At 44.6% G+C, this 144179-nt stretch overlaps 1 protein-coding gene across 1 annotated transcript; it reads left to right on the forward strand.

Moving 5' to 3' along the window:
• Window positions 1-59347: 59347 nt before the first annotated feature.
• Window positions 59348-121122, forward strand: IL2RG (interleukin 2 receptor subunit gamma). Its single transcript, XM_073556156.1, has 8 exons — window positions 59348-59643; window positions 89092-89182; window positions 98094-98269; window positions 98369-98517; window positions 100303-100465; window positions 108189-108282; window positions 109006-109090; window positions 120332-121122. The coding sequence occupies exons 1-8, from the start codon at window positions 59505-59507 to the stop codon at window positions 120467-120469; spliced, it is 1035 nt and encodes a 344-aa protein (XP_073412257.1). The 5' UTR covers window positions 59348-59504; the 3' UTR covers window positions 120470-121122.
• The last annotated feature ends 23057 nt before the right edge of the window (window positions 121123-144179 follow it).

A 144179-nucleotide genomic window follows, 5' to 3' on the forward strand; every position in this document is an offset into this window, starting at 1 on the left:
CTTCCCCAGGCTGTGGAGAGCCCGGTGACTGCTTCCCCCAGAGCTGCTCACAGGCGCTGCGGCTGTGGTAATGCACCGGCTGCTCCTGCGGTCACGGAAGCTTTGTGTGCGCTCACAGTCAGCAGGCTGCCCGGCGTATCCCACACAGCGTGAGTGGGCCCCCCTGTCTCGCCAGGGCCCCAGCATTTGCCCAGGTGCTGATGCCAGTCCTGCACAGTGTCCCCCACGAGATGACTCCAACTTTGACCGTCTGTTCAAAGTTCGGCCAGTCATCGAACACTTTAACAAAAAGTTTGCTTACGTATATGTGCCCCAAAGAGACATCTGCATGGATGAGTCCTTAGTTCATATTAAGGGAAAGCTCGGATTCCATCAGTACCTGCCCAGCAAGAAGGCCAGGTACAGAATTAAACTCTACAAACTGTGTGAGAGTACCTCAGGGTACACCCACAGGTTTAGAGTTTATGAAGTAAAGGACACCAGGATTGAACCCCCTAAATGTCCTCCTGTCCTGGGAGTGAGTGGGAAAATTGTGTGGGATTTGGTGCACCCACTGCTGGATAAATGTTATAATTTCTACACCGATAACTTTTATACCAGCATCCCACTCTTCAAATCCCTCTCTGCGCGAGGTACCACAGCCTGCGGTACTGTCCACAAAAATCAGAGAGGCCTCCTGAAACCGCTACTGGGGCAGATGCTCAAGAAGGGGTGACAGCAGAGCCCAATGTAGCCACCACCTGCTGGTGGTCAAGTACAAGAACAAGAGGGATATCCTTCTCTTGACCACCATACACGGTGATGGCAGCATCCACAGCACTGTGCGAGGTACCTCTACACAGGTCTGCAAACCAGACTGTGTACTGGGGTATAACAAAATCATGGGGGAGGGGCGTCGATCTCTCCAATGAACTCCAACCATACAGTGCTTTGAGAAAGGCCAGGGTGTGGTACAAAAAGCTGGCCGTGCATTTCGTACAAATGGCAATGCTCAACGCTTTCCTGCTGTCACGATGTGCACTCCACAAGGATACGTTGTATCTTCAGTTCCAGGAGGTAGTGGTTAAGGTCCTGATATTTGGCACTCAGGAAGGAGCGGTTCCCAGTACTTCCGGAACTGAAGGTGCTTGTATAGTACCAGGTCAGCAATTCCCGGTGGTGGTCCCGCAAACTGGAAAAAAAGGTAAGGTGCAAAAAAGTGCCAAGTGTGTTACAAAAGGAGAACACGCAAGGACACCATTCATCAATGCGAAAAACCTGGCCTGTGTATGAAAGATTGCTTCCAAGTGTACCACACCTCCATGCACTACTAATTTACTTAGATTTACAGGAAACAGTAGATTAGTTCCAAAAAGGGGCACATCTAGATAAGTTCCTTAGGGTGTCTAGTTTCCAAAATTGGGTCACTTTTGGGGGATTTCCACTGTTTAGGTACATCAGGGGCTCTCCAAACATGACATGGCGTCCAATCTCAATTCCAGCCAATTTTAGTTTGAAAAAGTCAAACGGCGCTCGTTCCCTTCAGAGCCCTGCCGTGTGCCCAAACAGTGGTTTACCCCACATATGGGGTTTCAGCGTACTCAGGACAAATTGGACAACACTTTTGGGGTCCAATTTCTCCTGTTACCCTTGGGAAAATAAAAAATTGGGGACTAATCATGTTTGTGGAAAAAATTTGATTTTTTATTTTCACGCCCGGGCATTACAAACTTTAGTGAAACACTTGGGGGTTCAAAGTTCTCACCACACATCTAGATAATTTCACTGTTTAGGTACTTCAGGGGCTTTCCAAGTGCGACATGGCGTCCGATCTCAATTCCAGCCAATTTTGGTTTGAAAAAGTCAAACGGCGCTCCTTCCCTTCCGAGCCCTGCTGTGCACCCAAACAGTGGTTTTCCCCCACATATGGGGTATCGGTGTACTCAGAAGAAATTGCACAACAACTTTATCAGTCCATTTTCTCCTTTTACCCTTGTGAAAAAAAATTGTTGCTAAAAGATCATTTTTGTGACTAAAAAGTTAAATGTTCATTTTTTCCTTCCACGTTGTTTCTGCGAAACACCTGAAGGGTTAATAAACTTCTTGAATGTGGTTTTGATCAGCTTGAGGGGTGCAGTTTTTAGAATGGTGTCACTTTTGGGTATTTTCTGCCATATAGACCCCTCAAAGTGACTTCAAATGTGAGGTGGTCCCTAAAAAAACGGTTTTGAAAATTTTGTTGTAAAAATGAGAAATCTCTGGTCAACTTTTAACCCTTATAACTTCCTAACAAAAAAATTTTGTTTCCAAAATTGTGCTGATGTAAAGTAGACATGTGGTGAATGTTATTTATTAACTATTTTGTGTGACATATTTCTCTGTTTTAAGGGCATAAAAATTGAAAAGTTAGAAAATTGCAAAATTTTCTCCATATTTCCATTTTTTCCTAAATAAATGGAAGTCATATCGAAGAAACTTTACCACTAATATGAAATGCAATATGCCATGAAAAAACATTCTCAGAATCGCCAAGATCCGTTGAAGCGTTCCAGAGTTATTACCTCATAAAGGGACAATGGTCAGAATTGTAAAAATTGGCCCGGTCATTAATATGCAAACCAACCTCAGGGGTAAAGGGGTTAAATTCATCTGTATCTTTGTCTTTAGAACACAGACACAACTGAACTCGGGTCATTCCCAAGTCCTCCCAAGACAATTGGACAAATCCCAAAATTCAGGATGTTTTGGAGGTATTCAAAAATTAGATAAATTGTTTATACCCGAAAAGATGGAATAGGGAGTATATTATCATAGTGACTGTAGTGTCACTAGTGACAGTTTTATAGATAGGGTTGGACCGGATGCACTTATGATGCAGGGGTATCAATGGCGTAATAAAGAGAGCTTCCTCCCTCCCACAGCTTTCTAACTGCAGCTATTGATCACTGTATTTAGAGGCTTAAACAGCCAAAGATGGTGCTGGCACCGGCCCTGTCTGTTACTGCAAAAGCTTGGCTGTCAATTAAGCTGAGCTCCCGGTGGCGATTCTGCGGGCACAGCTTTTGCACCCAAAGAAACATCATGATGTAAATGAAAGTAAATTTGCAGGAATAGCTTTCTGATCATGATGTACATATACATCAAGTGTCAAGAAGGGGTTATTCCTGACCAAATACATTTGCTGAAATTCAGATCCAAACTTGCAATGAACCTCCAATGAATGTCTGCTTCACTGTTACCTGCAGACATTCTTTTCTGTGCCACTCTCCAACCTTTCGGCTAATAAACAGCTTTCTGTTAAAGCAAATATTTCAAATTTTGACTCATCAGAGCAGGTCACCTACTCCTATTTTTCTGCCCTCTAGTCCCTATGTTATTGTTAAAAATTGAGATACTTAGCCATGTTTGCATGTATAAGGGATGGCTTTTGGATGCAATTCCTCAATGAAGACCATTACTGTACAGAATACTTCAAACATTAAATGCATGTAGCTTGGTCACACTGGACACTGCTATTTCTCAGCTGATGGCACTGCTGGACATCTAATTCAAAAGAAGCATGATGTGTCTTTCATCTGCTGCACTGTTTCCTTGACTGAGCACTGTGTCTATGGTCCTTAACGTTGCTCATTTCTTAGTGTTTCTTCAAAGAGCTTGACCCTCACATTTTGAAGCCCCTGTCTGTTGTTTCAATCTTTGCCTGGAAGAGACCGGGCTGATGCAGTATAATTACCTTGTCACTTGTTTCTACACTCATTCTTGCCACTGTGTATCAATCAAAGTGCCATTCGTCACTCGTAGCCAGAAGACAATGTGTAGTAGGGACTTCCTTCCAAACAATGGTTTAAAATATCATGACACTCACTTAAATGAAAAAGCATATGTTCACGCGAAACGGCTTAGGCCTTAAGTAGTGCATCTATATGGAGATGTCTGCATTCTACTTGGAATAAAAGTGCAATCAAATGGACACATACCGAAAGTTTATTTTTTATACAATAGATTTCTACTGAATCCATGTTCAGGAAATACTGATGCCATAACAGGTTGTTCACCACAACAGTAATATACTGTAACTTCTCCATTTCTATGCCATTCATTTTTGACCACTTAACAATATATCATGCTTGGTGGTCTTGAATTTTTTTCTCTAGGCATGCTGTATTTACCATTCAGTTATTGGTTACAGCTGTATTGATGTTATCGATCAGTAAGTGCATGGTAAATACTGCACCAGTGCTGTTTTGGCAAGGCCACACCCTCTTGTCCTGCTTTCGCCCCCTACATTCGACTGAAACTGCAATCATCAAAGTGACCAATGACCTTCTGACAGCAAAACGTAATGGTGACCCCTCTCTGTTCATTCTTCTTCACCTATCTGCAGCTTTCGACACTGTTGACAACCATCTCCTACTCTTTAGGCTCCATTTACTAGGCATTAAGGACACTGCTCTCTCCTGGTTCTCTTCCTATGTTTCTGACTGCTCCTTCAGTGTTTTGTTCTCTGGCTCCACGTCATCTCCTCTTCCTCTCGCTGTCGGGGTACCTCAGGGCTCAGTCCTTGGCCCCCTCCTCTTCTCTCTCTACACGGACCCAATTGGACAGACCTTCAGCAGATTTGGCTTTCAGTACCATCTTTATGCTGATGACACTGTAAGCAAGGCGCTAGGCAAGGCGGGATTCCCGGAGTGGACCCTCTGGACCGTGGCACCGAGGGGCCCTGGACAAGCAACCACGTGGACCCGACCCCTATACAGGGACCGTTAGGAGCAGGTCCAGGGGTTCGAATGCCACGGCAGCCGGAACCAAGAGGGGCGGCTCGGAATGGAGTACAGCGACGAACACAGGAAAGCAGGTCTGAAGTAGGACTGCCGGAGCAGACACGGGTAAGCAGGACTGGAGTCAGATAGCAGGTGTGGACACAGGAAGACAAGACTGGAGTCAGACAGCTGGTCTACAAGGAAACACAAAGCAATAAGTGGAAGGCAGCCTAATGGAAGGCAAGACCGCACAACCTAGAATGCTGTTAATACAACAACGATCAGGTGCCTCCATTATGGGAGGGTGGACTGATATACCCGTAGCTGTGCCCCTATTGGTCCGGCGGTGCTACCGAGTCAGGGCACCGCCGGAGATGATATCAGAGACGGAGAGCCGGGCGCGGTCTACTGCGCTTGCGCAGGGCCTATAATGACGTCACCGGCCACGGGCCGGTCAGATGAGGACGCCGACGCCAGGTTGTGAGCACGCGCGACGGGAGGCCTGGGGAGGTGCGCGTCTAGAGGCACGGGAACCATGACAGTACCCTCCCCCTTAAGCCATGCCCTGCTGCGATTGGCAAAAAATCTGAAAATGTGAGGAGCGTTGATGTTCTCCCGAGGTTCCCAGGACCTCTCCTCAGGACCAAAACCTTTCCAGTCAATAAGGAAAAAGGTCCTCCCTCTAACTCTCCTCATGGCGAGAATATCTCTTACTTCGAAGGTGTTGTCAGAGCCCACCGGCCGAGGAGCAGAACAAGGTGAGGGATGGAACTGATTTAGTACCACGGGTTTCAGGAGAGAGACGTGGAAGGTGTTCGGGATGCGGAGCGAAGCAGGCAACCTCAACTTGTAGGCGACTTCATTGATACGTTCCAGGATCTCAAAAGGGCTAATGTACCGGGGACCCAGCTTGCAGGAGGGCAATTTTAGTCAGATGTACTTGGACGAGAGCCAGACCTTATCCCCGATGTGAAACGGTGTAGGATCTAACCTCCTCTTTTCTGCGTGATTCTTCATCCGCTCGCTGGCCCTCTTGAGTGCCTTGTTGGTCTCGGACCAGATTTCAGAGAATTCTTGGGACAAGGAGTTGGCTGCCGGTACCTCGGAGGTCGGGGCTTCGGGAAGAGGTATATTAGGATGTTTGCCGAACACCACGAAAAAAGGCGACTTGGTTGAGGATTCGCCGGCATGATTGTTATAGGCGAACTCCGCCCAAGGAAGCAGATCCACCCAGTCATTCTGATGAGCGTTGGAGAAATGCCGAAGGTATGCCTTCAACGTCTGGTTAGTTCGCTCTACTTGCCCATTGGTCTGCGGATGATAGGCAGATGAAAAATCCAGGGATATATCCAGAAGTTTGCAAAGCGCTCTCCAAAACTTTGAAGTGAACTGGACTCCACGATTGGATACAATCCGTCGAGGTAGGCCGAGGAGCCTGAAAATCTAATGGATGAAAATCTTGGCTAATCCGGGTGCAGAAGGAAGGCCGCTCAAAGGAATGAAATGTGCCATTTTGGAAAAGCGGTCCACAACCACTAGAATCACCGTACAGCCAGAAGAGCGGGGCAGATCAGTGATAAAGTCCATGGCAATATTCTGCCAAGGTGACGTAGGCGCCGGCAAAGGAAGCAGCAGACCAGACGGGGGCCGACGTGGTGTCTTATTCCTAGCACAGGAGGAACAGGAGGCAACGAAATTGGCCACATCTTGGCGGAGAGTGGGCCACCAATAATACTGAGAAATGAGAGCAAGGGTCTTCCTAATTCCGGCATGACCAGCCAATTTGGAGGAATGCCCCCATAGCAGAACTCTCCTCTTGGCATTCTCCGTCACGAGTGTCTTGCCTGGAGGTGGAGAAAGCAGAGTCAATGGTGCCAGTGATTATCCTCGTGGGTTCGATGATGTGGGAAGGTTCCTCCCCAACCTCAGTCGGTTGAAAGACTCTGGATAGAGCGTCAGCTTTGGTTTTTCTGTCCCCTGGGCGAAAGTGAAGCTCAAAATCAAAGCGAGCAAAAAATAAGGACCATCTGGCCTGTCGAGGATTAAGTCTCTGGGCGGACTGGAGGTAGGCTAGATTCTTGTGGTCCGAGTAAATAACAAATGGATGGACAGCTCCCTCCAGAAGATGACGTCACTCCTCCAATGCCAATTTCATGGCCAAAAGCTCGCGGTTGCCAATTGAGTAATTGCACTCGGAAGAGAAGGCTTTGGAGAAGAATCCACAGGGGCATAGGCGACCCGAAGAGGTCTTCTGGGATAAGACAGCCCCAGCACCTGTTGAGGAAGTGTCCACCTCCAGTACAAAAGGTTTGCTGCTCTCAGGACGGGACAACACAGGAGCCGTGGAAAAAGCCAGTTTTAGTGACAGGAAGGCCTCGGCCTCTGGCGTCCAGGAATTTGAAGAAATCCCCTTACGGGTAAGGACGGAGATTGGCTTGGAGAGTGAGGTAAAGTGCGGAATAAACTGCCTGTAGTAGTTAGCGAATCCAAGAAAACGCTGGATGGCTTTTAGGCCGACGGGACGGGGCCATTTGAGAATAGCGGACAGTTTCTCAGGATCCATCTGCAGTCCGGTGTCAGAGACGATGTAGCCCAAAAATGGTAGTGAGGTTTGCTCAAACAGGCATTTCTCCATCTTGGCATACAAACGATTCTCCCGAAGACGCTGAAGAACCAGGCGAACAGTTCTCCTATGGGATGGGAGATCTGAGGAGAAGACAAGGATGTCATCCAAGTACACTACCAAACAGGAGTACAGGAGATCCCGGAAGATCTCATTGACGAACTCCTGAAACACAGCCGGAGCGTTGCACAGGCCGAATGGCATCACCAGGTACTCATAGTGACCGTCACGGGTGTTAAAGGCGGTCTTCCATTCATCGCCGGCACGGATGCGGATGAGATTGTACGCCCTTCTGAGGTCCAATTTGGAGAAGATCCGTGCCCCTCTGAGATGGTCAAACAACTCTGGAATGAGTGGGAGTGGGTACCGGTTCTTGATGGTGATGTTGTTTAAACCTCTATAGTCGATGCATGGGTGCAGCGAACCGTCCTTTTTAACGAAGAAAAAACCGGCTCCTGCGGGGGAGGAAGACTTCCGAATAAATCCCTTGGCGAGGTTCTCCTTGACATACTCAGACATGGCTGTGATTTCTGCGGAAGACAGAGGATAGATCCTACCCCTAGGAGGAATGGAACCAGGGATTAACTCGATTGGACAATCGAAGGACCGGTGTGGTGGAAGGACCTCCGCTTCCTTCTTATCAAAGACGTCTGCATAGGACCAATAGGCTGAAGGAAGCCCCGAGAGTTCCCGAGGTGGGCGTGCGGGAACAGCCGGACGGATAGGATTCAGACACTGAACTTGACATGGGTCTCCCCAGCGCAAAACCTCCCCAGATGACCAGTTGAGTCCTGACTGATGGGTCCGAAGCCACGGAAGACCAAGTAGAATGGCGTGAGACAGATCGGGCAGCACATAGAAGGCCACTTTCTCTCAATGGAGAGCACCGACTTGCAAAACAACCTCCTCCGTGACCGTGGTGATGGGTTCCTGTAGTGGTCTGCCGTCAACGGAAGCAATCACACAAGGATTCTTCAGAGTAACCACTTGAATCCGATACTTTTCCACCGCTTCACGCCGGATGAAGTTACCTGCTGAGCCCGAATCCACGTAGGCCACCTCGGACCCACGTCTCTCCCCTGAAAGTAAAAGAACAGATAACGTGAGAGCTTGAGAGGAGTCATTATCACCTAGGGAGGCCTCTCTTACCTGACCTAGGTGGAAGAGTTTCCCAGTCTCTCAGGACAAGAGTGGATGAAGTGAGATGCTCCTACACAATAAAGACAGAGACCCTGCTACAGTCTTTCTCTCTGACGTCTCTCTGCCATCCAGACCCGGTCTATCTGCATGGGCTTGGGAGGCGGAGTGTGAACAGAACCAGCTGGTCGCAGACTAAAGGACCGATTAACGGTCGGGATTGGCCTGATGGGTCTCCTGTCTCTAGCTGACTCCGGGGCGCGTTCCTGGAACCGAAGGTCTATTCGAGTGGCCAGGGAGATGAGGTCCTCGAGAGTGGTGGGAGTATCCTGACCCGCCAATTCATCCTTTATCCTGCCCGACAACCCACGCCAAAAGGCTCCGACCAATGCCGCATTATTCCAACCCAATTCGGAAGACATGGTGCGGAACCGGATGGCATATTGACCAACTGTCAGGGTGCCCTGGAGAAGGTTGAAAAGTGACTCAGTCAGAGAGGCTACCCGTCCTGGCTCATCAAACACCTTACGAAAGGTGACCAAGAAAACCAGAATGTTAGAGACCATGGGATCATCCCTCTCCCAGAGAGGATTTAGCCAGGATAAGGCCACCCCCTCCAGGTGGGACATGATAAAGGCTACCTTTGCCCTATCGGAGGGATACTGGTGAGGCTGAAGCTCAAAATGCAGGCTACACTGGTTTAAGAACCCTCTACACTGTTTAGGGTCACCACTGTACTGGGGTGGTTTGGCAAGGCGAGGAGAGGGAAATGAAGCGGGACCGAGGATGGCGGCCGAGGCTGCCGCGGCGGACTGGAGGTCCCCCAAACGGTTGTCTACCAAGGCCATATATGACAGCATATGGGACTGGGCATCACGCTGGTGGCCCAGTTCTTGCTGGAGGCTGGCCAGCTGGGCAGCATTCCCGGGGTCGGCAGCCTGAAGAGCAGACAGACGTCACGTGACTCCATGGACTTCATTACTGACATGATGCTCCCCTGGTTCTCCCGCAAAAAGAGCAACTCTTTTTGACCGGGAGCGGAAATACCGGCGGGATCCATGGCCTGATCGTACTGTAAGCAAGGCGCTAGGCAAGGCGGGATTCCCGGAGTGGACCCTCTGGACCGTGGCACCGAGGGGCCCTGGACGAGCAACCAGGTGGACCCGACCCCTATACAGGGACCGTTAGGAGCAGGTCCAGGGGTTCGAATGCCACGGCAGCCGGAACCAAGAGGGGCGGCTCGGAATGGAGTACAGCGACGAACACAGGAAAGCAGGACTGAAGTAGGACTGCCGGAGTAGACACGGGTAAGCAGGACTGGAGTCAGATAGCAGGTGCGGACACAGGAGAGCAGGACTGGAGTCAGACAGCAGGTACGGACACGGGTAGGCTGGACTGGAGTCAGATAGCAGGTGCGGACACAGGAAGGCAGGACTGGAGTCAGACAGCAGGTACATACACGGGTAGGCAGGGCTGGAGTCAGCAGGTGAGGACACAGGAAGGCAGGACTGGAGTCAGACAGCTGGTACGGACATGGGTAGGCAGGACTGGAGTCAGACAGCAGGTCTACAAGGAAACACAAAGCAATAAGTGGAAGGCAGCCTAATGCAAGGCAAGACCACAGGACCTAGAATGCTGTTACTACAACGATCAGGCGCCTCCATTATGGGAGGGCGGCCTGATATACCAGTAGCTGTGCCCCTATTGGTCCGGCGGTGCTACCAAGTCAGGGCACCGCCGGAGAGGATATCAGAGACGGAGAGCAGGGTGCGGCCTACTGCGCCTGCGCAGGGCCTGTAATGACGTCACCGGCCACGGGCCGGTCAGAGGAGGACGCCGACGCCGGGGCTGGAGGGAGTGAGGCTGCGGCGTGAGGTAAGTGTGAGCGCGCGCAATGAGAGGCCTGGGGAGGTGTGTGTCTGGAGGCACGGGAACCGTGACAGACACACAACTATACAGGTCATTCCCCGACCTTACCCCCGCTGTACTACAGAACGCCAGTGACTGTCCGCAGTCTCCAACATCACGTCCACTCTCTATCTGAAACTCAACCTCTCCAAAACTGAACTTCTTCTGCTCCCGCCGCCTACTAACCTCCCTAAATCTGACATTTCCCTCTCCGTGGGTGGCACTTTAATAACACCCCAGAAGCAGGCACGCTATCTGGGTGTTATATTTGACACCAATCTCTCCTTCACATCCCATATACAATCTCTTGCCCGCGCTTGCCGCTTACACCTAAAGAACATCTCTAAAATCTGCCCTTTTCTCACCATAGAAGCAACAAAAACCCTCACTGTAGCATTGATCCACTCCCGCCTGGATTACTGCAATGCTCTATTAATTGGCCTCCCCGTTACTCGACTATCCCCTCTCCAGTCCATACTTAGTGCAGCAGCCAGGGTCACCTATCTGGCTAATCGGTACTCGGACGCATCCGCTTTTCGCCAGTCCTTACACTGGCTGCCCATTCATTATAGGATCCAATTCAAAGTACTTGTTCTCACCCACAAAGCTCTCCACAGTGCAGCATCCCCGTACATCTCCTCCCTCATTTCTGTCTATCGGCCTAACCGACCACTGCGCTCTGCAAACGACTTTCGACTAACCTCTGCACTAATCCGTACCTCCCACTCCCGACTCCAAGACTTCTCCCGCGCTGCGCCAATCCTTTGGAATGCTCTGCCCCAAGAAATTAGGACTATCCACAATTTGCATAGTTTTAGGCGTTCCCTCAAAACACATTTGTTTAGAGCGGCCTATCATGTTCACTAATCAAAATCATTCTATGTGTAAGTGTGCATGAGTAGCCCATTCACTATCTCCATCCATCCCTCACTCCCTCAAGATGGCTGGACCATTATTGTAAATACACCATTGTAAATACACACCTGTACTTTGTATATTCCCCACCTCATTGTAGATTGTAAGCTCTTATGAGCAGGGTCGTCTTATTTTGCTTTAATTATTGTATTGTTAAAGTTGTTACTTATGACTTGTGTTTTGAAACTGTTAAACTGTAAAGCGCTGCGGAATATGTTGGCGCTATATAAAGATTATTATTATTATTGTCAAGCAAGAGACACAAAGTGTGCGAAGCCTATTAGCCTATAAACCTAAAATTGATATGTCCTCCGAGTGGCAGTTATATACAAAAAAAAAATGACAAATGTCCCATAGAATGAAAACAGGATGTGCACATATTCTGTATAGTTGCAGGGTGGGCCGTCACAATAATTACTTTGTCTAGTGGAATTATTTCCAGCGTGACACTGCCTGAAATGGCAGAAATGTTGTATGCTTGGTGTATAAAACAGCCTTTCATTGATTGGCAAGTTGTGCAACAATTCTTCTTTTTCTTTTTAAAACATCTTGAACGGGGAAATATACGGTACTTTGTAAATGCCCATCCACAAGGATAATGTGCTTACAGAAAACATTTTCAATGTAGTTCTCTTTTATTCCTATTCTTATAAATCACTGCACTGTCAGTAATTTGATATAAAAGAGGAAGGGATCGTTAGCAAATAGTGATTTTTGTAGTGAGGCAGAGCAGATACATAATATAGCAAGACTTCATTCAATTAGGGAGTGGATTGCCCGTAATGAAACTAAACTGATGATGTGATGGTGATGATGGTATGCGTGGGAATCCAATTCCATGTATCCTTTATATGCAAGTTTGTCTCTTCTAATAACCTCTCTTCTTTTTCTGTCAAATGTTTGTATTCACATATTTAAAGTTACAAACATTTTAAATAAAAGACACATTTACAAAATCAGCTGAAAGCGCTATCAGAGCATCATTCGAGGGGACACAGCTGACTTCCATATAACATAGTTTCATCAAAGCATTTAATAATGTAGTATAAATCAGAAATATTTGAATGGCATTGCAAATGTCATATAAAGAAAAGAAAGTAAAGTAAAGAAAAGAGCAGCCTCTAATGGTATCCATCTCTGTTTGCTGTCTGTCATCTGCCACTTTACCATCAAGCAACATATCTTAATGTGCTTGCTAAATCATTGGTATAATTCATTTGTTGCATTGTACTTAATACTCACTGTTGTATATCCATGACTGGGGCCACTCTAGATGTTATCTGGTGGAAGGTGCTATAGCATATAGATGTAGCCAGGCCCAATGTCTTTGATGATCTAACCACCCCCTGGTGTGCTGGCCCAGCTTCCAAATTATCCCAAACCAGCTCCCAAAATCCATCTCTCCTGACCCTGTAGTGTGGGCTATATATTTAGAAACATTCCAAAGGGTGCACGCATGTGTGGGGTTGCACACATCCCATAAGCAAAGCATCACAGAAGCTAAGCATCAAGAAAAAGCACTTATTCCATGGCAGTTAGTCAGGGCAGGAGTCAGGTAACCCACACTTTGCTCTCCCTTTTATCCATCTACTTTATTTCTATCCTCCTGTGTTCCCTTGCTATCCACATTCACTGCCTCATCCCCCTCCATCACGACTCATACACATCAGTCCCTCTATACTTCCCTCTCTTATGTACAGTTCCCATGCACTTCTCACCTTCTTGAAAAACCTCAGCCCATCTTGCCCAAACAAATTGCACAAAAAAACTTACATTTCAAAGAACTACTTGCTCTTTATGTTCCTACTCCTACTGATCTCAGGGGACATCTCCCCAACCCTGGTCCACCATCCCCCAACCTCAACCCCTACTCCACCTCACATCCAAACCTTACTAACCTTATTAATATTAGTAGAAAGAGGAGAACAAAGGAGTATAATGATATAAAAAATATTATATTTATTTCAATAACATCACATTAAAATATTATGCACATAAGTAGACACGTATTATATAAAAGATGCACAAAGATGGAAATGAGGAAGAAAAACACCCATGTAATTTGCCTGCTGTGTCAGTAATATAAAGGCAGAGAGCTGCTCCACATGTTACCAGGGTATATGCATAAATAAGACTGTCATTTAACAAAATATAATATGAACCGAGGAGCAGTGCTTACCGATATGTACAGCGGGCAAAAAACACCAGGTGAGGATCCAGGATACCCCCGACACACGTTTTGCTTCTTTGTGAGTTAGCTTTCTCAAGGGGAGGTGATGTGCAGGAAGTCATAAAGACCTTAAAGTATCATTGGAGGGCGGTCACGTGACCCAGTCACATGCTGCATATCAACCAACAGACAGGCTCATATGGCACATGCGCGTGACAGCCGCCAGGTCCTGAGTCAGAAGTCAGCGTCAAACCCACTAGACACGTGCGGGGGCGGAACTAACTTCACTATGCCCCAACCGTGTGTAGGAGGTGTTTGTTAGATGCCGCATCGGCTCAGGAGCGAGGGAGATATACACACCGCATGCGCACCACCGGGGTGATAGATGACAAACATCACATATAATATAATGTATTAATGACATACCAATGAGACAAAACCGCAATACATCCAATTACCCCGATCAAAATTATGCCACAAAACTAATACATATGACTAAATATAAATACATATCGGATAAATAGAGAATCACATACAGTATTTATAATGGCATAAAATCACGGATTTAGGTAAGTATCCCAATACAATGAATTAATTGGTTCAGATTCCAGAAGACATTGGTCAGAGATCCAATTGCAGGGACTATGGTGTGGGAAAGGTCAATACTGACTTCAAGATGAAGAATAAAACTAGAAAAATAACAAACATTTAAGAAACATTAAAATACATAAAACAAAATATAGGATCCAAAAACCTGTCCACAATGAAGGGACAGGACGGATTGGTTGGATCATACCCAAGAGAGCCTTAATAAATGTTTCCCAAGAGTACCTTTGAGTAACGAGGAAAAACTAAGAGATTCATTAAGGCCTCTAGGGGACATGGTATTGAGGCGCACAATCCAGCTGGCCTCGCGTTGTGCGAGGATTTTTTTTGTAATTTTCTCCTCTCACACGAAGGTGGATACTTTCAATCCCCCACAGCCCTTGCTGCGCGTATATCCCTCACGTGCTCCTGTACACGAACACGGAGCTCTCAAGAAGTCAATCCGATGTAAATCAGTGAGCATCCACATGTGGCGTAGTATACCACATTTGTGGTGCCACACGTGATATGTTGTCAAATATAATACTGTTTGATCAGGGCTGTTGAGGAGGGCACAATCAATAAAAGGGTGTCAGAGGGATTGACAGTCAGGTCCCCTAAGATTCCTACCTTTTATCTCCTATCAAAGGTAGGTTCATTGTCTGCAAGACTCAATAGTATGCTGGATATAGAAGACAGAAAAGAGATTTGAGTTAGTGTGTGAATCTGCAAAAAGGACCTCAAAATAGACTGAAGCTATAGCGGAGCCAGCCAAGACATGGATCCACCTGGGCAGCGGGAGCAGTCTAGTTCAACAAAAGGAGACAAAACATCTGGTGCCAAATATCTGTGTCAAGCGAGGATGGGAAGATTTTTCCCAGGCAAAAAAAGTCTCCATCCTGACTACTGGTGGTAATTCTGGATTGTCAAATAATGGAGTCATGGGAGGATGTTAGAGAGCAGCAGCTGTCAGTATCATCCAAAGGAAGTGAGAAAAAAGTAACCACAGATTGGCTGCAGGAATCGCTTAACATAATGTCACGCAAACCTTGGGAGAGTCAGTACTGACACCACTGAAATGGCACTGGAATCGGAGGTGAATATAGGTGCTATTATTTTACAAGGGGCAAACATGGCTATTGAGAAGGGGTTTTCTGACTAGTGGATAACTTTAAATCTTATCCCAGGAATAGTCGCCCACCAGACAAATTTGCTAATAGCTTTAGTGATGTTATGGGAACTATTTGGAAGAAATCTACAAATCTAGGCAAAACTTCCATTTTGATTGTATCAATGTGGTCAAACCACGACAAGTATCTCATATTGTACTCAGTCATGTCTTGGAGCACAAGTGCGTAATTATCTGAAACAATTCATCGTAAGTAGAAGTTTACCTAAGTATGTGAAGGATGATGGTTGCCATGTAAATAGAAAGCTAGAGTACCAATTCTGTGTTATATGAAATGTTGAGAGATTCAGTTTTAGTATGATTGACGTTAAAATTACTAACCTTCCAGAATTGCTCAAACTTCTTTATTATGAAAGCAATAGAGATAAGTGGATTGGTAAGGACAGTATATTAACAAGTCACCCGCATATACTGCAACTTTATAATGGTAATGCCCTAATTATATGTCCCAGATATCTGGTGCGTTCCTCAGTGCAAGGCATTCCATTACCAATGTGTAAAGCAAAATTAGTAGTGTACAGTCATGGCCAAAAGTATTGACACCCCTGCAATTCTGTCAGATAATACTCAGTTTCTTCCTGAAAATGATAGCAAACACAAATTCTTTGGTATTATTATCTTCAATTAATTTGTCTTAAATGAAAAAACACAAAAAGAATTGTCCTAAAGCCAAATTGGATATAATTCCACACCAAACATAACAAAGAGGGTGGACAAAAGTATTGGCACTGTTCGAAAAATCTTGTGATGCTTCTCTAATTTGTGTAATTAACAGCACCTATAACTTACCTGTGGCACCTAACAGGTGTTGGCAATAACTAAATCACACTTGCAGCCAGTTGACATGGATTAAAGTTGACTCAACCTCTGTCCTGTGTCCTTGTGTGTACCACATTGAGCATGGAGAAAAGAAAAAAGACCAAAGAACTGTCTGAGGACTTGAGAAACCAAATTGTGAGGAAGCATGAGCAATCTCAAGGCTACAAGTCCATCTCCAAAGACCTGAATGTTCCTGTGTCTACCGTGTGCAATGTCATCAAGAAGTTTAAAGCCCATGGCACTGTGGCTAACCTCCCTAGATGTGTCCGGAAAAGAAAAATTGACAAGAGATTTCAACGCAAGATTGTGCGGATGTTGGATAAAGAACCTCCACTAACATCCAAACAAGTTCAAGCTGCCCTGCAGTCCAAGGGTACAACGGTGTCAACCCGTACTATCCGTCGGCATCTGAATGAAAAGGGACTGTATGGTAGGGGACCCAGGAAGACTCCACTTCTTACCCCGAGACATAAAAAAGCCAGGCTGGAGTTTGCCAAAACTTACCTGAAAAAGCCTAAAACATTTTGGAAGAATGTTCTCTGGTCAGATGAGACAAAAGTAGAGCTTTTAGGACAAAAGCATCAACATAGAGTTTACAGGAGAAAAAAGAGGCATTCAAAGAAAAGTACACGGTCCCTACAGTCAAACATGGCGGAGGTTCCCTGATGTTTTGGGGTTGCTTTGCTGCCTCTGGCACTGGACTGCTTGACCGTGTGCATGGCATTATGAAGTCAGAAGACTATCAACAAATTTTGCAGCATAATTTAGGGCCCAGTGTGAGAAAGCTGGGTCTCCCTCAGAGGTCATGGGTCTTCCAGCAGGACAATAACCCAAAACACACTTCAAAAAGCACTAGAAAATGGTTTGAGAGAAAGCACTGGAGACTTCTAAGGTGGCCAGCAATGAGTCCAGACCTGAATCCCATAGAACACCTGTGGAGAAATCTAAAAATGGCAGTTTGGAGAAGGCACCCTTCAAATATCAGGGACCTGGAGTAGTTTGCCAAAGAAGAATGGTCTAAAATTCCAGCAGAGCATTGTAAGAAACTCATTGATGGTTACCGGAAGCGGTTGGTCACAGTTATTTTGGCTAAAGGTTGTCCAACCAAGTATTAGGCTGAGGGTGCCAATACTTTTGTCCGGCCCATTTTTGGAGTTTTGTGTAAAATGATCAATGTTTTGCTTTTTGCTTCATTCTCTTTTGTGTTTTTTCATTTAAGACAAATTAAATGAAGATAATAATACCAAAGAATTTGTGTTTGCAATCATTTTCAGGAAGAAACTGAATATTATCTGACAGAATTGCAGGGGTGTCAATACTTTTGGCCATGACTGTATGCTGTTATTAATACTAAAGGGATCGGAGAGAAGGCAGTTGAATTTTATCCTGGAATTTGGTCCATTATGTGAAGACATAATCTTATTTAATGTTGTATATTTAAAGGGAACCTGTCACCCCCCAGGGCGTTTTTAAGTAAAAGACTCACCTTCAGCAGCACTAAGGCTGCATTCTGTGAAGGTGGCTATTCTGTTTCTGACCCATAGTTACGCAGAAATATTGACTTTTATAAATAGGTACTCATACCTGTAATGCGTCCCATAGGTATGGTGTGTCCCCCTAAATCAGCCGTCTGCCAGCCGTCCATCATGCCCCTGTTGTGTCTCGGCGCCGCCTCCTCCTGTGTAGTATGCCTGTGCTGTGACAACTCTAGCTGCAGCTTCCCCAATCCCACTCCTCCTCTTTCTTTTTCCTCTCTCGGCACACAAGCAGGTCACTGGCAGGTCAGCTCATCAGACGCTGCGTGCTGAGGGAGGAAAAATATACAGGTGTGAGAACCTATTTGTAAAAGTCAATATTTCTGCGTTACTAGGGGTCAGAAACAGAAGAGCCACCTTCACAGAATGCAGCCTTAGTGCTGCTGAAGGTGGCTCTTTTACCTAAAAACGCCCTGGGGGGGTGACAGGTTCCCTTTAAGCACAAATCTATCTGTTCTTAAGTGCTATTAATGGAAAATACAATAAACCCTATCAATTGCATTTGTGGCATCTATTGAACTCAAGCAACCAGGACATCAGCAACAAAGTCATACTGGTATTGTCACGCTCCTCTTTCCCACTGGGAACACCTTCATTTGGTCATTATTATTGATTTATGGTAAGAGAAGAGAGAGGCGGGGGCGATAATTTTAAAGAACATATTTACATTTGTTACATAGTTGTTCGGCGCCATAAAGGGCCTTACAATTGTAATATGTAGGTGCTGAGATGCAGTAACACAAATTCTGCAGATCAGAGATTAACTATATTTAATTGTTCAACAGCAATGAACTCCTCTAAGGGAGACAACAGGGAAAAGGGATGCAGAAAATAAACTGAATAACAGCTGTTTAACAGATTCACTTATCGTGGCTGTCCAGCCCGTCACACTCTGAAGTTCCAGTGGGTAGTAGAATGTCGGCAGAGGTCGGTGTAGCATCTTCAGGCGTCCTCGCCCAAGACATGATCCAGCTTCTGGCGGCAGTGGGCGGTCTCCGGTTTTGCCCGATGAGCTCCTAGTCCAGAAAAACTTTCATGGTGCTAGCGGGGATGTTACCGAGATCATCGCAGTTCAGCCTGCCTAGGAACGGAGCCTCAGTGACCAGATGTAACCTCAATGACGTCACCACGGGTCTCTGAGGCTGCGCTTGCAGCAGTTCAGTCACCAGTGGTTTTTAGCCTGTATGGACGCATCTTGGCACAGTCCAGGTGTAAAACTGTTATGAATGAGTCACCGGAGGAGGAAAAAACAAAAATGCAAGCTAAGTCCAGAAAACCGGAGAGGTTGGTAGCTAGCGGATTGCAGACCCCTGATCCTATTCACAACAACTAACAGTAGCCGTGGAGTGTGCCTACGGTGGTCATAGACGCGTCATCACAGCCGGAGAGCTAAATAAGCCTAAAGAAAGAAAGGGGAAATCTAAACTGCCCCAGAGCAGACCCCAAAGCAATAGACAGCCCCCAACAAGTATTGTCGGTGAAAAAAGATGAAAACACAAACACAGACAGAAAGATAGGCAGAGCAAATGATGGGGCACAACTAACTAGATAGGACAGGACAGAAAAGATGCTGGCTGCAATCCGCAAAAACCCTACCAAAAATGTCCCAACACGTCTGATAGGAAAAACGGCCCTGAAGTCACTAGACTTCAAAATCCCTATATCAGCACTCCGATATATTCTGAGGACAGAGCAAAAGAGATTAAACCGATCAGGGACAAAATGGAAATTCAGCACAGCCCCGGCCGGGGTTGGCTGAACACAAAACTAAGTAAATCAGACAAAATCTCATGGAACAATAGCAGAGCAAAACTTAGCTTTAGAAGACTGGAACTGAACTGGAGGCTAGACCTCAGAGCAGGAGAAATCACCAGCAACCCTACAGGGCGTCGGCTGCCTTATATCCACTCAGAGATTCCTGATGTCCAATCGCAATCAACCTGTTCAGATGACAGGTCTCTCCCATCCAAATCAGTTTCACCACCTCCTTTCACCAGCAGAGGGAGTTCATCAGACACCAAAGGAGAACGAGAAAATGAGCTCACAACAGTACCTCCCCCTTGAGGAGGGGTCACCAAACCCTCATCCATGCCACCAGGCCGATCAGGATGGGCCCGATGAAACGCACGAACCAATCTTTCGGCATGAATATCAGATGCAGAGACCCAAGAATTATCTTCCTGGCCATAACCCTTCCACTTAACCAAATACTTTAGATTCTCCGTCTAGCCAGACGAGAATCCAGTATCTTCTCAACCTCATATTCCACATTACCTTCAGCCAATACAGGGTCAGGAGGTGCCACCACAGGAACTACTGGCTCAACATGCCTCTTCAACAGAGACTTATGAAACACGTTATGGATCTTAAATGTAACAGGAAGAGCCAATCGAAAAGAAACCGGATTAAGAATCTCCAAAATCTTGTAAGGTCCAATAAATCTAGGTTTAAACTTTGGAGAAGCCACCTTCATAGAGATATTCTTTGATGACAACCAAACCATATCACCCACCTTAAACCGAGGACCAATGGTCCTATGCCGGTTGGAAAACCATTGGGCCTTTTCCTGGGAGAGAGACAACTTATCCACCATTTGGTCCCAAATCTGGTGCATTCTCTCCACCACAGTGTCAACACCTGGGCAGGCAGAAGACTCCACCTGTCCTGAAGAGAATCGAGGATGAAACCCAAAGTTACAGAAAAAGGGTGACATCAAAGTGGCAGAACTAGCTCTATTATTTAAAGCAAATTCAAGACCCAATCATCCTGATCAGCAGAGATAAAGCATCTCAAATAAGACTCCAAAGTCTGGTTTGTTCTCTCCGTCTGCCCATTGGTCTGAGGGTGAAACGCAGAAGAGAAGGACAACTGAATTCCCAGCTTGGAACAAAAAGTCCTCCAGAATCTAGAGACAAACTGAACTCCTCTGTCCGATACAATGTTCTCAGGAATCCCATGCAAGCGAACCACCTGTTGCAAAAACAAGGGCACCAACTCTGAGGAAGATGGCAACTTTGGGAGTGGTACAAGATGGACCATCTTAGAGAATCTATCACAAATCACCCAGATAACAGTCATTCTCTGAGAGACAGGTAGATCAGAAATAAAATCTATTGAAATATGGGTCCATGGCCTCCTGGGCACCGGCAAAGGCATCAACAACCCACTAGAGCGAGAACAAGGTTTAGACCGGGAGCAAGTCCCACAGGACTGCACAAAATTCCTGACATCACGAGATAAGGCGGGCCACCAAAAAGACCGACTCACCAAATCTCTAGTACCAAAAATACCTGGATGACCAGCCAATGCGGAGCATTGAACTTCAGACATCACTCTCTTCCTCCACTGGTCAGGAACATACAATTTTCCAATGGGACAACGCTCAGGTTTGTCCTCCTGAAACTCTTCCAGAGCACATCTCAAATCGGGCGAGATGGCAGAAAGAACTACCCCCTCACATAAGATGGTAGCAGGCTTGGTCACAATAGGAGAATCAGCAAAGAAACTCCTAGAGAGGGCGTCTGCCTTAACATTCTTAGTGCCCGGAAGAAAAGAGACCACAAAATCAAAATGTGTGAAAAACAAGGCCCACCTAGCCTGTCTAGGATTCAAGCGCTTGGCCGACTCAATGTAAATCAAATTCTTGTGGTCAGTGAGGACCACGACTTGATGTCTAGCTCCCTCCAACCAATGTCTCCACTCCTCAAATGCCCATTTCATGGTTAACAGTTCCCGATTCCCCACATCATAGTTGCGTTCAGATGGGGAGAACTTTTGGGAAAAGAGGGCACAGGGATTCATTTTAGATGTTACCGGATCTTTTTGGGACAAAACAGCTCCTGCACCAATCTCTGAAGCGTCCACCTCTACCTGAAACGGAAGTGAGACATCAGGTTGCCGCAAAACGGGAGCAGAAGTGAACCTCCGCTTCAGCTCCTGAAAAGAAGAAACAGCCTCTGGAGACCAATACAGCACATCAGCACCCTTCTTAGTCAAATCAGTCAATGGTTTGGCAATACCAGAAAAATTAGCTATAAATTTACGATAAAAATTAGCAAAACCCAAAAAACTTCTGGAGGGCCTTCAAAGAAGTGGGCTGAACCCAATCATAAATGGCCTGTACCTTGGCCGGGTCCATTTCAATAGTTGACAGAGACAAAATAAATCCCAAAAATGAAATCCTCTGTACACCAAAAAGGCATTTTGATCCCTTAACATACAGGGAATTCTCCCTCAAAATCCGGAACACAGTCAGAACATGTTCCACATGAGAGTCCCAATCCCTGGAAAAGATCAAAATATCATCCAGATAGATGATCAAAAATTTATCCACAAAGTCCCGGAAAATATCATTCATGAAGCACTGGAAGACAGAAGGGGCATTAGTGAGCCCAAAAGGCATCACCAGGTACGCAAAATGTCCCTCCGGAGTATTAAACGCCGTCTTCCATTCGTCCCCATGCTTAATGCGAATAAGATTATACGCCCCCCTGAGGTCAAGCTTGGTAAACCAGCAAGCACCTTTAACTCTGGAGAATAGATTAGAAATCAGGGGTAACGGATACTGATATTTAACAGTAATTTTGTTGAGGGAACGATAGTCAATACAAGGCCTTAATGAACCATCTTTCTTGGCCACGAAAAAAAACCCAGCACCCAAGGGTGAAGAGGATGGTCTAATATGACCCTTCTCTATCGACTCCTTAATTTAAGATCGCATAGCCTCGTGCTCGGGTACAGATAAATTGAAAAGTCGACCCTTGGGAAATTTACACCCAGGGCTCAGCTCAATTGCACAGTCATAACTCCTATGAGGAGGCAAAGACGCAGACTTATTCTCACTAAATACATCATAAAAATCAGCCAAATAGTCAGGAACATGATGCGACTGGGGAGAGGTGGAGAAAACCGGAGCATCACTAAGAGCACACCGACAACCCCAACTCACCACAGACACAGATTTCCAATCCAAAACTGGATTATGGATTTGCAACCAGGGAAACCCCAGAACAATGGTATCATGCAAATTATGCAACACCAAAAATCTGCAATTTTCTTGAGGGTCTGGGGCGACCCGCATTACCACCTGGGTCCAAAACCGAGGTTTTTTCTTCGCCAAAGGAGTAGCATCAATACCCCTCAAAGGGATAGGCGTCCGCAGAGGTGTCATAGGAAACCCACAACGTTTAGCAAAATCCAAGTCCATCAGGTTCAGAGCCGCTCCTGAATCCACAAAAGCCTTAACGGAAAATGTGGACAGGGAGCAGATCGGAGTAATTGCCAGAAGAAACTTAGGTTGTACACCACCTACAGCAAATGTGTGTGCAAAACATTTCTCTTGTTTAGGGCAGACCGAAATAATATGAGAGGCATCTCCACAGAAAAAACACAGCTTATTACGCCTTCTGAACTCCTGACGTTGCACCCTAGACAAAACTCAATCACATTGCATAGGTTCAGACATTTGTTCAACAGGTGGCAACATTTCTCGTGTAATTTTATGTTCACGTAAACACCGATCAACCTGAATGGCTAATGACATAGAATCGCCAAGACCAGAGGGAACAGGAAATCCCACCATAGTATCTTTTACGGTTTCTGACAAATCCTTCCGAAAGAGAGCTTCCAAGGCACCATCATTCCAGGTAGTAAGGACCGCCCACTTTTGGAATTTTTGACAGTACAACTCTGCAGAATCCCAACCCTGGCTCAATGCCAACAGGGCTTTTTCAGCTTGATCAATAGCATTAGGTTCATCATACACCCCAAGGCTTGAAGAAATGCATCCACATTAGTTAGAATAGGATCATCAGGTGTCAAAGAAAATGCCCAATCCTGGGGATCGCCGCACAGCAAAGAGATGACAATTTTAACCTGCTGCGCAGAGCTCCCCGATGAGTTAGGCTTCAAGGCAAGAAATAATTTACAATTATTCTTAAAATTCAAAAATTTAGACCGATCCCCAAAAAACACATCAGGAGTAGGGATCTTTGGTTCAGCAGCATGTGAATGAGCAAGATAGGCGGAAATTCCCCGCACTTCAGCAGTGAGCTGCTCCACACGATCAGACAATTGCTTAATCTCCATTAAGAAAAAATTCCTCCTACGACCCCAGAGAGAAAGAGGAAAAAATATACATACAAAAAAAAAAATTCTGACACTTTTTTTTTTTTTTTACAATTCTTTCCTGCTATTGAGTACCCTAGAATCTGCGGTATGGCTGTTGATTCTGTTATGAATGAGTCACCAGAGGAGGAAAAAACAAAAATGCAAGCTAAGTCCAGAAAACCGGGGAGGTTGGTAGCTAGCAGATTGCAGAACCCTGATCCTATTCACAACAACTAACAGTAGCCGTGGAGCGTGCCTACGGTGGTCCTAGACACCTCGTCACAGCCGGAGAGCTAAATAAGCCTAAAGAAAGAAAGGGAAATCTAAACTGCCCCAGAGCAGACCGCAAAGCAATAGACAGCCCCCAACAAGTATTGTCGGTGAATAAAGATGAAAACACAAACACAGACAGAAAGATAGGCAGAGCAAACGATGGGGCCCAACTAACTAGGTAGGACAGGACAGAAAAGATGCTGGCTGCAATCCGCAAAAACCCTACCAAAAATGTCCCAACACGTCTGATAGGAAAAACGGCCCTGAAGTCACTAGACTTCAAAATCCCTATATCAGCACTCCGATATATTCTGAGGACAGAGCAAAAGAGATTAAACCGATCAGGGACAAAATGGAAATTCAGCACAGCCCCAGCTGGGGCTGGCTGAACACAAAACTAAGTAAATCAGACGAAATCTCATGTAACAATAGCAGAGCAAAACTTAGCTTTAGAACACAGGAACTGAACTGGAGGCCAGACCTCAGAGCAGGAGAAATCACCAGCAACCCTACAGGGCGTCGGCTGCCTTATATCCACTCAGAGATTCCTGATGTCCAATCGCAATCAACCTGTTCAGGTGACAGGTCTCTCCCATCCAAATCAGTTTCTCCACCTCCTTTTACCAGCAGAGGGAGTTCATCAGACACCAAACGTGAACAAGAAAATGAGCTCACAACAGAAAACTGTTTATCCCCCAGATATGGATTAGAGCATGGGACAGAATTACGGACAGGTATGGTATATTGTTTTTTATTTTACTTTTATTGCAGGAGATCGAGGGCTTCACTGGGATTAGGCATTTAAATAAAAATGGAAAACTGTGTTTAGTCTTATTTGAAATCAAGGACTTTATTCTGACTGTATCTTTATTTACAAACAATACAACTATAGGATTAGTAATGGATAAAGGTTCTTTAAATTTTATGTTATTAATTAATGAATCCTGTTTTCTGTCCAATGAGTTATTAAATGCCCTTTTTATAAACTCATTTGGATATTTTTGATTTAAAAACCTGTCCTTCAAGATATTCGCTTGGACAACATCTACCCAGGAATACGGGTATAACATTCCGGAGAGCCCCTACGGTGAAAAATATTCTAGCCCCTAGTCGTTTAAAATCCTCTGATAAAGCAATCGATAGGAATACTAGCATTAATGGTGTTTTCAAATGCGGCGCCAAGAATTGTCTATGCTGTCATGCAATCAAACATCGTGCAGTTAATTTTATCTCTTCTAAAACAAATGAAATCTTCCCTATTAAACAATATATGAACTGCATGACAGATTTTGTTATTTATCTAATAACGTGTAAATGTGAGAAACAGTACATGAATAAAGACCACTGTATTAATAATCCGCGTTTTTAGTGATTCGCAGCGCGGATTGTCTGACCACATTTTTCCTATCCTGAATCTTCTATGTTGGTCCCTCATGGATCTGTGGTTCTGCAGCAGCGAATCCTCCATTGTCTGTTACAAAACTCCATATGGTGAGTGTATTACTTGCAATTGTTATCTGCACACTGGATAATGCACTATTGCGCTATTTCTCTTTTACAGCAATTCAAATTTTGTTTGTGATTTATTCATTCTGATAATTTTAAAAATACCAATAAAATATTGTAATATTTTTTAACCAACATATCTTTGTGAGTGGTTATCTTTGTATACTCTGGGCAGTGACTTGTTCTCAGATCATACTTTTGATTTCCTACTCTATGTTCTTTGATACCACTATACTTTTTTGTGATAATCTCCTGTTTGTGATTCATAGAATCATAGAATCATAGAATCATAGAATCGTAGAGTTGGAAGGGACCTCCTGGGCCATCTGGTCCAACCCCCTGCTCAAAGCAGGATTCGCTAAATCATCCCAGTCAGATGTCTGTCCAGCCTCTGTTTGAAGACTTCCATTGAAGGAGAACTCACCACTTCTCGTGGCAGCCTGTTCCACTCATTGATCACTCTAACTGTCAAAAAGTTTTTTCTAATATCTAATCTGTGTCTCTTCCCATTCAGTTTCATCCCATTGCTTCTAGTCTTTCCTTGTGCAAATGAGAATAAAGTTGATCCTTCTACAATGTGACATCCCTTTAGATATTTGTAGACAGCTATTAAGTCTCCTCTCAGTCTTCTCTTTTGCAAACTAAACATTCCCAAATCCTGCAACCTTTCCTCATAAGACAGGGTTTGCAGACCGGTCACCATTCTGGTCGCTCTTTTCTGAACTTGCTCCAGTTTGTTGATGTCTTTTTTAAAATGTGGTGCCCAAAACTGGACACAATTTTCCAGATGAGGTCTGACCAAAGAGGAGTAGAGGGAAATAATGACTTCACGTGATCTAGACTGTATGCTTCTGTTAATACATCCTAGAATTGCATTTGCCTTTTTTGCTGCTGCATCACACTGTTGACTCATATTCAGTCTGTGATCTATTAGTATACCCAAGTCTTTTTCACATGTGCTGTCACTTAGCCCTATTCCTCCCATTCTATATATGCTTTTTTCATTTTTATTGCCCAGATGTAGTACTTTGCATTTCTCCCTGTTAAAAACCATTCTGTTAGTTGCTGCCCACTTCTCCAGTTTATTTAAATCTTTTTGAATCCTCTCTCTCTCTTCTCTAGTATTAGCTATCCCTCCTAGCTTTGTGTCATCAGCAAATTTAATCAGTTTACCCTCAATTCCTTCATCTAAATCGTTGATAAAGATGTTGAACAATACAGGGCCCAGGACAGAGCCCTGTGGTACCCCACTTGAGACATTCTTCCAACTGGATGTGCAGCCATTTACGACCACTCTTTGGGTCCGATCACTAAGCCAGTTATGAATCCACCTAACAGTTGCCTTGTCCATTCCATACTTAGTCATTTTTTCAATAAGGATTGTATGAGAGACTTTGTCAAATGCTTTGCTGAAGTCAAGATATACTATATCTACAGCATTTCCTTGATCCACCCAATCAGTGATACCGTCATAGAAGGAAATTAAGTTAGTCTGACATGACTTATTAGTTACAAACCCATGCTGACTCTGTTTAATCACTTCATTCTTATCCAGGTATTGACATACATGTTGTTTAATAATTTGTTCAAAGATCTTTCCTGGTATAGAAGTCAGACTCACCGGCCTATAGTTGCCTGGGTCCACCTTCTTCCCCTTTTTGAAGATAGGAACAACATTTGCTCTTCTCCAGTCTTCTGGCACTTCTCCTGTTCTCCAAGAATTTTCAAAGATTATGGAGAGGGGTTCAAAAATTTCTTCTGCTATCTCCTTCAGTACTCTGGGGTGTAATTCATCTGGACCTGGAGACTTGAATTCATTTAGGTTAGCTAAGTGTTTCCTCACTATCTTTCTGTTTATAGATATCCTGGATTCTTCTATTCCCTTAATAGGACAGTGAATAACAGTTGATGTTGCATTTCCTTTCTGAGAGAAAACAGATGCAAAATAGGAATTTAAAAGTTCAGCCTTCTCAACATCCTGTCTTACCATTTCATCATTTTCATCCTGTAAAAATCCTATAGCATCTTTGACTTTTCTTTTACTTTTGACATATCCCCAAAATCCTTTATTATTGCTTTTGACATCTCTTGCAAGCCTCAGTTCATTTTCAGCTTTAGCTAATCTGATTTGTGCCCTGCAGGTTCTGCAGACAGCATTATATTCTTCTTTAGATATGCCTCCCTCTTTCCATTTTATAAACATTTTTTTCTTCCTTTTTAGCATGTGCTTAAGTTCTGTGTTCATCCATCCTGGTTTCCTTAAATGCTTCCTATTCTTCCCTCTTTTCGGAATTGTTAACAACTGTGCTTTGAGAATTTCATTTTTCAAGATTTCCCATCCTTCCTGGACATTTTTGTCTTTAAGGATATCCAGCCATTGGATCCCTCCAATTCTCTTTCTGAATCCCTTAAAATCTGCCTTTCTGAAATCTAACCTTGACGTCTGAGTCTTCACAGGTCTTCCGCCTCTAGTAATCCAAAATTCTAAAATAGCATGGTCGCTACCTCCTAGGGTCCCAGCCACTTTTACCTCCTCAACCATTTCCTCCCTGTTTATAAGGATTAGATCCAAGGTAGCAGTTCCCCTTGTTTTCTCCCTTACCTTTTGGAAGATAAAGTTGTCAACAAGAGAGGATAAGAATTTCCTTGACCTGTTAGTTTTGCCTGAGAGAGATTCCCAACAAATGTCTGGATAGTTGAAATCTCCCATGACAACTATGTCATATTTTTTGGAGAACTTGGCCATCTGATGCATAAAGAGTTCATCTATATCTTCGGCTTGCACAGGCGGCCTGTAGTAAATGCCTACAATGGTGTCCTTTCCATTGTTCTGTCCTTGTATTCTTACCCAAACAGTTTCCACAGAACTCCCAGTCTCTGAAGCTTCAATCTCTGTGCAGATATACGCGTTTCGAACATACAATGCGACACCCCCTCCTCGTTTATCAAGTCTATTTCTTGCAAATAAGTTGTATCCTTCTAGTCTTGTATTCCAATCATGTGTATTGTCCCACCAAGTTTCAGTGATTCCAATTACATCATATTTCTGTTCCTGTGTTAGTAGTTCCAATTCTCCTTGTTTGTTGCCCATGCTTTGTGCATTAGTATAGAAACATTTTAGTTTGTGATTGGTTTCTCTTTCTCCATTATTTTTATTAATTAGATTCTTTTGTCTTTGTTCTTCCTTTCCACTTCTAATAGCAGAGTTCTCAATAGCATTTGTCAGGTGTATGGCTTTTTCTGGTCTTTTGCTTCCCTTCCCATGTTGTTCTAGTTTAAAGCTCTCCTTACAAGTGTAGCAAGGCGACTTCCAAATACATGCTTTCCAGTCTTCGTAAGGTGCACCCCATCTCTAGCAAGTAGTCCATCGTATAAGTAGTTCACTCCGTGATCCAGAAATCCAAATCGTTGCTGACGGCACCATCGACGTAGCCAGTTGTTCACCTGCAGAATCTTATTCCACCTCCTTGTTCCATGGCCATCCACTGGGAGGATGGAAGAGAAGACCACCTGCGCTCCCAGTTCTTTCACTTTCTTGCCTAAGTCTTCAAAGTCTCTGCAGATGATTTCCAGGTCGTTTCTTGCGGTGCATTTGTCCCCACATGTAGTAGCAGGAATGGGTAGTCATCTGTAGGTCTGAAGAGTCTTGATATCCTGTCAGACACATCTTTAATTTTTGCACCTGGAAGACAGCACATTTCTCTTGTAGTTATATCCGGTCTGCAGATAGCGGCCTCTGTTCCTCTCAGCAGGAAATCCCCCATGACCACCACTCTCCGTTTCTTCTTCACAACATTTTTCTTTCTCCATCCAGGAGGACTCTGAAGGCGTACAAGGTTGCTGTTTGTTGGCAAAGTCTTATCCTGATGTATTTCTTCATCGTTTTCCTGCGTGAGAGCCTGGTACTGGTTCCTGAGCAGTATGGGTGCTGACTGCCTCCTGATCCTCCTGCTTCTCTGGGTCACATGTCTCCATTCCTCTGTTTCTTCAGGTGCACTTCGAATTTCTTCTCTTTCTGTAACATGAAGAGATAATTCTGCTCTGTCCAAGAACTCTTCACCTTCCTTAATGATCTTCAACGTAGCTAACCTCTCTTCGAGATTTTGCAACTTTTCCTCCAACAGGGACACAAGCTTGCATTTGTGGCATGTGAAGTTTGGCTTTTCCACTGGTAAATCTGTGAACATGTAGCAAGAAATGCAGCTCACCAAATGGCTCCTGGCCTCTTCCATCTTGAGATTTCTTAAAAAGATGAAAGATGAGCCAAATCGGCGCCCGGTTTTCCAATTTCCTCTTTTCAGCTGCAACGGCCAAAACCCAGTGATCGTTGAGCTCGCAGAGACTCTTCACTTATCCCAGAAGGCACTGGGAATATGCAAATGATCTCCTCAAGACTCTTCCCCTGGTTTTCCGATTTCCTCTTTTCAGCTGCAACGGCCAAAACCCAGTGATCGTTGAGCTCGCGGAGACTCTTCACTTATCCCAGAAGGCACTGGGAATATGCAAATGATCTCCTCAAGACTCTTCCCCTGGTTTTCCGATTTCCTCTTTTCAGCTGCAACGGCCAAAACCCAGTGATCGTTGAGCTCACGGAGACTCTTCACTTATCCCAGAAGGCACTGGGAATATGCAAATGATCTCCTCAAGACTCTTCCCCTGGTTTTCCGATTTCCTCTTTTCAGCTGCAACGGCCAAAACCCAGTGATCGTTGAGCTCGCGGAGACTCTTCACTTATCCCAGAAGGCACTGGGAATATGCAAATGATCTCCTCAAGACTCTTCCCCTGATTATACCTGATACATCTGCAGGTTCCTCTTAGCTTCCAGCTCACAGGCAGACAGCGCTGCAATATTGTTATAATGCAGCAGACCTCAGAGAGAAGCAAAAATGTGTTTGCAAGAAGACAAAGTTCATTTCTCTTGTTCTGTGTTGGTTCCTTGTCTCACACTGGTAACTCCCTCATATTTAAAACAAGCTCTGGAGGCAGAGTTTTCTTCCAGGCCCCATCATCCCCAGAGCCTGGAAGATGTCATTTATATAAAGTGATAAAAGATGGTTTCTCAACAACAAAGCATCTGATATACACTATAATCAACAGTTTATAGTCTGTATGCCCATATTAATAGTTTAGATACCTCAAATGTGGTGACAGATTCCCTTTAAAAAACGTAGCATGAAAAGCCCACCGTATTTACACCAACACAGGTCAGAATACTAATGCATTTACAGGATGCAGCAGCATCCCTTGATAAAGATTGAAGCAACACAGTTGCAAAATACTGATGACCCAACCACTCACCCACCTACCGGTTCATGTAGGGGGTGGTCACTAGAGTTGAGCGAATTTGCTCGGGTCCCCGCTTATTCAGCAAGTTGTAGCTCTTACCGAATAAGCTACAGCGGGAACCCGCATACATGGAGCACACCAGCTGATCAGCTGTTCGGCGCCACAGCTGCATGTGTAAGGCGGCCAGGGTGGTAGACATGACAACTAGCTTTACTGTTCCCACACCCTGACCGCCTCAAAGAGAAAGCAACAATTCCTTTCTGCTGTGTGTGTGATGTGTGCAGCAAAGTTCTTAATTCAGTTGCTGGAGTCCCCTCGGTCTCTGTCATTCCAGCTTTAAGTTTACAGGTTCCATTAAACACTGCAAAGTCACAGTCCTTTTCTATCAGTTCAACTTTACTAATAACATGAGCACACATCACTTTAGCAGCACAATTCATACAAAGCCGAATATCCTGAACTTTCCCTGCCTTCCGGGCAGACTTCATCCTCACTGTAATCGTTCTCTTTTTTCTCCCGGCAATCCCTGCTGTCTCCTTGGCCAATCCGTGTCCCGTCCATGCCTTCCTTTTACCTGCCATCCAGGCAGCCTCTTTGGACAATCCGTGTCCCATCTGTACTCTCCATGTCACCAGCTCCCTGTCAGCCCCTCGTCCAGTTCCATTAGGGAAAGGTGCTTGGAACGCCATCTCAGCTGGTCCTGCCCCAGTCTTAGACCCCAAATTCTTCCTGGAGATGACTCCGTTGAGCTGGTGCCCGTTTACACTATTCTCCAGCCTGGGGCCCCTTACTGCCATCCGCAGACTTATCTCCACAGATTTCTTGCAACTGTCTAGTACATGCATCCTGCCCTGTGCTGCTCTGCTCTGTGTCCCTCCCATGTACTTAACTCCTATGCTGCCTATACCTTACTAAGGCCAGGTTCACATAGCGTTAACACAGCCCATTCAACGCATAGCGCTGACGGGCTGCGTTAACGCTATAGCATAACGCGATATGCGTTATGCTATACTGCTAGGGCTGATGATTCATCACCGCTAGCGGTGACAGAGCCTCAGACGCTGCAGCCCACGTTGGAGGCTCCGTCAGTGTTTGACAGCACATCGCTAACGCGTACTGCTTTACGGCACGCGTCGCTATGCGCCACATAATGGGGCTGAATGGCAGCATTAATGGACTGCGTTACACAGCGTTATACCGCGGTGTAACGCAGTCCGTTAAACGGACTGCCTAACGCAGTGTGACCCCAGCCTAACTCTTACATCTATTCTATACTACACTATCTCTATGATTCCCCCTTATACTCTAATCCCCTATCGTCCTATACTATGTCATAATCTATACCTAATCTAAAAACACAATACATCACATTACAGTACATGACAATAACATTAAGAAACCACACGAGGGTCCCCACCACCTCCTTACTCATGTGTGGAAGCTGTGTCACAGTCACAGTACATGCATGGAGTGCCTGTGTGTTGGGCTCTCCATGCATGCATTGTGACTGTGTGAAGGAGGGCCAGGGCTGTAGTCATGACTGCTCACTCATTCATCTCTGTGCCCTGACCTCCACTTATATGAAAATAATGTCTATAATCAGCATACCTGTGTCTCCAGGTCCAGCTCCTTCAGGATCTTCCCTTTGCTGCAGAAGACCCTCTCCAGGCAGATTTGTAAGAATTGAGACACAGTCCATGTCATCTTTCAACTGAACAACTTTACTGATGTTAAGACACAGCACATACAGTTCTGTTACAGCATTAACATCACGTTTCAAGCAGTACATATCTTCCACTTTCCCTGTACTTCTCTCACTGTCGCACAGCACGTACCCAGGTCGGACCGTGACACACAGCCCCTGAGCGTCTGCCCCGTCCAGACTCACTTTCACTGGTGGTTCCCTTAGGCGTCTCGCCCCAGCTGTGAGAGAATGCGCCCAGTTGAGTTCTGCCACATGGTGAGTGACCTGCCCGTCCTTTCAGCTGTGTCCACAATTAGAGCGCCAGCCTCTCCTTGCACTGACACTGCTCTCACTGCTGTGACTGCTGCAGTGTTCTTCCCACTGGCCCTGGATGGCTGGGCTTAAGCTTCAAACATTACCGGGCCACTGCATTGTCCCCAGGGTCTTAGCCCCATGGACAGTGAGGGGCTCTCTGGCCCCAACTGAGCTACTCCAGCTCCCTAGCCTGACTGACTCAATACAGGAAATCCTGCAGCTTAACTTACAGCCAGCCCCTCCTAAGCTAAACTGTCCTGACTTGCCTATTAATCTGAGAACTGCGTGTACTGAAATGCCCCCCATCTTGTGGCCAAATGAAGGCACTACGCTCTCCCTATAAACCACAGTGCACAACTTATGTACATAGAATCAATGAGATATAAGACAGTATACATAAAGGATACAGCAAAACATATATACACATTATAGATTTAACTTCTAAGGTAATACACCAGTAGGTGTAGCAATACCCTTCCATAAGAGTGGTACTGTAATATACTATAAGTGTAGCAGTATCATAACAATAATATTAACTATACATTACATTACTGCAAACAATATCTTAACCTGTTAAGAGAGAGGAACAACGGGAAGCACATTCCTTCATCCCCTTACAACTGTCACATAGCCGTGACACATGCATCTGCGGAGCCGAACAGCTGATCAGCCGAGCGCTCCATGTATCTGGGTTCCATCTGCAGCTTATTCGGTAAGCGCTATAGCTTGCCGAATAAGCAGGGACCTGAACAAATCTGCTCATCTCTAGTGTTCACCCTGTATTAGAATTGCACACGGTTGTATAGAGCGCAAGTTACACAGATGTAGTGCACAGTGTCTGGCTCACAGTCTATTAATGATGCCACGCTATTAGAACATTCAATCTGCCCAGCACTATACAAGTGCACCCCACAGGGACAGGCACTCTAGTTTACAAGGCCAATATTTGCACATTTTTTCACTTTTATTCAGGTTGCTGCCAAGCCCATCCAAAACACCTGCTGCCATTTTACTTTACCCCAGTGCCTCACTTTATATACATAAGTCGAGTCACTTGTCCTTGTTTCCATGTCAAAGGCATAGTTTTTTTGGCCACAATTCTTGCTTGATGACCACTTCCGCCAAACTTCTCTGAACAGCAGATGGGTCTATCCCCTTTAAACCCCCTTTAAACATGGACGGTATGTATAGACAGATTAGTGTACTGAAAAACTTGATGTTTAGCATAAATTATGCTTATGAAGCAGAAGTAACACCGTTTCCGACCATCTGTAAGGGTGAAGCTTCCGAATTGCTCCCTGGGATTCAATTTTCTAATCTGATATTGTTTAAATCTATATTTAAGAAATTAGTAAATTAATAATAAGGCCTTAATATTATAATTTACCAAGCTAAGTCTACTGTAGTCTAATATAGAGAGGTATTAGCTGGATGGAAGTGCACAAAGAACCCAGAGCCCACGTACATACTTTCTATTAACATATCATGCGCTGACTTAAGATAACCATACGTTTAGGTTTTAGCTTCTCACGGTCTTATTAATTCTCTTGTTTAGTATGCCTTCATGTTTGTTCTAAGGCATGTTCCCCATTTTAGTTGAAAGGTCCCCTTGTGCTATTTTCTCCCTGGCATCCTCTGTACCCAGCTGGGCAGGAAGCTGAGACGCTTATCTTTGTATCTGTCTGTTTTTAAATGGCTAACACTTGGGTTACAGGCACAACATGTACTTCAAAGGCAGGATAATGATGTACTACTAATTTTATTATCTAGTATTGAAAGGCAATCTATTGTTTTTCATTTTATACAACATATGCCATGTAGTTTGAAAATAAAAAAACGTAATGTTAGTATATTAAGTTTATTAGGTTTTTTATTAATATTTGTGTCCAGCTGGAGGGACGTTATTTAAAAATACATAAAACGCTATAGATCTATGAAGAGGTTTCTTCACTGTCATAGTATTCCACCAAGGGAAACTTCTGCAAGAAGTTCGTATATAGTCACTGTGTTTGTGTGTGTTTCCTTTAAGCTCTCAGATTTACTCCCAGTCTCCCACGCCAAAGACTGATGGAAAATTTAGATTGTGAGCCCAAATGGGGACAGCGCTGATAATGTCTGTACAGTGCTATGGTGTGAGTAAAATAAATACAAAAAATATTTGTCTCATTTTTAAAGGGGTTGCACCACAATAAAATAGTATTTTCTATCTACAGGATACCCTTCTGGAATAATCATTTACTCAGGATAAACTAAGTACCGTATTTTTCGCTTTATAAGACGCTCCGGATTATAAGACGCACCCCAAATTTTGAGGAGAAAAATAGGAAAAAAACTTTATTTTTAATAAAATGGTGGTGCATCTTATAATCCATGCTTCTTATTGCTTTCCAGGGGTGGTGATGGAGGAGGCCGGAGTGGAACATTGCTGCTGGGATGAGGGGGTGTTTTGATGTGCAGCGTGCCGCTGCCGGTGTCTGTTACTGCCGCCGCCCTCTGTCCCCTGATGCTTGCCACCACCGCCACGCTCTGTCCCCCGGTGCCTGCTTGCCACCACCGCCGCACTCTGTCCCCCAGTGCTTGCCACCACCGCCACGCTGTCCCCCGGTGCCTGCTTGCCACCACCGCCGCGCTCTCCCCCGGTTCTTACCGCCACCACCGCGCTCTGTCCCCCCGGTGTTTGCCGCCATCGCCGCGCTCTGTCCCGTTCTGAGGGTACTTGCCGCGGCACTCTGTGCCCTGATGCTGCCGCTGCGCTGTCCGCCACCGCCGCGCTCCTGTCCCCCGGTGGTTTCTTCCGCCCCACCGCCACCGCCGCGCTCTGTCCCGTTCAGCGTGGGGGGGTCTCTGTCGCTCCATGCCTGCTTTCTTCCTGGAAAATGGCCGCCGCGCATGCGCAGACGGACATCTCGGCACTGAAATCTCGGGAGATGAGATTTCAGCCTCATCTCCCGAGATTTCAGTGCCGAGATGTCCGTCTGCGCATGTGCGGCGGCCATTTTCCAGGAAGAAAGCAGGCATGGAGCGACAGAGACCCCCCCACGCTGAACGGGACAGAGCGCGGCGGCGGCGGTGGGGCGGAAGAAACCACCGGGGGACAGGAGCGCGGCGGTGGCGGACAGCGCAGCGGCAGCATCAGGGCACAGAGTGCCGCGGCAAGTACCCTCAGTGGCAGCGCAAATGTATATCCTCTTTGTAAGACGCACCCCCTTTTTCCCCTCAATTTTGGGGGAAAAAAAGTGCGTCTTACAAAGCGGAAAATACGGTAAGTCTGTCTTACATGAAGATGACTTATTAAATCACTGAGGGATCAGATTACAATTGTTGCCTAAATAAGTCTATGAAGAGGGAAGGGAGAGGAAGAGGCAGTCAGAATTACCTATCTATCTATCTATCTATCTCATATATATCTATCTCTTATCTATCTCATATATATCTATCTGTTAGCTATCTATCTCTCTATCTGTTATCTATCTATCTGTATATATATTTATCTAGAATCAAAAAAAGATGAAACAGCACTCCTTGTAGCAATTATAAGGCGCTCCTTATAGGCCCATGTTGCGATGTTTCGGTCATGGATGCATACCTTTTGCAGACCAAAACGACGCCACATGGGCCAATAAGGAGCACCTTATAATTGCTACAAGGAGTGCTGTTTCATCTTTTTTTGATTCTATGTATAAGGTTTGGTACATGCCTGTGCAACTCTGCACCCTGTTTTTTTGTGCTGTGCATGATTTTTTTTTATCTATCTATCTATCTATCTATCTATCTATCTATCTATCTATCTATCTATCTATCTATCTATGTGTCTGTTATTTATCTCATATCTATCTATCTATCTATCTATCTATCTATCTCATATCTATCAATTATCTACAGTGGGAAAAAAGTATTTAGTCAGCCACCAATTGTGCAAATTTTCCCACTTAAAAAGATGAGAGAGGCCTGTAATTGACAAGAGTCAAAATGTGAAAACAAAACCAGAAAAATCACCTTGTCTGATTTGTCAAGATTTATTTTGCAAATTATGATGGAAAATAAATATTTTGTCACCTAAAAACATGCAAGATTTCTGGCTCTCACAGACCTGTAACTTCTTCTTTAAGAGGCTCCTCTGTCCTCCACTCATTACCTGCAGTAATGGCACTTGTTTGAACTTGTTATTTGTATAAAAGACACCTATCCACAACCTCAAACAGTTACACTCCAAACTCAACTAAGGTAAAGGCAAAAGAGCTGTTGAGGAACACTGGAAACAAAATTGTAGCCCTGCACCAGGCTGAGAAGACTGAATCTGCAATAGGCAAGCAGCTTGGTGTGATGAAATCAACTGTGGGAGCAATAATAAGAAAATGAAAGACATACAAGACCACTGATAATCTCCCTCGATCTGGGGCTCCATGTAAGATCTCACCCCGTGGGGTCAAAATGATCACAAGAACGTTGAGCAAAATTCCCAGAACCACACGGGGGGACCTAGTGAATGGCATGCATAGAGCTGGGACCACCGTAACAAAGGCTACCATCAATAGCACTACGACGCCAGGGACTCAGATCCTGCAGTGCCAGACGTGTCCCCCTGCTTAAGCCAGTACATGTCCGGGTCCATCTGAAGTTTGCTTGAGAGCATTTGGATTATCCAGAAGAGTATTGGGAGAATGTCATATGGTCTGATGAAAGTAGAACTGTTTGGTAGAAACAAAACTTATCGTGTTTGGAGGAGACAGAATGCTGACTTGTATCCAAAGAAAACCATACCTACTGCGAAGCATGGGGGTGGCAACATCATGCTTTGGGGCTGTTTCTCTGCAAAGGGACCAGGACAAATGATCCGAGTACATGAAAGAATGGGGCCATGTATCGTGAGATTTTGAGTGCAAACCTCCTTCCATCAGCAAGGGCACTGAAGATGAAACGTGGATGGGTCTTTCAGCATGATAATGATCCCAAGCTCACCGCAAGGGCAATGAAGGAATGGCTTCATAAGAAGCATATGAAGGTCCTGGAGTGGCCTAGCCAGTCTCCAGATCGCAACCCCATAGAAAAACTTTGGAGGGATTTGAAAGTCCGTGTTGCCCAGAACAGGCCCAAAACATCACTGCTCTAGAGAAGATCTGCATGGAGGAATGGGCCAACATACCACCAACAGTGTGTGCCAACCTTCTGAAGAATTACAGAAAACGTTTGTCCTCTGTCATTGCCAACAAAGGATATATAACAAAATATTGAGATGAACTTTTGTTAATGACCAAATACTTATTTTCCACCATCATTTGCTAAATAGATCTTGCCAAATCAGACAAGGTGATTTTCTGGATTTGTTTTCACATTTTGACTCTCATAGTTGTGGTCTACCTATGATGTCAATTACAGGTCTCTCTCATCTTTTTAAGTGGGAGAACTTGCACAATTGGTGGCTGACTAAATACTTTTTTTACCCACTATCTATCTATCTATCTATCTATCACCTATCTATCTAGAGGGGAGTTTTCTGGCACCTGAGGCAAGAATTCAATTTGGCGTCCCCTTCAGTACACAGCTTAAGCAATTTGAGTAGTCATTATGTGATTTGTGTACTTATAGTCTTGTGACGACGAGATGCTCTTCATAATTCTCAAAATTTTCTGTGAAATATGACAGCAGGAAGAAAAGTTAGTTGTCCTGTGACCGTAAGTAAGAAAATCAAATATGAGTGGTAATTTTATGAGCACTGGAGCTGTCAAGCACAGCCAAATCCTGACTAATTATATTACATGGTATTAGGATTGTGTATGCTACAGTGCTTAATGTTATAATTAAAGTGCTTTTCCAGGTTTGTGACAAATCTCTGTAGTTGTTCTATGTGACTGCAGACTTTTGAATCCACATAGCGCACACACTGCACACTGAAAGGATTTTTTTGCCGGCGTCAAGAGCATTTGGTCATGTGACCAAAAATATGCGATTTGTATACTTCCGGCCACATTCCAACTAGATGCGCTGAACTTCGCTCAGTACAATTGAACTGAATGAAGCAGCACACATCTAGTTGGCATGTGACTGCATGTAAGCAAATCACATACTTGTGTTTACATGACCTCCTGCTCTTACCACCAACACCAGAATATCCTGCCAGTGTGCTGTAAGGACTCAGAAGTCTGTGGTCACATAGAGTGATACAGGTGTAAGGAGGTCCAGGACCGTAGTCATGGCCGAGCATTCTTGCACATCTGTGCCCTGGCCTCCTCTTATATAAAAACAGCATTTTCTCACCAGCATACCTGTGTCTTCTCTCACTGTGCCATCAGGGATACCACTGTGGTGCAGAAGCCTTTCTGCAATTGGTTTCGTAACGATTGAGACACAGTCTGGTTCAAAAGCAACAAGTGAAACTTTACTTGAACAACTTGGCAGCACATTCTTGTCAACAGCAAGTTCCATGCAGTTCTCATCCAGTTCCACGTGCTTCAGTACATTAAGGAAAATAGCGCCTTAGGCGGTACCGCAGCATTCTCCCTGTTCAGACTTCCTGTGCATGGGGATTCTCTGGCAGTCCTGAGAGCATCGGCCCATACAACTATATGTCACATGTCGAACAATCTGCGCCCTGTACTTTCCCGGACCGCTTCCTTTCTCCAGCTATGAATTGCTGCAATCCTGCTGCTTGACACCATACTTCTGTCTTATAGACTCCGAATGGCTAAGCTTCTCTTCTTCTAACGTTACATGACTGCTATGGTGTCCTGGGCCTAGAGCCCATGTGGACTGTTCTGGCGCCCTCGCCCTTCTGACTAACTAAAGGAACATTCCTAGCTTACCACATAGCAGCCCCTCCTACAGTTAACTGTTTCCTATTCTAAATCCTACTAAAAGCTCTATACACTAGGATGCCCCCAGCTAGTGGCCAATCATGAGCACTACACTTTCCCTATCAAGTATGAATACAATATGCAGTATTTAAGTGCTAAATATACATTACTGCACTATGGAGCATATTACAATATGTACATTTTTACAGGAAATGGTAATACACGTATTACTGTAGCAGTACCATTATTCATAAACGGTAATACATATAATCATGTAGCAGTACCACAATGTAGCAGCAAATACACTCTAACTTATATTACACTAAAACATATGGTACCGAGACCTATTAAGGAATAAAACTAAAACAGTAATATTATTTTATCCCCTTACACGGTCACTATCACAAATAAACAATTACATCTAGGAACCTTTTAAGTGACATCTTATCTAATTGGGGTGGGGTTTTTTTCTTCTCCATCTTGTACAGGCACCATGATGACTTTTCACATCCACAGCTTGTCTCTGCAGACTTCTATGGCTTTCTACAGCACATCTTGACACAATGCACTTAAAAACAGCTGTGAGATTATAATGCTCCTGAATAAAAATATCCTCCCTACCAAAAGCCCCTAAATAAATAATTGCCCTTACTGTGATCCGTGCACAAATATGACACCCACACTCTCCCTCTTATGATACATGCCCTCCACACTGCCCTCTCCTATCCAATCTGGGCCCCTTCCTGACACTTTCCTCCCATACTGTGTCTGCCCCACAATTATCCAGACCTCCACACACTCCTCTTCCTTGGCATACTGTCCTCTCCTTGCTGAGTCCTCCCATTCTCCATCCCAGGCTGCCGCCACTTAATAGTGCCCCACCCAACCCTATCAAGTCTCTATACTGTGCCCCCAGTTTCCTCCCCCTTATTGTCTTGTTACACTATGTCAATCAATACTGTCTCCTCACACATCTTCCCTCCCCATACTGTCTCATCACACATTTTCTCCCTCTCTCCCCATACTGGCTCCTTATCTGTTCCCCACCCCCAGAGCTCATACTGTTTCCTCAAACTTCTCTTCCTCCTCTTATACTGTCCCCTCACAAAATTCTCCATTACAGTAAATCTTCAGTTTCTTCAGCTTCATTACAATGCTTACTGTACAGAGAGTGATGTTAGCAGTGTGATTAGATTACATGACCATGCTGCTGATTTTTTTCCTGACCTGGAAGTGGTGGCAGTCATGGATTCAATTGTACTCTTGCCTGAAAGAAGTGAGTACAATTGAATCCTGGAAGCAGGTGTGTTACACTTAGGGCCCCGTTACACACAACGATATTGTGAACGATATCGTTGCAACGTCACCAGTTTGGTGACACCTTAGACCACTATATCAAGCTGCCCAACAGTGACCCCCTGCTAGCGGCACCCACTGCAAATGCCTTCCCCCAGATAAGCCCCTGCTGTCTATAAAGAAAAACAAAAGATGAGGCAGTACAAGCAAAAACAAATTGCAATTGGTAGGGTTAGGGTTTTTTTTTTAGAATTTTTTTACAAATATTAGAAATGTATTCTTGTAAATTTTGAGTTATTTGGTTAATATTGGGGACTGGAATGGAGCTGAGACAAATTTTGTGAATTTATAAAAAGTTGCAATTCTTGAATCAGACAAAACCATCTTGAATCACTAGTTCATGCCCAGAAAGTGGAAAAAGAAAAAAACAGCTGAGCACATACTGTATGTATACGTATATATATTTGTATATGTATTTATCCAAAAAGGTACAAATATAATAACTGAGAGCAAGTAAAAATTAAAAAAAGGCGCAAAACACATTGTACAGACAAAATTGGCTTTCTTCTATGAAATTAATTCCACAGCGCTTTATAGACGTTATCGGCACTGTCCTCATTGGGGCTCACAATATAATTTCCCTATCCATATGTCTTTGGAGTTTGGGAGGAAACCGGAGAACACACAGGCAAACACTTGGAGAACATGAAGACTGGCATGTGGCATGTGGCATGTGGAAAAGCCAAACTTCACATGCCACAAATGCAAGCTTGTGTCCCTGTTGGAGGAAAAGTTGCAAAATCTCGAAGAGAGGTTAGCTACGTTGAAGAGCATTAAGGAAGGTGAAGAGTTCTTGGACAGAGCAGAATTATCTCTTCATGTTACAGAAAGAGAAGAAATTCCAAGTGCACCTGAAGAAACAGAGGAATGGAGACATGTGACCCAGAGAAGCAGGAGGATCAGGAGGCAGTCAGCACCCATACTGCTCAGAAACCAGTACCAGGCTCTCACGCAGGAAAACGATGAAGAAATACATCAGGATAAGACTTTGCCAACAAACAGCAACCTTGTACGCCTTCAGAGTCCTCCTGGATGGAGAAAGAAAAATGTTGTGAAGAAGAAACGGAGAGTGGTGGTCATGGGGGATTCCCTGTTGAGAGGAACAGGGGCCGCTATCTGCAGACCGGATATAACTTCAAGAGAAATGTGCTGTCTTCCAGGTGCAAAAATTAAAGATGTGTCTGACAGGATATCAGGACTCTTCAGACCTACAGATGACTACCCACTCCTGCTACTACATGTGGGGACAAATGACACCGCAAGAAATGACCTGGAAACTGATAGGAACTGAAGGAGTTAAATTGAGTTCTGTCTATGTTGCATTTTCTTGTTTAAAATTTATCTTTTCTTCGAGGAGATGTCTCAGACATCTCCCTTGTGAACCAAGGTCAAATACTCCTGCTTTTTAGCCTACATAACTTTCTTTGTAGAAAACAAGTTGTGAAATCATTTTTTATACTGCGCATGTCTGTAAATGTTTAAATTCTTTGCTATAAAAGATGGAAGCCTAACTGATAAGCCAGAGGCGTCTTGACAGGCATCCCGAGTCGTATCATACAGCTTATGTCTGTGTCATTCTTCTCGACGGAGCAATCGATTAGAGACATATGGTGCCTCACACCTAAGAACATCGGTCCTTCAGGTGAAAGAGTAATCTGAGGGATCCCGACAGTTTCCTGGCGCCCGAAACAGGGACCTGATATAGGCACCTCTCCAAGACTACCCGATCTACAGACCACTCCAGTTACTGATGAAATTGTGAACAGCAGACCTAAACACCTGGCCAGGTAAGAGATCAATTCTTCTCTTCTCTGCTCTTCATAATCTATCATTATAACTAAGGTCCGTATCAAGGGGAATCTAGTAGAGGAGGGGGCCGTAAAATCAGGTCCATATAAGAACTCTGAGGAAATCGGGTGTGACACGCATATGTAATTTCTGCTCGAATGAGAGGTTACTGTAGGTTCTGTCTGTGCACAGCTATTTTTAGAAAAAGAGCTGATGCAAATCGAAATGGGAGAGGTCTGACATTACGGAATATAAGGCTGGGTGAACAGTTCATACTGCGCAGCCCGGACGGACAAGTTTTTCACAATAGACGGTTCCGCACTAGGAATAGAGGAGGTTGTTGAATGGCTACTTTGATTTGAAAGGTTGTGGAAAGTAGACAAATAAGCTGCACAGTAGGTTTTCGTTCAAAGAGTGGTGATATTGCCTAACTGGGTCATGTGACAGCGTCCTTTCGGGGAGGTCACCGCCTAAGCTTAAATCAACACCCTTTACGAATAAACCTTGTGACAGATAAGAGTGTGACCGAATGAGCACAGGACCACGAAATGAGCCTGTGACAGGATATGACTGAAGAACCCCGATAAATGGACACTTTGTTTACAATCCTGTGTGTTGTGGGAGTGTTACTGTTCAGATGCTACCTAGCATATAAGTACACGAGACACGTAGTACAAGGAGGAACAGACACCCCGTTTAACCTGTTAGCACCTTAGGAAGAAGGTAACGAGGTATAGTAGAGCCTAGTCTTGAGCTTACCCAATACACCACCTAAGGCAGGGGACCAACAGGAAAGAAACAAGAAAAACAGGATAAGAATAAAAGATAAAATGGGGAACAATCAGGGAAAGACACCTGAAGAAGGAGACCGGTTATGTGATATAATTGAGGATAGATATGGAAGTAGTGCAGCAAAGAACCTGGAAAAAGTATTAATCAAATCCAAAGTGCAAGATAGGCAGGCTGTGTGAATCCTTGTATATATGTCTATGAGAACCTCTGAATAAGATGAGAGATGAGTAATTGAGTATAAAAAAAAAAAAAAAAAAAAATCAGTGAATGAGCACGTATGAATGAATCATCACACATCATTTTTGTGTCAAGAGATTTGTGACCTTTCTAGTCGTGGTGGAATCCCGGACAGATGCGTTATAGATATTTCAAATCTACATCTGAGACTGAATGAATTGAGTAATGATATAGTTCGTGTTATATGTGGCATTACATTGTAAAGTTTCCTGAATGCATTTGGCCAGAAAAAGGGCAAGGCATGGTTAATCTCATTATACAGTTATCTGCCCTTACAGTGAAATCCCGTGATTTTGAGTTTCTTTGTAGAAATTGATTTTGATAAGTCTAAAGAACTACAGAATTCTGTGAAGGACGACGCTGCATTCTGACGGGAGGGGTGAAGGATGGCGCTGCGCAGTTTTTCTTCTCCCTTCGCTCTTATCTCTGCTGAGTGTGAGCTGTGCTCAAAATTCTCTGTAATTCTATCCGTAAGGTACGCGCTGAAAAATTTGTGCATTTTAAAGCAACAGTACTTAATTGAAGATTGGAAGTTAAAAGTAAGATATGGTGCCTAATTTAGAAGGGAATTGTAAGTGATTGCTTGGTCATTAATGTGTTTGAACCTGCTTCTAGTTGTGTGATTGATTTGTATAGCAAATTGTGTCAAATTACAAAAGACAGAGAAGGAAGGAAGCAGTAAAACAAGTGGGACAAATATTGAAAAAGGCAAAAATACCAGAGTGTGAATGTTTGGATGTACAAAAAGGCACAGACAAGGGAAGAAAATAGCAAGTGAATAAATGATGCTTGAGAATGTGCAGCAGTATGGAAGGTGTATTATGAATGTTTGATTGACAAAGTGTAACGAGAGACCCAGACAAAACAGATGGACTTGTAAACACTGTGGTCAGACTCAGACAAACCCAGACTGAATAGCTACTTGTGTGACCTGTGCTACTGACCTAAGCGAATTGCACTAAATCCTATCCAGACAAGATCATAAGAAGCTGACATGATAGTGTGGATAGTGGGTAGTGGGGACATTGGCCCTTGAGGAGTAAGCTGACAGTAGACATCAGACGACCAACCCCATCAGGACCTAGAAGTGTGACTAGAATAAGAAAGATACAGGTGTATTATCCCTGGAGCCCCTCTGACCAGCTAGCTTTGCTGAAGCAGCTGCCTGCCCCTGAAGACCAACCATTCCCGTTTTACAGACACATAAAGGAAGTACAGCAGACATATAAGTGTACCTGGGCAGACCTAGAGAGGTTGGTGAGTTTAAAGGCAGGTGACGCACTAGGACATATAATTAAGACACACAGATGTGACAAAGAATCAGGCTTGGGGCATGGATGATAAATCTGCACGATCTGGGGAGACGTACTGTGAGTCACTAAGACAATGGGCTGCAGTGGAACAATCAGAGCAGTCTGTACTCCTGACTAATGTGACACAGCAAAAAGGAGAGAGTGTAGAGATGTACTTTGGACGGTTACAGCTGAAATGGGCAGACATGGGGTACATTTGCATAAACCCACTTGATGTTAGAATACTGGTGAATGCATTCATTGACGGTATGAACAAAGACTTACGAGACGCAGTACAGACAGCCAGACCTGATTGGAGACATGTAGATCCGAAAGACCTCCTTAAGGTAGCTAAAGAAATTGAGCAAACAAGGACAATAAAACGACCTGTCATGTATGCTGGAGCACAAGGAAAAAAGTGGAGACGTAATAGGGAAGGCATGTGAGATGACACTGACGTTTCTTTTGACAATCTATTCCCCACATGACATCCATGCCATACTCCTACAAGTTCAACCAAAACATCTGTCTATGGCCAGATAGCTCCAACTTGAGTGTGCTCTACTAATTCCTGAGTATGTCACTCCTCACAAGATGTAACGTTCTGAATCCAGCCACCCTCCTGCCTGTGGATTCAGAAAAGGGGGAATTGGTGACCGTATTAGCAAGTGAGGAAGGATACTTTGACATGACGCATGAACATGTCTGCATAGAACTGATGAGTCAGGAGACAGTTGGGTTTGCACACATTCATGAAAAACCTGTTCCTAATACAGACTTTGAGTTTCTTTTTTGTAGATGGCCCCAGATACCACCAGGATGGACGATTCTACACTGGATATGCAGTAGTATCCTCACATGAGGTAATCCGAGCGGAACCACTCTCTCCTCACATGTCGGCGCAGGAGGCAGAGTTGAAGGCACTCACTGAGGCGTGTAGAGCCGCTGCAGGTAAAGTCGCTAATATTTTCACAGATTCGAAGCCCATTAAAAATGCAGAGCTGGTGAAACAATTGATGGAGGCTTTGATGTTACCAGTCCAGGTTGGCATTGTCAAGGTAAAAGCACACACAAAGGTGACTCCGTGGAGGTAGAGGGCAATAGAAGGGCGAACGAGGCTGCTAAAATAGCACAAGGCGGCCTAGAGAGAGCAGTGGACGGTGGCGGGGAGTCAGCGTATTCCAGCCACATTGGGTCTAGATGTTCTGAAATCCCTCCAGCAAAAGGCTGCCCAAACAGAGAAGGTACACCGAGGGAGACTGGGAGCTGAGCTGAACTCAAATGGAGTATGGGAGAATAAGGATAAAATGTGCCCACCAAAGTCCCTGTTCCCAATCATGGCGCAAGCAGCACATGGCCCCAATCACACCTCAAAAAGTCACATGTGTGCCATGGTAGATGCCTTCTGGATCGCTCCTGGCTTCAGTTGCGCAGCCGCGAAACTTGTACAATCATGCCTCATCTGTGCACAGCACAACCCAAGTAAAACAGTAAAAGTCCCTAAGAAAGCGACACCTAGGCCTCTCTACCCGTTTCAGAGACGGCAGATTGACGACATACAGCTACCAAGGTAGGAGTGTATGCAAATATCCTAGTATGTGTAGATCTCTTCTCTGGATGGCCAGAGGCCTACCCGGTGAAAACGGCTACAGCTCGAGCTACTGCAAAGAGACTGGTGATGGAACTAGTACCACGATTCGGTGTCCCTGAAACAATCGAATCAGACAGAGGCACACATTTTACTGCTGAGGTAATGCAAAATGTAATGCAAATGATAGGTGTAGAACAGGCGTTCCATACACCCTACCACCCACAGAGTTCAGGGAAGGTAGAAAGAATGAATGGGACACTAAAATTAAAAATACAGAAAACCATGGAACAGACCCGTAGACCATGGCCAGAGTGTCTCCCATTAGCATTATTCTCAGTAAGGTACACACCCACGGGGAAAGCTAAACTGTCACCCTTTGAGATACTGTTTGGAAGACCACCGAACACAGGGTTGTACTACCCACAGGTCTTAACACTTAATGTGGATAATTTGACAAGTTACGTAATCCAGTTGCAAAAGCATTTAACTCAAATGCATTCTCTAGTTTTCTCTTCCATTCCAGATCCAGATAGTGTGGAAGGAACTCACTGTCTACAACCTGGTGATTACGTATATGTCAAGAAACACTCCAGAAAGACCCTTGAACCCCGATATCAAGGACCTTACCAAGTACTCCTGACAACGCCTACTTCTGTTAAGTTGGAAGGACGACCAACCTGGATCCACGCATCACATTGCAAACTAGCCACAGGAGTTAACAAAGCATAAGAGTGCATAATGTTTTGGTTTAGTTTTGTTACATTATCTGTAATAATGGTAGCTGCGTGGGATAGTCTAAATTCTCCAATGTCCTTGAATAATAAGTTTATACAACATCATGAAAAAATACTGAATGATTGGTCAAAAGACACTCAATCTCCAACAGATTGCGGATCTGCACACATTCACCAGTATCAGCCACTAGTATTCCGTTCCTTGTTATTCCTGTGCCACCCGAGGAATTATTTGCCTGGACCAATTGTTCTGATACACTTGCTAATAATGCCACAAATAATGTGAAGTTATGGAACACAACTGTTGGTATACCTATTGTGGGATGGGTAGGATACCCTTGGTGGCAGGGTAATCTTTCAGGAAGTAATACACACCTTCAATATCTGGCATATAAAGGGGGGGCTTGGGTACCCAGGAATAGAACTCGATTAACCCACCTGGGGCAAATTCCAATGTATGGCCTACAAGTTAGTTTTAGTGTAACTTCTCACTCTACTGACGCCTTTAAGCCAATACTGCTAGAAAGGAGGTTGCATAATACGTCCTGGGAGTATTCCAATTTATTTCCCCAGGGCAATAATGAAACTTGTTTTAATATTTCAGGTAATATACCTTGCAACGAGTCATCTGGATATGAGAAAGGAACTCCCACCTGTAGAAATCCCGATGTAGGGTATTGTAGCCCTTTAGGACAACTTCCAAATTGGTGTATGCTTCAGAATGTATCTGCGTTCATAGATTTAGTTCATAGACTGGTATTACAACATTCAGCCCTGTGGGACCTACCTAGTGACATGTACTGGATATGTGGAGACAATGCATATAAATGGTTACCAGTAGGGGTAAGAGGTACTTGTACTCTGGGACGTTTGACTCCGGCTACCTTTATCATTCCAAACCAACAATTAGATATGCAGGCAATACCCAAACATACATTATACAAAAGAGCTGCTGATAATACACCTCGCCTCTCTGGGAGACCACATGTAGTACAGATGAGTGTGGCCAATAAAATTGTCAGCTCTATTTTTATTTATCCTATGATTACTCAAATGTGGGATAAATTAGTCAGGGCTACAGATTACTTAGATGACCAAATATGGGATATATTGGAGATATTGAACACCACCGTTGCTGTCCAAAATCAGCTTATCATAGTCACTAATCAGCATACCATAGTACTAGATTATTTAACTGCAGCGCAAGGAGGTATGTGTCAAGTCATTGGACCAGCTTGCTGTCATTATATAGATCCCAACAGCATTATAAAGTTAAAATTAAAAATAGAGGACGTTCAAAAACTTAGAGATCAGTACGATAAAGACAATGATCGTACTAAGGATAGTTGGTGGTCAGATACATTCTCCTTTCTTAATCCAGTTAATTGGTTTAAGGGTATTGGAGGCTGGATAGCTGGGATTATACTAAGTCTATTACGTATTGTTGTTTGTATCTTCGTAATATATGTATTTTTAAAACTTGTTTTTTGGTGTTTTTCTGTATGTAAGAAAAGGTACAGACACAGATGAAATAGATAAGTTAATGACAGAACATATGCCAAAAATTGATAATTGTTTTCTTTAGGTTTTAGGTTGACATCTCATTTCTGGCATGAAGGAGCGTACTCTTGGGATGACAGACGTGGCCTTAGTAACCAGGGGATGGAGAGGGTAAAAGAAGATACCTGTCTCCCTCGGGCAACCCGTCGGCCTGGGATAGTACCTGGTGAATAGGGCACTATCAGCTGTCGTTGCAGGACCCAGTGTTCCAGATTGTGAAGAATAAAGATGTCAAAGGGGGGAATGATAGGAACTGAAGGAGTTAAATTGAGTTCTGTCTATGTTGCATTTTCTTGTTTAAAATTTATCTTTTCTTTGAGGAGATGTCTCAGACATCTCCCTTGTGAACCAAGGTCAAATACTCCTGCTTTTTAGCCTACATAACTTTCTTTGTAGAAAACAAGTTGTGAAATCATTTTTTTATACTGCGCATGTCTGTAAATGTTTAAATTCTTTGCTATAACAGATGGAAGCCTAACTGATAAGCCAGAGGCGTCTTGACAGGCATCCCGAGTCGTATCATACAGCTTATGTCTGTGTCATTCTTCTCGACGGAGCAATCGATTAGAGACATATGGTGCCTCACACCTAAGAGCATCGGTCCTTCAGGTGAAAGAGTAATCTGAGGGATCCCGACAAAACCATCTGCAGAGACTTTGAAGACTTAGGCAAGAAAGTGAAAGAACTGGGAGCGCAGGTGGTCTTCTCTTCCATCCTCCCAGTGGATGGCCATGGAACAAGGAGGTGGAATAAGATTCTGCAGGTGAACAACTGGCTATGTCGATGGTGCCGTCAGCAACGATTTGGATTTCTGGATCACGGAGTGAATTACTTATACGATGGACTACTTGCTAGAGATGGGTTGCACCTTACGAAGACTGGAAAGCATGTATTCGGAAGTCGCCTCGCTACACTTGTAAGGAGAGCTTTAAACTAGAACAACATGGGAAGGGAAGCAAAAGACCAGAAAAAGCCATACACCTGACAAATGCTATTGAGAACTCTGCTATTAGAAGTGGAAAGGAAGAACAAAGACAAAAGAATCTAATTAATAAAAATATTGGAGAAAGAGAAACAAATCACAAACTAAAATGTTTCTATACTAATGCACAAAGCATGGGCAACAAACAAGGAGAATTGGAACTACTAACACAGGAAAAGAAATATGATGTCTTTGGAATCACTGAAACTTGGTGGGACAATACACATGATTGGAATACAAGACAAGATGGATACAACTTATTTGCAAGAAACAGACTTGATAAACGAGGAGGGGGTGTCGCATTGTATGTTAGAAACGCGTATATCTGCACAGAGATTGAAGCTTCAGAGACTGGGAGTTCTGTGGAAACTGTTTGGGTAAGAATACAAGGACAGAACAATGGAAAGGACACCATTGTAGGCATTTACTACAGGCCGCCTGTGCAAGCTGAAGTTATGGATGAACTCTTTATGCATCAAATGGCCAAGTTCTCCAAAAAATATGACATAGTTGTCATGGGAGATTTCAACTATCCAGACATTTGTTGGGAATCTCTCTCAGGCAAAACTAACAGGTCAAGGAAATTCTTATCCTCTCTTGCTGACAACTTTATCTTCCAAAAGGTAGGGGAGAAAACAAGGGGAACTGCTACCTTGGATCTAATCCTTATAAACAGGGAGGAAATGGTTGAGGAGGTAAAAGTGGCTGGGACCCTAGGAGGTAGCGACCATGCTATATTAGAATTTTGGATAACTAGAGGCGGAAGACCTGTGAAGACTCAGACGTCAAGGTTAGATTTCAGAAAGGCAGATTTTCAGGGATTCAGAAAGAGAATTGGAGGGATCCAATGGCTGGATATCCTTAAAGACAAAAATGTCCATGAAGGATGGGAAATCTTGAAAAATGAAATTCTCAAAGCACAGTTGTTAACAATTCCGAAAAGAGGGAAGAATAGGAAGCATTTAAGGAAACCAGGATGGATGAACACAGAACTTAAGCACATGCTAAAAAGGAAGAAAAAAATGTTTATAAAATGGAAAGAGGGAGGCATATCTAAAGAAGAATATCATGCTGTCTGCAGAACCTGCAGGGCACAAATCAGATTAGCTAAAGCTGAAAATGAATTGAGGCTTGCAAGAGATGTCAAAAGCAATAATAAAGGATTTTGGGGATATGTCAAAAGTAAAAGAAAAGTCAAAGATGCTATAGGATTTTTACAGGATGAAAATGATGAAATGGTAAGACAGGATGTTGAGAACGCTGAACTTTTAAATTCCTATTTTGCATCTGTTTTCTCTCAGAAAGGAAATGTAACATCAACTGTTCTTCACTGTCCTATTAAGGGAATAGAAGAATCCAGGATATCTATAAACAGAAAGATAGTGAGGAAACACTTAGCTAACCTAAATGAATTCAAGTCTCCAGGTCCAGATGAATTACACCCCAGAGTACTGAAGGAGATAGCAGAAGAAATTTTTGAACCCCTCTCCATAATCTTTGAAAATTCTTGGAGAACAGGAGAAGTGCCAGAAGACTGGAGAAGAGCAAATGTTGTTCCTATCTTCAAAAAGGGGAAGAAGGTGGACCCAGGCAACTATAGGCCGGTGAGTCTGACTTCTATACCAGGAAAGATCTTTGAACAAATTATTAAACAACATGTATGTCAATACCTGGATAAGAATGAAGTGATTAAACAGAGTCAGCATGGGTTTGTAACTAATAAGTCATGTCAGACTAACTTAATTTCCTTCTATGACGGTATCACTGATTGGGTGGATCAAGGAAATGCTGTAGATATAGTATATCTTGACTTCAGCAAAGCATTTGACAAAGTCTCTCATACAATCCTTATTGAAAAAATGACTAAGTATGGAATGGACAAGGCAACTGTTAGGTGGATTCATAACTGGCTTAGTGATCGGACCCAAAGAGTGGTCGTAAATGGCTGCACATCCAGTTGGAAGAATGTTTCAAGTGGGGTACCACAGGGCTCTGTCCTGGGCCCTGTATTGTTCAACATCTTTATCAACGATTTAGATGAAGGAATTGAGGGTAAACTAATTAAATTTGCTGATGACACAAAGCTAGGAGGGATAGCTAATACTAGAGAAGAGAGAGAGAGGATTCAAAAAGATTTAAATAAACTGGAGGAGTGGGCAGCAACTAACAGAATGGTTTTTAACAGGGAGAAATGCAAAGTACTACATCTGGGCAATAAAAATGAAAAAAGCATATACAGAATGGGAGGAATAGGGCTAAGTGACAGCACATGTGAAAAAGACTTGGGTATACTAATAGATCACAGACTGAATATGAGTCAACAGTGTGATGCAGCAGCAAAAAAGGCAAATGCAATTCTAGGATGTATTAACAGAAGCATACAGTCTAGATCACGTGAAGTCATTATTTCCCTCTACTCCTCTTTGGTCAGACCTCATCTGGAATATTGTGTCCAGTTTTGGGCACCACATTTTAAAAAAGACCAGAATGGTGACCGGTCTGCAAACCCTGTCTTATGAGGAAAGGTTGCAGGATTTGGGAATGTTTAGTTTGCAAAAGAGAAGACTGAGAGGAGACTTAATAGCTGTCTACAAATATCTAAAGGGCTGTCACATTGTAGAAGGATCAACTTTATTCTCATTTGCACAAGGAAAGACTAGAAGCAATGGGATGAAACTGAATGGGAGGAGACACAGATTAGATATTAGAAAAATCTTTTTGACAGTTAGAGTGATCAATGAGTGGAACAGGCTGCCACGAGAAGTGGTGAATTCTCCTTCAATGGAAGTCTTCAAACAGAGGCTGGACAGACATCTGACTGGGATGATTTAGGGAATCCTGCTTTGAGCAGGGGGTTGGACCAGATGGCCCAGGAGGTCCCTTCCAACTCTACAATTCTATGATTCTATGATTCTATGACTCCTTGCAGATGTTGTCCTTGGTTGAATGTCAACCCAGGACCCCAGCGCTGCAAAGTTGCAGTGCTAACCACTGAGCCATCATGCTGCCCTACATGAGGACTATTACTATTATGCTCTATGTCAAGGAGCGAACTGTGAGTCACTGTTTCCACAAAAATATTCTCTGCGGTATGTCCAAAGCGGAAATTCTCTGTAACTTACAATTACACTCTGCTTCATCTATAAACTCAATAATTATCTTCTCTAAGGTAAGACTCATACAGACTGTGTAATTGACAATAACAAATTAGAAAAAAACAAGCTATATAAGGGTAGCATAGTATGGAATTATGTACATAATTTGGGGAGGCCATGGGGGATCATAATGTGTGTGGTGATATCACACTATGTGTGGGTGGCTGTGGGGAGCAAACTGTATGGGAAGGGGGGCTTGGGGCCATCATATTCCATGTGGGGCTGTGTGTATATCTTTCTTTCTTAATTTTCTGGTGCAATATTACATTTTTGTGTGAGGAACTCTGGGGCCTTCTATACTGTTTGTGGGGGAGTGACTCAGGCTATGTGGGGGAGGCAGCTCAGAAGAAATTATTACTGTTTGTTGGGGGATTCAAGTGACATTATTACTGAATGGTTGTGCTCAGGGGTTATTATTAACTGTTAAGTGGACACCTAAGAGACTATTAAATTAGGGGGCACTCAGTGTAATGTAATTATCAAAGGGGCACAAAGGAGAAAGTATTGCTGCCTAGTGTATTCACATAGAGCATTAATATTTTCTAGGAGGCAGTCAACATCTAGAGGGCATAAAGGGGCATTTTATTTTGTAAGGAGCACACTGGTGGGCACTATTCTGTTGAGCACAAAAAGAAGGCACTATTGTCATGCAACTCAGTAGGTGCTGTAATAGCGACATATGTGGAAGCAACAGGCTCACTATTGAGGTATAAGTAGGAATAACAACAACTAACAAACAACTTTATGACATCAAATGAAAGAGGAATTTAGTCAGCTTAGTTGCGATGTCAATGCTCTCTATAGCTCTATCCCACAAACTCTGGCCTTACAAGCCTCTAAATACCACATGGATAAATATAGTAATTATAGTGAGGATTTGAAGTATTATATCTTACAAGTGACAGTTTTTTTGCCTATCAAATAATAGTTAATGTTCATTCACATATTTTATAACCAAAAAGAGAGTGATTTTATGAAGGCCAAATATCCCATATTCTTGTAAAATCATCGATGGCGTAATGGGAGGAGAATACTATTTTTGGTGCTGATAATCATTTTCACTATCATATATATTGGTATGGCAGACACATCGATGACTTGCTCTTTTTTTCGGGATGCCAAGGTGTCTGTCATTCATGGAGTTCATTAATAATAAAGAATTTAATCTTCATTTTACATTCTCTGTAGCATGACTCTGAATTTCTGGATTTGCCATTAAATGGGAAAATTGGACAAAATATACTTTTATCTATCATAAATCACTTCTAGCACGTCTAATATAGTGTATGTCATTGCATGTTCTGAATGTAATTTATTATATATTGGATGCACAACACATCCTCCTAAGAGAAGAATTTTAGAACATCTTGATGACAAATCATATAATAAACACAATATTTCCAATGCTGCAAAATATTTTACAGATGCTCATTATGGTAGAGTCAGCAGTTTATGGGCATTTGACAAATAACGTCTGTAGTAGGGATACCAGAAAACCCTTCCTTAAACACATCCCTTCCCTCTGGGTTAAATTTACGGAGAGCAATGAAGCATTATTATTAAATTAATGGTATGATTTTTGTGAGGCCATTATCATGATTTTAGTATTATATTTTCTGAGTATGTTCAGCAATTGGTTCTTGTATTTTAGCTGCATTTATGATTTTATGTTTAGCATGTTGGATTGGATTTTATCCAATGATTATTAATAAATAAAGTTTTAATCTAGGTTCCTGACTTTCTTTGACATTTGGAGTTTTACTGTGTTAACTCAAGCCAGTGGTCAAGCCTGTGCAGGTACTCTCAAACCTGGAGTGTGGTGAGTCCCTGCTAAACTTTTTCTTATGCAAAAAATCTAGCTGACTTCAGAAAATCGATGGTAGAGAGTAACTACCTCCAATTGGAAACAGGTTTTCTGTCGTAAAACCTGTGGACAGATAATTGTCACATTTCTTTCTCCAAAGGCAAATATCAACAGAAAAAAAAATCAGGGTACTTGACATAATAAAATATGACTATTGTATAAAACAGTCTTTAGGTCCTCCAAACAGTTACTGTAAAAACAACGTCAAGAAGGTCTTCTTTAAAACAGCTAGTGCTAAATATGAACTATCCTGGACCTTTTTCACATAAAAAGTTCTGCAAAATGAGAGATTCAGGAGTATATTTTAAGGTTCCTAGTTCTGCAAACTCAGATCATAGAAAGGTCCATCATAGACCTCAGATCCTGGATCACGTTCATTTTGAAAGAGATTCTGTACAAAGTTTATCTGATCGTGCCCTGTTCCGTCTGGATTAAAACCCTAGATTATAACATCTGCAGTTCACTTTACTTCACTGTAGTATATTGTTAGCCCCTTTTACTTTCACCAGGATTTTTTCTGCAATTTTGTCTGGTCTGAGAGAAAAGGTATTAACTATGTTTCCCTGCTTAATCAACTGGTCAATAAAGGCAAATTTTGCCACAATTTATCTAAACACTTCATCAATAGAGAGAAATCCCATATCTCTCCATCCTCGCTATAAATCCTGGGATTTATAGTTTGGATTTTTTGACGAAGAGCTCTCTTCAAACTAAAAGATTATACATGATCCTAGGTGATGTGAAAAATATATGACAATTTATACCAATATGTTTTTCTCAGATAAAATAGTGGGTATCATTACAGTAGCAGTACAGAGGTCTCTGCTTCATTTCACTCATCCATCCAAAGGTGAGCTGTCAGGATCAAGTCAGACCATGTAATGACAATGTCCTACATTAATTGCCAGGAAGGCACTTGATTCATAGCTTTTTTAAAAGAAATGGAACCGATCATTTTTAGAGCAGAAACGAACCTCCAGCAGCACTCAGCTGTGTACATAAGAGGGATATCCAATATTCTACTGGACTAAGTCGCAGTCAGCACCTCTCGGAGGAATGGTCTCTGCATCAAAATAGTTTCTTCCAGATCATGATGCATTGGGACTGTTGTCAGCTACAAGATTGCAAAGAATGTGGTTATCATCACTTGCAAGAATATGAAGATTCGCCGCTTCTGCTCCCTCTTAAAAGGCAATCAGCCGTGGGCTCTGGATGTGTTCTCAATTCCATGTACCTTCCAGCTAGCCAATGTATTTCCCACCAAGGATCCCAAAGAATTGAAGAAGATCAAACAGGAACATATCTCAGTAGTTGTTTCCTGCCCATGCTGGCCCAAGACACCCTGGTTTACTGCTCTGGGGATATATTGGAAGTTTCCAAGAATTACTCCCCTAGTAACTCGGGAAAGTCAATGTCTTCAACTGGAAGAACTTCACCTAACTTCATGGAGACTGACCGCTTCCTTCTAGCCAGGTTTGGAATATTTGAGGTGGTCACTAACACCCTTAAACAATTAAGAGGTGCTACCACCTAATGGACACAGCTAAGATTTAAGAGAACTTTATCTGGTAGGTGTAACAGAAACCAGGTGTCGACTCTATCTTCCACAGTCCAAAATATTCTAGCCGTCATGTTTCACAACACCGCATCTCAGCCCCTGGGAGAGCAACTGCAGACACCGCAGGAATATCGCAAGCACAGGAGGTTCAAGCTATATTATTTTATATGGGCCAAACATTTAGTTTAAGAAGGGGTTGTCTTAGTAGTGGACAACCCCTTTAAAGAATATTTCCTGATAGTCATCGCCTAAACGAGATAGGGTGCTTTCACATTGCGTTTATCTTCATGTTTGTGGGTCTCGCCAACAAAATAGGATTCGGATGTATGCGTTTACAACAAGAAGATAAATGCGAATGTGAAAGCACCCTTAGTTCAATACAGGTCTTAGCTTCCACTGAACTGTATCTGATTTCTCAGGTTATGTGCACACGTTCGGAAATGCTGCGGAAATTTCCGCAACATTTCTGCAACTCCGGCCGCCGGTAAAACGCATGCGGAATTCACATGCGTTTTCCCACTAAACACAAGCGTTTTGCAAGTGTATTTAGCTTGCAGAATGCTTGCGCTTTCTAAGCGATTTGAAGCATCGCTTGGAAAGGTGATTGACAGGTTGGTCACACTTATCAAGCATAGTGCATGACAAGTGTGACCAACTTTTTACTATTGATGCTGCCTATGCAGCATGAATAGTAAAAGATAGGATGTTACAAATAATTAAAAAAATGGTTATTCTCATCTTCTGACCGCCCCTTATCTCCTCAGCAATGCTCCCGGCATCTTTTGGTCCCAGTGATGCTTTGCGCGAAGGACCTTTGTGATGTCACGCTCGCGAGAGCGCGACGTCATCTCATGTCATTCACACAAAGCATCACTGGGACCGGATGATGCCGGCAGCGTGGCGGAGAGGTGCCGGCAGCGCGGCTGAGAGGCGGGAAGGACTCTGGGGGAAATCAGAGGGTAAGTATATCCCGATTTTTATTTTAATTCTATTTTTTACAGGATTATGGTACTCAGGGCATGGAGGACAGTCTCCTCTCCTCCAGACCCTGGGTACCATCCGCACATGAAGCGCTCACTTTACGCATGGTGGGCATAGCCACATGCGTAAAGTGAGTGTTTCAATGCAATTCTATGGGTGCGGAATCGCCGCGATTCCGCACAAAGAATGAACCTGCTGCGTATTTTTCCGCTATGCTATGCGATTCTGCTGCGGAAAATTCTGCAACATTAGCACTGCAACTGCGGAATCCCATAGGATTGCATGGGATGCATTTTCTTAGCGTTTTTGCAGCGGAAAAACGCTGCGAAAACGCTAAAAAAATGCAACGTGTGCACATAGCCTCAAGGTGCCCCACTTTTTCAAAGTAAAACAGCAGATTTTTACCAGTGTTTTTATCAGATCCTTTTTATGCAGATGAGACTTTACTGCCTTGTTATGGGTACAGCCTTATACCATATATTGCAGATCGCACCATTGAAGGAAATCAGAGTATATTTTTCTATGAGAAAAAAAACTTAAAGAAGTTATCAGTTATATTATTAATATATAGCATTTACTTAAAGGGAATCTGTCATGTTTAGAAGCGCTATTTACCAGCAGATACAGGGTTAATCTGCAGGTAAATAGTGATAAAATCAGGCCTTTTTGCCTTACTGGAACAGCAGCTACAAGGATAAAAAAGTACTTGAATTCTCCCTGCAGCCACTCGCTTTCAGTGATCAGCATGGTGCAGGGAGCTGTTACACTCAACGCTCACTACACGGTGAGAACAAGTATAACCACTGTCCGGCAATTTGATTGACAGCCTGCTCTGCACATACACAATGCATGCAGAGAAGACTGTCAATCAATATTAAGGGAAGTTAATGCAGCTGCATTCACTATATAGTGAACAGTGATTGTAACAGCCCCTTGCAACACCCATATGACTGAAAGCCAGTTCTGCAAAAAGTACATAACTTAATTTCCTCCCTGTAGCCACTTTTCCAGTAAGGCAGCTTAATTTTAATAAGACTTAAGAGAATCTGTTAACAGGTTTTTGCAATTTAATCTGAGATCAGCATAATATAGGAAAGTGCCTGATTCCAGAGATGTGTCACTTACTAGGCTGTGTGCTGTAGTTTCAATAAAAGCAGTGTTTTATCAGCAGGAGATTATCACTAGAGAACTAGGTGTCTTGCAGTCCTGCTAATCTGTGTAATCCTGCCTTCCACCAATGATTGGCAGCTAGCAGACAGTGTACAAAAGAAGCTGCCAATCAGTAGTGTGGACGAGGTTATACACAGCTCCACATTCTGACCACTGCTACATCTACAGCAGAGAAATTAGGGATTCTACCAAAACTGCAGCAAGCAGCCCAGTATGTGATACATCGCTGGAATCAGGCTTTCTTGCCCTATATTATGCTGCCCTCGGATTACATAGTTAAATACCTGCTGACAAATTCCCTTTAATACACACATTTTTATATGTACAAACACTAAAAAATGGTAAATGCTCCTCAGAATATACTGACTTTAGCTATTTCTACAAAAATCAAGAAAATAAATATTTTCTTAAATAAAACAGAATATTTTTTTCAGCCTTCCATCTTGCCTTGAGTCATTTTATTGCACGCTTACTGATGGTTGATGTTCTTTCGGAGCTTGTCCGTATTTTATTCCTATAAGTAAATGCCTATTAGAACAAAGTCCAAACTGAATGTTTTAACTTAACCATCTCATGTGGTGATTCAGGTAGCACAAAAGCTTAAATAACAGGAAATGAGTCTTAAGGGGTTTTTCATGTGGCAGGAAAAAGAAGAATAAGGAAACTGAAACGAATAAGATGTACAAACTCCTGAGATGAAATGATAAGAAGGGTATTTGTACGCATTGACTTAAAGGCAACTATCATACTAACTAGATTGGATCAAGTCAATCAGTTTTCCTTATTTTTATGGGAGATTTATTTTCTACACAGGAGCTAGAAGACCTTTACTACGAAAGGACATATTGGTGGCAGATAAAATGTCCTTAGATATGAAGTCCATGATGAAGCTCTATCCTGTTTGTCATGGGATACGTTCAGTAAGATTGGGACTGTATTTCTTCTGTATGATCATACTATCGGCCCCGATCCGTGGCATTGACAGCAGAGATAAACCAGGTAATTACGGCAAATAAACTTAAATCCATGTTTTGCTCCTTCAGAACTTGGAAGCTTCTGAGGTTCCGATCATTAAACCTTACTTTCCTATCTATAGTTTAACATATTGTGTTTCATTATAACATATTGCAGATTCACATTTTTGGGAGAATATTATTTCTGCTGTTAGTTATATTTTACAACCAGTCATTATTGGAATGGTCCCAGAATTGAATCTTACAAAATGGCTATTAAATATAACTGATCATTTGTGATTTATCAGCTGGGACTCTACTGATCTTGAGAACTGACCATAGGGCGATGAAAAAAAACACAGAACGATTGCATTAGATTGCAAACACACTTGATTTTCTATTAGACCAGTTCAGGATTCTGTGCACATTCCCATTATAGTCATGACATACTGTATGTGGGTTTTATATATTGTCATGTATCTTAATATACATTGTAATACTTTGGTAAAATCACATGAGATAACTATTAAAGGGAATCCATCTCCAGGTTTTTGCTACCTAATATGAGAGACGGAGATGCTGTATCCAACAATATGTCACTTACTGGGCAGCTTAGTGTAGTTTCAGAAAGTCTTACCAGTTTTATCAGCAGGAGATTATCCCTAGTGGACTAGTAAACATGTGTCCATATAGTCCTCTATGTTCATGAGCTCTCTATAACCCCACCCCCACCACTGATTGGTAGTTTTCTGTGCACACTGAAAACTGCCAATCAATGGGTATCCAGGGGTGGGATTCAAATTTTTTACAACAGGTTCTGTGTTTGTGTGTAGGAAAACCACACCCATTTTTAAGCCACACCCATTTTTGAGCCACACCCATTTACACACACCTTTATCCTATAATATCTTATCTTATCCTATAATACTGTATACTGTCCGGTGCATTACATTCTACAATACTGTAGACTGTGTGGTGATGTCACATTCCATAATACTGTATACTGTAGGCAGGTAAATGTCCCCAATACGCAGCATGGGTCTCCAATAGGCAGCATAGGTCCCCAATAGGCAGGTAAATGTCCCCAATAAGCAGCACAGGTCCCCAATAGGCAGGTAAATGACCCCAATAGGCAGCACAGGTCCCCAATAGGCAGGTAAATGTCCCCAATAGGCAGCATTCTTCCCTTTAGGCAGCACAGGTCCCCAATAGCCAGGAAAATGTCCCCAATAGGCAGCACAGGTCCCCAATAGCAGCACAGGTCCCCAATAGGCAGCACATACTGACCTGGCATTGGAGTGGTCCAGTACACAGTGACAGGCTGCATCTGAGGTAAGTCCCGCGGTTGACCAGGCCTTCTCGATAGCATCCTGTCCCCGCACCACATGCACCGTCCATCCTGCTCCACCGTGCACACACTGGCAGCACACGGTCATCACCGCACCGGTGACTGGGGTGATGAAGATGATCTGGCACAGGCAGGCCGCAGACAGAGTCCAGCGCAGCTCACACTGGGTAGCAGCGCGCTGTGACTCCTCCAGTTCCAGATACCCAATAGCCGCACTGCACTGCCGCAGGTATCACCGGGGTCCGGCGGGGTGTGCTCATTCCCAGTCACTGCACGTATCAGTGCGCGGTATCCAGAAGGTGGGGCTAGGAAGCAGAGCAAGAGTCCTCCTCTGCTCCTCCTGCAACAAAGTACCAGAACGCAGCTCTGGATCGCCCCGGTTCGGGGAACCGGCTGCTTTTTTAACAACCGGTTCCACAGAATCAGGGAGAACCGGCTGAATCCCACCCCTGGTGGTATCAGTGCGGTTATACAACTCTCAGTATTCAGAGAACTGGTAGACCTGGAACAGATAAAACAGTGATTTTATCAAAATAACAGCAAGCAACCCTGTAAAGGATACATAGCTGGAATCAGGATCTCTACCCCATTCTTCATGCTGCTCTCAGATGGGCTAGCAAAAACCTGGTGTCAGATTCACTTTAAGCCACATTATAAGAAAGCTGCACCTTTATTAAAAATACTTCTTAATAGGGTTGTCCCACAAACAAAGTACATTTTAGTCAATAGATCTTGGAATAATAACAAGTTCCGCAATTGGATGGGTTAAAAAAATGCAGTGCTGAGATAATCTTATAAATGTGCCACACTATATACTGGGATTTGCTGTATCTGCACAAGCAAGAACTGCCGTATACCACAATTCCTGGCCACTTATGATAAGTGAGTATACGGACAAAACAGCAGGGGCTCGCAACTGCTACTTTTTGAAGAAAAACATTTCACTGCCTGTTTTATCACAGGAGCAAGTGTTTCTTCCTTGTCAGCACTCTTGTGAACTCATCATAAATAAAATGAGTGGTACATAAGCTCATCAGCCAATGGATCTACTACGTCATTGACTTGATTCTGGTAGGGAACTGCGATACCTCAGAAAACAGCAGCTGTGAGTTCTTGCTCTTTCGTCTGTATACCCATTTATCATAAGTTACTTATCTTCCTTCTCTGGCCAGGAGAAGTGGTAAGTACTAACAATGAACTGCAGCGGCTTAACGGTTAAACAGTACACAGCAGGGGCACATTTATAATATTATCTCAGCACAGGAACATTTTTTTTTATCAAATCAAATTGTGGAACTTCTTATTATTCCAAGATCTATTGATATGATTATGAGTCTAAGAGCATTTGTGCTCGAAACGCGTACAGAGACCTGGAGAATATCCCCATGCGGTGAACTTTGTTGCCGTCACTTGATCACAAGCAGCCATGAATGTATTTTAAACATGATACAATAAAAATCCTGGATTTTAAATTTCTGGAGCTGGACCTTTCTTCCTTTTCTTGGATGCAGAGACTTTGCAGTGCCAAGCATAGTCCTTGCTGTTTCACATTCTAGAATTGTGAACTCCATTTACAGCCATATTGAGTTGCCTCTCTGCAAGAAATTTGAAGGCACAAAAGATAATGTATTGGCCCAGATCTGTACAGCACAAAAATACAATGCAGTTGGATATAAAAAGTCATTTTTAGGACAGTTTTATATAAATGGGATCGAGATCAGATTTTCTGAAAGGATACAGGCATTATAAAACCATAAAATGGTAAACTCAAGACCCCATGAAATTAAAAGTTAGTTCTTTCACATGTGTAGTTATAGTAAGCTCATGCTTAATTTATACCGCTACGTTATAAAAGAATTTACGGCAAGCCAAATTTCTATTATGAAAACCTCAGTAAATAATATTTCAGTATGGACCTTATAGAAGTGAAAGCAAAATTGGAGTAGAAATAGACTCATTGGTGCCAAAGATCTTCGTGAACCCATATCTTTATTAATAGCCTAACAATAATAATAGCTGAAAGGATTGTTAATTTATGTGTATGCAAAACTAAAAAATTTTTTTTACAAATTTTTAAATCATACTTTAATTCTTAAGTACCGTAATCTTTTGTATACAGAGACGTGTTTCATTTTATGGGATACTAAATAATCGAAACGTTTTCAGCTTACATCCTACAAACTGTCACATAATTTATTTATTTGGAAAAATATTTATTGCTATCCTTAAATTACACAAAAATAGCTAAGTACAACCCTTTTTATTGGCCAAGAATCTGAAAGAAAATGATTATTTTTAGAATCCATTACAGTGCTATTCAGCTATATTCATGTTGAATTATAATGAAAATCATTTTTAGCTATTTTTCACTTGCGCTTGATAATAACTTTCATTGAAGATATATAAAATGGCATTGGAAACAAAAGATGGCATGTACGCAGTAGAACAAAACCCAAGGCCAGAACAATCAGGTTCTTGGTATCCCAGGTGCCCTTCTAAGGGTATTGTGTATAATTTGGGGAAAGCCGTATATCAATTATGAATTTAATAATAAGCAATTTTCAATGTGGACTATATAAGAAAACTGGACCAGAAATATATTAATTGGTATAAATGATCCCCGTTAATTCATATTTTTAATAGTAGCTCCCAAAATTACACAAATATTAACATTAAGTGGTAAAATCTTGTTCATTTATGTATATGCAAAATGGTATTTCTTTTGTCTGAGCCTATCGGGTATCAGGTAGGTCGGCATTGGTGCACCCGGGATTTCAGCTCTGTAGGAAGACTAATAAAAGACACACTCTCCAGGTTGTCTTTCAAGAGAGTCTTATTTATTAAGACAATGATCCAACTTTTGTAGCGGGGCTTTGTTACATAAAATATTGCTTTACTACTATGTAAGTATTGGCTTAAAAATTGGTAAAAAAAACCCAATGATTTGGTGAAGACAACAAGACAATGGCTTGTTTTTATTTTATTTATTTATGTAATGGTGAATATAGTTAGACTACTTTTGGCTTCCATGCTGCTAACATAAATGCCACATAAGAAGTTTATTCTGAAAAATATTTATTGCTATTATTTAGAGTTGAGAGAAAAGATATGTAAAATCCTTGATCATGTCAGTATTCCACGGCAGCTGGATCAGAGTGGCACAAACTTCTTTGGCTGGCATTGGTATATCAGTATCCTCCTGGGCACTTCTTGTGACCACAAGGCCCACATGACATTACAATGTTGCTTTAGCCTCACCAACGTCATGCCAACTTGAAGGCTCTGCAATCACAAAAGGTACCCAGGAGGCTCTCATACACATGACAGCTGAGGACATTTTTACTGCATTGGTCTGGCTGCTACGGAGGACTGACGTAGAGGCTGGACCAGTGTCCCGTAGATCGTTCTGATCATATATACTTTTCTTACATTACACAATGGTAGCTAACTAGAACCCTTTTTCTTATTGGCAAAGGAACTGGAATGAAAATTATTATTCATTTCTTAACCTCCATTGCATTTTAAGTTCTGCTTATTTTATTCATAGTTTTCTTTACTTTGAGTCATACTGCCAATTATTTTTAGATATATTTCGCTTGTGCAGGGTAATAATTTTAATTACTGGTATATATTGTTAGGCGTCGGATTCCTGACTCTGCACGGCAGGAATCCAGAGGCAGACATCCAGCAGTCTCCCATTCTCCTCCGACCGCTCGGGTGTTGCTCAGCAATCACGGCGAGCCAGGCGTACTGCTCAGACTCGCTCTGACAGCCTGGATGTTGCTGCCACCTCCGGTGCAGCAATGGTAGTGCAACCTGCTCTGCAGGGAACCGCTCCAGAGGCTAAGTCCTCATGCCGTGCTACTGGGCATGCCCGCAAGGTGACCTCTCACTGGAGAGCAGGGGTCACATGTTCAAGTCCTGTGTCGGATCTGATTGGTCCTTTCCAGGGTACTGGAAGGTCCCAGAAGCGCATGGCTATAAAAAGCCCGCATGGCGGCTCGGCCATGCGCTAGTGTAGCATATTATGCTGTGTATGTATGGTGATGGATGCATGGACTGGTGACTGACTTATTATGAAACCCCTTCCCTTGGATACTACGAATGGTGACTGTGTGTTGGGTTACTCAGCTCCAGATTGTGGGAAGCTACACGCCACTGTGCTTTCCACGCCTACACTAGCGTCCGTCGGTACCCGGTTCTCGGCGCTGACGCTTGCAGCTTTAGTTGCCGCAGCGCTGCATTAACAGCAGCTGTTGGTGTTCGCGGCTGCGACGCCACACGCCGGCTCCTGTGACGTTAACAGGGCCAGCGTCTTTACATTTATTTCTGCCAAGCGACTCTGTGTCTGCACAGAGCCGCTCCTAGCGTTCGGGTGACGCTAACCCGTGCGCACTACTTCCCCTTCTGGTGCATCTGCCATTACCCAGCAGCGGTCTTACCATCTACTGCACGGTGGACCCCGTGCAGCGAACGCACCTCCTATTATTTTATATCTGGTGCGTTCCGCCGACCATAACATTACACTAGCGCCAGGGTCTGGCTGGTAATGGCAGACGTGCAGCAGTTGCAGTGCTATATTCAGCAGCTGGAGAGCAGGTTGGCGGCTATTGAGAGCGCCAACTCAGCTGCGAATACCGCGTTGACTGCCGCTCAGACAGGTGCTGAGGCTGTCTCACGTGTGCCCACACTAATGCCCACGCCGACAATCTCTCGCCTCCCGCTCCCCGACAAGTTCTCGGGTGACAGCGCCACCTGTAGGGGATTTATCAGCCAGTGCTCAATTCAGCTCGAGTTACTGGCTACGCAGTTCCCTACAGAGCAGGCTAAGGTGGGATTTATCATCTCTTTATTGTCTGGCAGAGCATTACAGTGGGCTACACCTTTGTGGGAACGTGATGATCCGGTGGTTCAGGGTGCTGCCCAGTTCCTCACGGCCCTGAAGCAGGTCTTTTTGGGACCCCGGATGACGCACGACACCTCTTTACAATTACTCTCCCTAACACAGGGGTCACTCTCGGTCAGCCATTATGCTGTCCGGTTCCGGACATTGGCTTCTGAACTAGAGTGGCCGGACAAAGCTTTAGTCCTGGTGTTTTGGAGAGGGTTGGCTGAGCACGTTAAAGACGTGGAAGAATTGATTGCAGTCTCCACCCGCATTGACCTCCGGTTTACGGAGCGTGGGCTGGAGCGTGCACAATCCAGACGAAGGGTTAATTTGGCTCCCACCTTCACCGAGCCGCTGAGATACCCTGCACAGGAGCACGTACCCTCCAAACCTATGGAGGTGTCCTGCACCGACTCCAAGCCGCCACCGGTGCGTAGTTATGTACGTTGCTACAAGTGTCGACAACTTGGACACTCGGCCAGCACATGTCCTTTGCAGGCGAAAAAACGCCCACGTCCTGTGGTCATAGGAGGTGGTCAGTCCAGCATGAAACCCTTCTCACCCAAACCGGTATTCCGGGGTACCTTAGACAGTGGCCCCCTCACCTGGGAGGCGGAGGTTATCATGGATTCCGGGGCCGAAGGGAATTTTATGTCCTCAACCTTCGCCCAGAAACATGCTATCCCTCAGGTGTTGCTGCCTCAACCACTGACCATCATGGTGGTTAATGGGGCGCATTTGCCTACCCAGGTGACCCATCAGACAGTCCCACTCGGGCTTTCTATCTCTCCGTCCCATCGAGAGATCTTATCCCTGCTCATTTTGCCAGACGGTATTGACCAAGTGCTACTTGGTCTTCCCTGGCTCCGTTGCCACTCTCCTCATATTGAGTGGGCATCAGGGAAAATACTGGCCTGGAGCAAAAATTGTGAGGGAAAGTGTCTGAAGGGCAGCCTTCAGGTGGCTTCCACTGAAGTGCCTGCGGATCTCTCCGCACTTCCTAAACCCTACCATCAGTCCGCGGACGTCTTCTCCAAAAAGTCTGCGGAGACGCTCCTGCCACACCGCTCATATGATTGCCCGATAGATCTCATGCCAGGCACAGAACCTCCTAGAGGCTGTGTGTATCCATTATCACTCCCTGAGACAGAAGCTTTGTCACAATACATCCGGGAGAACCTGGTTAGAGGTTTCATCAGGAAGTCGGTGTTGCCGGCTGGTGCAGGGTTCTTTTTCGTTCAGAAAAAGAGCGGAGAGTTACGTCCCTGCATTGATTACAGAGGTCTCAATGCCATAACAGTGAAGAACAAGTACCCTCTTCCGTTGATCTCTGAACTGTTTGACAGGTTGCGAGGGGCCCGGATCTTTACAAAACTAGATCTACGGGGGGCATACAACCTGATCCGCATTCGCGAGGGAGACGAGTGAAAGACAGCCTTTAACACCAGGGATAGCCACTATGAATATCTGGTTATGCCCTTTGGCCTATGTAATGCGCCAGCTGTCTTCCAAGACTTCGTCAACGACATCTTCCGCGATATGCTGTCGACTTCGGTGGTGGTCTATATGGATGATATACTCATCTTCTCGCCAGATTTGACCACTCACCTGAGAGACGTATGCAGGGTCTTCGACCGTTTACGGGCGAACTCTCTATACGCCAAGCTGGAGAAGTGTCAGTTTGAGCAGGAGTCCTTGCCGTTCCTGGGCTATATCATTTCGGCCCAGGGATTGGCTATGGATCCGGCCAAACGGACCATAAGAATCTGGTCTATTTGCAAACGACCCAGCGCCTGAACTCCCGTCAGGCTAGGTGGTCGCTTTTCTTTTCCCGCTTCCGCTTCACCCTGCATTATCTCTCTGCGGATGCTCTTTCATGCTCGGTGGTTTCGGTGGAAGAGGGAGAGGCTTAGCCTCGGCTTATTCTCCCGTCGGAGAGTTTTACAACCGTGGCTCCAGTTTCACTCGAGTCAGTGCCACTGGGCAAGACCTTGGTTAATCCTCAGCTACTGCCGAAGGTCCTTGCCTGGGCACACGCCTCCAGGGTAGGTGGTCATTTTGGCAATAAATGGACCACCGAACTCCAGGCTAGGTCATATTGGTGGCCACATATGGCTCGAGACGTTAAGGAATACGTGCAAGCATGCATTTCGTGTGCTCGGAACAGACCTTCTAGACAGAGGCCGGCGGGGCTGTTATATCCCCTGCCAGTGGCGGATAGACCGTATGAGATGGTTGGCATGGATTTCATAGTTGGCCTGCCCAAGTCTGGTGGCAGTATGGTCATCTGGGTGGTCACTGACCATTTTTCCAAAATGGTGCATTTGGTGCTACTCGCACGGCTGCCTTCCGCCCGTGGTCTTGCCACTTTGCTCATAAAGCACGTGTTCCGTTTGCATGGCATGCCGGACAAAATCGTGAGTGACTGAGGTCCCCAGTTTGCGTCTCGGTTCTGGAGGGAGCTCTGCAGCCTACTCAGCATCGAGCTAAATCTGTCCTCCGCCTACCATCCCGAGACGAACGGCTTGGTCGAGAGAGCCAATCAGACCTTGGTTACCTACCTGCGGCATTTTGTCTCTGCCAGGCAGGATGACTGGGCATCCTTGCTACCTTGGGCTGAATTTGCCCTAAAGAATGCGGTGGCTGATTCCACTGGTCAGACGCCCTTCCTCCTAAACTACGGTCAACATCCACGCGTTCCTGTTTCGATGCCAGTGTCCTCCACTGACTCCAGGGTGGCAGACTGGGCAGTGGAGGCCCGGGACATTTGGGATCGCACTCAGGATGCTATCTGTGCTTCTAAAGAAAGGATGAGGGTGTCCGCCGACACGTATCGGCGACCCGCTCCAAGCTTCTCCCCTGGTGACATGGTGTGGCTCTCCACCCGAAACATCAAACTACAGGTCGAGTCCCCTAAGTTCACGCTGCGATATATTGGACCATTCAAGGTCCTTGAGTGAATTAGCTCGGTGGTCTACCGCCTGGCTCTTCCTCCACATTTAGCCATTTCGGACGTGTTTCATGTGTCCCTCCTCAAACCAGTTCACATGGTCCGGTTTTCTCAGTCATCGGCCGGGTCGTCAGACTTATCATCTGACAAGTTTGAGGTTAATGCCATCGTAGGGCGCAGGTTTGTCCGTGGCAAAAAATTTTATTTAGTGGATTGGAAGGGTCATGGGCCCGAGGCTCGAACCTGGGAGCCGGTAGAAAACATCCACGCACCGCTGCTGATCGCGGCTTTTGAGCGCAGTGAAGCACAGAGGGGAGGGGGCCTAATGTTAGGCATCGGATTCCTGACTGCACGGCAGGAATCCAGAGCCAGACATCCAGCAGTCTCCCATTCTCCTCCGACCGCTCCGGGTGTTGTGCAGCAATCACGGCGAGCCAGGCGTACTGCTCAGACTCGCTCTGACAGCCTGGATGTGGCTGCCACCTCTGGTGCAGCAATGGTAGTGCAACCTGCTCTGCAGGGAACCGCTCCAGAGGCTAAGTCCTCATGCCGTTCTACTGGGCATGCCCGCATGGTGACCTCTCACTGGAGAGCAGGGGTCACATGTTCAGGTCCTGTGTCGGATCTGATTGGTCCTTTCCAGGGTTCTGGAAGGTCCCGGAAGCGCATGGCTATAAAAAGCCCGCATGGCGGCTCAGCCATGTGCTAGTGTAGCATATTATGCTGTGTATATATGGTGATGGATGCATGGACTGGTGACTGACTTATTATGAAATCCCTTCCCTTGGATACTATGAATGGTGACTGTGTGTTGGGTTAGTCAGCTCCAGATTGTGGCAAGCTACACGCCACTGTGCTTTCCACGCCTACACTAGCATCCGTCGGTGCCCGGTTCTCGGCGCCGACGCTTGCGGCTTTAGTTGCCGCAGCGCTGCATTAACAGCAGCTATTGGTGTTCGCGGCTGCGATGCCACACGCCAGCTCCTGTGACGTTAACAGGGCCAGCATCTTTACATTTATTTCTGCCAAGCGACTAGCATTCGGGTGACGCTAACCCGTGCGCACTACTTCACCTTTTGGTGCATCTGCCATTACCCAGCAGCGGTCTTACCATCTACTGCACGGTGGACCCCGGGCGGCGAACGCACCTCCTATTATTTTATATCTGGTGCGTTCCGCCGACCATAACATATATTACTGTATATATTCAATCACATAAAGAAAACATAAAATAGAATTTATTTTTGTGTCTGTAGATGTCAACTATGTATTGTGATAGATGACCTGGCCTAGTTAAGAGATCAGCTAATAGAGTAGGGTTTTGGTTTTACAGCTTAAAAGGTAACTGTCAGCTCATTGTACCCTTCCTCCTTTCCACCCAACCAGCTCTGATACAAAAAAATCAGCTTTAGAAGTGAGAGGCTGAAAGTGCTCTGGGCAGGAGATAGCACTGTTACTGATGAAGTTAGGCTGAGAATGAAGCTGAGAGCTGAGAGCCAAGACAGTGCAAGTGCTCTGAGCTCCAGAACACTTCAAACCTCATTTACATAGCACTGCTAAAGAGTATTCTCACCAACAGTAGCAGTGTTTTGTGTTGTGAACACTTTTGACTTGACTTCTGAATTTGGGCTCCCTCTGGTGGTTGCTGCGGGTAATGGAGCTGGTCGGGTTGACAGAAGTCAATCACCTGAAGAGGATGATTGGAGGTCAGGTGTTACAGACTGGGAAGATTTAAGTGCGCAAGCTTCCCTCAGTTGTTGCTGGTGATTTGGTTTTCTTCCTGTGCATTTTGAAGTCCGCTTGCCCCCTGCTTGGTCCTGCTTCATTCAGATAAGTTATTTGTTTGCTGGAATCTTTTTGCATTTGATCCAGTTTTTGCCTTTCTCTGCTTTCTTCATTGCTGTGTGGGTTCAGCATAGTTCACTGCTGGGACCTGTGCTGGATCCCGTTCCATATGCCACAGGTCATGTTAGTTTGTTCAGTATTGCTAATCCCCTGTTATATCAGTATCTTTTGTTTTGCTTCCAGTTCACACCAGAATGCTGATCTAGTGGGGGAGAGGTTGTGTGGCCATAGTATTTTTGCATATCAGACGTGTTGGATTTTTCTTAGGGTTTTTTGCATGATTGCAGGCAGTATCTTTCCTCTCCTGTTCTATCTAGACAGTTTGGGCCCCATCATTTGCTTACTCTATTTTCTGCCTGTGTTTGTGCTTCAACTTGTCTCAATGGCAATATATGCTTGGGGGCTATCTATTCCTTTGGGGTTCTACTCTGGGGCAGTTTAGCTTTCCCTTTTCTTGCTTTAGGCTTAGTTAATTCTTTGGCTGTGCCGAGGCATCTAGGGCATCGTAGGTATGTCCCACGGCTAATTCTAGTTGTGTTGTTAGTTTTAGGGGTCTGCAATCCGCTAAGTTACCAACCTTTCTGGTCTTCTGGTTGTCTAGCTTATTCACTGGCTATCCTCTTTGGTGACATAATCATAACTGTTTTGGTTTTTTTTTAATTGAAAAGAGCAAAATGTTTGCTTAATAAAGCTATGGATTCACTTGAGTTATCCTATGTACATGTAATTGACTTGGGTAGGTAGATTGAGCTGACAGATTCCCTTTAAAGATGACCTTTCTTCAAATTTTACATATGAACATATAGAAAAGATTGCACAAAGAACCAATACCACAAAAGCAAGTTTATTAAGTTCAAATATATAATATAAAGTACTGTGGAATGAGGTGATGACACCAAATTACAAAAAAAGGAGGCACTGCAATTAAGCAAGGTTGATTATGAGATATATAGTACAAAATGCAGAAGGCAGGCCATATATTAGGGAGCATTAAAAGACATCAGCAGATAGCTATAAGAACCATGGTTATTAAACAATGAATCAATGTAAACACGATAAATAGCAGATAAGTAGCAGATGATATCTTAAGGAATAGTCATATAAGTAATAATGCAGGTAACAGCTTTGCAGTATGAGGTTAAACAATCAAATAATAGGGTATTCATTACCTTAGTCTTATATTACAGTGCCACCACCCCGACGAGCATTTTGGCAGGTGTGCCAGAGGAAGGCCAGAGTCCATCTCTACATGCCTTTCTCTGACACACCTGCCAAAATGCGCAGGTGTTGTGAATTCACTTTCTGGCCTACCTCTGGTTACTAGTGAAAGTAGTGGAGCTGGTTATATTGAGAGAGGGGTCGCGTGTTCTCTTTATGGGCTCCCTCTGGTGGTTACAGGAGGTAATGGAGCTGATCTAATTAACAGAGGTCTGCCACCTGATAATGAGGAGGACGATTGGACATCTGGAGTTTCTGATTGGATTTAAGACAGCCGACTCCCTCTATTCCTGCTGGTGATTTTTCCTGCCTCCTGAGAACTTAGTTTCCAGCTCAGTCCCTGCATGCTCAAGTTAACTGTTCTTTTGCTATTGTTCACATTTGATTTGGTTTTGTCTATTTCAGTTTTGTGTGGTCAGCCAGCCCCGCCTGGGGCTGCGCTGAATTTCCATCCTTATGTTACTGTTTGTGCCAGTTTGTTTTTGTCCCTTATTAGATTGGCCTCTCTTTGCTCTGCTTTCACAATACACCAGAGTGCTGATATAGTGGGCGAAGTCTAGTGACTTCAGTGTTTTTTTCTATCAGATGTGTTGGGCATTTTTTGCAGGGTTTTTTGCATTATTGCAGACAGTGTCTTTCCTTTCCTGTCCTGTCTAGTTAGTTTGGGCCCCATCGTTTGCTCAGCCTATTTTTCTACCTGCGTTTGTGTTTTCATCTTGTCTCACCGACAATATATGTTTGGGGGCTATCTTTTCCTTTGGGGTCTGCTCTGGGGCAGTTTAGATTTCCCCTTTCTTGCTTTAGGCTTATTTAGTTCTCCGGCTGCATCTAGAATCATCGTAGGTACGCTCCATGGCTACTGCTAGTTGTGTGGATAGGATCAGGGGTCTGCAATCTGCTTAGTTACCAACCTCTCTGGTTTTCTGTGGCTTAGCTTGGTCTTGCTTTCCTCCTCGGTGACCCAATCATAACAGAATCACCAGCCTAAACTGCAGATTCTAGGGTACTCAAAAGCAGGAGAGAATTGTAAGAAAAAAAAGAAAAGTGTCAGAATTTTTTTATATATATATATTTTTTCCACTTTTTCTCTGGGGTCGTAGGAGGATTTTTTTTTCTTTAATGGAGATTAAGCAATTGTCTGATCGTGTTGAGCAGCTCGCTGCTGAAGTGTGGGGAATTTCCGCCTATCTCGCTCAATCACCTGCTGTTGAACCAAAAATCTCTACTCCTGATGTGTTTTCTGGGGATCGGTCTAAATTTTTGAATTTTAAGAATAATTGTAAACTATTTCTTGCCTTGAAGCCTAACTCATCGGGGAGCTCTGTGCAGCAGGTTAAAAGTGTCATCTCCTTGCTGCGCGGCGATCCCCAGGATTGGGCTTTTTCTCTGACACCTGGAAATCCTATTCTGTCTAATGTGGATGCATTTTTTCAAGCCATGGGTGTGGAGGAACACACACGCGGACCCGTTCCTCCCACGTCACCACCGTGACGTAACTACACAGGCACAGCTCTCCGGCGCCCCCCTTTGTCTCTCAGGTCAGTAAGGGAACTGCACCTAGAGCAAATGGTCGCCGGGGAGGAGGTCCTGTTACCCGCTGGGGGTTCTAAGATTCGGTTTCAGAGTAAAAGCATCAGCCCAAGATTAAGTTTATAGTTTAATTGCCTTAAGGGCACACTAGATAATTACAGAAATATACAGTAAATTTGCAGTCAGAGAAAAGATATAACAATAGGGTACAAGGCTTAGAGATATTAAGCTGGAGGTCAATTTACCAGATTGTATTGTAGGGTGCATGCGGTTGCCGGGGAGCTCTGCAGTCCACAGGTACAATAATCTTAGTTGCTGGACAGACCCCCAAAGCATGGGCCGCTGCTCCCCTCGGCAGGTCTGTCCCCAGGTCCTTCTTAGATCATCATCGTCTGGATCTTCATTGTGAATGACTGAATGCCAGGGGCTGCCAGCCCTTAAACACGCTGGGTTCCTCCACCTGTGTCAGAGGTTGGGATAATAATCTCCACCCTTTAGCTCTTTGCAGAACTTATTTCCAATATCTAAGAAAGGGGATAACTTTCTACAGCATGATCGAATCAGAACATGAGAGGTACCAGTGAATGCGGTTTGCTTTGCCGGTCATGTGGAGTGCAAACATGGCCCTATTGGGTCACTGTAGAGGGCCAATCTCTATATGTCAGGAATCAGTGCTCTCATCGACTCGGGAGTCACACTGCCAGATGCACGATTTCCTCAGGGTCACTCGGATATTTTCATGTGTCCATAACTCGAAAGATGAGTTCATAATTCGTGTTCATAGGATGGAGCCACAGTGTCTGGGACACACAAAGGATGCATATTCCTGTGTCTGCTAGCAGGCACATTCTAATTGAAGCCCTCAGGCTTTATCTGGCCCCCTGCTGGCACGGCTCCGTACCTGGGCTTTGAAGCTCTGTTTTGGGCCTATCCTCATTATCACACCAATGCCCTGGCTATTTAGCATTGGAACACTAAATCCTGCTTGTATTCACTAAGTACACAACGCCTGGGGGTATAGAAGCCTTTAGCTGCCTGTAATTTCTGAACTTAGACCAAAATGGATGCCAAGCTCAGATATGTGGCCCCACATCTAAGATGGCGGCCGCACCTTCATCACACCTCCCTGCTTTAGAGGGCGCTAGGGGGTATCACATTCCTGTGATCCCCCATGCGCCCTTCTGCACCCTCTCCTTGCCGGGACAGCCCATCAGCGTTACCATGGTCCCTGCCTCTTTTGTGGCGAATGGTGAAGTGATACTGTTGGAGAGAGAGGCTCCAGCGTAGCAACCTCCCATTCGTCCCAGAGACCGTGTGTAACCAGCTGAGGGGGTTGTGGTCTGTTTCCACAGTGAATTGCCGTCCGTACAAGTATGGCTGCAGACGCTGCAGGGCCCACACAATTGCCAGACATTCCTTCTCCATCGTGGAATAGGCCACTTCCCTCGGCAGGAGCTTCCGGCTCAGGTACAGAACGGGGTGTTCATGGCCCGTAGTGTCGACCTGGCTGAGCACAGCACCGAGGCCGAAGACACTGGCGTCGGTCTGCACTACGAACGGCCGCGTGAAGTCGGCTGCCTGTAGTACAGGAGAACTAGAAAGGGCGGTCTTGAGCGCCTGGAAAGCTGTCTCGCAGGCGACTGTCCAGTTGACTGCGACGGGCAGCCTCTTCTTGGTGAGGTCCGTCAGGGGCTTGGCCAGGGCACTATAGTGTGGAACAAACCTCCTATAGTACCTGGCAGTCCCCAAGAAGGACATCACCTGCTTCTTGGTCCTGGGGGTGGGCCAGGATGCGACGGCATCCACCTTCCCGGGCTCTGGCTTCAGAGCTCCCCCACCTACCCGGTGCCCCAGGTAGTGGGCCACACTCATACCCAGCTGGCATTTTTCGGGCTTAATGGTCAAGCCTGCTCGCTGGATCCGCCCAAGCACCTGTGCCAGGTGCTCTAGATGATCTTCCCAGGTGGGACTGAAGATAGCAATGTCGTCTAGGTACGCAGTCGCATATCCTTCCAGTCCCTCGAGCAGTGTGTTGACCATCCTCTGAAAAGTGGCAGGGGCATTCTTCATGCCGAATGGCATCACCGTGGACTCGCACAGTCCGAATGGGGTGATAAAGGCAGAGCGTTCCCGTGCCCCCGGGGTCAGGGGAATCTGCCAATACCCCCTGCTCAGATCCATGATGGTCAGGTACTTGGCCCCGGCCAGCCGATCGAGCAGGTCATCGATGCGCGGCATTGGGTACGCATCGGTGACAGTCACAGCGTTGATCCCCCGGTAGTCCACGCAGAACCGCGTAGTTCGGTCCTTTTTAGGGACGAGGACTACAGGCGAAGCCCACGCGCTGTTGGACACTTGGATCACCCCCAGCTTCAGCATTACGTCTATCTCTTGGCGCATGTGCTGCTGCACCTCAAGAGAGACCCGATATGCTGAACGCCGGATCGGGGGGTGGTTGCCGGTGTCCACGTCATGGACAGCTGTCTCAGTCCTTCCGGGCAGGCTGCTGAACAGCTCCCGAAAGGGGTGTAGGGTGACCCTCAGCTGGGAACGTTGGTCCTCCGAGAGCTGGTGGCCAACCCCCACATCCTCCATGGATCCACCCGCCTTGGCTTGGGTGAGCAGATCCAGGAGGGTTTCTACCTCTCCTTCATCGGGAAGGTTGCACACTGGCTGGGCACAAGCCTCCTGCTCATGATGGGCCTTCATCATGTTCACGTGGAAGGCCTTCCTCCTTCCACGGGCGTGGTCCAGGGTGACCAGATAGGTGACAGCGTTGAGCCGCTGGTGCACGAGGTATGGACCCTCCCAGGCCGCCTAAAGCTTGTTTTGGGGTACGGGGACCAGTACCCACACCTTTTGACCCGCCTCGTAGGTCCGCTCACAAGTATTCTGGTCGTACCACCGCTTCTGGTCAGCCTGGGCTTGGGCCATATTGTCATGCACCAGCCGTGTCAAGGCCATCATTCTGTCCCGGAAGCGCACGACATACTCAATGACCGACACTCCAGGGGTAGCCAAATCCCCTTCCCATGCTTCCTTCACCAGAGCAAGGGGCCCCCATACATGTCGCCCGTACAGGAGCTCAAAGGGGGAGAACCCTGTTGAGGACTGTGGGACCTCTCGGTAGGCAAACAGCAGGTGTGGGAGATACCGCTCCCAGTCTCTCCCGTGGGAGTCGCCCAACATCTTCAGCATCTGCTTTAAGGTGCCATTGAACCGCTCACACAGGCCATTGGTCTGTGGGTGGTACGGGCTGGCTACCAGATGTTGCACCTGTACCTGCTTACAGAGAGATTCCATCAGCTGCGACATGAACTGGGTCCCTCTGTCGGTAAGCATTTCCTGGGGAAACCCCACTCTGGAGAAAATCTCCAGTAAGGCAGTGGCCACTTTGTCGGCCCGAATGGACGACAAAGCTACCGCCTCCGGGTACCAGGTGGCATAGTCCACTACCGTTAGTATGAAGCATTTCCCGGAGCGGCTGGGAGTGGACAGAGGTCCAATGAGATCCACAGCCACCCTCGAGAAAGGCTCTTCGATGATGGGCAGAGTTACCAGTGGGGCTTTGGGGCACCGCCCCGCCTTCCCCACCCTCTGACAGGTGTCACATGAACGGCAGTAAACAATCACCTCGGTCCTCATTCCTGGCCAGTAGAAATGCTGAGCTAGCCTGGCCCTGGTTTTAGCGATCCCTAGGTGTCCGGCCATGGGAATCTCGTGTGCGATCCGCAACAATTCTGCCCTGAATGGATAGGGTACCACTAATTGTCGGTCCCTAGGCCACGCCTCCGGTGAACCCTGCTGGACCGTTACCCGGTACAGCCATCGCTGGTCCCAGACCACTCGCTCACGGTCGGACTCCAGGGGAGGCTGTGCCACCTGCTCCTTGAGAGCTTTCAGGCTAGCGTCAGCTTCCAACGCTGCCTGAAATCCCTGACTCGATGTGGCAAGAATTGACGAAACTGCCACCTCCTCTGTCAGCTCCCCGGGATCTGTCTCCTGGCCGCTGTCTGACTCGGCAGCCACTTGGTCGGAGAGAGGGGAACCGTCGGACCTCCGCGAGGCTCCTTGGGCTCCGGCGCTTCTACTCCTGGTAACAGCGGCCACGACCGCTGAGAACACAGGTAGTGCCTGCTTCCCCTCGCCCCCTGACCAAGTTGCCGGGTCAGGCAGACTTCCCGGGCCTCCTGACATCCCGGATGTGGGGAACTTCTGCCCTGGGGTCTTACCTGGTGGCTCCTCTCCCGGGACGCCCCCTCCCCCCATGGCCTGTTCCTCCTTCTGCAGAGGACCTAGACTCTGCAGGCTGGATTCACTTAGGGGCCCTATACTGCCCATAGCAGCCCCTCCCTCCACCTCTGAGCTCCACCCTGCAGTCTTCTCACCTGTCCTCACTGTGAGCCCTGTGTGTGTAGTGTCAGTGCATGGCTTACCATCAGGTTTCACCCCCTCCTCCACTGTTGGAGGCACATTCAACACATTAACATTAGCATTCACAGTAGAGACATGACATTCTTGGGGAGCCGGACTTGGGGGTTCAGTGGCCACATACTGAGGCACTAGCCGCACCAAATCGGTCCCAAGCAACACATTGGCAGGAATATTAGGCGTTACTCCCACCTCCACTGTTGGAGGCACCTTCAACATATTAACATTAGCAGTCACAGTAGAGTCATGACATTCTTGGGGAGCCGGACTTGGGGGTTCAGTGGCCACATACTGAGACACTAGCCGCCCCAAATCGGTCCCAAGCAACACATTGGCAGGAATATTTGGCGTTACTCCCACCTCCCGCATTCCCCTCCCGGCGCCCCAGTCCATAAACACCTTGGCGACGGGCAGCGCCGGTTCAACACCTCCAATTCCGGAGATGGAAAGGGTTTTCCCAGGCACCAAGTCTTGAGGGGACACCACCTCAGGACGTACCAGGGTTCGTTCAGCGCCTGTGTCCCGCAGTCCCATGACCGCTGAGCGGCCGATGGTGATGGGTTGGTAATTGTCCAGGGACCTCCCACCACCCCCTCCCACACACAAAACAGTGGACGGGGCCTTATGGCGCTGGGGACACGCAGCCTTAAAGTGTCCCGGTTGGTTGCAATGATGACAGCGTCTGGGTTCTGCTCCTGGCCTGGAGAGGGCAGCAGGGGGGTACATCCCTTGCACTCTGGGGGCTGGGGGGACAGGGGCAGGACTGGGCTTACCCCCTCTCCAGGTGCTGCTGGCAGGCTTCTTCGGCTCAGGGGCCCTGTTGTTGACATACTCGTCTGCCAGGGCGGCTGTAGCAGAAGCCCCCTTTGGTTTCCGGTCACGGAGGAACTGCTGGAGGTCCTCTGGGCAATTCCACAAGAACTGCTCCATGACGAACAGTTCCTGGACCTCCTGGCGGGTGGTTAGGTCTAGACCCGAGGTCCAATGCTCCGCAGCTCTCAGCAGGGCCCGCATGTGGTCGGTCCAGTTGTCCTTGGAGCCCCGCTGCAGGCTCTGGAACTTCCTGCGGTACGACTCCGGGGTGAGGTTGTAGTGCTGGATCAGGGCCCGCTTGATGCTGTTGTAGTCCTGCTCCTCCCCGGCAGGTAAGTCCCCCAAAACTTCCAGGGACTTACCCCTCAAATGGGGGGTCAGGTACCTTGCCCACTGATCCAGGGCCAGATGGTGTTGGAGGCAGGTTCTCTCAAAGGCCAGCAGAAAGGAATCCAGGTCTCCATCTTTTTCAAGCAGGGGCAAGTCCTCCGCCCGGACCTTGGAAGCATTGGTCCCCGGTGGGGCTGGTGCGTCCAGCGGGAGCCCGTGCTGAGCCATCTCCAGTCGGTGCCGGCGCTCCGCAGCTTCACGGCGTTCTGCCACCTGCAGCACACGTTCGGCATGCTCACGCTCTGCTGCTTTCTCCGCCGCCACCAGGAGTCTGTCATGGGCGGCGTCGTTACCAGCCTCGAGCTGTGCCATAGCCGCTTGGAACAGGGCCTCTGATCTGGACAGGCTGGGGCGGGCAGGTGGTGGGAAGTCCACTGTGGGACTGAGCACGGGGGTCTGGCTCCTTGGGGAGCCCTGGCTGAGTTCCCCCTCGCCTTCATTGGTATTGTCCACCACCACCTCCTCATAGACCATAGCATTGGCCTCCCCCTTTGCCTTACTCCTGGTGCCTTCCGCCATCTTGGGCACCACTGGCTACTGACACAGCTGCAACCCTGACCTCGCACACAACTTATTATATTTGCACTCTGACCGTCTAGTGCTGGGCTGACCTTAAGACCCCAGCAGGGAAAGTTACCGCTAGTAGTCTCTAGTGTCTGGGAGTAGGGGTCCCACGCACACTATTACTCTGATCCCACCGCTGCCACCAATTGTGGAGGAACACACACGCGGACCCGTTCCTCCCACGTCACCACCGTGATGTAACTACACAGGCACAGCTCTCCGGCGCCCCCCTTTGTCTCTCAGGTCAGTAAGGGAACTGCACCTAGAGCAAATGGTCGCCGGGGAGGAGGTCCTGTTACCCACTGGGGGTTCTAAGATTCGTGATCAGAGTAAAAGCATCAGCCCAAGATTAAGTTTATAGTTTAATTGCCTTAAGGGCACACTAGATAATTACAGAAATATACAGTAAATTTGCAGTAAGAGAAAAGATATAACAGTAGGGTACAAGGCTTAGAGATATTAAGCTGGAGGTCAAGTTACCAGATTGTATTGTAGGGTGTATGCGGTTGCCGGGGAGCTCTGCAGTCCACAGGTACAATAATCTTAGTTGCTGGACAGACCCCCAAAGCATGGGCCGCTGCTCCCCTCGGCAGGTCTGTCCCCAGGTCCTTCTTAGATCATCATCGTCTGGATCTTCATTGTGAATGACTGAATGCCAGGGGCTGCCAGCCCTTAAACACGCTGGGTTCCTCCCCCTGTGTCAGAGGGTGGGATAATAATCTCCACCCTTTAGCTCTTTGCAGAACTTATTTACAATATCTAAGAAATTGGATAACTTTCTACAGCATGATCGAATCAGAACATGAGAGGTACCAGTGAATGCGGTTTGCTTTGCCGGTCATGTGGAGTGCAAACATGGCCCTATTGGGTCACTGTAGAGGGCCAATCTCTATATCTCCAGGAATCAGTGCTCTCATCGACTCGGGAGTCACATTGCCAGATGCACGATTCCCTCAGGGTCACTCGGATATTTTCATGTATCCATAACTCGAAAGATGAGTTCACAATTCGTGTTCTTAGGATGGAGCCACAGTGTCTGGGACACACAAAGGATGCATATTCCTGTGTCTGCTAGCAGGCACATTCTAATTGAAGCCCTCAGGCTTTATCTGGCCCCCTGCTGGCACGGCTCCATACCTGGGCTTTGAAGCTCTGTTTTGGGCCTAGCCTCATTATCACACCAATGCCCTGGCTATTTAGCATTGGAACACTAAATCCTGCTTGTATTCACTAAGTACACAGCGCCTGGGGGTATAGAAGCCTTTAGCTGCCTGTAATTTCTGAACTTAGACCAAAATGGATGCCAAGCTCAGATATGTGGCCCCACATGTAAGATGGCAGCCGCACCTTCATCACAATGGGGTTGTTGTATGATGAACCTAATGCTATTGATCAAGCTGAGAAAACCCTATTGGCATTGAACCAGGGTCAGGATTCTGCAGAGTTATATTGTCAAAAATTACAAAAGTGGGCGGTCCTTACTACATGGAATGACGGTGCCTTAGTAGCTCTCTTTCGGAAGGGTTTATCAGAAACCGTAAAAGATGTTATGGTGGGATTTCCTGTTCCCTCTGGTCTTGATGATCCTATGTCATTAGCCATTCAAGTTGATCGGCATTTACGTGAATGTAAAACTACACGAGAGGCGTTGCCACCTTTTGAACAAACATCTGAACCCATGCAATGTGATAGGGTTTTGTCTAGGGCACAACATCAGGAGTTTAGAAGGCGTAATAAGCTGTGTTTTTTCTGTGGAGATTCCTCTCATACTATTTCTGTCTGCCCTAAAAGAGAGAAACATTTTGCGCACACATTTGCTGTGGGCAGTGTACAACCTAAGTTCCTTTTGGCAATTACTCTGATCTGCTCCTTATCTACATTTTCCGCTAAGGCTTTTGTGGATTCAGGAGCAGCTTTGAATCTGATGGATTTGGACTTTGCTAAACGTTGTGGTTTTCCCATGATACCCCTGCGGACCCCTATCCCTTTGAGGGGTATTGATGCTACTCCTTTGGCGGAGAATAAACGCGAGTTTTGGACCCAGGTGATAATGTGGGTCACCCCGGACCACCAAGAAAATTGTAAATTTTTGGTGCTGCACAATTTGCATGATACTATTGTTCTGGGTTTTCCCTGGTTGCAAACTCATAATCCTGTTTTGGATTGGAAATCTGTGTCTGTGGTGAGTTGGGGTTGTCAGTGTGTTCTTAATGACACTCCTGTTTTCTCCACCTCTCCCCAGTCTCATGATATTCCTGATTATTTGGCTGATTTTTCTGATGTAGTTAGTGAGAGTAAGTCTGCGTCTTTGCCTCCTCATAGGAGTTATGACTGTGCAATTGAGTTAATGCCCGGGTGTAAATTTCCCAAGGGTCGGCTTTTCAACTTATCGGTACCCGAACATGATGCTATGCGATCTTATATCAAGGAGTCGCTGGAGAAGGGTCATATTAGACCATCCTCTTCACCCTTAGGTGCTGGGGGTTTTTTTGTGACCAAGAAAGATGGTTCATTAAGGCCTTGTATTGACTATCGTTCCTTTAACAAAATCACTGTTAAATATCAGTACCCGTTACCCCTGATTTCTGATTTATTTTCCAGAGTTAAAAGTGCCTGCTGGTTTTCCAAGCTTGACCTCAAGGGGGCGTATAATCTTATTCGCATTAAGCACGGGGATGAATGGAAGACGGTGTTTAATACTACGGAGGGACATTTTGAGTACCTGGTGATGCCTTTTGGGCTCAATAATGCCCCTTCTGTCTTCCAATCCTTTATGAACGATATTTTACGGGACTTTGTGGATAAGTTTTTGATCATTTATCTGGATGATATTTTGATCTTTTCCAGTGATTGTGATTCTCATGTGGAACATGTCCGGACTGTGTTCCGGATTTTGAGGGAAAATTCCCTGTATCTTAAGGGATTGAAATGCCTCTTTGGTGTACAGAGGATTTCGTTTTTGGGATTTATTTTGTCTCCGTCGGCTATTGAAATGGACTCGGCCAAGGTACAGGCCATTTATGATTGGGTTCAGCCCACTTCTTTGAAGGCTCTCCAGAAGTTTTTGGGTTTTGCTAATTTCTATCGCAAATTTATAGGTAATTTTTCTGGTATTGTCAAACCACTGACTGATCTGACCAAAAAGGTGCTGATGTGGTGAATTGGTCTCCAGAGGCAGTCTTGGCATTTCAAGAGCTTAAGCGGAGATTCTCTTCTGCTCTGGTTCTACGGCAACCTGATGCCTCACTTCCATTTCAGGTGGAGGTAGATGCTTCCGAGATTGGTGCAGGAGCTGTTTTGTCTCAAAAAGATCCGGTGACTTCTAAAATGAATCCTTGTGCCTTCTTTTCTCGAAAATTCTCCCCATCTGAACGTAACTATGATGTGGGGAATCGGGAATTGTTGGCCATGAAATGGTCATTTGAAGAGTGGAGACATTGGTTGGAGGGAGCTAGACATCAAGTTGTGGTCCTCACCAACCACAAGAATTTGATTTATCTTGAATCAGCCAAACGCTTGAATCCTAGACAGGCTAGGTGGGCCTTGTTTTTCACACGTTTTAATTTTGTGGTCTCTTTTCTTCCGGGCACTAAGAATGTTAAGGTGGACGCCCTTTCTAGGAGTTTCTTTGTGGATTCTCTTATTGTGACCTAGCCTACTGCCATTCTAGGTGAGGGGGTAGTTCTTTCCGCCATCTTGCCCGATTTGAGATGTGCCCTGGAGGAATTTCAGGAGGACAAACCTGAGCGTTGCCCTATGGGAAAATTGTATGTTCCTGACCAGTGGAGGAAGAGAGTAATGTCTGAAATTCATTGCTCCACGTTGGCTGGTCATCCAGGTATTTTTGGTACCAGAGATTTGGTGAGTCGGTCTTTTTGGTGGCCTGCCTTATCTCGTGATGTCAGGAATTTTGTGCAGTCCTGTGGGACTTGTTCTCGGTCTAAACCCTGTTCTCGTTCTAGTGGGTTGTTGATGCCTCTGCCGGTGCCCAAGAGGCCATGGACCCATATCTCAATGGATTTTATTTCTGATCTTCCTGTCTCAGAGAATAACTGCTATCTGGGTGATTTGTGATAGATTTTCTAAGATGATCCATCTTGTATCACTCCCAAAGTTGCCATCTTCTTCAGAGTTGGTGCCCTTGTTTTTACAACAGGTGGTTCGGTTGCATGGGATTCCTGAGAACATTGTGTCAGACAGAGGAGTCCAGTTTTTTTTCCAGATTTTGGAGAACTTTTTGTTCCAATCTGGGAATTCAGTTATCTTTCTCCTCTGTGTTTCATCCTCAGACCAATGGGCAGACTGAGAGAACAAACCAGACTTTGGAGTCCTATTTGAGATGTTTTATATCTGCTGATCAGGATGACTGGGTCTCATTTTTGCCCTTGGCCGAATTCGCGCTAAACAGTAAAGCTATTCTGCCACTTTGATGTCGCCCTTTTTCTGTAACTTTGGGTTTCATCCTCGATTTTATTCAGGGTAAGTGTAATCTTCGACCTGCCCAAGTGTGGACACTGTGGTAGAGAGAATGCAGCAGATTTGGGACCAAGTGGTGGATAAGTTGTTCTTCTCTCAGGAAAAAGCCCAACAGTTTTCCAACCGGCATAGGACCATTGGTCCCCGGTTTAAAGTGGGTGATATGGTTTGGTTGTCATCAAAGAATATTCCTATGAAGGTTGCGTCTCCAAAGTTCAAGCCAAGATTCATTGGACCTTATAAGATTTTGGAGATTCTTAATCCTGTTTCTTTTCGATTGGCGCTTCCAGTCACGTTTAAGATCCATAACGTGTTTCATAAATCTCTGTTGAAGAGGTTTGTGGAGCCAGTAGTTCCTATGGCGGCACCTCCTGACCCTGTATTGGCTAAAGGCAATGTGGAATATGAGGTAGAGAAAATATTGGATTCTAGTTTGGCTAGATGGAGACTCCAGTACTTGGTCAAATGGAAGGGTTATGGCCAGGAGAATAATTCTTGGGTGTCTTCTTCTGACATTCATGCCAATAGATTGGTTCATGCTTTTCACTGGGCCCATCCTGATCGGCCTGGTGGCGTGGATGAGGGTTCGGTGCTCCTCAAGGGGGGGTACTGTTGTGAATTCACTTTCTGGCCTACCTCTGGTTACTAGTGAAGGTAGTGGAGCTGGTTATATTGCCAGAGGGGTCGCGTGTTCTGTTTCCGGGCTCCCTCTGGTGGTTACAGGAGGTAATGGAGCTGATCTAATTAACAGAGGTCTGCCACCTGATAATGAGGAGGACGATTGGACATCTGGAGTTTCTGATTGGATTTAAGACAGCCGACTCCCTCTATCCCAGCTGGTGATTTTTCCTGCCTCCTGAGGTCTTAGTTTCCAGCTTGCTCAAGTTAAGTGTTCTTTTGCTATTGTTCACATTTAATTTGGTTTTGTCTATTTCAGTTTTGTGTGGTCAGCCTGCCCCAGCTGGGGCTGTGCTGAATTTCCATCCTTATCTTACTGTTTGTGCCAGTTTGTTTTTGTCCCTTATTAGATTGGCCTCTCTTTGCTCTGCTTTCACAATATACCAGAGTGCTGATATAGTGGGCGAAGTCTAGTGACTTCAGTGCTTTTTTCTATCAGACGTGTTGGGTATTTTTTGCAGGGTTTTTTTGCGTGATTGCAGACAGTGTCTTTCCTTTATTGTCCTGTCTAGTTAGTTTGGGCCCCATCGTTTGCTCAGTCTATTTTCCTACCTGCGTTTGTTTTTTCATCTTGTCTCACTGACAATATATGTTTGGGGGCTATCTATTCCTTTGGGGTCTGCTCTGGGGCAGTTTAGATTTCCCCTTTCTTGCTTTAGGCTTATTTAGTTCTCCGGCTGTGTCGAGGCATCTAGAATCATCGTAGGTACGCTCCACGGCTACTGCTAGTTGTGTGGATAGGACCAGGGGTCTGCAATCCGCTTAGTTACCAACCGCTCTGGTTTTCTGTGGCTTAGCTTGGTCTTGCTCTCCTCCTCGGTGACCCAATCATAACACGCAGGCATGTCAGAGAAAACTTATTTTTATTTTATCACCTATTGGTTCTTTGTGCAATCTTTTCTATATGCTTCTAGTTCATCCCCTTGCACCAAACTCCTTGGAGTGGTGTATAACAGAGGTACACTATGGACTTCATCTTATAGTTATACCTACATAGGAGTAGCTTGACTGATAGCCTCATTTAGTATTATACCAAATTTTACATGCTAAACTTCATGTCCCCAGTGAAAATAGCCACTTGGACTTAACAAAAGTTAACTCATTGGGTGCCAAATACTTCGATTGTTAATATCTCTGCAACTAAGAGGCAAAATAATCCCCTCCACCAGAAGGTTTTATTCCTCCCTCAAGCTGCTATTTCAAGTGTCCAGTACAACATGAAAAATTTGTTGAAAGGCTCTCTTTAACAATTTTTACATTTGTTTCTATTTTTTTAACGTTGCTAATGTGAAATGAAAAGGAAACCAAAAATAGTGACATATTGTTTCTGCTTTCTGTTCTGCTGTTTGTCCCCTTGCAGGTGTCATACTGGAGTGCATAGAATAAGGGCCTTTAAAAGGGAACCTGCTAGGTCAAAATTCCCTGTATAATTTAGGTCTAGCAATCTAGAGGTTATAAAATTACCTTACAGATCATGTCATAGTCATAGGTATCAGTCAAATGTGAAATCAGAAGATAACAAAATCGCAGTGTCCAGTTTGGTTGCAGTCATTAGGGTGAAACACCGCAATGAGCAATCATGGCGGTACACCAATCACGCCCACTGTTCACTTGATTGGCGCCCTATGCAGCCTGTGAAAGTTCTAAATGGGAGATCAATCAAGTGAACAGTGGGCATGATAGGAGTAAAGGCATAACTGGGCCCCGCCCTGATGGCAAGAGTTGAGCAGTACACATTGCAATTATAATTTTATTTTTTCATTTCACTGCTGACTGTTAGCGTGGGTGGTCTGGAGCAAACTCCGGGAGTGGACCCTCTGGACCGTGGCACCGAGGGTTCCCGGGCGAGCAGCCAGGTGGAACTGACCTCTATACAGGGACCGTTAGGAGCAGGCCCTGGGGTTCGAGTACCACGGTAGCCGGTACCGAGAGGGGCGGCTCAGGATAGACCGGAGTAAGACTGAGACTGGAGTAGGATGGCAGAAACACTGAAGGCAGGACTGGAGTAGGACAGCAGGAACACTGAAGGCAGGACTGGAGTAGGATGGCAGGAGCACTGGAGGCTGAACTGGAGTAGGACAGCAGGAACACTGAAGGCAGGACTGGAGTAGGACGGCAGGAACACTGAAGGCAGGACTGGAGTAGGATGGCAGGAACACTGAAGGCAGGACAGCAGGAACACGGAAGGCAGGACTGTAGCAGGACGGCAGGAACACTGGAGACAGAACTGCGGAAGAGAACAAGGAACACGGGTAGCAGGACTGAGAAGCTGCTGCGAGGAGCAGCCGACACTGGAACTGCAGGAGCAGAGTGCACACGATGAAGCGAGGCCAGAGTGTTAGGAAACACAACGATCAGGCGCCTCCCTCAGGGGGAAGCGGCCTGATATGGCCCTGTCTGGTCAGCCATTGGTCCAAAGGTGCTTCCGGGTCAGGGCACAGCCGGAGCATAAGAAGCAGGAAGGAGGCGCGGCCTATGGCAAATGCGCATAGCATGCAGGGAAGGCATCGGTCGCGAGCCCGTCTCAGGTGACCGCCGCGGCCGTCGGGTGGAGAGAGGCTGCGGCGTGGGAGCGGAGGCCGACTGCGGCGTGGGAGCGGAGGCCGGGTGAGTATGGCGGAGCGGTGTAACACTGTCTGATACCTTTGACATCGACATGACATGGAAGGTAATTACGGTATAACCCCTACACTGCCTTTCATTTTGAACATGCTGTTCAGTCTTCCATCATCAAGTTCTACAGCAGAAGGGACTAATCAAAATGATATATATGTTTATGGGAGAAAAAAAATCAAAATAACTTATGTTTGATTAATGTAAATCTCTGCACATTGTGGCTCATGAGTCCGGTGGGCAGTCTGAATCCTTGATTGGCAACTATCTGTGTATGCACAGTCAGTATCACCGCATGAGATCTCTGAGGAGAGCAAGTGCCAACACCGTGGAAGCGGTGCCAGCACTGGAGGTGAGTATAGGCTTTATCATTTTGTGGAGGCCAAGTGTGGGTAATGAGAACATGTTGTCCAAGTAGTGGACAATTTCTTTAATTATTCTGCATACTTAAAGAGAACCTATCACATGAAAAGCAACACTATTAACCAGCAGATATGGGGTTAATCTGATTGTAACTGCACCCCCGGCACTGACCGTCAGCAGCTCAGTGAGTGCCTGGGGAGGGGTTAGAGCTGCCCCTCTCTATACACAGAGCGGTGACTGAACTCACGCCAGTGCTACTCCCGTGACTGAAACCCGAACGCTACTTTTGGAAAGAACGTTCATTGCCTCCTGGCAGTGGGAGTCTAAGTGCTAGTGCTGGTCCAGAATGCTATTAACCTGCTGACTAACCCATATCTGCTTTTTTTTTTCACGTGAGGGGGTTCATTCTAATATTCATATAATTGACCTAATCTACTGAGCATAGTCCATCTCTAGATATTTTATTAGACTTGATTAAACAATACATTGGAGGCATGATCAACAGTGCTGGCTCCAAAATCACTTATTCTTAGAGCATGGATGGTTCCGATAAATTCAGCCCATATGTTCCTATCTATATAATTAAGTCAAATAAAGACAAAAAGAAAACAGTTAAATAAATGACTAAAAACATTATAGTATAACAATCCACAAGAGATAATTTGCCTATTGTACAAGATATCTGCAGTAGTCTCTCGCGTCTCAATACCCGGCACTGCCGCCGGCACTCGGAACCGGAGTGTGCAGCTGCATGTAGTTCTATGCAACTGAGCTCTCCGGTCCACGTGCCGGCGGCAGTGCTGGGTATTGAGATGCGAGACTCGTGCGAGCAGAAACAGCCTAAAGTGGTGTGCGTCGGAAGTCAAGCAGACCTGTGGACAATTTAACCATTCCTAATTTATTTCCTGCGTACAGAGGTATATAGCAGGATGTTACCCCATTAATAAAATTAATAAAAAGAGTGTTTGACTCACATTAACTATTATTATCTTCTTGTTAAATGGAATCTGTAACTAGATGTCACTGGCAGATTTTTTGCATACATTGGATGGGTTGAGGTTATACGCAGCTCATGAATATGGAGGAACTACATGGCAGCAGGTTTACTAGTCCTCCATATAACAGAAATATGTTAATAGAAAAATAATACTGTTACATGGAAATGAAAATGAGGTAGCCAATTCCACCTTACACACATTAGAATTCTACATCCTTTTATATCCTATACAGTGGTAAATTAATAACCACAACAGTAACACAGCTCCATCAGCAACATTAATTACACAAATTTTAGAAGAACAATATTTGCTACACATGGGAATGACGGCTGTAATGTATTGACTGGTATAACTACACTTCTTTCTCAGATTTCACACTTGTTTTTTAGGTGACACAGAGCTGAATTGTGCTGTCAACAAGGATAAATTCTTAACTTGTTTTTGGAATGAGCAGTCAGACAACTCTACACTATATTATTGGTAAGTAAAATAAATGATATTCCCCAAAAAAATCTGTTCAGTCCTTTTCTTTGCTACATCTGTTTCTGAGAAACCTTGGTTCCAACTAAAAAAGCTTTTGTTCTTAGAAGGAGGGTTCTCCAATAATTTTTTTTCTATGTCCCTAAGCCATGCTTCAGCAACGTAGGAAGACTTGTAATATACCTACCGTATTTTAAAAATTCTGACCCTGTCTAATGTAATGTGTGGTGGTCACATGTGTCACCTTGGGCACCTCTGGTCAAAATTACTGTTATTGTGAAGCAAGCAAGTTGAAGATGAAATGATCTCTAAAATGCCTAAAGTTAAAGATGACACATTACATTAGCATTTTTGACACACACATATATATATATATATATATATAATTTTTTCATCTTTAACAATTTAAAAACTACAAAAAGTAAAATTGTCCTATGCAAAGGTTTGGGTACACTGCATGGTTAGTACCTAGTAGCACTGTGAAAGGATCACAGCTTGTAGATGCTTTTTGTAGCCAGACAACAGTCTTTCAATTCCTGTTTGAGGGATTTTCATCCATTCTTCCTTGGAAAATTGTTCCATCCTCTTTTGATCAGCTTTTTTACAGATGGTGTTATGTCTGCATCTAGAATTTGTTAGAAATTTAACTCAATCCATTCTTCCCTTTAACCGAGAAATGTTCCCCATCTCATTGGTTGCAACACAACCTCAAAGCATGTTTGATACACCCCCATGCTTAATGGTTGGCAAGATGTTCTTTTCATGAAATTCTGTGGCCTTTTTTCTCCACACATACCTTTGATCATTGTGACAAGAGTTCTATTTTAACTTCATCGGTCCTTAGGACTTATTTCCAAAATGCATCAGGCTTGTTTAGATGTTCTTTTGCATACTTCTGACTCTGAATTTTATGGTGAGGATGCAGGAGAGGTTTTCTTCTGTTCAGTAGAACAATGTACCACAACTCCACAATCTGCTAAATCTTTCTGAAGGTCTTTTGCAGTCAAACGGGGATTCTGATTTACCTCTCTAGAAATCCTACAAGAAGCTCTCACTGAAAATTTTCTTGGTCTTCTAGACTTTATCTTGACCTCCACTGTTCCTGTTAACTGCCATTTCTTAATTACATTTAGAACTGAGGAAAGTGCAACTTGAAAATGCTGTGCTATCTTTGTATAGCCTTCTCCTGCTTTGTGGGCCGCTACCATTTTCATTTTCAGAGTGTTAGGTAGATGCTTAGACTAATTAAGGTCTGAAACCTTAGTCAAAGTTATCTGAGCACACAAATCTCCAAGGGTTCCCAAACTTTTGCATCAGACCATTTTCCTTTTTGTAATTTTTTAAAATTAAAAAAAGTCAAAATATATATATATATATATATATATATATATATATATATATATTTTTTTTTTAACGTAAAATACAAATGAAATGTGTAATCTTTAACTTCATCCCTTTTAGAGATCATTTCATCTTCAACTTGCTTAACTGTTCACAATGGTGCCCAAACTTTTACATGCAACTGAATACAGAACTTCAGCACTAAGAGAAGCAATGTACTGCAGGATGGGGCTGTTTATTGAAGGACTGAGAGGAACAATGTACTGTAGGATGGTACCATATATAGAGGGTCTGAAGAAAATGATGTAGTGCTGGATGGAACTGAGAAGAGCGATGTACTGCAGAATTGGGGCTGAGAGGAGCAATGCACTGCAGAGTGATACAATATCTACAGAGACTGAGAGGAATAATGTAGTGCAGACTGGGGTTGAGAGAAGCAATGTAATGCATATTGGGTTTAAGAATAACAATGCCCTGCAGGATGGTACCATGTAGATGATTTGCATGATGGTGCTAGGGGAGTGATGTACCCCAGATTGAGACTGAAAGAAGTGATGGACTGCAGGATTCTACAGCATACAGAGGGACTGAGAGGAGCAATGTACTGAAGTATGATATTGTACATGGAAGACCTAAGAGTAATGGACTGCATGATATGACATTATATACTGGTGCTGAGAGAAGTGATATACTGCAGGATGGGGCTAAAACCTCTAAAGTTTAAAGAGGTTGTTCACTACTTACATTGATGACTTATCCTTAGGATTAGAGTTGAGCGATACCGTCCGATACTTCAAAGTATCGTATCGGATGGTATCGGCCGATCTTTAAAAAAAGTATCGGTATCGCCGATTCCGATACCGGAAGTCCCATTCAAGTCTATGGGACTTCCGGTATCGGAATAAGAAAAACCCTTTCCTGCCCTTGTACAGCCTCTCTGGGGTCTGTACGGGCCTTTCGGGGGGCTGTGCCGGCCTGCCAGGGGGTCTGTGCAGGCTCCGGTGGTCTGTGCCGGCCTGCCGGTGGTCTGTGCAGGCTCCGGGGGGCTGTGCCGGCCTGCCGGGGGGCTGTGCCGGCCTGCCGGGGTGCTGTGCCGGCCTGCCGGGGGGCTGTGCCGGCCTGCCGGGGGGCTGTGCCGGCCTGCCGGGGGGCTGTGCAGGCTCCGGGGGTCTGTGCAGGCATCGTCCGATGGGACTACAAGTCCCATCGGGCGATGCCTGCTACCATGACAGTGATTGACACATTAGCCAATGATGGGACAGTAGTAGTCCCATCATCCGGCTAATGTGTTAAATGTAAAAAAAAAAAAAAATTACATGCTACATACATACAACATGCATACTACATACATGCTACATTCATACTACATACTACATACATGCTACATTCATACTACATAAATACTACATGCAACATACATACTACATATATACTACATGCATGCTACATACATACTGCATGCTACATACATACCACATATATACTACATACATACTACATGCATGCTACATGCATGCTACATGCTACATACATAACACATATATACTACATGCATGCTACATACATACTACATGCTACATACTACATATATACTACATGCATGCTACATACTACATGCTACATACATACTACATATATACTACATGCATGCTACATACATACTGCATGCTACATACATGCTACATACATACTACATACATACTACATGCTACATACATACTACATATATACTAAATACATACTACATACATACTACATGCATGCTACATGCATGCTACATACATACCACATACATAACACATATATACTACATGCATGCTACATACATACTACATGCTACATACATACCATATACATACTACATGCATGCTACATACATACTACATGCATGCTACATACATACTACATGCTACATACATACTACATATATACTACATGCATGCTACATACATACTACATGCTACATACATACTACATATATACTACATGCATGCTACATACTACATGCTACATACATACTACATATATACTACATGCATGCTACATACATACTACATGCATGCTACATACATACTACATGCAGCAATGGCATAAAGTGAGACTAGGGACTTTTTTTTTTTTAAGTGGCAGAGGAATACAGTGCGGAAGGATACCTACCTTCCGTCATTGGATTCCTGCAGCCCGTAGAGAACGGCAGCATCATCTGATGCTGCAGTTCTCTACCCAAGATCGTCGTGGGACACACTCGTGGACTGCTTCGGATCGTGGGTGAGTATTTTTGTGGTTTGTTATGTTAATATTTATTCCGGAAAAGACAATGGCTTCGGGGAACAATGTGACAAGTATTGGTAAGTATGTTACTCTATGTTATATGTACTGTATGTCTATGTATGTATTGTATGAATGTATTGTATGTATGTAGTATATATGTGGTATGTATGTAGCATGTAGTATGTATGTAGTATGTATGTAGCATTCATGTAGCATGTAGTATGTATGTAGCATGCATGTAGTATATATGTAGTATGTATGTAGCATGCATGTAGTATATATGTAGCATGTATGTAGTATGTATGTGGTATGTATGTAGCATGTAGTATGTATGTAGCATGCATGTAGTATATATGTAGTATGTATGTAGCATGTAGTATGTATGTAGTATGTATGTAGTATGTATGTGGTATGTATGTAGCATGTAGTATGTATGTAGCATGCATGTAGTATATATGTAGTATGTATGTAGCATGTAGTATGTATGTAGTATGTATGTAGTATGTATGTGGTATGTATGTAGCATGTAGTATGTATGTAGCATGCATGTAGTATATATGTAGTATGTAGTATGTATGTAGTATGTATGTGGTATGTATGTAGCATGTAGTATGTATGTAGCATGCATGTAGCATGCATGTAGTATGTATGTAGCATGCATGTAGTATGTATGTAGCATGCATGTAGTATGTATGTAGTATGTATGTAGTATGTATGTAGCATGCAGTATGTATGTAGCATGTATGTAGTATGTATGTAGTATATATGTAGTATGTATGTAGCATGTAGTATGTATGTAGCATGCATGTAGTATATATGTAGTATGTATGTAGCATGCATGTAGTATGTCTGTAGTATGTATGTAGTATGTATGTAGCATGCAGTATGTATGTAGCATGTATGTAGTATATATGTAGTATGTATGTAGCATGCATGTAGTATGTATGTAGCATGTAGTATGTATGTAGCATGCATGTAGTATGTATGTAGCATGTATGTAGTATGTATGTAGTATATATGTAGTATGTATGTAGCATGTAGTATGTATGTAGCATGCATGTAGTATGTATGTAGTATTTTTTTTTTTTTTTTTTTAACATTTAACACATTAGCCGGATGATGGGACTACTACTGTCCCATCATTGGCTAATGTGTCAATCACTGTCATGGTAGCAGGCATCGCCCGATGGGACTTGTAGTCCCATCGGACGATGCTTGCACAGACCCCCGGACATCAGCACAGCCCCCCGGCAGGCCGGCACAGCCCCCCGGCAGGCCGGTACAGACCCCCACAGGGTGCACAGACCACCGGCAGGCCGGCACAGCCCCCCGGCAGGCCGGTACAGACCCCGGGCAGTCCACACAGCCCCCCGGCAGGCCGGCACAGCCCCCCGGCAGGCCGGCAGAGACCCCCGGAAGGCCCGAAATGACGGCGCATCATGATGCGCACACACCGCGCATCATGATGACGTCAGGCCGTCAATCAACTGAACTTCCGATTCCGATGCCGAATTCCGATATTGAAAAAATATCGGAAGTCGGTATCGGAATTCCGATACAGCAAGTATCGGCCGATACCCGATACTTGCGGTATCGGAATGCTCAACACTACTTAGGATAGGTCATAAGTGTCTGATCGGCCGGGGTCCGACACCCGGCACCCCAGCCGATCAGCTAATATCGGTGTCAGCAGCTTCTGGCCGGAAGTACTCACTTGCTGAGCTGCTCCGTTTACTTGTATAGCCGCCGCAGGATACTTGACATCTGCCTCATATTGATTTGAATTGGAGGCGGACATGCCAGGCAACGGCCACTACAAGTAGGCGGAGCAGCTCGACAAAGGAGTACTTCTGGACAGGGGCCACTGCCACCGCCACTGATAACAGCTGATCAGCAGGGGTGCCAGGTGCCAGACCCTGGCCATTCAGACATTCATTCACTGCAACCTACTGAGTGCCAAGTTTTTCTGTTGCATTATCTACAGGTTGGATCCCACATATAGGGGTTGTGTGAGAAACAAATGGGGACTGCTGTCCTTAGGCGATATGGCAATAAGGTTGGGCAAAATATCTTTACTGGGTATGGATTATTTTGTGGCATAAATATTGTTTGGTTAAAATAAATACATTAAATTACAAATTTGTATTTTTTACGCTATGATTTCCATTTTATCCAATATAAGGCCTCATTTAAATGTTAATGATTTGTATTGTACTTAAAAAAAAGTGTGATTGTATCAGTGTTTTGGATCTGATTGTCATCAATGTTTGTGGTCAGTTTGTCATTTTTTTACCATCAATGTTTCATCTATGACTTATTTTAGTGCAAAAAATAAATAAATAAATATATATATATACACACAGTTAGGTCCATATATATTTGGACAGAGACAACATTTTTCTAATTTTGGTTCTAGACGTTACCACAATGAATTTTAAACAAAACAATTCAGATGCAGTTGAAGTTCAGACTTTCAGCTTTCATTTGAGGGTATCCACATTAAAATTGGATGAAGGGTTTAGGAGTTTCAGCTCCTTAACATGTGCTTCCCTGTTTTTAAAGGGACCAAAAGTAATTGGACAATTGACTCCAAGGCTATTTCATGGACAGGTGTGGGCAATTTCTTTGTTATGTCATTCTCAATTAAGCAGATAAAAGGCCTGGAGTTGATTTGAGGTGTGGTGCTTGCATTTGGAAGGTTTTGCTGTGAAGGAAACATGCGGTCAATGGAGCTCTCCATGTAGGTGAAACAAGCCATCCTTAAGCTGTAAAAACAGAAAAAACCCATGCAAGAAATTGCCACAACATTAGGAGTGGCAAAATCTACAGTTTGGTACATCCTGAGAAAGAAAGCACTGGTGAACTCATCAATGCAAAAAGACCTGGGCGCCCACGGAAGACAACAGTGGTGGATGATCACAGAATAATCTCCATGGTGAAGAGAAACCCCTTCACAACAGCCAACCAAGTGAACAACACTCTGCAGAAGGTAGGCGTATCAATATCCAAATCTACCATAAAAAGAAGACTGCATGAAAGCAAATACAGAGGGTTCACTGAACGGTACAAGCCACTCATAAGCATCAAGAATCAAAAGGCTAGACTGGACTTTGCTAAAAAACATCTAAAAAAGCCAGCACAGCTCTGGAAGAACATTCTTTGGACAGATGAAACCAAGATCAACCTCTACCAGAATGATGGAAAGAGAAAAGTATGGCGAGTGGGTAGTACAGCTCATGATCCAAAGCATACCACATCATCTATAAAACATGGCGGAGGCAGTGTGATGGCTTGGCCATGCATGGCTGCCAGTGGCACTGGGTCACTAGTGTTTATTGATGAGTTGACACAGGACAGAAGCAGCCGAATGAATTCTGAGGTATTCCGAGCCATACTGTGTGCTCAGATCCAGCCAAATGCAGCCAAACTGATTGGTCGTCGTTTCATACTACAGATGGACAATGACCCAAAACATAAAGCCAAAGGAACCCAGGAGTTTATTAAAGCAAAGAAGTGGAATATTCTTGAATGGCCAAGTCAGTCACCTGATCTCAACCCAATTGAGCATGCATTTCACTTGTTAAAGACTAAACTTCAGACAGAAAGGCCCACAAACAAACAGCAACTGAAAACCACCGGAGTGAAGGCCTGGCAGAGCATCAAAAAGGAGGAAACACAGCGTCTGATGATGTCCATGAGTTCAAGACTTCAGGCAGTCATTGCCAACAAAGGGTTTTCAACCAAGTACTAGAAACAAACATTATATTTACAATTATTTAATCTGTCCAACTACTTTTGGTCCCTTTAAAAACAGGGTGGCACATGTTAAGGAGCTGAAACTCCTAAACCTTTCATCCAATTTTAATGTGGATACCCTCAAATGAAAGCTGAAGGTCTGAACTTCAACTGCATCTGAATTGTTTTGTTTAAAATTCATTGTGGTAATGTCTAGAACCAAAGATAGAAAAATGTTGTCTCTGTCCAAATATATATGGACCTAACTGTAATATATATATATATATATATATATATATATATTTACCATAAGTAGCTAATGTTATTTGAGCATGGGGGAGAGGGAGCCTTGAGAAGAAACAGGGAGCTGTGGAAAATGTAGTTTTCAGTGGTCACATGGGCAGCACTGAAGGTCCACAAACTTCATACTGATCAGAAACACAATTATGGAGGAGCTGGAGTCACAATAAGTGAAGAATGAAAGAAATTAGGAAATGAGTTTTTAAAGGATTTTGTTTGGTTAGGGTCCCGTCTCACTTAGCGTCGCACCAGCGATCCTGACAACGATGCGACCTGGTCAGGATCGCTGGTGCTTCACTACATGATCGCTGGTGAGCTGTCAAACAGGCAGACTCACCAGCAATCAGGACCAGCAAGCACGCTGGTATCCAGGGTAACAGCGGGTAACTAAGCGTCGTTGGGTAAATCTGACTGTTTGACAGCTTCCTAGCGACCATTTAGCGACGCAGCAGTGATCCTTACCAGGTCGTAAAGTTTTCAGGATTGCTGGTGGGTCGCTAAGTGTAACGGTACCCTAAGGCAGATAACTAGTTAAATAGCCAGGTAATTACTCTATTCAAGAGACACATAGATGAAGCACCGCCACACACTGGTCCTGATTGGACACCAAAACTGTCACTCAAGACACTGGCAGTTCAGCATGCCACAGCATTTGATAGGGCGGTTGAGCTGTCGATCGTCATAATGACAGCTAGTACACCCCTGTCCTAGATGGTAGAACTTTAATTCACTGCTTCCAGACACACTGATAAGACAATCATGACAAGCAGATGATGGGGTGGCTGACACCCATCAGTTTCTAGGTGCTGAAACCTTAAAGAACTTCTAGTTTTGACTACCAACTCCAAAGCTCTTCCAAACTGTATATTTTGTTTTTCCATCTGGGTATATCAGTTTCATTCATTGGCCATCTAAATGGAATGAGGACTTTTGCTTTTGATGAACATCAGAACAGCCATCCTATGGTAATTTCACTTTACAGAGGTTACAAAGCTTCAATTATGCATTACTGCAGATTTATTAAAGTTCATAAGTTTCATATCAAAAGCAATAGTCAACATGAGATATTTGGGAACAAGTGATGTTGATTTATGATTTAATACAGAGATGATTTTTTGCATTATTGTATAACTGGCTCATGGACCCTGGAATTGAGAGTTGTCCAAGATTAGGATACGAGACCTTTCCTAAACAGGGCTTCTAGATTTAGTAGTAAAACAAAAAATAGCCCGTTGTTTTAAATTGTTTTATGTCATTTATTTAGGTACAGTGACAAGGAATCCTCTGCTGCGCCCTGTCCACAATACCTGGTTGCCAACCATCACATTATTGGCTGTCAAATTTTACTAGATAATACATTCATTTCTTTCACTGTAAAGCTAAATACTACCAGCCAGAGACTTCCAACTATAAGAAGGTTTGACAAGTTACAAGACTGGGGTAATAAATATATGTATACAATGCATATTAGACGTTATTAGTAAATAACATACCTGCCTACATCTAATGAAATATTTAATTATTTTTCAAACTTTGCAGTAAAGACGGATCCCCCTTCAAATCTTCATGTGGTGAATACTAGCAGTTTGGAGTTGTTTCTGACATGGGAGCAATCCTTGGGCTCTTTTGCAGCACGCTGTATGAGTTATCAAGTGCACCATCGAAAAAAGGCTAGTGACCAGTGGATGGTAAAATGAACTTTACATATAAAATCCTAAAACTTGATTTTGTCTCCTACTATGTATCTTTTTTTTACTGATAGTCAAAGGTGTACATATAAATAATGGGGCACCATAGCAAAACTTCTATTTGGGCCCCCGTACACCCCCCAAAAAATGTATATATTCGGCAAAGTATTCTGGGTTATAGCTTCTAATTTTTATAAATAGGTAGAGGGAACTGTGGCATGTGTGCAGTAATTATGCCCCTTTTGAAGTCCCTAAGCCGCTTAGTGTTATCACCTATGATACCCCTTTCATGGCCATTATAGAATACTAGATGGAGGCCTGATGCTATCGCATCGGGAGGGCGGTAATGTCACGATGGGGGCAGGCTTTGCAGTGTTGAGAATCTCTCCCCCCATGTGCTCACCCACCTATCCACTCTCTCTCCCCATGTGCTGACTTCTCCCGTCTGTGCTTCTTTGACCTATCTACCCCATGAGCTATCCCCCTTGCCTGCTGTCTCTCTCATTCCTGTGCTGTGTTCTCCCCTCATGTGCTGTCCCGTTTAAGCTGTCTCCCCCCTGTTCTCTGTCTCTCTCACCCCTGTGTCTGACCGTATACAGAACATACCACAGCTCCTGGGCAGGGGAGGAAGCAAAAGACAATACCGACATTACAGCAGGAGATCGCAGAGGATTCATTTTGTGAAGTAAAATAATGTTTAAAAAGAGTCAGTGAAACATTTTACCTCACAAAATGAATCCTCTGTGATCCCCTGCTGTAATGTCAGCATTGTCTTTTGCTTCCTCCGTTGCCCAGGGAAAGGTGGTATGCTTTATACACGGTCAGACACAGAATTTTTAAAATGAACTTTCGTTTGTGGGAAAACCACTTTAATGTGACCGGCTTCCTCTGCCTGTAGACACGTCACACATCTGCCGCCGGGATCAGCCGAATGATTCACTGCGCCTGCGCTGAATTCGCACAGGGCAACGGTGTTCCCCTGGTGGTACCACGCAAGAAGCTGCGTGAGAGTGTATGAGTGTGAGTCTGAGTGTGTGTGTCAGTGTGACTGAGTGTGAATGTGAGTGTGTGGTGCGTACGGCGTATAGAGTGAGTGTGTGTGGGACAGTGTTCAGCTGGTGGTACTGCGCAATAGGTTGGTACCAGCAGCAGTTTCCATATTGAGATACCCATCACTTGAGTGTCTCAATATGGCGGTCAGTGAAATTCCTCCGCTTGGAATTCTGGGATAAGGTGACAACTGGACAGAACAGGAAATGAAAACATTACAAGGCAATTATATAAATAGATGATGTTCCCAAAAATGGCACTACCCACACACAGTGTATGAAGTCCAGGTACGGACTGGGACAGAAATTCAGCCCTGGCATTTGAAATCATATAGGCCCATGCTGTCCCCATCCCCAAGCACCAGATGGGACACATGATACATTATTAATATTGCCCTGGATGGAGGAAAGCAAGATTCACTGCAAGACCAATATTTCTAATGATACCCGTGGCCTGCTGACGGAGGCAGCAACTTTGTGCTCCGTCACAACTCTTAACAGTATGGGTGTCTTTAGACATGGATTCTGTTAACAATGTAGCAGACAAAGCAGACCACAACCAGACAGGCCCTTCTGGCATTTGCCAGAATTTCCAGATGGCCAGTCCAGCCCTGATGATATCCCACAGTAAATATGATTATGATGTTTGCCTTGTCCACTTACACATACATTAATTTTAATTTACAAGAAGTGTTGCTCAATATCTATCTGAAACAACCATAATTTTATTTTAAAGGAGAAGAATGCCTCTTCCCTTTCATTTACCTTACCAAGTTATGACCCCAGACAAACATATACATTCCGTGTAAGAAGCCAAATCAATGAATATTGCGGAAACTCAAAATTTTGGAGTGACTGGAGTCAAGCAGTTACCTGGGGAAGGAACGCCACAGTTACTGGTAAGTGAAGGGGGAGATAACATTAAATATTTCCATTTTTATATTGCCTGACTATATATTTATTACTTATACTGTATAGATTGTTAACTTATAGTACCAAATCACATACATAGAAATATAATTTGCAAAGACCAATATATATGAAAACAATAGAAATAATTCTTGTCCCCAAAAAAACTAATTTTGGTGTAGCTGCTTCAAATTGGTGTGAAAACGCCAAAAGTTGCAAAATTACTGCACTTTGCCGCGTTTCACAAAAAAGTTTGTGATCTTTCAAGCATTTTCTATTGTGGTGTGAATTGCTCCATTGGTGCTATACAAGACATGGAGAAGCATCCAGTATTCAGATAATTCAGGTATGACCTAGAAATGTCTTCAAGACTTCTTTAAAAGAATCCTAAGCCCTTTTCTCAAAGGCTTTCATTTTAGTTTGTAAATACTTATGTCCCCAAAAAAACTGAGAAAAGTATTCAAGGAGTGATACCTTTATTGGCTAACCAGAGAAATTATATTTGCAAGCTTTCAAGGCTCAGAAGGCCCCTTCATCAGGCATACAGTATACTGAGAAGAGATGTCGACATTTATACAAGGACATGAGAGATGCTTGCTAGAGATAGGCCAAGGAAATCAAATTAAGGTTTTGTTATACATGTAGATGAGGTGGAAGTATTCTATTAGACATCTGAAGATCTTCTTGTAGAGGTGTGAACTGGAAGTGTTCTGTCAAACATCAGGAGACCTTCTTGTGGAGGTGTGAACTGTGTCTATGTAATGAGTCATGAATCCTGGTGTCACGTCGGCGGCGGTAGCTTCCCTAACGCCTTCCATGTCTCGCTCCTCAAACCTGTAGTTCTGAATCGGTACCGCTCAGCCCCACCTCCTTCCCCTCAGCCAGTAGGGGCCGATGACGTCTTTGTGGTGAAAGAAATTCTTGCCGTGAAAAAAGTTCGGGGGCGTACTCTCTACCTCATTGATTGGAAGGGTTTTGGCCCCGAGGAGAGGTCCTGGGAGCCGAAGGAGAATGTTAATGCTCCTCTTCTTTTAAGGAGGTTTTTGTCCAACCTCAGGATGGGGAGACGTAAAGGGGGGGTACTGTCACGTCGGCGGCGGTAGCCGCCACCGCCCCAGCAGCGGCAGGGCCCGCCGCCGCCTATACTCACCGGCGCCTGCCACGCCGCACTGTGTCCGCCTCCTCCTCCTCGTTCCCCTCTGCCTCTGCCCAGCGTGTGCCTGCTTCATGCAGGCGCCTTAGGCCGTGGGCGCGCGCCCTGCAGGTTTCTTAACCCTGCAGCGCCCGCCCAGAAGCCTGGGCGCCCAATCAGCCAGCAGCATGGGGTATATCAGGCGTCTCCAACATGGTGGAGACGCCTAATTATCGTGTGCCTTTCCCGTGCGATATCCTGGCCAAGTGTTTAGGGGTTTTCCCCTTTTCACTCTCCGTCCTGTACTCCAGTGCCTCTGTCCTGTACTCCGTGCCTCCGTCCAGTACTCCGTGCCTCCGTCCTGTACTCCATTGCCCCGTCCTGTACTCCGTGCCTCCGTCCTGTACTCCAGTGCCCCGTCCTGTACCCCGTGCCTCAGTCCTGTACTCCGTGTCTCTGTCCTACACTCCAGTTCTCAGGCCTGGCCCCCGTGTCTCTGTCCTGTACTCCAGTACCCAGTCCTGTACTCCAGCACCCAGTACTCCGTGTCACCGTTCTATACTCTGTTCTGCATTCCATTCTCTGTCCTGTACCTCTCACTCAGTCCTTTGAGCCGCCCCTCTTGGTTCTAGCAGTCGCGGCATCTGTCTTCTGAGGGTCTGCCCCTAACGGCCCCTGTATAGGGGTCGGCACCACCTGGCGCGCTCGCCCCCGGAAGCTCCAGTGCCGCGATCCAGAGGGTCCACTCTCAGACGTAACCTTCCTGGTCGTCACACCAGGTGTCAAATTCAGTCCTATTATTAGAGATTGAAACATATGTATAAATTTGAACTCCCATATTTTCCTTTCTCTGTCACTATTGAAATGACCTTTTAGAATTAGGACTTTTAGATCTGCCATACTGTGTCCAGGTCTAGAGAAGTGTATTCCTACAGGTGTGTCCAGCTCATTTTTTATCGTATGTCTATGCAGATTCATCCTTGTTTGAAGTTTTTGTTTAGTTTCTCCTATGTATGTCCCTGCATTGCACCTTGTACACTGTATCATGTACATGACATTGGAGGATGTACATGAAAAATAGTCCATGATCTTATAGTCCTGATTTGTGTTGGGTATGTGGACTTTATCTGTTGGTGATATGTGGGTGCAGGTCTTGCATTTCTTACTGTTACAGGGGACTGTGCCCGTCTCTGGTGGTGATGTGAGGACACGTCTGACAAGGATATTCCTTAGGTTGGGAGGCTGTTTGTAGGAGAGCAGTGGCCGTTCTGGGAATATTGCTTTCAGTCTGTGGTCTCTGTGGAATATGGGTTGGAGGTCAGCGCCAATTTTCCTTAAAATGTTCATGTGAGGGTTGTACGTGACCACAAGCGGCACCCTGTTGTTATCCTCCTTCTGTTTGTAATCCAGGAGGCTGCTTCTTGGGATCCTTGTGTCACAGGGCAGTAGGGAAAAAGCAGGAGACGTGGAACCTGGGCCCCTGAACTGCCCCTCAGGCTAAGGGGGAACCCTGACTCTCCTTAACTTGGTGGTACACTTGAAGGTAGTGAGGCCCAAGTCCCCGACCTGTCCCTATCTCCTGTTTAGCCCTGAGCTAAACCACCAACCCCCTCCCCAGGAGGTGAGACAGGGAATAAAGTGAACTGCACCCAATAACACACAAAGGAAAAAAAAACAGACACCACAGGGTTAAAGCAACTAAAACCCAAAACTTAGCTTTGCTCTGCTGCTAAAGCTCCAAGCAACAGAGAAAGGATCCAAACAGCATCCAGCAGCAACTTCACTGCTCCAGACAAGCTGAACCCCCTCTCCACCAGGCAGGTCCAGTCTTCACCAAGGTTGGTTAGAAAATGAACAATATTACCAACAGTGATTACTGCACATTACGACCTTTTATAGGAAGGAGGGGGGAATAGTCACCATCTGTTGGTTAATTCACACGTGTAGTAATCTTAGCGGCCACCGAGGGCAAAACCAGCACCAAAAACAACTACAGTTGCAGTAAACCCCAGCGGCCACCGGGGGAAAAAGGAAAAAGTTTTCTATAAGAATCCACATTCTGCCACGGCTCCAAAAATGGACCGTGACACCTTGTAGCTCTGTGGATCTGTTCAACAATTACAAGTGGATGATATCCCTGGTGTAGGAATGTTTTCCTAAGTGATAGTAGTTGTAGTCTTCTATGATGCTGGTATAGTTCAATGCGGCGGGGGGAGTCGGCGCTGGGGGCCGCAAAGGGGCCCCATAGTGGCGGCATGATGTGCCGCTAGCTGGGGGCCCCTGGGGGAGCGGGGGCACTAGGCAGCTGCCTGGTCTGCCTGCCCCTAACGCCGGCCCTGCACGTATCAACCAAATACCATGTTTTGTTATCATCTTTTTACTAGCACTTGCTGTTTACTGTTACTTTTTTACAACAGAGTATTTTTATACATTTGTTTTACTGTGTTTTTCTGTGTTTCTCCCTTTAAGGTTTGTTCAGACAAGCGTAGTTTACTTATATGTGATTATTTGTTTGTACTGTGTTAAATTCAGATAGCAAATAGACAGCACATTGACCATGTTATTACATAAGGCTGTTCAGATGACAGTTTTTCACGTTGACTGAGTGAAGGTGTGAAAAAATTTACTATTCTCTTCTATATTTCAGAACTTACCTATACAAGACATTTGGAGTGATTTTAATTTCTACAGAGAAATTGCAATTGTTATTATAGGAAACTTTATTTGCTGCTGATGCATAAAAATTGATTAAAAACATATGTAACATGCACAAGTGTGAACAAGTCGGTAAGACAATGCTCACACTACCCAATGGCTGAGACACAACAAGAAAACACAAAATAACAAATTTGAAAAAATACTCTGCAGTAAAAACATGACAGTAATCAGCAAGTGCTGTATAACAAATACAGGGTATTTAGTCGATATGTTTTTTGCAAAAAATATATACCAAGCTGCTTCACCACGTCACGGTAACCCTTCACGAAGCAGTCCCTATCTAATGTATTTAATACCTGAACATCTGAACAGTGTCTAAAATGAACAGGATTCGGACAGGCGCTTCTTAGTATGGGCTTGTGGTGCAGGACAGCTCATTTATGTGCATGTTACACAGGAGAGGGGTGGGGTCTCCCAAACCATGCTGAGCATGGAAAAAATGGATTAAAAACATATGTAACATGCACAAGTGTGAACAAGTCGGTAAGACAATGCTCACACCACCCAGTTGTTGTTTTTTTAAGGGGTTAATTCTTTGTTAAAAAATGCGTGGACTTCCCATTGCCCTATATTGGTGGCGAGAGGGTTAATCTCACAAAGGGTTAATGTCATCATTCGATTGTAAGGTGACATTAACCCTTTGTTAGATTAACCCATTCACCACCGCTACAGGGCAATGGGAAGCCCACGCATATTTTAAAAATGAATTAACCCCTTAATATAACAACTACAACTCCCAAATTTTGCACACAAACCCGCATCTAATTATTAGTCAAGGACATATAAAAAAACATGAAATGAAATGCTTTACTGAATGTAAACCATGTGTCATTTCATGTCGGGTTGGGGAATTATTTGATAGAAGCCGGCAATTTAATTAGCGGCTATTCTGCTATGAAGAACTCTGTGAAATATAAATATATATATGTTTATCTCAATGACTTGTGTGTGTGTATATATATATATATATATATATATACACTCACTGGCCACTTTATTAGGTACACCATGCTAGTAAGGGGTTGGACCCCCTTTTGCCTTCAGAACTGCCTCAATTCTTCGTGGCAGAGATTCAACAAGGTGCTGGAAGCATTCCTCAGAGATTTTGGACCATATTGACATGATGGCATCACACAGTTGGCGCAGATTTGTCGGCTGCACATCCCTGATGCGAATCTCCCGTTCCACCACATCCCAAAGATGCTCTATTGGATTGAGATCTGGTGACTGAGGAGGCCATTTGAGTACAGTAAACTCATTGTCATGTTCAAGAAACCAATCTGAGATGATTCGAGCTTTATGACATGGCGCATTATCCTGCTGAAAGTAGCCATCAGATGTTGGGTACATTGTGGTCATAAAGGGATGGACATGGTCAGCAACAATACTCAGGTAGGCTGTGGCGTTGCAACGATGCTCAATTGGTACCAAGGGGCCCAAAGAGTGCCCAGAAAAAATTCCCCACACCATGACACCACCACCACCAGCCTGAACCGTTGATACAAGGCAGGATGGATCCATGCTTTCATGTTGTTTACGCCAAATTCTGACCCTACCATCCGAATGTCGCAGCAGAAATCGAGACTCATCAGACCAGGCAACGTTTTTCCAATCTTCTACTGTCCAATTTCGATGAGCTTGTGCAAATTGTAGCCTCAGTTTCCTGTTCTTAGCTGAGAGGAGTGGTACCCAGTGTGGTCTTCTGCTGCTGTAGCCCATCTGCCTCAAAGTTCGACGCACTGTGCGTTCAGAGATGCTCTTCTGCCTACCTTGGTTGTAACGGGTGGCAATTTGAGTCACTGTTGCCTTTCTATCAGCTCGAACCAGTCTGCCCATTCTCCTCTGACCTCTGGCATCAACATGGCATTTCCGGCCACAGAACTGCCGCTCACTGGATTTTTTTTCTTTTTCGGACCATTCTCTGTAAACCCTAGAGATGGTTGTGCGTGAAAATCCCAGTAGATCATCAGTTTCTGAAATTCTCAGACCAGCCCTTCTGGCACCAACAATCATGCCACGTTCAAAGGCACTCAAATCACCTTTCTTCCCCATACTGATGCTCGGTTTGAACTGCAGGAGATTGTCTTGACCATGTCTACATGCCTAAATGCACTGAGTTGCCGCCATGTGATTGGCTGATTAGAAATTAAGTCTTAACACACAGTTGGACAGGTGTACCTAATAAAGTGGCCAGTGAGTGTACACAGTATGTATATATATATATACACTCACTGGCCACTTTATTAGGTACACCTGTCCAACTGTGTGTTAAGACTTAATTTCTAATCAGCCAATCACATGGCGGCAACTCAGTGCATTTAGGCATGTAGACATGGTCAAGACAATCTCCTGCAGTTCAAACCGAGCATCAGTATGGGGAAGAAAGGTGATTTGAGTGCCTTTGAACGTGGCATGATTGTTGGTGCCAGAAGGGCTGGTCTGAGAATTTCAGAAACTGCTGATCTACTGGGATTTTCACGCACAACCATCTCTAGGGTTTACAGAGAATGGTCCGAAAAAGAAAAAAAATCCAGTGAGTGGCAGTTCTGTGGCCGGAAATGCCATGTTGATGCCAGAGGTCAGAGGAGAATGGGCAGACTGGTTCGAGCTGATAGAAAGGCAACAGTGACTCAAATTGCCACCCGTTACAACCAAGGTAGGCAGAAGAGCATCTCTGAACGCACAGTGCGACGAACTTTGAGGCAGATGGGCTACAGCAGCAGAAGACCACACTGGGTACCACTCCTCTCAGCTAAGAACAGGAAACTGAGGCTACAATTTGCACAAGCTCATCGAAATTGGACAGTAGAAGATTGGAAAAACGTTGCCTGGTCTGATGAGTCTCGATTTCTGCTGCAACATTCGGATGGTAGGGTCAGAATTTGGCGTAAACAACATGAAAGCATGGATCCATCCTGCCTTGTATCAACGGTTCAGGCTGGTGGTGGTGGTGTCATGGTGTGGGGAATTTTTTCTGGGCACTCTTTGGGCCCCTTGGTACCAATTGAGCATTGTTGCAACGCCACAGCCTACCTGAGTATTGTTGCTGACCATGTCCATCCCTTTATGACCACAATGTACCCAACATCTGATGGCTACTTTCAGCAGGATAATGCGCCATGTCATAAAGCTCGAATCATCTCAGATTGGTTTCTTGAACATGACAATGAGTTTACTGTACTCAAATGGCCTCCTCAGTCACCAGATCTCAATCCAATAGAGCATCTTTGGGATGTGGTGGAACGGGAGATTCGCATCAGGGATGTGCAGCCGACAAATCTGCGCCAACTGTGTGATGCCATCATGTCAATATGGTCCAAAATCTCTGAGGAATGCTTCCAGCACCTTGTTGAATCTCTGCCACGAAGAATTGAGGCAGTTCTGAAGGCAAAAGGGGGTCCAACCCCTTACTAGCATGGTGTACCTAATAAAGTGGCCAGTGAGTGTATATATGCATTCTATGTGTCTATATCTATTATTTTGTTTCTGTTAGAAACCCGGTCATAGGGCTCCATTATATGTCCATTTTGCAAGGCGACGAGAAAATCTCGCCATACGGATTGCATACGGATGCCATACGGATGCTGACATGCGCAAAATACGCAACCACACCTTGCTTACGGACGACATACGGAGCACTATTTAGGGGTCATTCATCCGTATTACGCCTGTAAATTACGGGCCGTATTTTGTGTCGGTTAGTGTGACCCAGGCCTATGGCTGACAATATGGGTAAAAAATTAAAGATTTTTTTATGTAGCTTAAAATCAGATGATTTTTTTACACGTTTGAACCCGGTGATAATCTAACATCTAAACACTTTAATTTCTTTTCATTCTGGTGATATTTTTTTTTCTTTTCAGATGAGCAGCCATCAACATTTATTAAAGCATTTGTTATCCTAGTGGTTACATTTTTGTTGCTGATAGTTGTGGTTCTTGTGATTAGGACAGATAGGTAAGTCAGATTTACAATGATACATTTTCCTCTGTTTTCATTGTTTTATAATTTTGTTTCAGTCAGAGGAATATAAGTGACAGAGAAACAAAATGGGACAAGTGCATGTAGAATAGAATTGTGCTATACAATTGCTTTTTTTAATAATTTACTTTTCATGATAAAATTCCCTCTACAGAGATTCCCATCATTTTGCCAGGTGCTGATTAAAATCTACAAAGCTATAACACCAAAATCTTCATATTTTCTAAAAAAACAAAACAACAAAAAACGTACAGTAACAAATAGGAAAAGTCACGCCCCGTTCACACTAGTGTCTATTAATTTGGCATCTACTTGATGGCTTTTTATGCACCCCGGTATCGAAAGTGTGACTAAAGCTTATTTTGCATTGGTAAAGTTTGCCAGTAATATATGTAAATATATACATACTTGTTATAGATGACTTTATTCATTTATTTTTTGGTGATTATGAATCCTACAATATTCCACCATCTGATTATACCGTTGTCTCTCGGGCCAGCTTCACATGTCTGCATTTCACGGTCCATATACGGACTATAGTGTAGGTCTACTGATGCAATAAGGGTTAGGAGACCCGCAGTCGGTCCAGAAATTGTCGTCCATACACAGACCATAAACTGCGGAGATTTGAAGCCAGCGTAGGATGGTGTTTTTCAGTGTTGCTAAGTTAGACCTAATTCCAGATTTTAATTTTTATAGGATTTGGGTGATTCTTGTTCCTCAAATTCCAAATCCCGGTAAAAAGTTTGAAGATCTTTTCAAGACCTACGATAGCAACTTCCAGGTAAACAGTTTCCTAGGACACTGTAGTCAGGGTGTGGTCTAAAATAATAACACATAGCAACTTTATAAATTACCATTTTATCAAGAAAAAAACAACTGCCCTGTATTATGTAGCTGACAGCCTGCTACAACAGCGGCCATAAGTGTTAGCAGATGATCATAGGCAGTTAACTCCATATATGCTGCTATCAATAGCAACAGTGACATGGTTAACAAAGGGAGAGGGCTTCCTCTTTGACCCTGCCGGTGTGATGTAAGGGTGACACATAGCAGCCTTGCACATGCCTTAGCGACCACAGCTGAGTACTGTGCATTGTATCCCACTGGAATGAATGCTCTCCAGTACGTGGCTGTGGCCACCAAGCAATGCACGGTACTACTTTGTGCCACCCGTACATTGCTTAGTCCTAGCTGCTGCCCGAGCAGTTTTCAGCTGATCGTTGGCATGTCAGACCCCACATCAATTGTTAAGTCCTAGACAGCCTACCTAAAGGGAATCTGTCTGTAGGTCCTAAGCCATGCAAATCTCCAAAAGCACAAGTCGGGCACTTTGTGCTTGGCACTAAAACTACATTTTTGCAATTTTCTGAAAAATGCCAGGTGGGAAAAATAGTCACTAAACCCATAGATGAATTCCCTGAGTTTACTTTGTAAAATGGCATCACTTTGGGGAGATCTCTGCTGTTTTGGCACCTTTGGGCCTCTGAAAATGTTGCTCACAAGCTATTTAAGGGAAATATGTGCCCAAGCGGCAAATGTCACTCTGAGCCTTGCCATATGCCCAAACAGTTGTGTATGACCATATATAATGTATTGCCGTGCTTGGGAGAAATAGCATAATAATTTATGTCTTTCTTTTCTCACTTACAATGTAAAAAAGGGAAATATTTTGAGCTAAATCCACTTATTGTTGTAACAAATGTAATTTTTCATTTTCCCACAACCCAATAGTAAAAAAAAATTAATGAAACACCTGTGTGGTAAAATGCTCATTATACCCTTATATTAATCTCAAGAGAGATTTAGTTTCCAAAATGGGGTCACTTGGAGGATTTTTGCCGATCTTGCTCCTCGGGAGCTCTGCAAGTGGAGCCCAAAACTATTCCTGCCATATTCGTGGTCTAGAAGACAAATAGTGTCTCTTACATTCTGAGCCCTGCTCAGGTCCCAAAGTCTGGAGGAAGAGTGGAGAGGCAGACAATCCAAGCTGCTTGAGGGGTATTGTCAAGAGGAAGATGAGAGACACCAGACCCAACAATACGGACGAGCTGAAGGCTGCTGCTATCAAAGCAACCTGGGCTTCCATAATATCTCAGCAGTGCCACAGGCTGATCACCATGCCACGCCGCATTGATGCAGTAATTGATGCAAAAGGAGCCCCGACCAAGTATTGAGTGCATTTACTGAACATATATTCAGTAGGCCAACATTTCGGATTTTAAAATCATTTTTCAAGCTGGTGTCATAAAGTATTCTAATTTACAGAGATAATGACTTTTGGGTTTTCATTGGCTGTAAGCCATAATCATCAACATTAACAGACATAAACACGTGAAATAGATCACTCTGTTTGTAATGACTCTATATAATATATGAGTTTCACTTTTTGTATTGAAGAACTGAAATAAATTAACTTTTTGATGGTATTCTAATTTTATGAGATGCACCTGTATATACTGTACACACACTGATAGCTAGTGGGCAAGAGATGTCATATATATGTATATAATACTATGTATATATTTACAGAATGATAATGCCAGGCAGACTTATTGGTAGAAAAACACAAAAAATCAATAAATCACATAAATGAGGAAAAATGCAAAACTTGATTTAATACAAAATGGTGTTCAGTGCATGTACAAATGGAATAAAGGGGGCACACACCCAAACAGATAAAGATGTTATAAAGTGTAAGCCATAATAATCCAAGCCAGTGGGGGCCACTCAAGGGACTCCTGGCTTCATTTTAGGTTTTGCTTTTTATGCCCATCATGTTCACTTATGTCTACCTGCCCAGTTGCTAGTATTTATGGAAGCCACTGTGCCACTATTTATTTGTCTGACAACTCTCCATATGTTAGCTGGAATTTGGATATAATTAACTCCTAGGTTAATTATCCACTATGTAGACTTATGACTTGTATTGTATGGCCCTGCTATACTATATCTAGTTCTTCATATACCGTATTTTTCGGACCATAAGACGCACTTTTTCCCCCCCAAATTTTGGGGGAAAGTGGGGGGTGTGTCTTATGGTCGCAATGCACGGTACCTGGTGCGCTGGTGGCAGCGGGCGGCGCTCTGCAGTGCGGTGGTGGCAGCAGGCGGCGCTCTGCGGTGCGGTGGTGGCAGCGGGCTGTGCTCCGGTGCAGGGGCGGCGGCTCCGCCGGCGTTTCTTCGCAGCCCGGAGGCCACCGCACACCAATTGCTGGGCGCCACCATGTTGCGGTGGCCTTCGGGAGCATGGACGCCAGCAAGATGGCCGCCGGTCCGGGGATGGCGCATGCGCAGCTTCAGATCTCGTGCCGAGATGTCGGGGGGCGAGATCTCGTTGCCGAGATTTGAATCTCGCCCCCCGAGATCTCGGCACGAGATCTGAAGCTGCGCATGCGCCGTCCCCGGACCGGCGGCCATCTTGCCGGCGTCCATGCTCCCGGAGGCCACCGCAACATGGCGGCGCCCAGCAAGGGGTGTGCGGTGGCCTCCGGGCTGCGAAGAAACGCCGGCGGAGCCGCCGCCCCTGCACCGGAGCACAGCCCGCTGCCACCACCGCACCGCAGAGCGCCGCCCGCTGCCACCACCGCACCGCAGAGCCCACCTGTCCCTGCCACAGCTGCCCCTGCCTCAGCTGCCCCTGCCACAGCTGCCCCTGCCCCAGCACAGCTGCCCCTGCCACAGCTGCAGCTGCCCCTGCCCCAGCACAGCTGCCCCTGCCCACCTGCCCCAGCCACAGCTGCCTCTGCCCACCTGCCCCAGCCACAGCTGCCTCTGCCCCAGCACAGCTGCCCCTTCCACAGCTGCCCCTGCCCCAGCCCCAGCACAGCTGCCCCTGCCCACCTGCCCCAGCACAGCTGCCCCTGCCACACCTGCCCCTGCCACAGCTGCCCCTGCCCCAGCACAGCAGCCCCAGCACAGCAACCCCTGCCACAGCTGCCCCTGCCCCAGCACAGCTGCCCCTGCCCACATGCCCCAGCCTCAGCTGCCTCTGCCCCAGCACAGCTGCCCCTGCCACAGCTGCCCCTGCCACAGCTGCCCCTGCCCACCTGCCCCAGCACAGCTGCCCCTGCCACACCTGCCCCTGCCACAGCTGCCCCTGCCCCTGCCACAGCTGCCCCTGCCACAGCTGCCCCTGCCCCAGCACAGCTGCCCCTGCACAGCCCACCCGCCCCAGCCCCAGTGCAGCTGCCCCAGCACAGAGCCGCCGCCACCGCACGAGCCTGGACCACTGAATGACCCCTGTGACTACTTCTCCACCTGTGCCGGATCCCTTCCCAGGTAAGCTGAATTCGGACTGTAAGACGGACCCCCATTTGACACATTATTATTATTTTTTTCCCTATTTTCCTTCTGAAAATAGGGGTGCGTCTTATGGTCCGGTGCGTCTAATAGTCCGAAAAATACGGTACTTGTGTGTAGCCTGATGTTACAAGTTATTGTGTTATTAGCTAGTTATATACTGTACATATGTTGCAAGTCTTGCTTTTTTGACATACCATGTCTTACCCTTTCTAAAGTTTCTATCTGTTTGGGTGTGCACCCACTTTTTCCATTTTTATATCAAATGCACATCATTTTTTGATAAAGTTTTGCATTTTTCTGCATTTTTGCAATTTATTTACTACATGATCGTTTTTTGCTATTTATTAGTTTTAGAGTGCAAAAACTGTAGGATACTACTACATATGGGGTATTGTAGCATTCAGTAGAAATCATTTAATACATTTTTGGGTGCATTTACTCTCATTACGCCTTTTGAAAAGAAAAAAAATTGAGACTAAAAGAACATTTTAGCTGAAAGAACATACCGTATTTTTCGGACTATTAAGACGTACGGACCATAATACGAACCCCAAATTTTCAGGAGGAAAATAGGGAAAAAATGTGTAAAATGGGGGTCCGTCTTACAGTCTGAATTCAGCATACTGGGGAGGGGGATCAGCAGAGGTGGAGGAGTGATCACAGGGGAGCATGGTAACAGGGGTTGTTCAGTGGTCCAGGTTGGTGCAGTGGCCTTCGGTAAATCCCATCCCAGGCTGGTGCGACTGTGGTGCTCTGGGGTTCTGTCACGCTCACCTGTTGTAGCTGTCAGGAGTGGCGTGAAAGGTGAGCGTCAGCGGGCCCTGAAGATGCTGAGACTCCAGGGGAAGGTAACTCTTGGTGGCTAGGCAGGGGCGCAGTATCTGAGATCAGGAAAATGGTCACAGGACCTGCGGGAGGGGAGGAGCGATGGAGAGGCACTCAGTACCCGCAGGACCTTCCACCATGTGACCGCTTGTCAGAGGAGGCGGCGGGGCTTACCCCCGGGACGCAGCGGTGTCAGGCAGGAGACTAAGTCACACAGGGGCTGAGCAGCAGCGATAGTCAGATAAAGCAGGGGGTCATACACAAATCTAGCAATGCAGTACAGACTCAGAATGGCAGAGGATCGTCAGGTGCAGCAGAGGGTCAGACACGGGTTGGGCAGCGCAGTACAGGATCAGGATGATAGAGAGCAGTCAGGGGAAGCAGAGGGTCATACACGAGTCGAGCAGTACAGTACCAAATCAGAAACCAAGAGACGTAAACCAAGTCCAGAACAGATCATACACCAAACAACGTACGAGAACAGGTGAGAGGCACTAGCGGTGCAGGGTCGGGCACACTCTAGTTAGGAGTATAAACGACAGGGAGGGGTGCTCACCTAAGGCTATAAAAACCCTCCCTGGCGTCAAAGAGAGGCTCTCCCTTTTAACTCCTGCACCATCTGTCCAGAATCCTTACTAACTCATGACAGTACCCCTCCTTCAACGGGGGGGCCTCCAGGCCTCCCCGGGTATCACGCATGATACGCCCTGACCAGACGATCTGCGTGCACTGACCTGGCCGGTACCCATGATCGATCCTCTGGACCATACCCCTTCCAATGGACGAGATACTGCAGAGAACCATGAACCCATCGAGACTGCACAATGTTTTGTACCTCAAATTCCAGATGACCTTCCACCAATACCGGGGGCGGTAACGGTGTGGGTTCTTCCCTCACCGACCCTACCGGTTTGAGTAAGGATCTATGAAAAATGTTATGCAATTTCAAAGAAGACGGAAGGAGCAAGCGATAAGACACCGGGTTAATTACTTCCGTAATCACATAGGGACCAATGAATTTGGGGCCCAGCTTTGCGGACTGCAGTTTTAAAGTTATGTTACGTGTCGAGAGCAATACCTTATCCCCACAGTGTAGGGTCTGACCCGGATCCCTCTTATTATCAGCAAAGTGTTTGTACTTTTCCTGCGCCTTCCCAATACTTGCTCGAACCTTAGCCCACAGATCACCAATCTGTCTGACCGAATCTTCGGCCCCCGGACAGTTTGAATCCAAACGTGAAAACTCACCAAAATGCGGGTTTAATCCCAGAGTAATGAAAAAAGGTGACCTACCAGTGGATTGATTAATCCGATTATTAAAAGCGAACTCCGCCAAGGGCAATGCGTCACACCAGTCATCTTGCAATGTTGAAGTCAATCACCGCAGGATTTGCTCCAATGACTGATTGGTGCGTTTGTCCATTGCTCTCCAGGTGGTATGCTGAGGAGAAAGACAGAGAAATCCCCAACTTCCTACAAAAAGCTTGCCAAAATTTTGCAATAAATTGTGTCCCCCTATCGGACTTAATATTAGTAGGTACCCCATGGAGAAGAATGATTTGGGAAAGAAAATGCTTAGAAAGAACCTCGGCTGAGGGTAGTTTGGCCATGGGTACGAAATGTGCCATTTTTGAGAATCTATCCACGACTACCCAGATCACCGTGTTACCCAGGGATGGAGGGAGATTGGTGATGAAGTCCATGGACAGATGAGTCCATGGTCTTCTCGGAATTGGCAAAGGTACCAATTCCCCGGCCGGCCGGAAATGAGAGCTCTTAGAACGGGAGCAAACCCCACAGGCTGTGACATGCTCCTTAATTTCTGCAGACTTAGATGGCCACGAAAACACTCTTTTTACTGCCTCACATGTGGCCGCAATACCTGGGTGAGCACCCAACTTAGAGTCATGAAACTCCTGTAACAACTCAGAACGTAGATGCTGTGGTACAAACAATCTATGAGGAGGCTTGGCCCTTGGAGCTAAAGATTGAGCCCCCACAATCTCCCGCTCCAATTCTGATGATAGCTCTGCTATAACCACCCCGGGTTGAAGAATGGATGACGGTGGCTCGGGGGCAGACACTGGTTCAAAACTTTGTGACAAAGCATCCGCCTTCACGTTCTTAGATCCAGGCCGGAAGGTAATAGAGAACTGAAACCGAGAAAAAAAAGTGACCACCGGGCCTGTCTGGGAGTCAATCTTTTCGCTGTTTTAATGTACTCCAGATTTTTGTGGTCAGCGATGACCGTAATTGGATGTTCTGCCCCCTCCAAAAAATGCCTCCATTCTTCAAACGCCAGCTTTACTGCCAGGAGCTCCCTTTTTCCCACATCGTAATTTCTCTCCGCCGGAGAGAATTTTTTTGGGAAAAATGCACAGGGTCTGAGATTAGTCAGAGTAGCTGGTCCCTGAGACAAAACAGCCCCCACCTCCACCTCGGAAGCATCAACCTCCACAACTAAAGGCAGGGATGGATCAGGCTGTACCAGTATTGGAGCGGACATAAAACAATTTTTCAGAATCAAAAAGGATTGTTTGGCCGAGAGAGACCAATCTTTGATATCGGCCCCTTTACATGTGAGGTCGGTGAGGGGTTTCACTATCTGTGAAAAGCCTCTAATAAATCTCCGATAATAATTTGCGAATCCCAAAAAGCGCTGAAGGCCCTTTAGGTCCTGGGGTTGAACCCACTCTGCAATGGCCTGCACCTTTTTGGGATCCATCCAAAACCCCTGTGGAGAAATTATTAGCCCTAAGAAGGTTAGTTTCTGAACAAAGAATGTACACTTTTCCAATTTGACAAACAATTGATTCTCCCTGGGTCTCTAAAGAACGGTTTTCACTTGTCATAAATGAGAGTGCTCGTCAGTTGAATAAATCAAAATATCGTCTAAATAAATGACAACAAAGCGGCCAATTAGGTCTGCAAATATTACATTGATAAAGTTTTGAAAAACTGCTGGAGCATTAGCGAGGCCCAATGGCATCACAAGGTTTTCAAATAACCCCTCAGTGGTGAGGAAAGCAGTTTTCCATTCGTCTCCCTTTTTTATTCATATCAAATTATACGCCCCCCTAAGATCTAATTTGGAGAACCACTTTGCTCCCGAGAGTTGGTTGCACAGATCTGGAATCAAGGGTAAGGGATATGCATTCTTGATGGTAATTTTGTTGAGTTCCTGAAAGTCCAGGCAGGGACGCAGGCCACCATCTTTCTTTTTGACAAAGAAGAACCCCGCTGCTATCGGGGAAACTGAAGGTCTAATATGTCCTTTACGGAGACTTTCTGCAATATAATCTTTCATTGCCAGACGCTCGGGCCCTGACAAATTAAATAGACGGGCTTTGGGTAATTTGGCCCCAGGGATCAGGTCAATGGTGCAGTCGTAGGGCCTGTGTGGGGGTAATGCCTCGGTCTCACTTTCGGAGAACACGTCCTCAAACTCCTTCAGGTATTCCGGAATACCCTCCGGACAGTTTTATAGGAACAGTCAATACAATTCGGGCCCCATTTAACAATTATTCTTTTCTCCCAATCAATTACCGAGTTGTGCCGTTGAAGCCACGGCATGCCCAATACCAGCCCTTCGGGCAGATTGTCCATCACAAAACATCTTATGTCCTCAACATGGGAGGAACCAACCTGTAAAACTAAATTATTGGTCACATAACAGATACCCGCACGGGTGAGAGGGGAAGAGTCAATGGCTACGATTTTCAGGGGGGGTCTCCAACCTGACTGTCCCTATCTTGACCCTTGAGACTGTGCTGGAACTGACCAAGTTCAGGGATGAACCGCAGTCCACCAAGGCTGTAGAAATAAAACGATTATTGTCTACCACCAGTTCGATATTAAGCAAAAATTTAGGGCATGAGGAAAAAAGTACCTGAGGGTCTGGGCAGCTTCCTCGATCACTACCCAGACCTAGTAGTTTCCCGACGGCTTGGCAGGCGCCGGACAAGACGGGCAGTCTCTCCTCCAGTGTCCTGATTCCCCACAGTAGAAACACAGTTGTTTATCACGCCGACGTCCTTTTCTCGGATCGAGGTGGCGCCAATTTCCATGGGCATAGAACTAGCCTCCACCTCCTTGCTTCCGGAGAACAAAGATGTTTCGGAGTGCATCACTCCTCTGGCTCTCAGACGGCGATCCATCCGTACCGCCTGGGTCATAGCCTCATCCAGAGTATCGTGAGGCGGGTGCAGGGCCAGAACGTCCTGAAGGCGTTCCGACAGACCTCTACGAAACAGTCCCCGGAGTGCAGCATCATCCCAAGTGACTTCGGCTGACCACCGCCGAAACTCCAAGCAAAACCACTCCGCAGAGTGCCGACCCTGACGTGCACTCATCACCATGTCCTCCGCCAGGCGTATTCTGTCAGGCTCGTCGTAAATATGGCCCAAGGCCTCAAAGAACGCATCTACAGTCATACGTTTGGGTGCTGTATGTGCTAGTGAAAATGCCCAAGCTTGAGGGGCACCCCGTAGCAAGGAAATCACTACCCCCACCCTTTGAAATTCTCCCCCAGATGAACGGGGCCTCAGAGAGAAGAATAAGTTGCATCCCTCCCGAAAAGCCCTGAACTCCTTTTTGTCTCCGGAAAAGAAATCAGGTAATTAAACCGGAGATTCAGGGGACGCGAGGGACACATCCCTACTCTCAGGAGCCATAGCCCCTTGCACAGTACTGACCAGCTGCTGATGAGTGTGGGCCAGACTGCGTTGTTCCACGTTCATTTTTTGGAACATTTATGAAAGCTGCTTAACTTACTCGGATAGAGCCTGCATTGTATCCATGAGTATAACACACACTTCCCATTCTTTTTTTTTTTTTTCCTCTTCAGAGGAAAAAAAAAACTGAAACGGTCGTTTATGTCACGCTCACCTGTTGTAGCTGTCAGGAGTGGCGTGACATTCGAGTGTCAGCGGGCCCTGAAGATGCTGAGACTCCAGGGGAAGGTAACTCTTGGTGGCCGGGCAGGGGCGCAGTATCTGAGATCAGGAAAACGGTCACAGGACCTGCGGGAGGGGAGGAGCGATGGAGAGGCACTCAGTACCCGCAGGCCCTTCCACCATGTGACCGCTTGTCAGAGGAGGGGGCGGGGCTTACACCCGGGACGCAGAGGTGACAGGCAGGAGACTAAGTCACACAGGGGCTGAGCAGCAGCGATAGTCAGATAAAGCAGGGGGTCATACACAAATCTAGCAATGCAGTACAGACTCAGAATGGCAGAGGATCGTCAGGTGCAGCAGAGGGTCAGACACGGGTCGGGCAACGCAGTACAGAATCAGGATGATAGAGAGCAGTCAGGGGAAGCAGAGGGTCATACACGGGTCAAGCAGTACAGTACCAAATCAGAAACCAAGAGACGTAAACCAAGTCCAGAACAGATCATACACCAAGCAACGTACGAGAACAGGCGAGAGGCTCTAGCGATGCAGGGTCGGGCACACTCTAGTTAGGAGTATAAACGACAGGGAGGGGTGCTCACCTAAGGCTATAAAAACCCTCCCTGGCGTCAAGGAGAGGCTCTCCCTATTAACCCCTGCACCATCTGTCCAGAATCTTGAATAACTCATGACAGGTTCTCGGTAGTTACGCTGGTTTTTAGCAACAGGTTTGGCGGTTGTGCGGCGATGCTCTGCAGGCATTTTGCGACAGGATCGGTGGCGGGGCTCTGCCGGAATTATGCGACAGGTGCGACGGTGATGCTCTGTGGTGCAGCGGGGCTCTGCTGCCATTTGGTGAAATCGCCGCCAGAGGTGGCGCATGCTCAGATTCAGATCTCAGGATGAGATCTCGTTGCCGAGATCTCAATCTGCTGTGATGTGGTGGCCTCTGGGAAAATGGCTGCTGGGGGCGGCGCATGCTCAGATTCAGATCTCAGCAACGAGATCTCGATGCTGAGATCTGAATCTGAGCATGCACCGCTCTTGACGGCCATTTTCCCGGAGGTCACCTTTTATCATTACATTAAAATTCAAAGTTTGAAAATGACGTTTTTTTTAAAAAAAATTGTCGTCATATTTCGGATATTTTCATAAATTAATGAAAAATGTATTGACCTAAATTTACCACTATCATAAAGTTCAAAGTTTCATCAATAAACAATCTCAAAATCACAAGGATTAGCAGAAGCTAAATAGTTTGAGATAACCTTTACAATCGAGGTTGGAGAAAAGAAAAAGGCGCTATGTAGTAGTGAGTGAGTATGGGCGCCATTGCCAGTATATGTTTGTATGAAGTACAGGAGCCCATGCTGCCATCCTATAAGGTCCTTCCAGATGGAACCTAGAATAAGTAGAGAAGGCACTGATTCAATGCTGAAATGTATTGATATTCCAATAAAATCCAGTTTGTACTCATTATATCCTTCTGTTTCTTCGACAAACACCAAGACCGTCTGCTCTCTCCGATCTGACTGTAGAGCTGTGTGTGACAGAAAAATACTGGGAGCAAGAGCAGAGATGAGTGTGATTACTAACACTTCTTCATGTAATCACAAACAGCTCTGAAGAGAGACCGGTGAAGAGAGCAGACTGTCATTAGATGGCTCATACAAGAAAAAGCCTGTTCTAAGTTATTGTTGGGGGCATGATATTTTTTTCTTGCATGACACCTCCAGTTTATGATTGGTCAACGTCATAAAGTGCACGCCCCAAGAAAAAGATCACAAATTATAACCTAAACCTTACAAGTCAATATCTTTGTAGCAGAGATGAGATATTATAATATAAAAACTATGTTTTTCTGCAGCCCCTATTTCATGATGTAGCCAGTTTAACATGCTCAGACTGGTGAAAGATCTCCTTTAAGTTATCAAATTACCGTTGAAAATGTAATAAATCTGATAACTGTTCATATTGAGTTTCATAATGCTTTTTCGTTATAGGAATGGCTCGGCATTTCAAAAAAAGATGTGGAGAACTTGCAGACCAATTATACTGAGACACTTTGCACAGTCACTGAAGACCCTGACTGCACTGGGCCAGATGGGAAAAATCCTACAACCACCTCCCCTACAAAGTGACTCATGTGCAAGCAAATTCGTGCAGGGCATAGAGCTAGCTGCACACCCTCTTGTAGAAAAAAATTGGCCAGTGTTTCATTATATGGAGTGCTTTCCAGCATTGTTTTATTTGCTGGCCTTTGCTTTATGCTTGAAGTGTTAGACACAGTTTGGATAATTATTTTTTTTTTACCGATATGACAGCTCTTACCTCAGACATACAACAGCTTAAAGGAAATGGATAAAGACTCAATATAATAATTAGGTTAACAAAGCATTTGCTTATACAACCTCTGGCAAAAATTATGGAATCACCGGCCTTGGAGGATGTTCATTCAGTTGTTTAATTTTGTAGAAAAAAGCAGATCACAGACATGGCACAAAACTAAAGTCATTTCAAATGGCAACTTTCTGGCTTTAAGAAACACTAAAAGAAATCAAGAACAAAGAATGTGGTAGTCTGGTAGTCAGTAATGGTTACTTTTTTAAACCAAGCATAGGGGAAAAATTATGGAGTCACTCAATTCTGAGGTAAAAATTATGGAATCATGAATAACAAACCAACAAAAAACACTCCAACACATCACTAGTATTTTGTTGCACCACCTCTGGCTTTTCTAACAGCTTGCAGTCTCTGAGGCATGGACTTAATGAGTGTCACACAGTACTCTTCATCAATCACTCTCAGAGTGATCAAAATGAAATAAAAAGTAAATGAACCCCCCGATTATCACCCCCATAGGTAGGCAGAACTAATAAAATAAAGAAAATATTTTTATTTTTATTTTTCCATCAGGGTTAGGGTTGGAGAGAGGGTTAGGGTTGGAAAGAGGGTTAGGGTTGGAAAGAGGGTTAGGGTTAGGGTTGGAAAGAGGGTTAGGGTTGAAAAGAGGGTTAGGGTTGGAAAGAGGGTTAGGGTTGGAATGAAGGTTAGGGTTGGAATTAGGGTTAGGGTTGGAAAGAGGGTTAGGGTTGGAAAGAGGGTTAGGGTTGGAAAGAGGGTTAGGGTTGAAAAGAGGGTTAGGGTTAGAATTAGGGTTAGGCTTGTGGTTAGTGTTATGGTTAGTGTTGGGGTTAGGGGTGTGTTGGGGTTAGGGTTGGGATTAGGGTTAGGGATGTGTTGGGGTTAGGGTTGTGGTTAGGGGTGTGTTGGGGTTAGGGTTGGAGTTAGAATTGAGGGGTTTCCACTGTTTAGCCACATCAGGGGGTCTCCAAACGCGACATGGCGCAACCGTTGATTCCAGCCAATTTTGCATTCAAAAAGTCAAATGGTGCTCACTCCCTTCCAAGCCCCGACGTGTGCCCAAACAGTGGTTTACCCCCACATATGGGGTATCAGCGTACTCAGGAAAAATTGCACAACAACTTTTGGGGTCTAATTTCTCCTGTTACCCTTGGGAAAATAAAAAATTGGGGGCTAGAAAATTATTTTTGTGGAAAAAAAATGTTTTTTTCATTTTCATGTCTCTGCATTATAAACTTCTGTGAAGCACTTGGGGGTTGAAAGTGCTCACCATACATCTACATAAGTTCCTTGGAAGGTCTAGTTTCCAAAATGGGGTCACTTGTGGGGGGTTTCCACTGTTTAGGCACATCAGGGGCTCTGCAAACGTAATGACGACTGCAGACTATTCCATCAAAGTCTGCATTTCAAAACGTCACTACTTCCATTCCGAGCCCTGACGTGTGCCCAAACAATGGTTCCCCCACACATATGGGGTATCAGCGTACTCAGGACAAACTGGACAACAACTTTTGGGTCCAATTTATCCTGTTACCCTTGTGAAAAAAAAAATTGCGGGCTAAAAATCATTTTTTTTGAGGGAAAAAAATGATTTTTTATTTTCACGGCTCTGCGTTATAAACTTCTGTGAAGCACATGGGGGTTCAAGGTGCTCACCATACATCTAGATAAGTTCCTTGGGGGGTCTAGTTTCCAAAATGGGGTCACTTGTGGGAGGTTTCTACTGTTTAGGCACACAGGGGCTCAGCAAATGTAACATGATGCCCCCAGACCATTCCATCAAAGTCAGCATTTCAAAATGTCACTACTTCCCTGCTGAGACCCAACGTGTGCCCAAACAGTGGTTTCCCCCCACATATGGGGTACCAGCATACTCAGGACAAACTGGACAACAACTTTTGGGGTCGAATTTCTCCTGTGACCCTTGTGAAAATAAAAAATTGCGAGCTAAAAATTCATTTTTTGAGGAAAAAAAAAGATTTTTTATTTTCATGGCTCTGCGTTACAATCTTCTGTGAAGCACTTCGGGGTTCAAGGTGCTCACCACACATCTAGGCAAGTTCCTTATGGGGTCTAGTTTCCAAAATGGGGTCACTTGTGGGGGGTTTCCACAGTTTAGGAACATCAAGGGCTCTGCAAATGTAACATGATGCCCGCAGACCATTCCATCAAAGTCAGCATACCAAAACGTCACTACTTCCCTTCCGAGCCCTGACGTGTGCCCATACAGTGGTCATCCCCCACATATGGGGTATCAGCGTACTCAGGACAAACTAGACAACAACTTTTGGGGTCCAATTTCTCCTGTTACCCTTGTGGAAAAAAAAATTGCGGGCTAAAAATCATTTTTTTTTGAGGGAAAAAAAATGATTTTTTATTTTCACGGCTCTGCGTTACAATGTTCTGTGAAGCACTTGGGGGTTCAAGGTGCTCACCACACATCTAGATAAGTTCCTTGGGGGGTCTTGTTTCCAAAATGGGGTCCCTTGTGGGGGGTTTCTACTGTTTAGGCACACAGGGGCTCAGCAAATGTAACATGATGCCCGCAGACTATTCCATCAAAGTCAGCATTTCAAAATGTCACTACTTCCCTTCCGAGCCCCGACGTGTGCCCAAACAGTGGTCTCCCCCCACATATGGGGTACCAGCGTACTCAGGACAAACTGGAAAACAACTTTTGGGATCCAATTTATGCTGGTACCCTTGTGAAAATAAAAAATTGCAGACTAAAAAATTTTTTTTTAGGAAAAAAAAAAGATTTTTTATTTTCACTGCTCTGCATTATAAACTTCTGTGAATCACCTGGGGGTTCAAAGTGCTCACTATGCATCTAGATAAGTTCCTTAGGGGGTCTAGATTCCAAAATGGGGTCATTTGTGGGGGAGCTCCAAAGTTTAGGCACACAGGGGATCTCCAAACACGACATGGTGTCCGCTAACGATTGGAGCCAATTTTCATTTCAAAAAGTCAAATGGCGCTCATTCCCTTCTGTGCCCTGCCGTGCACCCAAACAGTGCCCCCCCACATATTGGGTACCAGCTTACTCAGGACAATCTGGACAACAACTTTTGTGGTCCAATTTCTCCTGTTACCCTTGTGAAAATAAAAAATAGCGTGCTAAAAAATCATTTTTGAGGAAAAAAAAATGATTTTTTATTTTCACTGCTCTATGTTATAAACTTTTGTGAGGCACTTGGGGGTTCAAAGTGCTCACTACACATCTAGATAAGTTCCTTAAGGGGTCTAGTTACCAAAATGGTGTCACTTGTGGGGGAGCTCCAATGTTTAGGCACACAGGGGCTCTCCAAACGCGACATGGTGTCCGATAACGATTGGAGCTAATTTTCCATTCAAAAAGTCAAATGGCGCTCCTTCCCTTCCGGGCCCTGCCCTGCACCCAAACAGTGGTTTATGACCACATATGAGGTATTGGTGTGCTCAGGAGAAATTGCCCAACAAATTTTAGGATCCATTTTATCCTGTGGCCCATGTGAAAATGAAAAAACTGAGGCTAAAAGATAATTTTTGTGAAAAAAAAGTACTTTTTTTTTAAAGATCAATTTGAGAAGCACCTGGGGGTTCAAAGTGCTCACTATGCATCTAGATAAGTTCCTCGGGGGGTCTAGTTTCCAAAATGGGGCCACTTGTGGGGGAGCTCCAGTGTTTAGGCACACAGCGACTCTCCAAACGCGACATGGCAACCGCTAAATATTCCAGCATATTTTCCATTCAAAAAGTCAAATGGTGCTCCTTCCCTTCTGAGCCCTGCCGTACGCCCAAACAGTGGTTTATGACCACATATGAGGTATCAGTGTACTCAGGGGAAATTGCCCAACAAATTTTAGGATCCATTTTATCCTGTTGCCCATGTGAAAATGAAAAAATTGATGCTGAAAGGAAATTTGTGTTGGAAAAATTAAAATGTCCATTTTTTCCTTCCACATTGCCTTAGCTGTTGTGAAACACCTGAAGGGTTAATAATCTTCTTGAATGTGGTTTTGAGTAGCTTGAGGGGTGCAGTTTTTAGAATGGTGTCACTTTTGGGTATTTTCTGCCATATAGACCCCTCAAAGTGACTTCAAATGTGAGGTGGTCCCTAAAAAAAATGGTTTTGTAAATTTTGTTGTAAAAATGAGAAATCGCTGGTCAACTTTTAACCCTTATAACTTCCTAACAAAAAAATATTTTGCTTCCAAAATTGTGCTGATGTAAAGTAGACATGTGGGAAATGTTATTTAGTAACTATTTTGTGTCACATAACTCTCTAGTTTAACAGAATAAAAATTCAAAATTTGAAAATTGCGAAATTTTCAAAATTTTCGCCAAATTTCTGATTTTTTCACAAATAAATGCAAAAATTATCGACCTAAATTTACCACTAACATGAAGCCCAATATGTCACGAAAAAACAATCTCAGAATCGCTAGGATGCGTTGAAGCGTTCCAGAGTTATTACCTCATAAAGGGACACTGGTCAGAATTGCAAAAAATGGCCAGGTCATTAAGGTCAAAATAGGCTGGGTCATGAAGGGGTTAAACAACTGAATGAACATCCACCAAGGCCGGTGATTCCATAATTTTTGCCAGGGGTTGTAGTGTACATCTTGTTTGGAGGTTGAAAAAGTACTATATTAATGATGTTTTATGTCCTCCCCTATTAGACTTTTGCAGCTTGCTGTTAAGTTTTACAACTTTTACAACAGACATTGCACAGTTCAAAAGATCTAGATTTACATCCCCATAGCATCATGTAGAAATCCAGATTCAGTTTACGTGGTATTACGCATGTAATAAAAAAATACGCCTTGATGGGTAACTGCGCAAAGGTGTTTTTTAAGATAAAGGATATTTCTGTGAAATAACAGACAAATTATTGCTTCATTACTTAGTAATCAAACAAATGGATGTTAATTGAAACCTATCAATATCATATCAGACTATGGATCTGACACCGGATATCAATATTTAATCTGCACACATTATTATGTATATCTCTTAGATGTGATGAGGCTGTTGTAATTACTTTGAGAATTCGGGTCAGAATATCTTATTTCCTTATTAAAGTTCACAGGTACTCCCCACCGACCTAGCCTGATTGACAGCTCCTCAGTGTTCCTCCTCCCTGCTGCTAAAATCTCACTGCTCTGGATATGCTGAAACTGTCAATCTGGCTGAGTGGGAAGAGACTCTTTAGCTGGACTCATGAAATGTTAATATTAATATCAGGATTATACTATGTGAATAAGCCATTCTGACTAGTGATGAGCAGTTTGATTTCAAGTCAAATATCCTTAAATTCACGGTTCCACACATATTCGAACACTTTGATATTCAGTTTGCAAACATCACAAAAAAAGTCCAGCACAATTTCCCACATAAACGAAGCATCAGAGAGCACGCAAAAGTCTTTTCCGTGGCTGTGAGAGCTTCCTTACAATGCCTTGCAGCCATGACATTACATGATGGATCCCAGTTTATTGAGGGGATTGTCATACCTCTCTGCTTCAATGTAGTTCTCCATATTCATGAGCTCTGTATAACCGCCACACCACCACCATTGATTGGCAGCTTTCTGCCTATGCACAGTGTACACAGAAAGCTGTCAGTCTGTAGTGTGGGCTGAGTTATACAAAACTCAGCATTCAAAGAACTGCTAGATCTACAACTAATAAATTAATGATGTTATCAAAAAGATAGCATGCAGGCCAGTAAGTTATTTTAGTGACCCTACATCATACTGCTCTCAGATGGGGTAGCAAAATCCTGGTGACAGATTCCCTTTAAATAATATGAATATTGGAATTTGGCTAAAAAGAATTTTTTCAACTGAGTATAATTAAATATTTTGCACTCTTCTTGTTTTAAGTCCAAAATACATGCCACCCAGCTTCCTGTTGCTGCTGAGATTGGACACTGTTCACTATAAGCTGCAGCTGCCAGTCAGGCTGGGTGACCACAGACTGAATACAGGAAAGATATATATCTTTGTACTGTGTTAGCCAGTAGATAGAAAAATATTTGGAATTGAGAGTCCTCAGTGGTTGATACCTTTTAATGGCTAACTGAAAAGATGGTAACACATTGCAAGCTTTCGAGACTACTCAGGTCTCTTCATCAGGCAACAATAATACAATATCTGAAAAATCACATATTTATACACAGCACAGAACTGTCATTATGGGAGAGTGATAAACAGTTGTGTCCATAAATATTGGAACAGTTCATAGATAAGGAGTGTGAAAGTTTTATTGTCCTCTGATTGGGGTCTGGTTCTGTGTTGTGTGATGCCTCCACAAGGTCTGAGGAGCAAAATCCTTAATTGATGTAAAAAGACATAAATCCATGAGACACATTCATTCCTGCACTGAGTGTGTCATAAGTTTATACTCCCAGATTCTCCTGTCTCTCTCTAAGATTTGAAGTTACCTTTCAATACAAGTAATTTAAAGTTCATGATGCTGTCATCAGAGATACAAAAATGTTTTGCCACAGGTAGATCCATTCTTTTTTCTCTTATTGTGTGACGATGAGAATTCATCCTTGTTCTCAGTTTTTGCCCGGTCTCCCCCACATACAGACCCCCAATTGGACATTTAGTACAAATAATTAAGTACACCACATTAGATGTGATGCAGCTGAAAGTACCTGGGATCTTGTAGTCCTGATGTGAGTTGGGGATCTTTATCTTGTCCGTGGTCATTATAAATGGACAGGTTTTACATTTTTTCTGGTTGCAAGGAAAGGTTCCTGCAGCTGTTGGAGAGGACAGGGAGCTTCTGACAATGATGCTTCTTAGATTTGGGGGCTGCCTAAAACACAGTAGTGGGAGTCTTGAAAAAATGGATTGGAATCTGGCATCTTTTTGTAGTGAAGGTTGTAATTTCTGTGCAGCTCAGGAGGTGCTAAGGGGAGCTGCACAGATTTTGTATTAGTCAATGCCTGATGAAGAGACCTGAGTAGTCTCGAAAGCTTGCAATTTGTTACCATCTTTTCAGTTAGCCATTAAAAGGTATCAACCACTGAGGACTCTCAAACCTAAATATTTTTCCACAGACTGAATATACTTGGACACCTGAACTATAGGTGAACATATAAAACGTTCAACCTAATATCAGGATAATAGAGTCATTCTGATATGGATATACTTTAGTAAATACATCAGCTTCATCAGGTCTAAGGCTAGTTTCACACTTGCTTTTTTTTGCAGCGCGTTTTTCCCGCAAAAAAACGCATTGAAAAAACGCATACAAAAGCATACAACTGCTGCGTTTTTTTCAAGCATTTTTATGAGCATGCATGAAAAAAACGCAGCATTTTTATGCGTTTGTATGCGTTTTTGTGCGTTTTTACCGCGTTTGCGTTTTTTTCCAACATTAGGTGGCCCCTCACACTAACCCAAACCATGACTTTACTAACCCTAACCCTGACCCTAACCCTAACCCTGACCCTAACCCTAACCCTAACCCTGACCCTAACCCTTAACCAAATCATACTTAACCCTAACCCAAACCCTAAACCCTAACTAACCCTAACCCTAACCCTAACCCTAACCCTGACCCTAACCCTAACCCTAACCCTGACCCTAACCCTAACCCTAACCCTAACCCTGACCCTAACCCTTAACCAAACCATACTTAACCCTAACCCTAACCCTAACCCTGACCCTAACCCTAACCCTAACCCTGACCCTAACCCTTAACCAAACCATACTTAACCCTAACCCTGACCCTAACCCTAACCCTAACCCTGACCCTAACCCTAACCCTAACCCTGACCCTAACCCTAACCCTAACCCTGACCCTAACCCTTAACCAAACCATACTTAACCTTAACCCTGACCCTAACCCTAACCCTAACCCTGACCCTAACCCTAACCCTGACCCTAACCCTTAACCAAACCATACTTAACCCTAACCCTGACCCTAACCCTAACCCTAACCCTGACCCTAACCCTAACCCTAACCCTGACTCTAACCCTTAACCAAACCATACTTAACCCTAACCCTGACCCTAACCCTGACCCTAACCCTTAACCAAACCATACTTAACCCTAACCCTGACCCTAACCCTTAACAAAACCATACTTAACCCTAACCCTGACCCTAACCCTAACCCTAACCCTGACCCTAACCCTTAACCAAACCATACTTAACCCTAACCCTGACCCTAACCCTAACCCTAACCCTGACCCTAACCCTTAACCAAACCATACTTAACCCTAACCCTGACCCGAACCCTGACCCTAACCCTTAACCAAACCATACTTAACCCTAACCCTGACCCTAACCCTAACCCTGACCCTAACCCTTAACAAAACCATACTTAACCCTAACCCTGACCCTAACCCTAACCCTGACCCTAACCCTTAACCAAACCATACTTAACCCTAACCCTGACCCAAACCCTAACCCTAACCCTGACCCTGACCCTAACCCTAACCCTAAACCCCCTTAACTAACCCTAACTCTAACCCAAACCCCTAAATTCCATGGTTAACAAAAAAAACCGCATGTGCAAAAAAACGCATACATGAGCATGCCAGTGCGCACATATGCGCATCCATAGGCTATAATGGCCATTTTTAGCGCAAAACGTGCGCATATGTGCGCATGCGCTTTTTTGCAGGGCCAAAAAATGCAACATGCTGCGTCTGGAAAATACAAACGCACACCCCAAAAAAACGCAGCGCATGAAAATCGCATACATGCGCTTACCAGCGCGCAGGTATGCGCACCCATGTTAAATATAGGGGAAAAAACGCATGCGCACATATGCGTTTTTTTCCAGCGCTAAAAAACGCAAATGTGAAACCAGCCTAAGAGACCTATTTAATGATGTATGCAGTTATCTAGTGACAGATTCTTATTAATAATACATGCAGCTTCTTTTGTGAAATCTGGTGACAGATGTGCTTTAACCCCTTCATGACCCAGCCTATTTTGACCTTAATGACCTGGCCATTTTTTGCAATTCTGACCAATGTCCCTTTATGAGGTAATAACTCAGGAACGCTTCAACGCATCCTAGCGATTCCGAGATTGTTTTTTCGTGACATATTGGGCTTCATGATAGTGGTATATTTAGGTCAATAATTTTTGCGTTTATTTGTGAAAAAAATGGAAATTTGGCAAAAATTTTGAAAATTTTGCAATTATCAAATTTTGAATTTTTATTCTGTTAAACCAGAGAGTTATGTGACACAAAATAGTTAATAAATAACATTTCCCACATGTCTACTTTACATCAGCACAATTTTGGAAACAACATTTTTTTTCGTTAGGAAGTTATAAGGGTTAAAAGTTGACCAGCAATTTCTCATTTTTACAACAAAATTTACAAAACCATTTTTTTTAGGGACCACCTCACATTTGAAGTCACTTTGAGGGGTCTATATGGCAGAAAATACCCAAAAGTGTAACTATTCTAAAAACTGCACCCCTCAAGCTACTCAAAACTATATTCAAGAAGATTATTAACCCTTCAGGTGCTTCACAGGAACTAAAGCAACATGGAATGAAAAAATGGACATTTTAATTTTTCCAACCAAAATTTTATTTTAGCATCAGTTTTTTCATTTTCACATGGGTAAAAGGATAAAATGTATCCTAAAATTTGTTGGGCAATTTCTCCTGAGTACACTGATACCTCATATGTGGTCATAAACCACTGTTTGGGCGCACGGCAGGGCTCAGAAGGCAAGGAGCGCCATTTTACTTTTTGAATGTAAAATATGCTTGAATGTTTAGCGGTTGCCATGTCTTGTTTTAAGAGTACCTGTGTGCCTAAACATTGGAGCTCCCCCACAAGTGAGCCCATTTTGGAAACTAGACCCTCCAAAGAACTTATCTAGATGCATAGTATGCACTTTGAACCCCCAGGTGCTTCACAAATTGATCTGTAAAAAAAAAAAAGTACTTTTTTTTTCACAAAAATTTTATTTGGCCTCAGTTTTTTCATTTTCACATGGGCAACAGGATAAAATGGATCCTAAAATTTGTTGGGCAATTTCTCCTGAGTACATCAATATCTCATATGTGGTCATAAACCACTGTTTGGGCGCACCGCAAGGCCCGGAAGGGAAGGAGCGCCATGTGACTTTTTGATTGGAAAATTAGCTCCAATCGTTAGCGGACACCATGTCGCATTTGGAGAGCCCCTGTGTGCCTAAACATTGGAGCTCCCCCACAAGTGACCCCATTTTGGAAACTAGACCCCCGAAGGAACTTATCTAGATGTGTGGTGAGCACTTTGAACCCCCAAGTGCTTCACAGAAGTTTATAACGCAGAGCAGTGAAAATAAAAAAATAATTTTTTTTCCTCAAAAATGATTTTTTAGCCCGCTATTTTTTATTTTCCCAAGGGTAACAGGATAAATTGGACCCCAAAAGTTGTTGTCCAGTTTGTCCTGAGTACACTGGTACCCCATATGTGGGGGAAAACCACTGTTTGAGCGCACGGCATGACTCAGAAGGGAAGGAGCGTCATTTGACTTTTTGAATGGAAAATTAGCTCCAATCATTAGCGGACACCATGTTGTGTTTGCAGAGCCCCTGTGTGCGTAAACTTTGGAGCTCCCCCACAAATGACCCCATTTTGGAAACTAGACCCCCTAAGGAACTTATCTAGATGCATAGTGAGCACTTTGAACCCCCAGGTGCTACACAGAAGTTTATAACGCAGAGCCGTTAAAATAAAAATATTTTTTTCCCTCAAAAAATAAATTTTTAGCCTGCTATTTTTTATTTTCACAAAGGTAACAGGATAAATTGGACCCCAAAAGTTGTTGTCCAGCTTGTCCTGAGTACGCTGGTACCACATATGTGGGGGGGACCACTGTTTGGGCACACGTTGGGGCTCAGAAGGGAAGTAGTGACGTTTTGAAATGCCGACTTGATGGAATGGTCTGTGGGCGTCATGTTATGTTTGCAGAGCCCCTGATGTACCTAAACAGTGGAAACCCCCCACAAATGACCCCATTTTGGAAACTAGATCACCCAAGAAACTAATATAGATGTGTGGTGAGCACGTTGAACCCCCAAGTGCTTCACAGAAGTTTATAACGCAGAGCCGTGAAAATAAAAAAATATTTTTTTTTCCTCAAAAAATTATTTTTAGTCCACTATTTTTTATTTTCACAAGGGTAACAGGATAAATTGGACCCCAAAAGTTGTTGTCCAGTGTGTCCTGAGTACGCTGGTACCCCATAAGTGGGGGGAGACCACTGTTTGGGCACACGTTGGGGCTCGGAAGGGAAGTAGTGACGCTTTGAAATGAAGACTTGATGGAATGGTCTGTGGGCGTCATGCTACATTTGCAGAGCCCCTGATGTACCTAAACAGTGGAAACCCCCCACAAGTGACCCCATTTTGGAAACTATATCACCTAAGGAACTAATCTAGATGTGAGGTCAGCACTTTGAACCCCCAAGTGCTTCACAGAAGTTTATAACGCAGAGCTGTGAAAATAAAAAAATATTTTTTTTTCCTCAAAAAGTGATTTTTAGCCCACTATTTTTTATTTTCACAAGGGTAACAGGATAAATTGGACCCCAAAAGTTGTTGTCCAGGTTGTCCTGAGTACGCTGGTACCCCATATATGGGGGGGACCACTGTTTGGGCACACGTTGGGGCTCGGAAGGGAAGTAGTGACGCTTTGAAATGCCGACTTGATGGAATGGTCTGTGGGCGTCATGTTACGTTTGCAGAGCCCCTGATGTACCTAAACAGTGGAAACCCCCCACAAGTGACCCCATTTTGGAAACTAGACCCCCCAAGGAACTTATCTAGATGTGTGGTGAGCACGTTGAACCCCCAAGTGCTTCACAGAAGTTTATAACGCAGAACCGTGAAAATAAAAAATCTTTTTTTCCACAAAAATAATTATTTTAGCCCCCATTTTTTTATTTTCCCAAGGGTAACAGGAGAAATTAGACCCCTAAAGTTGTTGTGCAATTTTTCCTGAGTACCCTGATACCCCATAAGTGGGGGTACACCACTGTTTGGGCACACGTCGGGGCTCGAAATGGAGGGAGCACCGTTTGACTTTTTGAACGCAAAATTGGCTGGAATAAATGGTGGCTCCATGTCGCGTTTGGAGAGCCCCTGATGTGCCTAAACAGTGGAAACCCCTCAATTCTATCTCCAACCCTAACGCCAACACACCCCTAACCCTAATCCCAACCCTAATCATAACCCTAACCACAACCCTAATCCCAACACACCCCTAACGAAATCCCAACTCTAACCCTAACCACAAGCCTAACCGTAATCCCAACCCCAACCCTAATCCAAATTCCAACCCTAACCCTAAATTCAACCCTAACCCTAAATTCAACCCTAACCCTTAGTCCAACCCTAACCCTTAGTCCAACCCTAACCCTTAGTCCAACCCTAACCCTTAGTCCAACCCTAACCCTTAGTCCAACCCTAACCCCTAGTCCAACCCTAACCCCTAGTCCAACCCTAACCCTTAGTCCAACCCTAACCCTAACCCTAACCCTAGCCCTAACCCTAGCCCTAACCCTAGCCCTGGACCTAACCCTAATGGAAAAAAAAAAAAAAAAAATTATTATTTGTCCCTACCTATGGGGGTGATAAAGGGGGCGGTGATTTACTTTTTATTTATTTTGATCACTATGAAAGTTTATCATAGTGATCAAAATAAATGAATCTGCAGCGTTGCAGATTCGATTCGGCGCACTGCGCATGCGCCCGCCATCTTGCAAGATGGCGGCGCCCATGACGCTGGACGGCAGGACACCGGGACGGATAGCGGGAGATCGGAGGCACAAAGGAGGGTGAGGGGGTGATCGGAGGGTGAGAGGGGATGATCGGAGGGCTGGGGGGGCGGAGAGAAGGCGGGGGGGGCAGATCATGACGGCGGCTGCCGATCGGTGCCGTCAGAAGGTGGCGGCAGCCGATCGGTGCCGTCAGTCGGTGTGGGGGGGGTCGGGTCTCGGTGTCCAGCCATGTCCGATGCTATTTCAGCATCGGCCATGGCTGGATTGTAATATTTCACCAATTTTCATTGGTGAAATATTACAATCGCTCTGATTGGCAGTTTCACTTTTAACAGCCAATCAGAGCGATCGTAGGCACGTGGGGGCTAAGCCACACCCCCAGGTGTTAGCTCTGAAGGGTCCTTTGTGTGCGGGTCGGGTGACCTTTCAGTGACCCCGGTCACCCGACCCGCAGGGGGGCTATTTATAGCATGACGCCTACGTAGGCGTCATAGGTCGTTTGGGCACTGCTTTTCATGACGCCTACGTAGGCGTCATAGGTCGTGAAGGGGTTAAGCAAGAACATGTGTATTGTGCAGCATTTAGATTTGTCATTGTTTTTAATTCTGCCTTTGCATAAAATTATTATATTAAACAAAACCAATTGGTGATTTCTTCAGTGTGACTAATGAATACTTAGAAATAAGAGTTTTCTCATGAAGACCGCACGTAGGGGCATTACACTAGGATCATGAGGTAATGTTTTTCTGACTACTTGTACATAACATATAGTGGAACTGTAGAATTTAATCTATAAGTTATTCCTGGTTTGCTGGTGTTGCTAATTTTCCTGCAGAACTGCAGTCTTTAATTTAATTTGAATGGTTAATTTTGGTTATCGACATTTTTAAAAGGGTTTTCAGGACACAAAAAAAAAATACTTGGATGTCCCTGTAAAGGATCTCCAAACCGTGCTGTTACCTTTGTTTTCCTCTTTTAGTTCCTCCTCAGCCCTGGCAGCCATCGTTGCTGTCTGTTATTGTTTACATTATGAGCCTCCAATCAGCTCTCCCTCTGTTTCTCTAGACTATATTTCCCAGAAGGCATTGCTCTCAGATGTCTATGCAAGAGCTATATCTGTCCCACACCTCCCTCATGCCACAAACAAAGCACCATCCTGAGACTCCTACAAATTTTCTGTCCTGAGACTCTCGTGTAGTCACAAACATACAGAAACTCACACTTAACCACAGAAGCTCCGTGTCCTGTGGTGGAGCAATAAGTAATATGATGGATTCCATTATCCTAATGTATAATAGCACTTTGGATCGCACAGCACCATCCCCTCTGGCCAGCTCATTTGCTGATCGGATCACTATGTTCTCTGTGGATGTATAGCAACAGCTAAAGGGGTTGTTCTCTACTAGGACAACCCTTTCTTGATCTAAATGTTTGGCCCTGAAAAAAATAAAAAAAGCTCATACGCAGTAATCAATCAAATGGGTGTTAATTGAAACCTCTTAATATCAGATCAGACTATGGATCTGACACCAGATATCAAAATTGAATCTGCATACATTATTATGTATATCTCTTAGATGTGATGAAGCTGTTGTAATTACTTGAATTAAATGGAACGCTATGGCAGGAGACCCAGAAGGACATCACTGCTGACACTGAGACATAAAAAAAACAAACTGCAATTTGCCAAAATGTATGTGACTAAGCCAAAATCTTTCTGGGAAAGTGGCTTGTGGACAGATGAGCCCAAGATAGAGCTTTTTGGTAAAGAATGTAATTCTACTCTTTACGGAAAATGGAATGAGGTCTACAGAAAAAAAAAAAAAAGAACACAGTACCTAAAGTCAAATATGGTGGAGGTTCAAAGATGTTTTGGGGTTGTTTTGCTGTATCTAGCACTGGGTACCCTGATTGTATGCAAGGCATCATGAAATCTGAAGATTACCAAAGGATTTTGGGTCGCAATGTAGTATCCAGTGTCAGAAAGCTGGGTTGCATCCTAGGTCATGGGTCCCAAACATACTTCAAGAAGCACCAAGAAATGGATGAAAACTAAGCGCTGGAGAGTTCTGAAGTGGCCAGCAATGAGTCTGGATCTAAAATCCATTGAACACTTGTAGAGAGATCTTAAAATTGCTGTTGGGAGAAGGCACCCTCAAATATGAGAGACCTGGAGCAGTTTATAAAAGAAGAGTGGTCCAAAATTCCAGTTGAGAGGTGTAAGAAGCTTGTTTACGGTTATAGGAAGTGATTGATTGTGTAACGTCTGCCGGCGCCTCCTATTCAGGGATGTGTGCTTACACTTACTCACTGCCCCGACTGCAGCAGTGTCCTCCTGAGCTACCTTCTCAACCTCTGGGCATGTCGCACTGTGTCCCGATGGCACGCCTAGTATGCATGTGTGCACACTCCCCTGCTATTAAAGGGGCAGTGCGTGCACACCGTAAAATGCCCCCAAATAACAGCTGGGAGGCATTTAAAGTTATTACCTATATCACCTGCAAGGTGTCTCCCAGCCAATAGCTGGGAAATCCGCAGTGCCCACGGTCCGGAATTTTCAGCGCCTATTTGCTGCGGATTTAAATCCGCAGCATGTCAATTCTTTGTGCAGATTCTGCAGTTTGGCACCTGCTCCATGTCAGGTGTCAAACCACGGAGGTAACCCACAGGCAAATGCGCAGAAAATCTGCAGATAAACAGCAGGTCTTTTGACCTACGAATTTAGACAAATCTGCGCGGAAAATTCCGCAGCAGAATCCGCAACGTGTGCACACAGCCTGATGGTCAACTTGTTTCTTCAGCATTCCCCACAGGTGTTTGGTAGCATCTCAATGGACTACGCAGAAATCAAGTGAACAGCTCAACTAGTGTGATATCATAAACTACGGATAGTCAAACGATTCAATCCTATACAACACGTTTCAGAGAGAACGCTTTCATTCATCAGGGGTGCAGACATTGAATATTCTGTGACAAATACGCAATGTGTACATTTACGCTTAGGCCGGGGTCACACTGGCGAGGAATACGGCCGAGTGAGAGGCGCTAAAAGCACGCATTAGACACGGACAAATGATTCTCTATGGGGTCACTCGCACCAGGCGTATATTTCTCATCCGTATCCTACGCTCCGTGCCAATCGCAGCATGCTGCGATTGTCGGCGTACTACGCCCGTAGTACGCCAATGCAAGTCTATGGGTGCGCAAAAAATACGGATTACACACGGACCAGACGTGTGACCTGCGAGCAATACGCAGGTCTTTTGGCTGGTGACAGGAAATGGGCCAATCCATCATCAGGAAGCCTAGACATGCAAATGAGCTCAAAAAGCGCTCCAGACATCCCGGAAGTACGCCTCCACGGAGTACAGCAGCAGCATGGCGTCCACTTACATAAATGTGGAGATGCTCATTGTCCTGGTGCAGGAGCGTCCCAAAATCTGGGACCAACGCGATGCAAATTATGCAAACCGGGCAAGAAAGGAGGCGTCATGGAGGCGCATCTGTCGCCAGATGTACCATGACTTTGGTGACCGACCACGTGAGGAGCAGCATAAAATTCATAAGTACAACGCAAAACATGAGTAACCTTAGCGCGCAACGAAAAAGGAATATAGAATCAGCATCCCCCCTTCCTGTGCATGTACTTTTTGCCTCATGAGGCCATTAGATTTGGATGTGACACGTGGATTCACACAGCCATAATTTGGGGTTAGGCCACAAGCTCCTCATCCTCCTAGACAAAACAATTATTAAGTGTAGCTAAAGAGACCCTGTGTATCTGCCCAATTACATATGCCACCATGGGTAGAAAGCACACCCCAGAAGGCCCCATGCCTAGACTACTGGTAGCAAATGTGACCTATCAAATATGTGAATTTGACAATATTTCCTGTCACATTGCAGTGGAAGATGTGATGAAATGCTGGCGAAGCATCCGGGACCAGTTCCGCCGGGAACGCCAGCAGCGGTCCAGGAGTGGGGATGCTGGATATGTAAAAAGGAATTACATCTATTATGACCGGCTCTCCTTCCTCGCCCCAATTCTGGATCTGAGACCGTAAGTAGATACCTCACACCACATTACACAAATACTTTACAGGGCCAAAAATATTGATGTATTTTTGCCTCTGTTCTATTTCATAACAGAACTCAATCCAACCTTACGGATCAAGGAACGGCCTCAGAGACAGAGCCCATAATAGATCCTGTAGGGGATGAGGTGGCTGGCCCATCTTCTCCCCCTACAAGAAGGATAGCAGAAGATGAGGCATCACAGGACAACCCATTGGCTGCCCAACACACAACACCACCAGGACGGTCTGCTGCTGCCCCATCACCCATCCTGGAAGAGCCGGGCAACTTGAGCAGCAGCCCAACTGGCCATATCAGGGGATCCCCACAGGCTGCTGTTACATCTTGGCGAACACGAAGAAGGCGCCAGGTCACTGTTCAAGAGAGCAGGACCAATGTGGACACAGGGGTGCTCAATTATTTATCAAGAGTAACTACAGATGATGGGGAGGAGGCCTACTCACGTAGCCTCACCCTTTATCTCCGTGCCCTTACCCATGAGGTCAGGCTCCATATTAGGGGATGTTTTCAGATCCTGCTTGATGCAAGCACCCCCCCAATGCCCCATAAGAGCTTTTCGAATATCTGGAGAGGTGGCAGCTCTCCCCCCGAAATCTAATGCGCATGAGACCATCCACACAGATGCTTGCTCAAGCAGGGTCCGAACATCCTCTAATACGTGGGCCTACACCTCAACCCCTTCCTCCCACTACCCAACCTTCTATTCAGCAGCCACAAATGTCAGCCTCTAGCCAACCCCACCAATATGGCCACTTGTACCCACCCAGTGTTGGAAGCTGGTCCCAACCTGGTTGGGGATGATCTGGCTATCTTGGTGGGTATGAGCCACGTGCCTTCCACAGCCAACAAGATGCCCCTCACCATCATCATTACTCTGGCCAGTATCCCCAACAGTCCCAGGAGGCAGGACAATTCCAACATCATGGGCAACAGTATGGCCCCACACAGGGCGATGTTGGCCACAGTGTCCAGCAGCACCCACAGGCTGCTCTTCCACGTTCCACTTCCCCAACCTATGAGGATTTATAAGTCTGATGGCCGTAGATGTCCAGTGCGGTTTAACTGGTGCTCCAAATACAAAGGAAAAAACAGGTGTTCTCCATCACCAAACTTTGTTACCTAATTTAACATTCTAATTTTTTAACAATGTTTTCCAATCATATTAAAGAATCCATCATGACAGGCAAGGCTACCCCACGCCTTTCAGACAGATATTACATGTGTGTACAAAAGAGAATATTTAAACGCGCTATACTGTAAAGTCAAAGGATGAAAATACACTACTCACTTGCTAATGCCTAGGAAAGGCGTGCTGGCCTTAGTGAAGTAGTCACCTTTTTTGCTAGCAATCTATAGTAACAAATCAAGGCGACCAGCCTTCAGAATATCACGCTCTCTCTATGTCTTAACAAGTGTTTTTTTTTTCATCCTTTCCAGTATAGCATGGTTAAATATTCTCTGTTCTACAGACAGGTAATATCTGTCTGAAAGCTGTGAGGTAGCCTTGCCTGTCATGGTGGAATATTTCTATGATTGGAAAACATTCTGAAGAAATGTGAGTATTATCTTTTAGCATTAATTTTGTTGATGGAGCTCACCTATTTTTTTCCTTTCTAGTTAAATATTCTCATGCAGCAATGTTGTTAGTGCCTAATGTTTTTTTGGGTTATGTTATGTAATGTTACTTTTCAAAAAAGTTTAAGAAGGCACAAAGGGTCATTTTGCCCATTGCCAAAATGTTCTTATGGCAATATTATGTTTGCCTTTAAGAAACAAAAAAAAAAGGCAAAACTAAAAATTTGTCTACTATAGTTAACATCTCTGTGTGATTTTTCAAAAACCCTGTCAACATACTAACATACACTAACCAATGCAATTAAACCGTCATAGAATCATAAGGGGTTGAGTACTATATATTTAGACACACTTAAAGAAACAAATTATAACATAGACACAGCACGCTCTTGCCAAGAAGTTGCCCCCTCAGGTGAGATAAAGTAATTAGTGAAAATATCACGCACTTTGAGGCCAGAGAGCGGTCTACGTTGAGGGTTCATAGGTGGTCTCACCCTACGCACATTGTCCGGCCTACGCACAACACCATCAGAGGAGGAACAATCATGTATCCTGGTGAAGTTATGCAGAACAACACAGGCTTTCACAACTTCATTCACATTTTCTTCACTCAACTGAATGGCAGACTAGAGTACCCACCATTTGGCACAAAGAATCCCAAAGGAACACTCTACCAGTCGCCTAGCACGTGATAGGCGCAAGTTAAAAATTCTGCGCCTGTGGTCAAGGTTGCGTCGGGGATATGGCCTCATGACATTGCGCGATAACTGAAACGCCTCATCTGCCACAAGGACATAAGGGACTGATTCTTCAGGGGAGCCTGGTAGCTGGCGTGGTGGTGGGAGATCCAACTGGTTGGTGCGTAGCCGCCAAGCCATTATGGAAGTATTGAAGACTCTAGAGTCTCCCGTCCTTCCATAGGCCCCAATGTCAACAATTATAAACTTGTATTGAGGGTCTACCAGAGCCAACAATACAACAGAAAAGTATTGTTTATAATTGAAGAATTGGGAGCCAGAGTTCGGCGGCTTACGCACCCGGATATGTTTGCCATCCAGTGCCCCAATACAATTTGGAAACTGGCTGTCCTCCTCAAAGTCCCTTGATATCCTCAACCAGTCTTCCATCCTGGGCTCGGGCATGACCACTTGATGGAGTCTTTTCCAGATTTCTGTACATGTAGACCTCACTATGCCTGAAATGGTTGATATTCCAATGAGAAACTCATGGTGGAGGGCGGCATAAGACAGGCCAGTGGACAGGAAGCTGTAGAAAAACATTAATTGATAAGTTTAGAATGCATAAAGTCCAAAAACATGGCGACCAAACTTGGTAGCAATTGAGATAGAATAACACACACATATTTGGTTGCACAATGACTAAGTGATATGCAGGACATATTAGACATAACATTCTGGTGTGTAAGTTGAAACATATTTGGAGTAAGATGAGGGCATTAAACTTTGTCCAAGAAGGCCAAAAAACATACTTTAGCACACACATTATGAACATAGAGAATGTGGTTGTGTAGTACATACCGTAATGTGAGTAGAAGTCGCTCCTCTGCAGATATCGCTTTGCGCATCCTTGTGTCCTGAAAGGTTATCCCAGGGCGCACTGTCTCCAAGAGTCGATCAAATGTGGAAATGCTCATGCGACAGTACTGGTAAAATTTTTCCGGATGCTCCCGCAGAGAAGAATAGAGGCGGTGAAAATGACCTCTTGTGAGTCGTTGCCTCAAAAGTGGATGGACCCACATGCGTCTCCTCCTCTGCGGATCCACTATCACTGGGTATGGGTGACCAAAGCGCCGTGGCAAAAGCCAGGTAAAGAGAACCTGCTCAGTTGTATTGAATCTCAGACCCTCTGCCATGTTGCACAAAGAACACCAATACACCTCGTGAAAGCAAGGTCACATATGGACAGAATGGAGGCAGCCACCTGTTTCTGAGTGTATAAATAGGGTGCAGGCTAATGATTTAAATTGTTAGCAGGCCTCAAAACCGTTAAATGTCCATTTTGCAAGGCTGCAAGAAAATCTCGCCATACAGATTGCATACGGATGCCATACGGATTACATACGGATGCAGACATGCGCAAAATACGCGACCTCACCCTGCTTACGGATGACCTACGGAGCACTATTTAGTGGTCATTCATCCGTATTACGCAAGTAAACTACGGACCGTATTTTGCGCAGGTTAGTGTGACCCCGGCCTTATAGTGAATCTAATTCTCTCTGTTGTCTCACTGCTTTTGATAATGAGCATCCAGGTCAATATGTGTCTATAATAACAAATGATTGTTTTCAGCCAATAAAATTCTTGTCCATCAGTCATACAGATTTCTTGGCCGTGTAGAAAAATTGTCAGCTGGACATTATCTGGATGCCATATTGTCAGAAAAATCATTCTTATCTAAGTCATTGTTCAAGCAATGAAACACATATAGGATAGTTGTCAGAGTGAATCTGCTGAGGATGATGAATGCCTACTGGAAATCATTGGAGGTTTAAGAATTAATGAGGAATTATATAACAATCAGGAAAACCGCTGCTGATTTACTGTTTTTATACATGTTAGAGATATGTTTTTATTAGTTTGATCTATTAAAATATTCATTTTCTACGTCAGTGCGCAAGCCATGTAAAAATAGCTTACTTAATTTATATTTCACAAACATTTTTGAAAGGCTCTATCCCTAGCCATACCTCTATCAATACATCTTTTAAAAAAATCAATCAAAATTTTAGTGTTTATCCTGAAAAGACACACTTGGGGCAGGGAAGAAATTCTTCTTAGCGTGGTTTGCAAAAGTATTCATTTTTTGGTGTTTTGCTTCCACACAATCTGGAAATTCATTTTTTTAGGGTTTACATTAGATTATGTAAACAACAGGCCTACAACTGTGAAGAATTGTATCTTTTCATGAAGCAAACAACAAATAGGACATTTCTTAAACTTTAGTGTATAACTATTCACCCACTTAAAGTCAGTACTTTGTAGAGCCTCCGTTTGCAGCAATTAGAACTGCAAATGGCTTTAGGTTCCTCAAGGCAAAACTGCTCAAGCTGCTTCAAGTTAGATGGATTCCTCTGGAACAGCAATCTTCAAGTCTGACCACAGATTCTCAGTTGGATTAGGGTCTGGCCTTCGACTAGTTCCATCCAAAACAATTACACATTACTCCTTAAACCACTCAATTGTTGCTTTAGTAGTGTGCTTTGAGTCATTGTCTTGTAGGAAGGTGAACCTCCATCCCAGTCTAAAGTCACTGACAGACTGAAATAGGTTTTGCTCAAGAATATCCCATCCATCTTCCCCTTGACTGGGATCATTTTCATTGACCCTGCTGCCGAAAAACATCCCCTGCAGCATGATGCTGCCACCACCATGTTTCACTCTGGGGATGGTGTTCTGGATTAAATTGGATTAAATATAAAATTTAATGGTTCTGTTCCCTTTGTTGCATAACCCGCACACTTAGGCCATATGTTTCCAGAACCAGGTAGCCAGTCAGACTGTATAATTGACTGATGGTGGCAACGGAGTAGTCTGGGGTTATCATGGAGTCTGCAGTGACTATATCAGGGTTATATACATATATTCCATGTGTGGGAATTGGAGGTGTATATATCATATGCTCAATGTCAGTTTACCGATAACCGGCCTTTTAGTGGAAACAACCCACGGCCTCATCCGTTGATTGTCAGTCAATTGAGTAATTGTCCGGAGGATAGGGTACAGCAGAGAGCTCTTCGCTCCAAAGATAACAGCGGGTGGATCTGAAATACAGCCTCCCCTAACTGCGATCTTTGACAATCCATATGATGATAATGAATTTGACTGTGCTCTGGAGATCATCAGAGATTGGGATTTTTTTTAGAACTCTACACTGACCTGTACTTCTCAACAACTATGTCCCTGACTTGTTTGGAGATTTCCTTAGTCTTCATGGTGTTTTTTGGTTAGTGGTGCCTCTTTCTTAATGGTGTGTCCTTTCAGAAAAGGTGTGAATGTACTGACAGACCATGTGACTTGAAGAATGCGCACAAGGGGACGTCCTTTCACTGAGCATGTGACTTATGAAGGTAATTGCTTGCACCAAAAAATTTTAGGGGTATCAGCGCAAAAGGGGTGAATACATATGCGAATGCCAATTTTTAGTTATTTGGTCCCATAAATGTCATTTATGCCTGTACTTTTCTCACTTCACTTCAAAAATTAGACTATGTAGTGCTGATGCATCACATACAAATCGGATTACAAAAATATTTAAACACAGGTTGTAATGTAACAAAATAGATAAAAAGCCAAAGGGGGTGAATACTTTCACAAGCCACTGTACCTTCTCCCCATCATGTTAAAAAGATAATTTGGCCACTAGGGAAGCTCACTTAAAGGATTCTGTATCCCTATGTTTCCCCCCCATTCCAGTGATGTCAGCACTGACTCTCCCAGGGATCATGTGACATTGTTATGTCACTCGAAACCTGCAGAATTTCAGTTCTGGCTTCACTCTCCTCTCCTATTGACATAATTTACATCACAGGGAAGTGTGAGAGGATTTCTCCGAAGGATAGGAGAGTGAAGCAAGCGCTGATTGGCCACAGTGATTGCCTGAAATAACAATGTCATCATGAGATCCGAGTAGACATAGTGCCAACATTGCTGGAATGGCGCTGGCATTGGAGGTGAGTTTAAGTGTTATTATTGTACTGGGGGGAAACAGGAATTCAGAAGAGATTGTCCGATTAGTGAACAACCCCTTTCATTGTAAGCTGTAAAATTCACTATGCAGTGAGCTCCCTCTGCTGGCAACTATAATCAAACTAAATTTTAACATTTCAATTTTTCAATTACTTTGATTTCGACTAGACACATAATGCACATCATCAATATCAGATTAGAGGAGATCTGACACCCGCCACTACCACGAATCAGCTGTTATCAGTTCCTGTGGTAGCCAGATGTAAATGTAACATCTATGCCTCTACTTGCCCCTTCTGCTTTTGATCCTGTTACCGGGTGGCGCCGCACCTTCATTGCAAGCAAAGAGGGGCGACAATGCGGTAGTTC

The sequence above is a fragment of the Dendrobates tinctorius genome, unplaced genomic scaffold, assembly GCF_039654945.1.
Source record: "Dendrobates tinctorius isolate UK_male_01 unplaced genomic scaffold, ASM3965494v1 ptg000231l, whole genome shotgun sequence".
In the NCBI taxonomy this organism is placed as follows: domain Eukaryota; kingdom Metazoa; phylum Chordata; class Amphibia; order Anura; family Dendrobatidae; genus Dendrobates; species Dendrobates tinctorius.

Excerpts from the sequence above, each read along its gene's own strand:
- IL2RG (XM_073556156.1), top strand. The coding sequence starts at position 59,505 with ATGTCCTTAGATATGAAGTCCATGATGAAGCTCTATCCTGTTTGTCAT. Across the intron at positions 89,183-98,093 it reads AACTCTACACTATATTATTG|GTACAGTGACAAGGAATCCT; the intron begins GTAAGTAAAATA and ends TCATTTATTTAG. Across the intron at positions 109,091-120,331 it reads CCTACGATAGCAACTTCCAG|GAATGGCTCGGCATTTCAAA; the intron begins GTAAACAGTTTC and ends TTTTCGTTATAG.